The sequence below is a fragment of the Corylus avellana genome, chromosome 4 (assembly GCF_965113065.1).
Source record: "Corylus avellana chromosome 4, dhCorAvel1.hap1.2, whole genome shotgun sequence".
Classification (NCBI taxonomy): Eukaryota; Viridiplantae; Streptophyta; class Magnoliopsida; order Fagales; family Betulaceae; genus Corylus; species Corylus avellana.
The window spans coordinates 14,499,871-14,644,049 of record NC_142493.1 but is presented as its reverse complement, the minus strand read 5'-3'; the positions used below and the strand labels follow the sequence as shown (position 1 = coordinate 14,644,049).

At 36.4% G+C, this 144,179-nt stretch overlaps 5 protein-coding genes, 1 long non-coding RNA gene, 2 other non-coding genes and 5 pseudogenes across 9 annotated transcripts; 5 read left to right on the top strand and 8 right to left on the bottom strand.

Moving 5' to 3' along the window:
* The first annotated feature begins 12,015 nt into the window (after window positions 1–12,015).
* LOC132178501 (uncharacterized) lies at window positions 12,016–14,115 on the top strand. Its single transcript, XR_015911933.1, has 2 exons — window positions 12,016–13,470; window positions 13,796–14,115. It is a non-coding gene; the product is annotated as an uncharacterized LOC132178501 (transcript).
* A 33,791-nt stretch (window positions 14,116–47,906) lies between these two features.
* Window positions 47,907–51,261, bottom strand: LOC132179849 (uncharacterized). Its single transcript, XM_088516092.1, has 4 exons — window positions 50,913–51,261; window positions 49,288–49,406; window positions 49,048–49,203; window positions 47,907–48,095 (listed from the first exon to the last, which is right to left on the bottom strand). The coding sequence occupies exons 2-4, from the start codon at window positions 49,370–49,372 to the stop codon at window positions 47,968–47,970; spliced, it is 369 nt and encodes a 122-aa protein (XP_088372218.1). The 5' UTR covers window positions 49,373–49,406; window positions 50,913–51,261; the 3' UTR covers window positions 47,907–47,967.
* A 2,009-nt stretch (window positions 51,262–53,270) lies between these two features.
* On the top strand, window positions 53,271–56,274 carry LOC132176979 (protein FAR1-RELATED SEQUENCE 5-like; annotated as a pseudogene).
* Window positions 56,275–56,778: 504 nt separating this feature from the next.
* On the bottom strand, window positions 56,779–58,671 carry LOC132179734 (uncharacterized). Its single transcript, XR_009439960.2, has 3 exons — window positions 58,276–58,671; window positions 58,047–58,109; window positions 56,779–57,251 (listed from the first exon to the last, which is right to left on the bottom strand). It is a non-coding gene; the product is annotated as an uncharacterized LOC132179734 (long non-coding RNA).
* A 3,980-nt stretch (window positions 58,672–62,651) lies between these two features.
* On the top strand, window positions 62,652–66,968 carry LOC132178116 (wall-associated receptor kinase-like 3; annotated as a pseudogene).
* A 7,291-nt stretch (window positions 66,969–74,259) lies between these two features.
* On the top strand, window positions 74,260–80,220 carry LOC132178827 (serine decarboxylase). 2 transcript variants are annotated; one of them, XM_088516150.1, is made up of 6 exons: window positions 74,260–74,428; window positions 74,609–74,914; window positions 77,916–78,147; window positions 78,250–78,443; window positions 78,519–78,655; window positions 79,530–80,220. In XM_088516150.1, the coding sequence occupies exons 2-6, from the start codon at window positions 74,614–74,616 to the stop codon at window positions 80,094–80,096; spliced, it is 1,431 nt and encodes a 476-aa protein (XP_088372276.1). In that variant the 5' UTR covers window positions 74,260–74,428; window positions 74,609–74,613; the 3' UTR covers window positions 80,097–80,220. The 2 variants fall into 2 exon arrangements, with proteins under 2 accessions (XP_088372276.1, XP_059447369.2); XM_059591386.2 differs by having other exon boundaries at window positions 74,261–74,428; window positions 74,612–74,914.
* Window positions 80,221–85,166: 4,946 nt separating this feature from the next.
* On the bottom strand, window positions 85,167–86,116 carry LOC132178115 (uncharacterized). Its single transcript, XM_059590571.2, has 2 exons — window positions 85,908–86,116; window positions 85,167–85,806 (listed from the first exon to the last, which is right to left on the bottom strand). Exons 1-2 carry the CDS (start codon window positions 86,114–86,116, stop codon window positions 85,167–85,169), a joined length of 849 nt encoding a protein of 282 aa, XP_059446554.2.
* Window positions 86,117–93,576: 7,460 nt separating this feature from the next.
* On the bottom strand, window positions 93,577–94,321 carry LOC132179453 (vacuolar iron transporter homolog 1 pseudogene; annotated as a pseudogene).
* A 12,990-nt stretch (window positions 94,322–107,311) lies between these two features.
* Window positions 107,312–114,647, bottom strand: LOC148586362 (cytochrome b-c1 complex subunit 6-1, mitochondrial). Its single transcript, XM_088515861.1, has 5 exons — window positions 114,610–114,647; window positions 113,587–113,649; window positions 110,374–110,458; window positions 107,615–107,704; window positions 107,312–107,526 (listed from the first exon to the last, which is right to left on the bottom strand). Coding segments are annotated over exons 2-5 (210 nt in total). The 5' UTR covers window positions 113,589–113,649; window positions 114,610–114,647; the 3' UTR covers window positions 107,312–107,493.
* Window positions 113,019–113,322, bottom strand: LOC148586363 (signal recognition particle RNA). The gene has a single exon (XR_015912033.1).
* Window positions 114,648–125,873: 11,226 nt separating the features above from the next.
* Window positions 125,874–129,711, top strand: LOC132176880 (actin-7). The gene is made up of 5 exons (XM_059589034.2): window positions 125,874–126,037; window positions 127,187–127,254; window positions 127,653–128,046; window positions 128,559–129,172; window positions 129,350–129,711. The coding sequence occupies exons 2-5, from the start codon at window positions 127,198–127,200 to the stop codon at window positions 129,413–129,415; spliced, it is 1,131 nt and encodes a 376-aa protein (XP_059445017.1). The 5' UTR covers window positions 125,874–126,037; window positions 127,187–127,197; the 3' UTR covers window positions 129,416–129,711.
* Window positions 129,712–134,511: 4,800 nt separating this feature from the next.
* Window positions 134,512–144,179, bottom strand: part of LOC132178114 (pentatricopeptide repeat-containing protein At3g12770-like) — a 13,935-nt pseudogene continuing 4,267 nt past the window's right edge.
* On the bottom strand, window positions 140,097–141,786 carry LOC148586361 (uncharacterized; annotated as a pseudogene).

Genomic DNA, 144,179 nt, shown 5'->3' with positions numbered 1-144,179 from the left:
TGAGAATGAACACTCATCTAAACATCAACTTGATCCAATGACTCAATATTAGGACAATGAGAGAATAGAGGATAACAATAAGGAAGAAGAGCTTCAAAGTCAGTTAATGGCTGAAAGGCACTACATGATGGATGAAGATGAGTCCAGAAATTCTTATCATGAGCATGTCCAAGCCACCACCAACTTTGAAACAGAGGAAAGTGCTACAAGAAATTATCTTCCTAAAGATGAGGCATTTCAATTTTGTCCAACTGCTCACATTGATGACTTAAAAAGGAGAGTAAACCAACTCAAGATAGTTAGTGTAACACTCCGATCCCATATTGGGAAGATGAGAAGAAGCCCACATAGAGTGGATGGTTTATAGAGATAGTCATGGGTGCTAAGTCCCACATTGCCTAGTTACTAGGTGAAACTAGGCTTTATAATGAATTCTAGGGAAACTCTAAATTGACTAGTCCTTTTGGAGTAATAGCGCAGATGTGGCTAGCGCTTTTCCCTGGGTCGTTACAAGATTGTGACGTCCCACATCGCCTGGGTATGGAGATGAGGATATGCTTAAATGTATACTACACCCTTAATGACAACAACGCGTTTTAAAGCCGTGATGTTCATGATCCCATCAGAACTCTGCAGTTAAGCGTGCTTCTGCTGGAGTAGTACCAGGATGGGTGACCACCCTGGGAAGTCTAGTTCGAGGGGAGCCAAAAGCGGACAATATTGTGTGTCATTGGGGCGGGATGTTACATATGGTATCAGAGCCATTGCCCAGCCTAAGATGGGGGGAGTGTGCACAAGCCCATGAAAGTCGCTAGCGGGTGCTCGCTGGGGCGGACGCCAAGAATGGGCGAATCCCATGAGGGTCGCCAGCGAGGACGCTGGGTCCTAAGAGGGGGTGATTGTGACGTCCCACATCGCCTGGATATGGAGATGAGGATATGCTTAAATGTATACTACACCCTTAATGACAACAACGCGTTTTAAAGCCGTGATGGTCATGATCCCATTAGAACTCCACAGTTAAGCGTGCTTCTGCTGGAGTAGTACTAGGATGGGTGACCACTTGGGAAGTCTGGTTTGGGGGAGCCAAAAGCGGACAATATTGTGTGTCATTGGGGTGGGATGTTACAGTTAGGTCTGTCTATATCAGAGTTATGAATGCTTACGGACCATCTCTATTTTGTGAATATTGTTATAATCCTACTCACCACCAAACCAAATGTCCATTCATTTTACACTATATGGTTGATGAGAATGAAATTGTGAATAACAAAGAGGAGCAAGTTGAGCACCCTGAGCAAGAGGAGCACATAGAGCAAGTTGAGCATGCCCAAGTCACCACCACACTTGAGAGTGAGGAAATTGCTGATAACATTGAGGAGGAAGAAAAAGAAGAAGTTGAGCATCCTGAGCAAGTTGAGAGCACCATGAGAACAGTAAGCTCCCAACGGATCCTAATCTGCCCAGTGACATGGAAGTGAGTATTGAAGCTCATGCCTGCATCACTGTCACTCTTGAGACACATCAAGAGCCCAAAGCTTCATCGCCTGGATGTCTCAAAGAGCCATCTTATGTCAAGATACTCAAGGATTTGTCCACACAAGCACACAAATCTAGGAACCACATTCCTAAGAAGATCCTTCGAAGCAGGCATATCTTGCTTTTGTTATTTAATCTGTTAAGGATTCTTACAAATTTTGTGGAACTTGTTTTAAGTTTAAACTGAAAGCTTCATGATTGTATGCTAATTACACTTTTCACTTTTCAGAACATATGAGGTCTCAATTGTCCATTTATGAGTGAGTTGATTCTGGATTTCCTTTTGATTGAAATGATGGTGTTTGTCTTTTTAAGCTTGCTCATGAATAAGAACCAAAGTTTGTGTGAAAATTTTTTCTTGCTAACAACATAGTGCTACAATGTTTATGAGTATCATTCATGTTAAGCTCTCACAAGACTTCACGCGTCCACTAGGGATGCCTAGGGGTTTAAAAGGCTTGTTGCATATGCTAAATGCAATCCTCTCTCCCACGAAGAAGGATTTATGTTTCTTGCTTTCATTTTATTTTTCGTTTTGTTTTACTAATTGAGTAGCAAAATGTAAGTTTGGGGGTGTTTGATAAGTGCCAAATATTGCATATTTGGACCCCTTAATTCACATTAGTTAATCCTTTAGTTGTGTCGTTATTTAATGTTTTTTGTTAGTTTTGTGTTTTTAGTGTTTTGTAGGTTGTTGAAGAAAAACTATAGTTTTAAAGAGAAAAATGCAAAGTTTGGAAGAAATCACACTTTAAGAAGACCTAGATGATGTGATTAAGTTTAACCCAATCAATGAGATGATTAAATTGAAATTTCTCTAATCAGAGTCAAAATCGGATTGGATTCAAATTCAGATTCTGAACATGTCTTAGTATTTTGACCATACCTTTCTACTCAAACATCGGATTGAGATGATTTCAGCGGCATTGCAAAGCTAACTCAAAGTACTACAATGCGTTGTGAAGTAGTATTTTCCCAATTCAGACGGTTACTATGCCAAAATCTCCCCAAAATAAAAGGACACAAATCTGGACGAATCCTATTCCGATTAAAAACTTCTATTTGGACTGGGAGGTAGACCTCCGAATTATCTAGGTTTACTAAGGCTTCTAGGACTTCTTTAAGCCTATAAATAGACCTCTTTGCATTCAAGAAAAAAGACAATTCCAGAGACTAGTTTTGGGATACACTTTTGGAGACATAATGTAATCCACAGCTTTTCTTTTAGTTTAGTTTTTCTTTAGGTTTAGGTTTAGGTTTTAGTTTCATAGTCATGTGGAGCTAAATTCTCAACTAAGGTTGGGGATGAAGCCTGACCGATGAAGAACAACATCGCTTTATTGTAAGTTTTATTATTCCAATTTTATTGGTTTTATATTTCAATTGTTTTACTTGTTTTCAATTGTGTTGAATGAATCTTGGATATCTTGTTGTGATTCAAGAATACACTTGATGATTTAGGATAATTTCACATGATTGATTGCTTGGTTTTATATGCCTAAAAATTGGATATCCCTTGTGATTTGTTCTTCGGATACATCTGGTGTTTCAATTAAATTTGGATTCCTCTTGTGATTTATGCAATGAATGGATACATAGGATGGTTTTGATTAATTCTTTGAAGCATAGTAAAACATATATAAGATTTAAATTGTGAGAACTTCGGATTAATATTGATGAACATAGAGTATGTTGTTATGATTCGGTGCACTCCGCATCCTTAGTACCTTTATCTATTGATTTACTTGGTTTATTTATTTTGATGGATAACCATTGGCTTGCAATATATAAAATAAATAAATAAGAGATGAAAATATAAAAGAAATATCATGTTGAGTTTTCCGCTGAGTAACCGGACCTCTTGCCTCATTAAGCATTGAGTGTTCGCGTCAAAAGGTGTGAAGTTCAGTGTTGATTTATGATATGGCTAATCTGACTTCGTAGGCTTTTTAACTTAAGTTAATAAGCCCTTAGGAATGATTTACATCTAGTGCCCTAAAGCCACTTGGCTTGGGAGTCATTGGCCTAACACCTGTTACATGGGTCAATTAGAAAGCTTAAGGGAGTTAGACATTGCAGAGCCTGTAAAAAAAAAAAAATGCATATCTTGCCTTGGTTCTTCCAATTGTTAGGGATTCTTACAAATTTTATGGAACTTGTCTTAAGTTTAAGCTGAAAGCTTCATAATTGTATGTTAATTACACTTTTCACTTTTCAGAACATATGAGGTCTTAATTGTCCATTTATGAGTGAGTTGATTCAGGATTTCCTTTTGATTGAAATGACAGTGTTTGTCATTTTAAGCTTGCTCATGAATAAGAATCATGGTTTGTGTGAAACTTCTATCTTGCTAAGAACATAACGCTATAATGTTTGTGGATATCATTCCTGTTAAGCCCTCACGAGACTTCACTCGTCCACAAGGGATGCCTATGTGTTTAAAAGGCTTGTTGCATATGCTAAATGCAACCGTCTCTCTCACAAAAGAGGATTTATGTTTCTTGCATTTATTTTATTTTTCATTTTGTTTTGCTAAGGGACTAGCAAAATGTAAGTGTGGGGGTGTTTGATGAGTGCCAAATATTACATACTTGGACTCCTTTATTTATAGTAGTTAATCATTTAGCTGTGTCGTTATTTAATGTTTTGTGCTAGTTTTGTGTTTTTAGTATTTTGTAGGTCGTTGAAGAAAAACTACAGCTTTAAAAGGAAAAATGCAAAGTTTGGAAGAAAGCATACTTTAAGAAGACCTAGATGATATGGTTAAGTTTAACCAAATCCAAGAAAAAGGTTAAATCGGATTAAAGTTGAGATTGGATAAAATTTTGGATTGGATTCATATTCAGATTTTGCACATGTCTCAGTATTTTGACCATAACTTTCTGCTCAAGTATCTTATTGAGGTGATTCAAGCGGCATTGGAAAGCTAACGCAAAATAATACAGTTCATTGTGAAATAGGATTTTCATAATTCAGACGCTTACTATGCCAAAATCGCCCCGCAATAGAAGGACACAAATTTGGACGAATCCTATTCTAATTTCAGACTTCTATTTGGACTGGGAGACAGACCTTCGAATTATCTAAGTTTACTCGGGTTCTAGGACTTCCCTAAGCCTATAAATAGACTTCTTTGCATTCAAAAAAATATACACAATTCTTGATAGAAAAATTCTACAGTCTTTCTCTTTAGTTTAGTTTAGGTTTAGATTTTAGTTTTATTTATGTGGAGTTAAATTCTCAATTAAGATTAGGGATGAAGCCTCATCAATGAAGAATAACGTTACTTTTATGTAAGTTTTTATTATTCCGATTTTATTTAGCTCAATTTCAATTGTTTTACTTCTTTTTAATATGTGGAATAATTCTTTGATATCTTGTTGTGATTCAATGATACACTTGATGATTTAAGATAACTTTACATAATTGATTGCATAGTTTTATTTGCTTAAAAATTTGATATCCCTTGTGATTTGTTCTTCGGATACATCTGGTGTTTCAATTAAATTTGGATTCCTTTTGTGATTTGTGCAATGAATGGATACATGAGATGATTTTGATGAATTTTTTGAAGCATAGTAAAACATACATAAGATTTAATTTGTGAAAACTTCGGATTAATATTAATGAACATGAAGTATGTTGTTATGATTCGATGAGTGTGAATTCCCAAACCTTAGTACCTTTATCTTTTGTTTTACTTTATTTAGTTTATGTTGTCTTTTAGTTTTAAAAACTCAAAATCAAAAACCTTTTGGAACTAGGTTAGGATAAAATTAGTTTAGATATAAGTTGTTCTTTCAAAAATACAATTCTCTGTGGGCTCGACCTCGCACTTGCAATCCATTAAATTAAAAACGATTCGTTCATTTGTGAGTTAAATAAATTTGCACAACACTCTTATTATTTTAAGAGCATTCTACTCCTTCTGCTGATACACCATTCTGCTGGGGAATAATCGATGCTATCAACTAGGATACAATCCCTGTTACCAACTAATGGTCTTCGTATCTCAGGTGAAGTATATCTTGAACAATCATCATCCTCATGATGAATTATTGATATCTTCATAATACAAGGATACTATTGTGACCACATTCATCAGTATCCACTAACTGTTAGCAACTCTTTGGCTCTATGTCCTTTTGCAGAAAAGGTCTCTTGGTCATTTTAACCTCAAACTTTATACATAGATTGGATAATTTTATGGACTTGGAAGCCCATCATTAACCAGTCTTTGAGTACTATTTATTATGTCCAAGACGTAGACGCCAAAAGTATGCTTCATTAGTTGAAGGGATATTTCATAGGTTCTCAAATTAGAATTGTTAACATACTATAAATCAAGAGTCATTGTTAACCAAGAATCTATAAGACAGTTTAATGAACTCTTGTATTATAAAGTTAAACAACTCTAATGGAGTGGATAAGAATCCTTGTCCAACTCCTAGTGCCTAGGTACATCTTTTCTTTTAAGTAGAAAGATTACCTTCACTATTGCATGCTAGAAACTTGGTGCAGTTTCTTTTTCACTGCTCTGTATCACCACAGTGGGAGCACTTTCCACTTAGTTCAACCTTTGATTCTTTCCAATTTTACTCACTTGGCATTTAACCTTGCCAACATGCTTTGGTAGGATTTTTCTTCTTCTTTTAGCCTTTCGGCTTAGAAGTATTGACTATGACTATGGACTTTAGGACGCTTTCCTCTGTGATCAATTCATTCATCAATTGCTAATGTGTGTTCATCAACACATTTTAGCCCTAATTGATTGAAAGAATTCTGTAGGGAGTGTAGAATACAATCTACATAAGATGTCCATAAATCTATGCACCCAATACCTCTAGTGTAATGTTCTCTCACTGAAGTTCCATCAACCATCTTTGTTTTTCAACAAAGTTCTCATCATCCATCAACTTCAATTTCCTTGCAACTAAATGCAACATGAAGTTTTACCAAACACTTCTTTCAGACATCCCAAGGATTCTGAAATAGTGAGATCTCCCGCATCTCTTGCAGGGGTACATTTGACATAGTAGTCAACATGTAACATTGAGTCATCTCTGTTTGACTTTTAGCCAATGAGAATATCGTTGCTAGTCATTTTGAGAGACCTCCAAAATTGGAATATCTTGATACGGCTAAGACAACACTCATGTGTTTCTTTCAGCCTTGAGCATATTATCCAAATTACGTTTTTGAACTATGTAACTTGGTTCAGTCAAATCAACAACAATAGGCAAAATGAAGACATTCTAGTTCTTATAAAATATTTAAATATGAGCATATATATTTAAGCAATAAATAGAATATGTAAGCCCAATTAAAACTTATAATATTTAAAAAACTTTGGCTGCCTAATCCTAAAATTAAGAAACACCCTCTGTAGGGAGCAGGGCCCATGGCCAAGGCAAGGCGTCCTTAATTACTTGGACTTAGACAAGACTGACAGCTCATCATTAATGCCATTACCCCATTAATGAACAATCGTGTTTTGCAGTTTCTAATTTTAAGATAACATAGCTCCTTTAAGAGATTAATATCTTAAGACTAGTCGAGTGTATCACAGTCAATTAGATTTGACTGTCCGATTTATTACTCCACATTGGTGTGGTCATTACCAATACAAAGACACATCTCCTCTATCCTGTAGAAATCATAATCCATGAGGTAAAGACCAACACCCTCCGTAGGGAGTAGGGCCCATGGCCAAGGCAAGGTGCCAACTTACTTCATCATTTATAGATCTATGACGAAAACTGCTAGATTCATTTTTGAATCTCCCACTTGATATTTTAAAAACTTATGGGTTTTTCCAACAGTTGCAATTCCTTTACAACTTTAAGCCTTGTTACTTTTGTTTCAAAAGAAACAACTTTTCCTAATTAAATTAGAAACCTTAACCATATCCATATTTTCTGATGTTTAACAAACCAAATTTCAACTTCTGAAAAGTCATTGATAATTTGTTCACTAAGAGCTTGGTATTCTTTCATACCAGCTCCATCATGAAAATTCACCATGGATCATAGTCACCAAGGCAAATTCAATCCATGAATTAAATTCATGATTGGTATGTCAAATTGCCTTTATTATGTGCCAAACACATAATTAACTTTTATGTGGTATTTTGGTTTTTCAACCATAGTACCACCATTTGCATGATTTTTCAATCATCACAATAAACCACAAACAATCAAATGATTTTAACTAAATAAAAATAATTTATTGCTTACTAAAGAATTCATCAGAAAACTTTGTATAATTTCATACCCTTTAGGCATAAACTTGAAACTCATTTTTAAGAATAGCTAAAATTTATGAAATTGATCTTGTAAAAATTTTATTTTGTGTTCCCAATACGTTGTATTATATATACAACATATTTCATAATCAAAATTTCACAAATCTTTGATTATCACACAAAACATATTTTTAACAAAACAAAACTGCTTGGAGGATTTTTCTGAATTTTCAAATATGTCGACGAATGTTCAATGGGGCATAACGCTTTCGATATAACTCAAAACGTGAATCTGTTTGGACCATTGTGTCATCAAAAATTTTTACATGTAAAAACAAGTGCCCAATTATTTTTAGGACTTGTCTATAGCTGTAGATCTAAAATCGTAATTCTCACAAGCCTAGCTGTAGAAATCCAGATTTTCAAACCCATCGACAAATTTTGAAACGGCCATATCTCTTTCAATAAAAATCGAAACGCGATTCCGCCAAGACGAAAAACGCCGACCAAGAATTTTACTTGCAGGAAAAAGTCTTAAACAATTTTTATGACTTTCCCGTAAATAGCAGTTTAAAGTTATAATCCCTACAAGCCTTGCAGAAAGACTACAACTTTGTCCTGAACACCAAATTCAATTAAAAATTGTAAACGAATTCCAAACGACTCAAAATTTTTCAGTTTAGATCCTAACATGTTATAGAAAATGTTCCAGGTCATAAATGATTTTTTTTAGTCTTTGGAAGTTCCCAGAAAAATTCCAAATTTAGCAAATAAACAATTGAAAAACAGTTTGCTATATACTACGTTCTTCACCATGCTTTCAATAAAGCACGCTCTAATAACAATTGTTGGGAATAGGATTGCAAATCAAAGTATTTGCGCAGCGGAAGGAATCGAATTCTCATACCAAGATCTTTTATGAAGAACATGTGAATAACTGTTACTATTTAAAATTAAATTTCAAGAATGAAGAACACTTACTTGAATATCAACGGTCACTACTGGCTTTGGGGAAAAATCTTTTTGCTTCTCCAAAAACATGTTCTTTATTGTTCAAGAACAAGAAGAACAATTTATTCTTTGTTGAAGAACATGAAGAACAATTTCTTCTTTGTTGAAGAACATGAAGAACAATTTCTTCTTTCTTCAAGAACACGACGAACAAGTTCTTCTTTCTTCAAGAAGAGGAAGAACAAGTTCTTCATTTCTTCAAGAACACGAAGAACTTAGGGACCTCTAGATCTTCTCACAAATGACTGATAATAACCAAGAGAGTATGAGCTCTTACTTGGCTCTTCAAATCTTAAACTTTTGTTATTCGTAAGTTAACCCAATGAATTAATATAGCTTTCAAAGAGTTTCTGAAAACTATGATCAAGAACTCTTGGTTGAATGATTTGAGAGCCCCAGACTCCTCTCTATTTATAGGCAAGGCATGGACGTAGAAAATCAGATTTAAGTAATGTGGGACAAGTAGCATAGAAGACTCCTAGTTGAACTAGAAGTAGCATTCGACGGATAGGGTTTAAACCCTAGCCTCCATGACATGGCTGTGTGGTCCACGGAGCACTTTTTGTGGGCCACACGGTTATATGCTTGTTGTATTGGGCTTGGGTTTCACCCCAAGCCTTTTTCCTTGTCACTAATACATAGGCTTAGTGAATAAACTCTAGCCTTATGTTTTTCCACTTATGCTCATTGGGCCTCTAGGTTTTATCTCAAGCCCAATTACATCTAATCTCTTTAGTCCATGTTTTAATTAAATAAAACACTTAGCCCAATAAATAAGAAAGCATTATGGTTAAATTACATAGCTTAGTGAGGGACCTAAAGTTAAAAATATCATTGGCTTAAATATGTTTGTAATCGTGTCACCCCGACATTTATTATGCAACAATATTTTAATCACAATTAATTCCACTAAATGATTGTGATTGAACTCCAATTTATATTTTTGATTAAAAACAATTCATCCCTTTGACTTTTGACTTATGATTACTCCATGAAATATTCCATAGCAGAATTTAAGGCTAAGGATACTGTCACTTAATTCTCTATCTTTTTATCCTTGAGTCACTGATTTTTATGTTATTCTCATACATGTGAAAAACACACACGCACACACACACACACATATTGGTATGCCAACTAAAATAACTTCGGCCGAAGACTTTGAGAATAATATCCATAAAATCTATCTCAATGGGAAATTTCTTGTCTCTTTGTTTACTAACAAAAGATTTGGATTCCCTCTTTAAGACGTCAAGTTGGTGTTCCTACAATATTAGATGTGATTACCCAACGCACTGAGTCTCTATTGACCGACGATAGGTTTCACTCTATGCTACATCAAAGTAATCATCACTTCACATCCGAGTTCACAAACTTCTCAGGATTTAGAATCAAAGTCTAAATAGTTTATAAGGAGTTTATTGCATTTTCTCAATATACAATATCTTTATGAAAAGACAACTCATTGGTCCGTTCAGTGCCTTAGGTTCTCAGCATACTACGCATCAATCCCGAAGTCACCCCTTCGCTTGATTAAGGTAGATCACCAAGATTTAATATGTAACAGTCTTACTCAAAATGGAATGCTCAGTTCCATTTACTGACTGCAAACTTTATACTTTAAGGATAAAAGGATTATGGACTATGACCTTTTGTGATAATCATGTTACTCACACCCATATCCAGCATATTCAATGTAATCCTATGACATTTTCACATGCATAACAAATATGACAATCGTGGCAATATGCATGTAAAAGACATTTTATATGCTATAAAATATAACATCTATATTCATTATAAACATTTGAATGTCAACACAGATATCTACTCATGGGATTCAAGGCACAATCCCAACACATCTATGCCTTTTATACCCATTTCCTTTTTCCATCTATCTTTCCTCTTTTTCTTTTCTAGCTCACTGAGTCTTTAAAGTGATTAATTACTCTGTGAGCTAAGTAAAAGCCAACAAATTAGTCTATGCTATTAGAAAAACCGACACAATTTGTTCGTGTTCTAAATGGGGTAACTGAAGTACTCTATGGCCTTAAGGGTGGTTCAATCACCCCCTTTAAACATATCCAGGAGTATTGGGGGTGGTTCAGTCATCTCAAATAATTAAAAAAAAAAATGTAAAATATAAAATAAAAATTGAATTATGAGTCGGTAACTGAACCACCCCTAATAGTCATGAGGTTGCTGATAGGCCTAATTTGTACTAATGTGGCACATTAATAGATTCTTTCAACTTTTCTAACTACAAAAATTAATCAATCACATTTTAAAACTCATTAACTATTTGCCAAAACCACAAATTACATGAAAAAAAATAAGGGTTAAATACTAAATACCCTCCTGGGGTTTCATTTCTTTATTTTTTTCTCCCTAGGGTTTGATTTTTATCACAGGAGGTCCCTATGATTTTGATAATAGACCAAATTAGTCATTCTGTCAGTTGACCGTTAGTTGACTTAACAGAAATCCACGTGGACCAATTAAATGTTGACACGTGGCACCTACTTAATTTTTTTAAAAAAATTAAAAAAATGTTTTTTTTTTTTTAAAAAAAAAAAAAATTGTGGGTGGCTCCTTGGCCATTTGGGGGTGGCTCGACCACCCCCTTTGGCCATGGGGGTGGCCAGGCCATCCCCATCTGCCCTTGGCTCCAAGGGGGAGGCCGATCCACTCCCGTGGTGCCCCAAGGGGGTTTTTGGGGGTGGTTTTGGTCACCCTCTAAGCTCTATGGGGGTGGTCCTTCAAGGGGGTGGCTGAGCCACCCCACCCCCTTGGGCACCAAGGGGGTGTGGCCAGGCCACCCCAATGGCTCCAAGGGGGTGACCGAGCCACTCTCATTTTTTTTAAAAAAAAAAAAAAATACATTTTTTTTTTAATTTAAAAAAGAATAAAAAAAATTTGAGTAGGTGCCACATATCAACATTTGATTGGTCAGTGAATTTCTGTTAAGTCAACTAACGGTCAACTGACAGAGAATTAATTTGATTTATTATCAAAACTACAGGGACCTCCTATGATAAAAATCAATCTCTAAAGAGAAAAAAATAAAGTAACAAAACTCCAAAGTTATTTAGTATTTAAGCCAAAAAAAAATAAAAAAGAAGAAGCATTTTATGCCTAATATTTTCAAAATAAAATTATAAACTTGAATCCGCTCTCTGTTCAGACTGTTCCCCACTCGCACTACATGTCACGTGAGCCATATTGACTCCCTATGTCACAGAGGCGTGTAATTAACAAATCAAAACCCTAATTCCCAAAATCTCAACCCAGATCGCATCATCGGGTTTCCGAGCACAATGAAGATCAAGAAACAACGACAAGAACCGCACGAGAAGATCAAGAAACCGCCTTCTTCTTCTTCTTCTTCTTCTTCTTCTTCTGCTCCGCCTCCCCGCAAGCGGCTCCTCTCCCACTCCCCCAAGCCAAACAACGCCCCAGCCCCAGCCCGAAGCCGAAGCCGAAGTCCGACGTCCTCCGATAACCCTGACCCGGCCCTAAAGAAAACCAGGGTCCTCCCCAATCTATCAGAATGCCACGGTTGTGGATTCAGAACCGACGCCGCTAACGGTAAGCAAAGACTCCAAACTCTATACAGCGAATGGCGCGTCGTTCTTCTATGCAAGAAATGTATAGTCCGCGTAGAGTCGTCCAAAATTTGCTCCTACTGTTTCCAAGAATCCTTCGCCGCCGAGTGTTTCGGTTGTGGCGAGTGCAAACGCCGTGTCCATAGAGATTGTTTTATGAAGTATAGAAGCGTTGCGCCGTGGTCATATTCCTGCTCGGGCGAGGAGTTTGCGGTGTGCGTGGATTGTTGGGTGCCCAGGCCGATAGCGGTGTCCAGAGGGAGGAGGAGGAAGATTAGGAGGAAAGACAAGAGTGGTGAGGCTTTGGATGGTGCGAAGTCGTTGAAAGATGTGGCGGAGGACGCAAATTGCGTGGCGGAGAAGAAGATTGAGGCGGCGGCTAGGGCTAGAGAGGAGGCGCTGAGGAAAGCCGTAGTGGCGAGGAGGGCGGTGGAGTTGGCGACCAATGCTCTTGACTTTGTTGCAAGGAGAAATGAGAGTGGCGAGAAGGAGGGGGTTGTTAATGATGCAGAAATGGCTCTTAGGTTGCACCGAGCGATGAATAGCTCGCCCAGGACTTCGAGAAATTTGTTGGTTAGAGGGTCGGGCTTGCGGAATCCTATTGGTGAAGTTTGTACTTATAACAAAAGCGTTTCTGAACACTTGTATCAGGACGGTGATTCGTCGACGGATGTGGATTGTCCGAAGCCAGATGGAAGGATTGATGTGAGAACTGGTGAGAAGGATTGTGATGCTGAGGATGAGAATGTGGGCGTGCCGATGAAGGAGGGAGAATGTGGGTCTTGGCATAAACAACACAGATCCACTATGCCTGAGGATGAAAGATACAAAGGAAAGCCTAATAGATATTTATTGAAGTATTGTAGGAGAAACCGTCGGCCCAAAGCAACTCTTGATAGGAAACCCAGTTTCTCCTATGACGGGTCAATCAGGATTCCACCGCTGGACTGCGTATAAGTTGTTCCAATGAATCGAGGACAATCTCCAATTTTTCATTTCAGTGCTGTGCTGTTCCTCTACAAGCTTCTGGTCGTGGAAGTAGTTCATTTCACGACAGCCTGAAGGCAATAGGTAGGACAAAACCTTGTTCTTCCGCTCTAATGATAATGTTTGCTTTTGACTTTCAGTATGCTTCCATTGTCATAGGCGACATGTTTATCTGTCTTGTTAATAAAATTACAAGAGATTGATTGAAAATCGTTTACCCGAGTCATTAACTTCTTTCTCATATCTTTCTGAGACAATTACTTTTGGATGAATTTTTTATATAGTTTGTGATGTTCCATATTCAGGTCTAAGCTCCAGTCTGCCCCCTTTATTTGATTTTGAGCATTTAGAGTGATTGGCTATTTAATTCTTAAATTCATTATTGGGTAATTATTTTGGCTAATTTCAGTGTCCTCCGAGGTCCTATCTGTATCATCAATCTGCAATTTACAAGCTGGGATCACTCTTCAAGATGTTTGTAGGATTTCGTCATGGATGCTTGCATAAGAGATATACTCAATTCAACACAACTAAGCCGTAATCCTAGCTGGCATAAGAGATATATCGTGTCTACTGTCTATATATGGTTGCGGTAGTTTTCTTCTCTTATTTCACTGTTAGTATTTTTGGTCTTCCAATTTAGTGGTGTGAAGAGTTCAATTCGTCTTAGAATATAAGAAATCCTATTTTTATCATATATATATATATACTTCATCACTGAACACCTGATTTCAGGCTCTGATGTCCATTCATGCTCTTGTTGAGTACCCTGGCATGCGTAACCTCTTTTCTAGTGGAAGAAAGTTTCTGGGATAATCATTGTAGTTACTTGATAATAACTGAGATATTAGGATCATAAATTTGAGTATCAGTTTCGGTCATGCTATAGGCCCAAACTTTCGTGAGATGCAAAAAGAGCACTCAAAATATAGGTGTTATACATTAGACATTCATAAATGTGAATCATAATGGACCCACATGGTATTGATATATTTTTGTTTTCCCTCATAAACTTATGTAAAATTTTGCCATACGTTCTACTGCTTGATTTCTCATGTTTTTGTTTATATATCTGAATCCTTTTTGAGCTATTGGATTCTGTTCTCGGTCAACCTCTGAAATTTTGATTGCAGAAGAATTTTTTGTACCAAAATGTCATGTAATTAATGATGGACAGCTAGGAAAGTCCTTCAGATATAGTGCTGTCTTGCAAGGGAAATGGTTAGATTTGTTTAGATGTAAAGTGGAGAAATGCTGGAAAAGTAAGTAGCACGTTGTACTGTTGTACCTGGTTTGAGAGATTAGAGGGAAGATAAGAAGAATTGAAAAATCTTGGGTGAATTGTGCTTTTTCCAATGGGGTGAATTGCAATGTCTCCCCTAAACTTCAAATCGAGCAACCCCCTATTATTTAGCATAATTGCAAATAACCTATTGTTTCCATAACCGTCAACCAGGAGAAAAAAGGAGGAATTGGTGCTTTGAGCGGGTTAAGGTTTAGATCCAGGTTGCAATTGGAGTTGAAATAGTTTGCCTTGGAGATCAGTGAGTTTCTTAAATCCGGTTTGATGAGACTGGGGTTTGGGTTTTGATGGGGGAAAAAGGGAAAAAGAAAGACTTGATTTTGTGTTGGAAATAAGGAAAAGAGAGCGATTAGCTGTTGTTAAGGGCTGTCTGAGCAGTGTCATGAATACTAACCCAGCCATGGTGGTGGCTGGGGTGCCATATTTATGAAGAAGAGAATGGATCTGAATGTTTTTCCCAAGTCTTTTTCTACTGAATGAACAACATTTCATCTGGAGATATTCTTTTTGGGCTTGGCCTGTATAATGAGCTGTTGAAGCAAGAACCTCCAATTGTTTTGTGCTACAAAGGTAGCAACATTCATTGCCCTTGCCTGCTCATTTCTATATTCCCCATGACTATTTCACCATTCAAGAAGTCTTCTCGTCATTCTGGCAGTGATTTTGTTGATGATGGAAGTCAAAGTAGCTCTAAGTACTTGCATTTCTACAACACACCAAGAATACAGCTCATTGAGCCTATCTCGATGTGATCCAAGAACTTGATGCTTAATTGTTAGGTTGGGAAAGAACCTGATATTCAGAGGTTTGCTAATTTTTTTTTTCAATAACAAACCTCTGATTATTAGCTGCTCTGAAAAGCAGACAGTGTGGCTTCCAAAATTCATCAGGAAAAAGAGAGGGATTCATAATCAGGTTCCAGGCAATGGCCTAAGCATGAGCTTCTGTTACAAGATGGACCTTTCCAAGCGGGGGGTTTTTCTGAGAAAGGGAGTAAGTATAGGCAGTTCAAGGGTGAAAATATTTGTGAATTGGTTGGGGGGTGGGATTTCCGAAACATACCCTATTGCAAGAAGAGATTTTGATGGGTCATCATCAAAGGGAAAATACAGATTTCAAATCTTCATCTGATTTTTTATTCATTACAAAAAAGAAAAAGAAAAATTCAGGGTAAAGGGCAGAAACTTGCTTGAAGAGTTTTTGCTCTCTTATTTGGTCAGGTTCTGGCGAAATGGCACATAAAAAGCTTCTCATGCCCATGGCGACACTCTATCTTCAGTTAAGCCCTTCTTTTTTAAAGTGTCTCAGCTCTTGGGTAGCAAGCTGGAATTGACGTCTTCATTCTTTTTGAAAGGAAGTTTGACAAGGGAGTATGGGTTTTGCCATGCATAGTGGAGTAAGAGTCTTGAGGAGGAATTCAGAATGAGACTCAGCGCTAGAAGTTTGGATTATTTGGGGTTTTATGGAATCTTAAAGCTTCTACAAGGTAAAGATTTGGGTATGGCTGGGCTCCCAACCTTTCCTCTTTTTTATTTTTTTCTTTTCAATTTTGATAAGAAGAGCATAATTGTATTTTCATTAGGTTTTTTTTTTTAAAAAAAAAAAAAAAAAAAAAAAAATTTACTTTTTTTAATTTTTTTTATTTATTTGACGAAAAAACTGGATAGTGCTTTCGGATTTAAAATGATCGTGAACTGGGGGTCTCTAATTTTGGGTTTTAATGTCAAAAATGTGAAAAAGGTCAAGGGGTTCTATCAAAATGTCCCCAAAAATTTATAGAAAACTAATTTATACTTAAAAGGAAAATAAACCCAAGATAGATGCTCAATCTTGTAGAAAATCTCAGGTTATAAAAGAGTGCCTTTAATTTGCAGAAGTTGCAAAAACTAAAGATCTGCCATTGATCACAAAACCAAGCATGGCTTGCCAAAAAAAAAAAAAACCCAAATTTAAAGTTGTTTTAAATTTAGGCTTTTGTTTGACCTTTAGAATCATATGATTCTTTCTGCAATTAGCGGTTGCATGTCCACCACCATTGGAAATGATCTTGAAATAGACGAAATTGTGAAGTAGTTAAATCAATCTTTCATGGCTGCATGACCACCCCCGCCCACGGTGAGGGGTAGAACTAGAATATTCCAACTCTTTTGTTGTGTTGGGACTTGTGACTTGTAGAGCGTCATTAGTGTTGGCTTGAGTTGTCTCTCTACGGAGAATTCGAAATAAAAGTCAATGAAGCACATGGCAGCGAAATCTCCTTTGTCCAAGGTTTCGTTTTTTACGGTTGGGATTCTTTTGTTTAGATTTTTATAAATAATGGCTTTGTCTATGAATGTTGGTTTTTGAAACACTCAAAAGGGTCAATATTTCTTTCAGCTTATAACTGGCAGTAGTGGTTCTTTTCCTTTGTTGACTGGCAACCTCTTGGCAAGAGGACCCCTTGGTGGATTGGTCATTAGGGGGTTTGACTTTAATTAGGACGACACCCTCTAATAAAGACTTGTCCCGTCAGCTTTTCAAATACTGATGAATAAGCCTCCACAAACACAATCAACGCAGCCACGTTTGAGAGAAACCTGTATCCTCCTCCTTGATCCCATTCAAGGGAAACTTTAATCCCGTCTAGATTAACAAAATAACATAATCCTCGTTTTCACACACACATTCTCCTCTTCGTTTCTACTCTCTCCTTTTATTTTTCCTCCTAAGGAACCATTTACCTGTTGGGATCATGCATATAAAAGTTCATGTTACTTGCATGAAACTTCAACCTATTTAGGCATGTTAGGCTATATAATTCTAATTAAAATTCTTTTTGCATGTTTGATGATGAAGAACACATTGGTTTCTTGTTCTTGAGGAATTAGATTTCAAATCTTCTCTTTAATGATTGAATATTCGAGTGTAGACTCACAAACTATTTACAATTTCTTGAGAAATAGTTAGCGTAAGTAAACTTGAGATATTTTTTCTTTTTTTCTCTCTCTCTTGTATATTTCTCACAAGTCCTATGCACTTACAAGTATGCATTATTCGTCTCTAGGATCCTCTATTTATAGATTTAGGTTTACTTGGTGGATTGGGCCTTTGAAAAGGCCCACTAAGGAGAGTCCAACAAGCATGGAAAAGGCCCAAGACCACGCGAACCAGCCCTAGTTAAACATAGGCCCACAGAGTGAAGAATAAGCATCGTATCACTCTCAGCTGAACAATCCCACAAAGTAAGGGACGAGTATTGTTTTTGTTTAACCAAGTCTTCAGATAGACCATCTTTGAAAAGCAGTTACACAAGATCTTCTAGGAAATACGGTAGAACATCCCACCTTGGAAGGAAGAATCAAGGCAGTTCCTAAAATCAAGGACATAATCCACCCATGGCACGATGAGCTGCTCTCACCTAACCCTAGCGTCATCTATAGAAACCTAGGGACTAGTCTTGTGAGTTTTAAATGATACTTGCAAGTGCACGAGTCGTGTGCAATATACTTTATGCAAGTGCACAGTCGAGTACACAGGGAATTGTGTCGTGAAATTTAATCTCTATCTAAACCAATCCTATTTTAACATAGTTCCGAATTTTGTTTGATTTTGTCGTGCAAAAAGATAAACTAAATAAAACTGATTAAAAACAAATGATAAAAAGCACTAAAGTTTTCAGAATCCACTTCACCAAATAAAAACAACACATTTTCATGTTTTGTTCATACATCCGAAGAATGATAGAAACCTATGAATGTTCTATGTTTTATAAAAATGATCTATTGAAACATGTGACGAATCCATCCATTATACCAATAACAAGAATACCCAACTTAAACCAAATCATCTAATGTATCCATTTAATCTGCGAATCACAATGGATATCCGATTTAAATTGAATGATTCGATGTATCCGTTGGATGAAACACACCGAATATCCAATGTTTGCAAAATTAATAAACAACAATCAATCACAAGAGTTTACTCACATAATTGAATTGAAATAGAATGTCAAACTTTATTAAATAATGGAATTGTATGAACATTACATGAAAGTATGAACGTAAATCAATGGCGAGGCTTCATCTTCAACCTTAATTGAAGGCTTTAACCTCTCATGATTACAGAAAACATAATAAAATGAATTGAAATCATGAAAACTAAAAACTTACAAAGGGAAATCGAATTTAGAGTTCAAAAAGGACAAAAACTTGAAGTTCTAGACTGAACGGCGTCCCCTCCCTCCCTTTTACAAAAGAAAAGAATGCTATAAATACTAAAAACCTAGGGCTTCGGAGCTGCCAAGTCAGCTTGAGTGTGCTCGATCACAAACTAGGTGCACTCGAGCGTACTCAAGAATTCTTCAGGGCTTTTGCGATGCAACACATGGGCACGGCTTGCTTGGGTGTATGCGGGACTGCGCTTGAGCGTTTCCCTGCTGGGCTCGAGCGCAGACGCACTCGAGCGTGGTTCTATGCGCTCGATCGCAACTTCCAAAATCTCACTTGTTTCGACTTCTTTGCAATTTTCACCTTCAAACTGTAGTTTTCTCTTAACAATCTACAAAATACTAAGACACCAAAACTAACAAAAAATCAGAAAATAACAAAGCTAAAGGTTTAGCAAATGCAAATTAAAGGGTCCAAATATGCAATATTTGGCACTCATCAAATACCCCCAAACTTATGTTTACCTAGTCCCTTAGCAAAACAAAATGAAAAACAAAATCAAAGCTTGAAACATAAGTCCAATGTCGTGGGAGAGACGATTGCATTTACCATATGCAACAAGCTTTTTAAACCCCTAGGCATCCCTAGAGAACGAGTGAAGTCTCTCGTGAGGGTTTAACAGTAATGATAGCCACAAACATTTTTTTTTTAAAACACTATGTAATTGACAAATATGAACTTCCACACAAACACATGATTCTTACATCAAGAGCAGGTTTAACAAAGTGAACACCACAATCACATCATCAGGACATCCAAAAATCATTTAACTCATAGATGGAAAATTGAGACAACACATGCTCCAATAAGTGCAACGTGAGACTAACATACAATCATGAGGCTTCAATTTTTCTCCAAGTTTTGTATAACTCAAAATTCATAGGAATTCACTCAAATGAAAACAACCAAGGCTTAATTCAAGATGTGCAATTTTGTTTTGTAGGTTATGCAATGCTCGGCTCCCTTAAGCATTATAATTGACTTATGTAATGAGTGTTGGGCCAGTCCTAAATCAGATGGTTTAAAGGCACTAGATGGAAAAACATCCATAAGAACTTAATTACTCAAGTTAAAAAGGCTACGAAGCCAAACTAGCCATACAATTAACCAAATTGAATTTCTCATCTTTTTACGCAAACATTCAATACTTAGTGAGGCAAGAGGTCCGGTTAATCAATGAGAAACTCAAACTGATTTTTTATTTTTTATTTTTTTATCTATTTTCAAGCCAATGTTTCATCCACAATTCATCCTACAAATCTCAAGATACACCCTAATCAATTCAAATCTCATACCTCACAAACTCTATGCAAACGTGCTTGTAATGATCAACTTAGACATGTGAAGTCTTTCTAACCAAAAATGAGTCAAAGGACTCAGATTCCTAATGATGATGATGTATTCAAGATGTTAAACAAACCAATGAAATGCAAACCTAAGTTATAGTGTAACTCATGCTTAATCTACAACACAGAACAATAATTATTTATTATTTTTAAACACACAAACAACAACATAAAAATAACAAGAAATGGACAAAAATGTCTTTCCCACCCCCAAACTAAGATGACACATTGTCCCCAATGTAGCTAGAAATACAATACCGAATGGGTGGCACATGTTGGGCGTCACGTAAGAGAACGTCCCCCCCAAACTTGAATGTAAGACACTCGTCCTGAAAAACACAACAAAAACAAAAACAAAACAAACTAACAAAATCAAATGATAGGGAATAAAAAGAACGAGGGTTGCCTCCCACAAGCATTAAGTTTACAGTCTTCAGCCAGACTCTCCATAGTAGATGACAATCACTCCGGATAACTAGGATCCTCCAATAGCGTCGTCTCAATTTCCAAACTCTTCAATTCCAAGAATGGTTTCAGCCTTTGTCCATTTACCTTGAAAGTGTTGCCATTCTTTGGATCCTCAATCTCAATGGCCCCATGAGGAAAAATTGATCAAATAATAAATAGGCATGTCCATCAAGATTTGAGTTTGCCTGGGAAGAGATGCAAACGTGAATTGTAGAGGACTTACCAGGTTCAAAAGATTGTCTCAAAATGCTCTGGTCGTGAGCCTTCTTCATTTGTGCCTTGTACAACCTTGCACAATCATATGCATCATTTCTCAGCTCTTCTAATTCATCGAGTTAGAGCTTCCTTTGTGAGCCAGTCTTTGTAAGATTGAAATTCAGCTGCTTAATGGCCCAGTATGCTCTATGCTCCAACGCCACTAAAAGGTGACATGCTTTGCCGTACACAAGACGATATGGAGACATGCCAATCGGGGTCTTGAACGCAGTACGGTAAGCCCATAGTGCATCATTCAATTGTAGAGATCAATCTTTCCTTGTATGATTCACAGTCTTTTCCAAAATCTGTTTGATCACTCGATTTAAAATCTCCACTTGTCTACTTGTCTATGGGTGATAAGGGGTGGCAACCTTATGTATGATGAAATACTTCATCAACTGCTCAAAAATTTAGTTGCAAAAATGCTTGCCTCAATCACTTATGATTGCTCGAGGAGTACCAAAACGAGCAAAGATATTGTCCTTAAAAAATTGGACCATAACTCTATGGTCATTGGTCTTGCATGCAATAGCCTCCACCCATTTGGACACGTAGTCCACACCAACGAGGAGATAGAGGTAGCCAAAGGAGTTTGGGAAAGGTCCCATAAAATCAATGCCCCATACATCAAAAATCTCAACAATCAGAATGGGGTTGAGGGGCTTCATGTTCTGTCTCAAAATGCTCTCTAGCTTTTGGCAACGCTCACAAGCGGTGCAATACGTGTGAGAGTCTTGGAAAAGGGTAGGTGTTATGTGCTAAAATATTCATATCTTAGCCCCTTAATTTACATTTATTAATTTCTTAGTTTTGTTATTTTGTCATATTTTATTTCATTTTTGCCGTTTCTATGTTTTATAGGTTTTAGGAAGAAAATGAAGCATTTCTGGAAAGTTCGAGTATAAAGGATAAAATTGGGAAAAAGCTAGAAGTCTTGGATAAAGAGGAAGCATCCAAGTGCAATGCGCTAGGCTCGAGCGCCCAAGAGTAGAGATCGATTGCAGGTATGCAATCGAGCGCACTACTCTTGTGATAGAGTGCACCCGAGAGCCCAGTTTCAGAAAGAGCCTTTTTCCACATCATCTAGGGATTCCAAGTCCTAATTCGACTAGGACTTAGACCTCTGATTTTACTAGGGTCTCTAGGGGACTCTAGGGTTTTCCTAAGCCTATAAATAAACCTTTAAGCCCCTTAGAAAAAGGGGAGAATTGGAGAGACAATTTCATAGGTGAATTTGGAGGCTATTTCTAGGAGTTGTTTTTCAGTTCTCTCTTTTCCCTTTATTTTAATCATGTGTATCTAAATACTTTAGTAGGGCTAGATTGAATCCCTAATCATGTTGCTTTAATATTTCAATATTGGTGCCTTTGTTACAATCATATTGTGATGCTTAACTTGATTATTTTCTGCTTTATTGAATTCCTTGTATGAATGTGCCTGATCAACATATGCATGTGGTATGGATTTATTATTTAAGTCAATTTGGATGACCGAGTCTTGGGCTTAATAGAGTAACAAAAGAATCTCAACACGAGTTCTTGGATTAATCAACATGGGGAACCGGGAGTAGACACCCATGCCCTAGGCTTCATGTGTTTGTCGATTTTCATAGATTTATGCTTTCTTAAAGAATAACTTAGTAGACATTCATTGTAAATCCTTTAAGAAAGAATAGAATTAGAGTAGACACCCATGCCTAATTGGTTGCTTAGGAGATCAATAGCTTAAGTAGTATACACATATGCCCTTAGGTTGACAAACATTAAGTAATCCTGATATGATTGGAACTTTGGCATATTGTTATATTATTTGAGTATGATTAGTGGTGAATATCAAAGCCCTACCTTTTTATTTATCTTTATTTCTTTTTCATTATATCAATTGTGTGACAAATTTGGTATTTTAATTCGGAAAATCAATTCTAAGAAAAATCAACAATCCTCGTGGGAATGATCTCATATTTGTTGCACTATACTATCGTTTGATCTTGTACACTTGCGAGTTAAAACGTACATTTATTCGCCTATTAATTTAGGTAGATATTTGCACAACAAGTTTTCGGCGTGGTTGCCAGGGATTGTTTAATTTTGTTTATAATTTTTTTTTCCCTAGTTTATTTTATGGGAAAATGTATGATAAATTCTTGAGTCAGCCCTTCGAAATTTTAATATCCTTAAGTTTTTTTTTTTTCGAAAATTTACTCCCTGGGTTAATGAAAAGTACATTAAAATTCCTGCCGTCCATTTTTTTTAACATCCGTTAAATATACCAAAACGCGCCGTTTTTTGTGTGGGCCACGTCAGAATTTTTTGTTCCTACGTCTCCACTTGTGACATGTAGGACCAAAACACACCGTTTTGGATAGGTCCAAAACGGTGTGTTTTGTTAATACTTGGGGAGTTATTTCCTCACCCCAAATCGTGCGACACACGACTGAAACCACCAAGCCCGTCGAGCAGCCCTTCAACATTCCCGACGCACCAAGCTTCCCCCCCGACACAGTCACCGGCGAACCCACCGGCCTTGAGACCGGCGCAAGAGTTATTCCCAATCGTGCGACAAACGACTCAAAGCAAGCCCAGATTCCTGTCCATCGAGCAACCCCATATTCCCGAGGCACCAAGGTTCCCCCCGACACACTCACTGGCGAACCCATCGGCGCACCCACCAGCCCAACAGAACCGACCGTGAAACTCATTCCGGCATCACTCAGTCCGGCATCAGATCTCCGGCTAGGGTTCAGTGAATTTCAATTTTTTATTCAAAAAATTTCGGATTCCGGCCAGAGATATGTCCTGGAATTTTTTGTGGGTTTTGTTGGTTGAAAGAAATGAAATAATTTTCTTGTACTTTGATGAAGTTTTTTTTTAGTAGTGGAACCTTATTGTCGAAACCCCCGTCCCCAAGCATTTTTGCCGAACCCGTGTTTATATACCTTATTGGGCTAATGTGTTGGATATATATACTTCATTGCTATGTTATATATACTTTAGTGCTATGGATTGGGAGTGGTTGTTGGCATGGAATATTTTTGTTGTGGTCCTGGAACTTTTGCTTGTGGTCTCATATTGGTTGTTGTCCATTAGCTATTGTGAACTTTGACATTGACAGTGGATTTGTCATAATAGGTAGATGTGTTGGAAAAAAAAAAAATTTGGTGTTTTGTCGTGGCTTAGTGGCTTTGTCCATAATTTTGGTTGTGGTCCCATATTGTTTGTGTGTTATGTCCTTTGACAATTGGTTGGGTTAATATTTTATATTAAAAGAGGCCTAAGAGTTAATCTCTATTTACTAGAAATATATATTTTCGTCCAATCGGGTTGATGTTAATATGTTCTCCATTTTTGTTTATCTTGGGGCCCATGATGATTCAAGCATAACAAATAAATTACAAAGAAAGAAAGAAAGATAATGTGAGTCGTTTGAATTGTACACCTTTTAATAAATGGTTATACAAGAGGAGTTACACTATGTGATACTTAGAAAGAAAGAAAGATAATGGGAGTCATTTCAATTGTACACCTTTTTATAAATGGTTATACAAGAGGAGTTAGAGTATGTGATACTTTTTGGTGTGTTTGGGTAAGAGGTTTCAAATGAGGAAGGAATTGATTGATGTAATATAGAGGTAAAGAAGTTTTTAATTTTTTTTGAGAGAAAAGTGAAGAAAATTGGTTGGTAATGTGAAGAAAGGGGTTTGATCTTTTTTTTTTATAAGAGCGAGGAAATGGTTACCAAATATATGCTTTAGTATTTTTTTTATTTTATTTTTTTATTTTTTAAAATGATACTTTTTGGGTTTGATGGTGACCATGTGTAAATTGTGTATTCAATAGTGGTGAACTATTTTATTCCACAAAAAAAGAAAATGAATGTAAAATATGTACATAATAGTGATGAACTATTTTATTCGACAAAATATGGAAATGAACAAGTTTTTTTTTTTTTTTTTTTTAATGTAAGTAATTTAAGGGTCGTTTTTTTTCATAATGACAAACACGATTATGGCCTGCTTCAAGCTTTGTTTGTATGGTTGCTTGAAATTGAGTGCAATGAAACCTCTTTTACTTTGTACTTCCATTTGCTTATAAAATGTTCCTACTCCATTGTATTAATGGTTATACAAGAGGAGTTAGACTATGTGATAATTTTTGGTGTGTTTGGGAAAGCGTTATGCATTTTTGCATGCAATGAAACTCCATATGTTCACAGATATGTTTCGGAAAGAGTTAGACAATGTAGACATTTTGTTCTTGTTTTATTCTTACACTATTTCATATATTCACAGATATGGTTGTCAATATAAACATCCACCATGGTGGGATAGTTCACCATACCCCGTTTAAGTACGTTGGTGGTGACGTCCATGAAATAAAGGGGTTTGATGTTGACTTTTTGAGTATGTGGGAAATGAAGGAGCTGGTTCGTGATTTAGGATACTTGAATGACTTTAGATGTTGGTATAACATCGGTGATGATCACGACCAAGTGATAGCTTTGAATACCAATGTAGACATTGTTCATTTCTGTAACATTGTTGAAATTTACACGTGTGAAGAAATTCATTTATATGTAGAACATATGGTTGACGATGCTGTAATGGTAGATGAGACTTTATTCCTTCAAGCTCGTGAAGCACATGGTGGAGATGGGGGTGGTGGGTTGGATGAAACACCTAGGGATGAAATACTTAGGGCTGCCCATGAATACGGAGATGGAGGAGGATTAGGAGATGATAGAGAATGTGAACATTCTGAAGCAATAAATCGTAAAAGCCCACAGGTTAACACTAGGGCTGCTCCTACAGTGACACAATCAAAGAGAAGGACCTCCACCAATTGTTCTTCTCGAAGCGAGCAACCGACCACCAGTCGAGGAGGTACACATTATTCTATTCTTTTCATTTAATTGATGTTTATTTTATTCTTTTAAATTGAGATTATGTTAATCAACTGCTGTATTTATACTTTTAATTAAAATAGAACGGAGTGGAAGGAAAGCAACTGCTGTTCGGACTGCAGCCAAGCAAAGGACATCCACCGCACGTGCGTCCTCCACTGAGGAAGCACGCAAGCATCCGACCACCAGTAAAAGAGGTTACATTCTAATCTTTTAAATTGACAATTCTTAGTGAATTATAGTGGTTGCTGATGTTGTTCCCTTTTTTTTCAGTAAGAAGAATAAGAAGAAGAACACGGGGTGATCAACCTGTTGAGCAAGATGAAGTGGAAAATGATAATGTTGATATCGAAGGCAGCGATCAGCCTGGTACGGATGCCGTACCTGAATGCACACAAAAAAGAAGAAGGGGTAGGCCAAGGAAGTCCAAAGTAGTTCAGCCTATTGATGAAGTCATCAGGGAGCTATTGACTGACTTCGAAGCAACCGATGGCGAGGACTCAGACCTATTCTATGACTCAGATGCTGTCAAAAAAGAAAAGGAAGGAACGGCCAATTGGTGGGACAATGTTGATTGTAACGTCGAATTGGGAGGAGACAATGGTGGGGACAGTGAATCATCATCAAGTGATCGTCTTGTAAGTTTACAAGGTAGTGATTCTGAGGATGTTGGCAAAAGAAAGAAGCGGTATAGACAATTCAATGATAAACATGACTTGAAAAAAGAAATAAAGTTTGCCATTGGGGATCAGTTCACGAATACACATTCCTTCAGGAGGGCACTAAAGACTTATGCTGTGCAGAATGGGTTCGATTACCACTATAAACACAATGACATGGGTAGGGTTAGTGCAGTTTGTAGAGAAGAGCATTGCCAGTGGAGGATTCATGCGTCAATCGATGCTACGAGGACATGTATACAGATTAAAACATTCTACCCGATCCATATTTGTGGTAATCAGTTCGAAAACTCAAGATGCGATGTTGAGTACCTTGTTCGTACGTATAAGAAGAATTTCAAGGATGACCCCACGTGGACCTTGTACGCATTGCAACAGAGGGTTAAGAGAGAACTCAACATAGATGTTCCCATTGATCGTTCCTATAGAGCAAAGAAGGAGGCATTGCATCAAATTTTTGGCAGCCATTCGAAGCAATATCGCCTCACGAGGAGATACGCGTTAGCAATACTTAGCACAAACCCTGGTAGTAGTGCTTATGTTCATAGGGATGGAGCATTATTCCAAAGGATGTACATTTGCCTTGATGCATATAAAAAGGGGTTTAAGTATGATTGTCGGCCCTTGATTTGTTTAGATGCTTGTCATCTTAAGGGGGAATATGGGGGGCAATTACTTTGTGCTATAGGCGTAGATGGGAACGACTACATGTTCCCCATTGCATTTGCTATGGCCGAGGCTGAGACAAGAGAGTTGTGGCAGTGGTTTATTCAGATTTTGATGGTCGACTTATGCGGGGCAGACGGCGGAATTGGTTGGACTATTATGTCTGACAGGCAGAAGGTAGTAAATTTTGTAATAATCTTATTGTGTCTTTTCATTTGTTTACGTTGTTACATATAATTCAATACATAAAATTTTTGTGTGTAGGGGCTTGGAACAGCAGTTGACATTGTGTTGCCACATGCTGAGCATTGCTTTTGTGTTCGACATCTACATGCAAACTTCAAAGTGAATGGCTACATGAGGAAAGCGTTTAAGGATGAGTTGTGGGGGGCAGCACGGGCAGTAAATATTTACGTCTTTGAGGACCACATGAAGAAGATATTGTCAATGGACATAGGTGCACACGATTACCTTAGTAGTGTACCTAAGTCGTCATGGTCCAAGCACGCTTTGGACTGCCGAACCAAGAGTGACATGTTGTTGAATAACTTGGCCGAGTGCTTTAATGCTTGGATTAAAGACGCCAGGAGTAAGCCCATTCTAACCATGATTGAAGATATTCGTCGGCAGATAATGGCACGGTTCCAACAAAAAAGAAATGGAATCTGGTCGACTCAATACATGATATGCCCAAAAATTCAGAAAAAGTTGGAGAGGTCAAAGAGTGATGCCAGAAATTGTATCAGTAGGTGGCAGAATGAGCTAGAATTTGAAGTCAACCACATGTATGATGCACGGCGTATAGTCAGGTTAGATCGTCACGAATGCACATGTGGGCGATGGCAGTTGAATGGGATCCCTTGCTCCCATGCTTGTACTGCAATTTACATGAATAAGCAAAAAACCAAAGGCATATGTTAATGGATATTAAAAGATGGACACCTACATGCAATGTTATGCAGCTCGAGTGTATGGCATGGAAGGTCCAAAGACATGTCCAAGTGATGATCCATGCGATGCCATTCTGCCACCTATCATTCGAAGGGCTCCTGGTCGACCAAAGATTGCTAGGAAAAGAGCTACAAATGAGCCGATTAACCCCTACAAGCTAACCCGTTATGGATATTTGGTGAAATGTGGAAATTGTGGGGGTTTAGGCCATCATTACAAAGGGTGTTTGGTACCTTTGAATCCAGATAGGAAAAGGTGGAAGCCAAAGAAATATAAGCCAAAAAATGATGCGACTCAAGCACAGGTAAAACCAATACGTTTTTCAATATAACCATGACCAAATTATAACTTAGTGTTTGGGTATGAATACTATAATGCTTAGTATGGGGATTTAGTTTTAACTTAATGTTTGGTTAATGCTTTCCAGGGATCCTAAGGTCAACCCCACGTAGAAGCAGCTGTTAATGGATCATCGCAAGCAAGTGTTCATACACGTAATGCGAGTTAGTCACAGGTAAAGCAGATACCTTTTATTTCCTATGTTGTAATTTATATTATTTTATTTGTTTTGTTGGTATGTAACTCATTATCGTTCCCCTTAATGTTTGCTTAATGCATTCCAGGGATCACAAGGTCAACCCCATGTAGAAGCAACCGTGCAAGGATCATCACAAGCAAATGTTCATCCACGTAGGGTGACTCGGTCACAGGTAAGACCGATCCCTTTTTTCCCTGTTTTTTAATTTATATTATTTTATTTGAATTGTTGGTATGTATCTCATTGTCACTTCCCTTAATGATTTGGTTGACTGGTTGGTATATAATTCATTGTTGTTCCCCTGAATGACTGGCTTGTGATTGGTTTGAATGGTTGTCAAGGTCTGCATATATAATGTGGTATATAATGGTTGTCAATGTCTACATATATTTCTCTTTTATATTAACTACGTAATATTTCATGGATTACAGGCGGAAGCAAAATCGTGATCATCACAGCATGTTAGTACACGTAGGACTACACGTGTACAAACAAGCCGAGGATGTAGGGCTACGCAATGATGTGAGTGATGTCACTAACTTACGTAGAGATCATTGTTTTTGTCCATATGCCGCATTGTATGCAGATTGAATGAGTCAATTTCCTTTTATGTAGATTGATGAGGTAAAGCAGACGCATGATTTTTTGGTTTTAAAGCAGCTGTAAGAGATGCAGCAACTCAATACATGAATATGCGTTTCCCGCATGACCACATACTTGTTATGCTTTTTTTGAACTGTTGGTATATGATTTAAAAACATTCAACATAAAGTGGTCTTTTGTGTATCTATATGTATGTATTAATGCTACATGTTTTGCTTATTGGGTTTGTTTGGTCACCTGGCACGATCAATTTTGTATGTAAATGTTGGCAATTTGGTTGATTTGCTGTAATTATGTCATAATATGCAGGCCATAGATATAGAAAGATAGAAATATTCATAGTTGGCAGCCATTGTATTTTTGTTTGCTTGTGAATAGAGTGGTATTTTTGTAGTCAAATGTGTGAGCAGGGGTTGGTTTAGGGATAACATTAGTGACCACCAAATAGGAGAAAATAAATTTTTGTTGATAAATAAATATATATTTGTTGACAAAGGTCCTACCCATGCGAATCTTTGTCATCAATCACTTCAGCTAAACTTGCAATAACAATGTACGTGTATGGTGGATTACCCCAAATATGTAAGGTTACTACTATTCTAACACGCTTGCATTAAAAAAAAAAAAAAAAAAATCTGTTCATTTCCATATTTTGTCGAATTAAATAGTTCATCACTATTATGTACATATTTTACATTCATTTTCCTTTTTTGTGGAATAAAATAGTTCACCACTATTCAATACACAATTTACACATGGTCACAATCAAACCCAAAAAGTATCATTTTAAAAAAATAAAATAAAAAAATAAAAAAAATACTAAAGCATATATTTGGTAACCATTTCCTCTCCCTTATAAAAAAAAGATCAAACCCCTTTCTTCACATTACCAACCAACTTTCTTCACTTTTCTCTAAAAAAAAATTAAAAACTTCTTTACCTCTATATTACATCAATCAATTCCTTCCTCATTTCAAACCTCTTACCTAAACACACCAAAAAGTATCAAATAATTAATTTGTCCTTTCATTAAGTTTTGCGGAGGAGAGGGTAAAACATATGCATACCCATCTACATACTAATATAGCGTGCTCACATTAAAATCATTTCAAACATTAACATACTTGTTAATTATACAAATTTAACAAGTCATACAATTTCTTGTTATACCTGCCCAATTCACTAATTCAGGCCAGGTGATACAAAATACTCCATCAATATTTACACAACCTTCCCATGACTCAATGCCCCATCAACCTTAGAGTAATAAGCAATACACAAATAACCAACAAAAAAACCAACAAATATGCTTGGATCCTCAGTCTGACTCTAAGTGATGACACTTCACCCTTCAGAGAATTAACTTGTTTATACAACCCAGGTAGGACCTCCTTTCCCCGAGCACAGGTTTCGTCGTCATACCATTGGAAAAAACGACATTGTCCAACTTTCTGTCATTACACAAAAAATTTTACAATTTCAAACAATTACGAACAAGTACAAAATAACAACCATTTATCAATACCAACTTAGCCAAATTGAAATACCTTTTTACGGTCATACATAGCACACCCATAGAATCTCCTCCCAGGATTTTTAATAGTTGTGGATGTTAAAACTGGGGTTGTAAGGCCACACCTACATTGCACAGGTTCCATAGCATCTTTGACCGACGATATTACAGATGAAGATGACATTGATTGTTCATTCTACAATGAAACCCTAAATCATCAACACTAAACCACCAAAACTGCTAGGGCTTTCACAAAATAAAATTTACAAACCTTTTTCAGCTTCCTAGTGCACAATTCATCTTCATTGTCTCCTTCCCTCAAAATTGTCTTCCCCCTATTCATCTTATTATCTGCACCTAACAATAAAAGTATGACATGGGAGAGAATAATCAACCTCATAAAAGAACAATATGATCAAGCTCTTCTAAATATAAGGAGAAATTTTAGAAGTACCAAACAATACCTGTGCATCACATTTTTTCTTGCAATGTTCAGTTTCTTATCCACAAATTGGCAATGAAGTATGCATAGAGTATCAACCACCCATCGGGTGAATGAAAAATACAGCTCATGCATACAAAATTATCTCTACACAGGAAGGATATCAATGCCAACTTGACGGCATACATGATGCAATCTAAACCAATAAATGCAAACACAAAAAAATAAATAAATAAATAAAGAAATTCCAACACATCTGCCTATTATTGACAAAGCCACTGTCAATGTAAAAGTTCACAATTAATAATGCACAACAACCAATATGGGACCACAAGCAAAAGTTCCAAGGCCACAAGAAAAATATTTCATGCCGACAACCACTCCCAATTCATAGCACTAAAATGTATATAACATAGCAATGAAGTATATATATCCAACACATCAGCCCAACAAGGTATATAAACACGGGTTCCGCAAAAATGCTTGGGGATGTGGGTTTCGATAATAGGGTTCCAATACTAAAAAAAACCTTCATCAAACTGCAAGAAAATTATTTCATTTGTTTCAACCAACAAAACCCAGAAAGGAGCAGCCGGAATCCAAAATTTTTGAATACTAAAAAAAAATTTAGCTAGTGTTCCAATACTAAAAAAAAACTTCATCAAACTACAAGAAAATTATTTCATTTGTTTCAATCAACAAAACCCACAACGGAGCAGCCGGAAATACCTCTAACGGAATTCAAATTTTTTGTTTCAAAAATTTTGAAATTCACAGAACCCTAGCCGGAGATCTGACGCCGGACTGAGCTGGAATCAGTTTCACGGTCTGTTCTGTTGTGCCGTTGGGCTCCCTGGTGAGTGCGTCGGGGTTCGTGTTGCGGGGGAGGAACCTTGGTGTGTCGGGAATATGGGGTTGTTCGACGGGAATCTGGGCTTGCTTTGACTCGTGTATCGCATGATTGGGGTTGAGTAAACCACTGTTGCGCCGGTGGGTTCACCGGCGGGTTCGCAGTGGTAATGCCTCAGGGGGAAGAACCTTGGAGTGGGTCTTGGATTGTTCGTCAGGGAAGCGTGTTCTTCATCTGCTGGAAGGGATGAAACACGATTTGGGGTGAGGAACTAAAACCCCAAGCATTACCAAAACACACCGTTTTGGACCTATCCAAAACGATGTGTTTTGGTCCTACATGTCAAAAGTGGACACGTAGGACCAAAATAATCTGACGTGGCCAACACCAAAAACGGTGTGTTTTGGTATATTTAACGGATGTTAAAAAAAATGGACAGCAAGTATTTTAATGTACTTTTCATTAACCCAGGGAGTAAATTTTCGAAAAAAAAAATTTAAGGATATTAAAATTTCGAAGGGCTAACTCAAGGATTTATCATACATTTTCCCTTATTTTATTGTGTTTTAATTTTTAATTTTTCTGTTTTCTGATTTTCCACAGTTCTGTGTTGTCTACGGAGGTGTGCTCGAGCTCCCTTTCCAGGGCGATCGAGCGCACTAGTGCAATCGATCGCACATCCGGACAGCAGCACTGGAACTGTTTAATTACGGATCTGATTTTTTCTTTTCATGCAGGGTCATTCAAGTCTACATCTTCGTAAGTCTTTATTGTTAATTTTGTTTTTATTTTATTTTTCATACATGTGGGGAAACATTCTAACACTCCATGGACCATGTTCATATTGCCATAACCCATATCACCATGTTAGAGATTGTCCTTCAACATGACAATTTTCTAACTATTCTTATGGGCATATGAACACATCATTCTCTAGACCGAGGAACGATGGCTATTCTTATTCCTATAATCCGACTTGGAACCAACAGTCTAATCTCTCATGGCAAGCTCAAGCTCCTGGAAATCATGCTCTACAATTTCATGAATTGCACCATCAATCATATCCGCAGTTCTATGGTCAATGATATTCCTGTCTTAGCCCCAGTCTACTGCAATCCATTGTCAAGATAGAAGCTCACGAAGAGGAGCCATCTCCCATCGATTCGTCTCAACAATACCAAGAAGAACCACATCTTCCAAAGAGTTATGACTTTTCAGCTCTTCACAAAAGCCAGGATGAGGACAGTAATCGACGCTTGCAAACACTTGAAAGGATGGAGGCCCACCTTGTTGTGCCAAATACTCCTAAATTAATAGATAATATTTAGTACGTTTTAACTCGCAAGTGCACAAGATCAAAACAATAGTATAGTGCAGCAAGTACGAGATCGATCCCACGGAGAGTGTTGATTTTATTTAGAATTAATTAAAATATCAAAGTTGTCATGAAATTGATATTGATATGTTGAAAAGAAATAAAGATAAATAAAAGGTAGGGCTTTGATATCCACTACTAATCATACTCAAATAATATAATAATACGCTAACGCTCTAATCATATTATGAATACCTAATGTTTGCCAACCTAAGGGCATGAGTCTATACTCTAACTCTTTTATTTCTTAAAGGATTTAGCATAGGTGTATACTAAGTTGATCTTTAAGAATGCATAAATCTATGAAAATCGACAAACATACGGAACCTAGGGCATGGGTGTATACTCCAAGTTTTCCATGTTAATTAACCCAAGAATCCGATGTGGAATTCTTTTGTTACTCTTATTAAACCCATGATTTGGTCATTCAAATTGATTTAATTAACTAATCCATACCACATGCATATAATGGTCAGTCATACACATATAAAGAATTCAATAAAACAGGAATTAATCAAGTTAAGCAACACAACATGATTATCACAAATGTGCCAATATTGAAATATTAAATAAACATAATTAGGGCTTCAATCTAGCCTCAATTAAAATATAAACTACATAACAAAATAAAAGGTGGAAGAGAAGAAAAACCCAAACTCCTCTTGATCTAGCCTTCAGTTCATTTCCAGAGCTTGTGCCCCTTTCTCCACACCTTTTGCTTAGAAGCTAAGAGGTCTATTTATAGGCCTAAAGAAATCCTAGAACCCTTAGTAAACCTAGAAAATTTGTAGGGTTTAGTCCACAATTACAAGTGGGACTTAGAATACCCTAATATAGAAGGAAAAGGAATTCTGGCCCCAGCTGACGGTTCTCCAGCGCATGGGTGCGATCAATCGCAGCCCGTGTGCGCTCGATCGCATGTCTGCGATCGAGTCTCCTTGTGTGCGCACTAGTGCAACACTGCACTCGCTCGTTTGGACCTCTCTGGAATTGCGCTCAATCGCAAGTCCCCTGTGATCGATCGCACCACCAGAATGCTTTTGCTTGCTTCAAATCTTCTAGCTTTTTTCCAATTTTGTCCTTTAAGCCCAATACTTCTAGGAATGCTTTCTTTTCTTCCAAATACCTATAAAACAAAGAAAATACAAAAAGGAAATAAAATAGCTCAAACTAACAAAACTAAAGATTTAACAAATGTAAGTTAAGGGCTAAAATAGGAATATTTTGGCACTTAACACACCTCAAACAAATTGCCCATATTCTGAAAGAAGAAGAAGAAGAAGAGTATCAAATTCAGTCAGTGACCAATCCTAATGGACACTACATGGAGAATGAGTGCACTTACTATCATGAGCAAGCTATCACCACGTTGAGGAGTGAAGAAGTGATTGAAAATCAAGTGGAAGAAAGGAAGGAGGAGCAAATTGAGGTTCCACAAGAACCACATCTGGAAAAAGATTATAGCACTGAGACTTCTTCAACATCAGCTCCTATTCCCGAATTACCAAGAGGCCAGGAGAGTAGTCTATTAGGGCTATTAAATGAACAAATTGAGGACATCAAGATAGATAAACTCCCTGAGTATTCTCCTCATAATATTCCAATTCATGAGTCCCTTCCGAATGAGACACTGTTTGAGAAGACTCAGAGTAGTCAACCTTGATCTACAAACAATTGGAATTACCTTTCTATGGGTAAAATTCATTCTCTTTGGTCCAAGAGAAGAAAAGACTGGTGCTTCAAGTTTAAACTCAAGGGTTAGAAAGCACTAAGTGCATCAAGGATGAGGATTCCGTTGGCTTGGCAAATCCTATATATTTTGACTAAATGAGTCAGCTTCATAGGTTCAAGCTCAGGCCCTATGCACTCGAGTCCTTCATCAGGCCAGGGTCCATGATCTCCATCCAGGTTTATCTTTTCTGTTGTTGTTCCATGTTCATTCTTTGGTTATATTTTTACAGCAATGTGTTGCACTTGACTTGTATTTGGTTGGAGTATCATCTAGTTGTTTTAGTTTTATTTTGTTAATTCTAAATTTGTTTGCGGTTTTCCTTTAATTAGTTAATTTTTGTTTTAATTTAATATGTTGCTTCCTCGTTAATTCTGTTTCTGTTCTACACAGGCCTGCGATCGAGCTCACCCCGGGTAGGCTCGAGCACAGCTGTTCAATCACTTACACTCACAATTATGTTCTACATGACTACGCTTGATCGCGCCTTGTCTGCGCTTGAGCGCAGTTCCGCCTGTGTGCCCCTGCGCGAGCAAAGCACATACCCTCTGCACGAGTGCAATTAAGTACACCTCATAGTGTGATCGAGCACACTCGACCAAAGGCGCACGTGACCTATTTTTAGGTCACTTTCTTCTTTCCCCAACATCAGTTCTCTTTGCGCCATGACACACTAATGCCCCTTCTTTGCATCACCAACTTCTCTGCACTGCACACACAGCACCGCCCAGCCCCATCACCAGTCTATCTGCACTGCCATTGCACCACCGAACGCCACCCCACCATCTCTTGCATACCACTGCACCCCCAACCCTGTTTTCCCCCATTTTTTGCCTCCAAATTTTTCTCCCCTAACCCATTTCTCCATTTCCCAAGTTTTTTTTTTTTTTTTTTTTTTTTTTTGTTTTTTGTATTTAGACAACCGTGGGTGTTTCTCCACACACGGATTGTCTCTATGTTGGTTTTCTCTTGTTTTGCAGGGGGTTGGAGCCATTTTTAACATGGTTACACCACTTGGTTTTGGGAATGTACACCGCCTGCTTGACGAAAAGCCTGAACCAATTTGCATAATGCCTAGAGGGCGATCTTCATCCTCTCAGCCCTATGGAACTCAAACCACCTCTTCTCAAGCCTCTATGGCGAAGGCTGCTTCACCCTAGTCCACTTTTGAGGAATGGAAGCTCATGTTGGAGACTTCCTTTGCAATCGAAGATGACTTCAAAAACTTTGAAGCTACTCAATGAGCAGTCGAAAAATTCAAACACTATGGGTTGAAGAGATTGTTCAAGCTAGTTACCTCAACTGCCTACAAGAGCCTGATCACACAATTCTATGAGTACCTCACGTACGACTGCAATGAGCCAAGAGTCCTCTCTTCATCTGTTAAGGGCGTCGACATTGGGATAACTACTGCAGACATTGACGCATCTCTTTAATGCCATGATGAGTGTCCCCAATCGGAAGATTAGTTTGAAGCTTGTCCCTCCACATTCATTGTTTCAGATATTATTGAAGACATGTGTGAGGAACACTACGGCGATAAGCACCGAAACAGTGGCAGCAAGGCCAAGCTTCCATCACAACTTTGGTTAGTGGACTTCATCCTGCATCGTAATGTGTGTCCTTTCGGGCACAAGATTCAAAGACGAGGCCACTTTCTCATTGCACTCTATGCCTTTCACAATGGCTATTGGTACTCCATTCTAGACATCATTTGGAGCCAGATGCACAAGTTTTGGGAGGGAGTGCATGTAGGAGGAGCTGAAAATACCAACACATGGGGATTACCCTTCCCATTTTTACTCACTCATATACTCCGAAAAAAGGGTATTAAGGGCACGTTAGCAGACGGACCTATCAAGAGGCACCCGCAATTTGGCAGAATCCAGTGAAACCAAAGCTACTCACACATACCAAGGGTACCTTGGGCACCAGCAGCTGAGGGAGAGAGAGTGGAAGAGGCGGAGCATATGGACGTAGATGAACCTGAAGCTGAGCAAGTGGAGGAGCAGGAGACCATTACCATGGGCATTTCACAATATCAATTTATCTGTGATGAGTTCGCATTCCTCTGGTATAAGCTGGCTGATCAAAGAAGGGAGGCCCGGGAGGATAAGTTCCTAGTAGAACAAAGATTAGCAAAACAAGAAGAATTGGTGCAGTCCTTACTAGCACGATTGCCACCTGCTTCAGGGGCATCATCTTCTGCCCATGGGAGGCACCCCATATCATATCCTTTTTTATTTCTTTATTTGTCTTTCATTTTTTTTTTTTTTATATATTTTTGTTTGCCATTGTTATTTTAGTGTTTTGTTTTTTAAGGACAAGTGTGCTTCCGTTCAGGTTTGGGGATGTGCTACGAGTCATGCCTGTTCCAGCCAATTTTTCCATATCCAAGGTAATATATTTCCATGTTATACACACATTAGAGACAACGTGTAATTTAAGTTTGAGGGTATGAGAGACATTTACACACACTTTGTCCCATTTATTAAAAAAAAAAAATTGTGATTTGATTTCATTGGTGAGCTTAAAATTTTGAAAACATGATCTGATGATAGAGCTTTTAAGTTTAGTTACTTACTTTAGGCATTTGAGAATTCTCATATTTGATTTGATCTGACACAAGCACATAATTTGTGGGGTATGACATGAGAATATGTTGTGTATGTTTACATGTCATGAGTAAGCTGGGAGACTTGTTAGATGGATACTTTGGCATAATTCAAAAAAAAAAAAAAAAAAAAGAGAAAAAAAAATGATGATCATTGATAAGTTTTTCACTAAGTAACTAGACCTCTTGCCTCATTAAGCAATGAATGTTCATGTCAAAAGGTGAAAATTTTGATTTGATGGGTAGTTCGGTTTCGTAGCCTTTTTCACTCAAGCTAGTACGTCCTTACGGGTGTCTTTACACCTAATGCCCTAAAACCACCTGGTTTGGAAGTCATTGACTTAACACTCGTTGCATGGGTCAATTCGAAAGCTTAAGGGAACCAAACATTGCACAGCTTGACCAAAAAAAAAAAAAAGTTATGCCATAGTTATTCATTCTGATGGGAATTTCATTGAACTTTGAGATATTGAGACATTGCACATTGGAAATAATTGGAAGCTTCATTTTTATGTGCTAGTTCACTTTACACTGTTTTGAACTTGTGATGCCTTAGCCTGCCTATTGTAAGTGATTAAACTCTAAAATTTCAATTCATTGTGAAGTTGGAGTTTATTTTTTTAAGCTTGCTAATGAATGAAAATCATAATTTTGAGTGATACTTCAATTTTTGGATAACATGAACTTTGCATAATATTTGTGGATAACATTCTTGGAAAACCCTCACGAGACTTCACTCGTCCTCTAGGGAATGCCTAGAGGTTTAAAAGGCTTGTTGCATACGCTAAATATAATTGTCCATCCCACGAAAGAAGGATTTATCTTTTTGTTTTTTGTTTTTTATTTTTCATTTTGTTTTTAGTTTCATATTGCTAAGGGACTAGCAATAGTTTCATATTTTAACTCCGTAATTTACATTTGTTAACTTCTTAGTTTTGTTATTTTGTGCTATTTTATTTCTTTTTTGTGTTTTCTGTGTTTTATAGGTTTTTGGAAGAAAATGAAGCATTTCTAGAAAGTTCGAGCATAAAGGATAAAATAGGAAAAAAGCTAGAAGTCTTGGATTAAGAGGAAGCATCCAGGTGTAGTGAAGTCTTGGATCAAGAGGAAGCAGCCAGGTGCAATGTGCTTGAGCACACTACACCTTGGCTCGAGCGCCCAAGAGCAAAGATTACCAGCAATCAAACGCACTATACTTGTGATCAAGCGCACCCGAGCGCCCAGTTTCAGAAAGAGCCTTTTCCACATCATCTAGGGTTTTCCAAGTCCTAATTGGACTAGGAATTAGACCTTTGATTTTACTAGGGTTTCTACGGACCTCTAGGGTTTTCCTAACCCTATAAATAGACCTTTAAGCCTCTTAGAAAATGGGAGAATTAGAGAGACAATTTCAGAGAGGAGAATTTGGAGGCTACTTCCAGGAGTTGTTTTGGGTTCTTTCTTTTCCCTTTATTTTAATTATGTGTAACTAAATACTTTAGTAGGGCTAGATTGAAGCCCTAATCATGTCGCTTTAATATTTCAATATTGCAGCCTTTGCTACAATCATATTGTGATGCTTAACTTGATTATTTCCTACTTTATTGAATTCCTCATATAAATGTGTCTGATCAACATATGCATGTGGTATGAATTTGTTATTTAAGTCAATTTAGATGACTGAGTCCTGGGCTTAATAGAGTAACAAAAGAATCTCATCATGGGTTATTGGATTAATCAACATGGGGAACCGGGAATGTCACCCATGCCCTAGGCTTCATGTGTTTGTCGATTTTCATAGAATTATGCTTTCTTAAAGAACAACTTAGTAGATACCCATGCTAAATAATTTAAGAAAGAACAGAATTAAAGTAGACATCTATGTCTAATTCGTTGCTGAGGAGGTTAATAGCTTAAGGAGTATACACCCATGCCCTTAGGATGACAAACATTAAGTAATCTTGGTATGATTGGAACTTTAGCATATTGTTATATTATTTGAGTATGATTAGTGGTAGTGGTGGATATCAAAGCCCTACCTTTTCATTTATCTTTATTTCTTTTTCATTACATCAATTTCGTGACAAATTTGGTATTTTAATTCGGAAAATCAATTCTAAGCAAAATCAACAATCCTCGTGGGAATGATCTCGTATTTGCCGCACTATACTATCGTTTGATCTTGTGCACTTGCAAGTTAAAACGTACATTTATTCACCTATTAGTTTAGGTAGATATTTGAACAACAGTAGGCCAATAAAATCCGCACTACAAAATCTTTGCAGCAGTCTTCCGTGCACCGAAATGGCCTCCATAGGAATGATCATGACAAAAGGAGATGACATTGGATTGGTCATCTTTAGGTATACACCTCCTAATGATCTGATCGGAACAATATTTGAAAACATAAGGATCGTCCCAGAAAGAGTACTTCACCATGGCCATAAACTTGGACTTATCTTGCTGCCCCCATTGCAAAGGCATTTGGCCGGTGACAAGATAGTTTACTATATCAGCAAACCATTTGCCGCACTATACTATCGTTTGATCTTGTGCACTTGCAAGTTAAAACGTACATTTATTCACCTATTAGTTCAGGTAGATATTTGCACAACAGTAGGCCAATCAAATCCACACTGCAAAATCTTTGCAGCAGTCTTCCATGCACCAAAATGGCCTCCACAGGAATGATCATGACAAAAGGAGATGACATTGGATTGGTCATCTTCAAGTATACACCTCCTAATGATCTGATCGGAACAATACTTCAAAACATAAGGATCGTCCTAGAAAAAGTACTTCACCATGGCCATAAACTTGGACTTATCTTGCTGCCCCCATTGCAAAGGCATTTGGCCGGTGACAAGATAGTTTACTATATAAGCAAACCATCGTTCATGATTGTGAGCAATGTGCATCAATTGCTCATCAGGAAAGGTCTCAGAAATGGGAATGGCATCCTCAGTCCTCAGTGAAATCCACTACCAATCTAGATAAATGATCCGCTACCACATTTTCGGAACCCTTCTTATCCTGAATCTCTATGTCGAAAGTTGAGTGCCAAATATTGCATATTTGGACCTATTAATTTGCATTTGCTAAGCCTTTAGCCATATTATTTTATGATGTTTTTGTTAGTTTTGATGTTTTGAGTGTTTTGCAGGTTCCTAAAGGAAAACTATGGTATTATTGTGAAAGATCCAAGGAATAAAAAAGTGCATTTTTGGGAAGTTCGGATCGAGCGCACAGCACTACGCTTGAGCGCATCTATGCTCGAGCACAGCACTGAATGCCCTAGGGTTTCGGCAATAGAGCTGACCTGGCAGCACCGAAACCCTATGATTTCTAGTATTTATCTTATTATTTTCTCTTGTAAAAATACAATGGGAGGTGCCGTTCAAAGCATAACTTCGACTTTTTGTCTTTCTTGAGTGTTGAGTATGTTTCTTCTTGTAATTTACTCATGTTAAGTGCTAAAATATTTACATTTCTAGGCCTTAACTTACATGTTTTAATCCTTTAGTTTTAGTTAATTCATGCCATTTTAGTTTCTTTATGTGTTTCCCATGCTTTTGTAGGCTTTTGGAAGAAAATGAAGTAAATATGGAAGATTTTGGCTCAAAAAGAGAATTTTGGAAAAGTTTGAATTTCTGGTAGTGTGATCGATCGCACACGGGTTGCGATCGATCACACACAGGTTGCGATCGATCGCACCTGTGCGCTGGAGAATTCTAGAAGCTGCGGACTGACTCCCTTTCCTTCCATATTAGGGTTTTCCAAGTCCCACTTGTAATAGGACTAAAACCCTACGAATTTCTTAGGTTTACTAGTGTAACAAGGACTTCTAAAGCCCTATAAATAGACCTCTAAACCTTGAGAATAATTAAGCTGGAAAAGACACAACTGTGGGGAGAAGAATTGGAGGCTTCCTTTCAGTTCTTTCTTTCCCTTTTCTCTTTTAGTTTTATTTTTATTATGTGTAACTAATTTATTTAGTAGGGCTAGATTAAAGCCTTAGTTATGTTTAGTTGATATTCAATATTGGCGTCCTTGTGATGATCATGTTGTGATATTTAACTTGATTAATGCCTGCATTCATCAATTCCTCATATGTTTGTGCTTGATCAACATATGCATGTGGAATGGACTAGTTAGTTAAATCAACTTGGATGATCGAGTCTCGAGTTTAACATAAATAACAAAAGTAATCCACACCGGGTTCTTGGGTTATTCAACATGGGGAATCGGGAGTATACACCCTTACCCTAGGCCTCATGTATTTGTCGATTTTCACAGAATATATGCTTTCCTTAAGGTATACACCCATGCCCTTAGGTTGACAAATATTATATATATATATATATATCATGATCAAAACATTGGAATATTGACATATTATCGAAATGTAATTAGTGGTGGATATCAAAGCTCTACCTTTTTTTCATTATCAACTCAAACCCAATATTTTGTTTTATTTTACTTTGGGAATTTATTTTAGACAAAATTTAGCAATCCTCGTGGGAATGATTACGTATTTGCACACTATACTATATTATAGGCTACATCACTTTATTTGGTACCATACGCATTATTAGACCCCAATTTTACTCTCCTATCTCAGTTACCCATCCTCAGGGTTCCGTATATAGACAACTAATTATTGTAGTAAATTTTTCGAAATGAAGGGAGAAGAAAAATATGAATGCTAGCTACCGAGGATTCAAAGATCAAGATCTTGCAGGATGTTATGCCTATGCCTATCCAATAGATCCAAAGAACAAAAATGACTTAACGTGTATTTCGAAATGGGAACTTTACTTGATTTTGATAAGGTACGCTCATGCATTTGAGCGTCTTGTTGCGGGATCTATCAGACATTTTTAATGATACTGCTTGATGCATAATAGAAGATGAACGACACGACATGCATGTAAACAGATTTCTGAATTAGAAAATAAAGTTCATTCAGGTTTTTAAATTCTAATTTTGACCCCAAATTGTTATTAACTTGGTATTCATCTCTTCTCTTCGTAAAAGATTTATTACCAAATACCAATTAATTAACTTTTGTGGCTTTCTAAAATACTCGAGCAACCATTGATTCATTTTACCCCTGTAATGATAGAACAATTATAGGAATGTCTAAACAACCTTGAACACCTGCCACATTACCTGCAGCTAGCTATGACAACTCTTTTACGCTACTTTCATCCACGCCCTTCATTTTCCCTTCATCAAGCTTTACGCCCCCTGTCAACACTCTTCCCTTCTCCTTTCAGTTGTATCCCTAAATTTTCTGTGACTCCTTCCTTCCATCTTCTGAAACTCCCCATATCTCTCACCCTATTCTTCCTTTCACGGTTTTACCATACTCAACCCGACTAATTTTAGACACCTTTTCCTCATCCTCCTCCCATCCCCCGATTTCATGTGCCACATAGAATCGGCACATGGGAGGAGAATGATAAAGTGATTTATAGAATTATTCTATTAAGTCATTGATTTTTTTTTTTTTTATCGGGATAATGAACCCACTGTAGTCTATATATATATATATATATATTCTGTTGGACAATATTGTAATTGTTACAATGATATATTGTGAAATATCAAATAAATAGTGAAACATTGTAAATATTTTATAAACTTATATATGAATATTTCGTTTACTAATTAAAATAGTATTTTAAAAATATTAATTATTTGTGACCTTAAATGCAATGACAATTACAACCACAAAGAATTGTCGCTAAGAGCATTATCTATAAACTCTTTATTAATTAATTAAAATTTGGCTAAAAACTCAATTTTTCTAGTTTAACTAATAGCTATGCAAAAGACAAAAATAGTAAATAATAAACTCTCTAAATTGTACTCGATTTTATTTAAATAAAAATTTATTCTATCTTCAATATTCATTTTTTATTCAAAAAAGCGCGCCTCCCTCACTCACCCATAAAAAATTTATTCTATCTTCAATATTCATTTTTTATTCGTAAAAGCGCCCCCCTACCCACCCACAAACCCATAAAAAATGTATTCTATCTTCAATATTCATTTTTTATTTTCAAAAGCGCACCCCCCCAACCCACAAACCCATAAAAGTGAGAGAGACAAAGTATGAGGTCGATGAGCACTCGACCGCTCCCCTTTCCTCTTTCTTTTTAGCAATAACGTGCAGCTCACGATGAAGGTGGTTTTTACTTTCCTTTTACTTTGGAAAATGTTAAAGCTACAAACCCAACGTAAGGCCAACTTCTCTCCTACTTCTCTCCTACGTGTCATTTTTTTAAAAAAAAATTAAAAGTTTGAATTTTAAACCATACACATCGTCTTTTCCCCTTTCAGAATCCAAAAATCCTCTCAGTCTCTCGCTCTCCCTCCCGTGCTCATCCTCTTTCTCCTCCGGCGAGTTCTTCGGCCACCAGCGAAGCTGTCCGTATGTCGCTCCTGTCTCTCTCACTCCGGCGCAAGGTTCCGTCTCTGTCTCTCTCACTCCGGCGACGTCTACAGCCACCGGCGAAGCTCCTATCTCTCTCACTCTGGCGAAGCCAAAGGCTCTCTCTCTCCTCCACCGGCGGTAAGTAATCCCTCTCTCCTCCACGTGCAAAATCTTGGGCTTTTTGAACACTTTTGCCTGCTAGAATAGTGTATTAGATTTCTGTGTGTTCAGATTTTTGCACACTATTGGCTGCTGTTTTTTGAACATTATTGGGTAAGGGTTTTTATTTCTTTTTTCGTTGGTTGAGGCTGTGTTTGTTCATGCCCTAGAAAAATAGTTTTTGGTTTGAATTTCATGGTGAAATTTCGAAGCATTGAAGAATAGAGCTTTGAAGAATTTCGAACATAATAGGGCTTTAGTGTATTTAGAGTTTAGATTTAGGGTTTAGATTTTTGTGTATTTAGGGTTTAGATTTCTGTGTATTTAGGGTTTAGATTTCTGTTCTTTGAAGAATTTCTGTTCTTGTACTGCCATCTTCTTGTAAATGAAACTGTTTATTTCATATTACTTGCTTGGATTTTTCATATGAATGGTAATGGGATTGATTATTTTGCATGCAATTGGTGTCCAAATGGCCATTTAGTATCTGCGCCGGCTTTGTTTCTGTAAGCATTCTTTGTGTAGAAGTCGGAGGCACAGTCTTGCTATTAGACTCGAATTAGGGCTGTGAATGAGGAAGGTGTGGCAATGGAAGAGAGGGAAAGGCGAGTGATCAAGGAATTGAATGGGAATGGAGCTGCTGGTGGTTCGAGTTCGAGGTATGGCGTGTACTCGAATGGCGGTGTGGGTGTGTCTGAGAGTGAGAATGGGAGCTTCGTGAAGTATGTGAACGGGAATGGTGTGGCGGCGGCAAAGGTGGTGGCGGAAGTTGAAGATCCTGTGGCGAAGGAGGTGGGGAGGAAGAGAAGGGTAGAGGAGATTGGGAAAGAAGACGCCCGGTTCAAGCGAGCTGAGGGAGAATCCGTTGAGGTGAAATGGGTGTTGATTTGAGTTTTCAATTATATGGAATTTGAAAGAAAATTTTTGCTTGGCTGTTTTGTTATTGTTTTGGATTTGGGGTTTAGTGAATTTGAATTCAGTTAAGAAAAGTACAGATTTGGAATTGGGGTCTGGGATTCAATTATGAAGGACCCAACTCTGTCCGAAGCAAGGCAGCTTGAGTGTGTCCCAAATTTATTGTTGTTGGTGGTGGTAGTGTTGTTGTTTAGGTGGGTTACACATCTTATGTGAGATTTTGAGAGAAATATGAGTGTTTTTTCATGATAAGTTACGCATGCACCCATGGGTCTTGAACCATCGCTTCATCCTCAATCCCATTCTTTGCGGGGAGGAAGTGTCATTTGAGCCAGAGCTCAATGGAGAAATATCAGTGTTAGTGAAATTGAGGTGTAGGAATCTTAGGAAGAGATATATGAAAAAATTGAAGAAAAATGGAAGTGTATTTAAACCATGATTTCATTCTATGTCATGTAAATTGAAGTAGGGTTTGATAGATAGTCGAATGCCAGCTCAAATATCTGTCTCTTCTATCACAACTAGGACAAAAGGTTTCTGTTGCACCTAGTGGTCGTTGGGGTAGATTCAAAACCTATTCAACAATACAAAGGACCTTCGAAATATGAGGATTTGTTCTAATATTTATCTTTAAGGCTTGGTTGAACAATCAAAAATTCTCTTATCGAGGTCAGGCACCTCCTCTGGATTGAAAATTTGCAAACAGTTGAAAGCATGTAGTTTAGGCTCTGTTCATAACTAAAATTCTGATGCTGTTGTGCCAGTAATAACTTTGAAAATCTGGCCCTTATCCATCTAGGAGTCCAAGTAAAGAAATAAAAAACTTTGCAATATTTAATGCTGGATGGAAAATATTTTGCAAGTGTTGTGGACGAGAAAGATATTCAGAATTCTTGGTACAATATTAGCAGCTTCTAACTCCAAAACTTGGAAATGCTTTATAGAAATAACTCCTATTAGATCCCAGTAAGAAGCAGGAAACCCAGCTCCAAAACTCAGTATCAAGCTGGTGGGTTGAGAGATGATTAACTATTTTAACAAATGTGATTATGAATGAACCCTATAGTGATCTGAATCAAATTTTTTTATAAGTAAATCATTTTCATTAAAAGCTCAGAGGGATGCAAGTATACCAAAGAAACCCCTAATCATAAGAAAAAGATGGACACAAATGAAAAAAAAAAATTGCAAACCTAGAAAACAGCAAGCTCTGATGTGGGGGGATCTGAATCAGATTCTAAAGGAACAAAGAGAAAATTTCATTTGGCACGGCCAAGCGGAGCAGGAATAGAACAGCTCTGACAAATTCCACAAAGAACAATATTGTCTTCTCCCTGCTCCTCAAAGTGAAAGAATTCCTTCTTGTTCTTTATTAAATTATCTTGTTGGGCTGTTTTTTAGCATGTGACTTTTTCATTGGATTCTATTAGCGGTGGGATCAATCATGATTGCTCATTTCTACCTTTTCATATCCTCTTTGACATATGTCTTTTAGGAGCAATTGACAAGGGCTACTTATCAAAAAAAAAAAAAAAAAAACTTGTTTGCAGCTGACAAGGGCTACATTTTTTCTTTAGTGGATTTGCATTTGGGACAAACTTCCCCTTTTCTGCCTTTCGTAAGATTGGTTGGACGAGTCCAAGTTTTGACTAGTGTGTGATCATGCTTCATGACAGAAAGTTGTAAAGCGTGTTGATAATTACTAATTGCTCAAATGTGTTCCCATGTGTAGAACTTTGCCTTGGAGTAATATGTTGAGAGTTCTGTTTGTTTGAATTGAGGTAATGGCTGGATTGTAGCAATTAAGCTTGCGTTTGCAGGTTTGGCAACAACAATAAATTTATGAACCTCGGAAATTAACACTATATTATCAGCTTGATCTTGCTCTTTGATTACCTTTCTCAAAAACTTCTCTCAACTTCAGTTGTTTGTGTTGTAGGTAGGAACCCCTAGAATTTGAAATGCAATTGTTTGCAGGTGTCCCTATGCACTGGAAAATAAAGGGTTAGCATTTTTTTGCCAGTTATTTTTTTTTTTTAATCATTGCTTTATTATGTTCAAATTCCAGGTTAATGAAAGTGAGTCTGAAGACTATTTGGACAAATGAGTGCTGTAATGGAGTCTGAAGACTAATACACTAATGGTGCAACGGCCTTTGATTGGATACCCATTGATAACGAGAACCACTTTTGTGGTGCATGTAATGGTGGAAATGTGTACTATAAACGGCTGCCATGAAGATTTGTATTAGTTTTTTTTAATTTGTAATGCAAATGTTGGAGTTGTGTTGGAAATGTGTATTCCAAACGTTTAATTTCTAATGCAAATGTTTAATTTTGAAATGTGTACTATAAATCCATGTGATACGAACCCTATGGGTACATTAGATAGAGTTAGCTCCGGTAGAGCATAAATCTGATATCAAAGTCCAATTTTGCTTTGTGGGTTGTAAAACTTCAATAAACAGTAATTTTATTTTTTATTTTTGGATCTGATTCAAGTAGTTAATCATATATTTAAATTAATGGTTTTCAAGCACAACATAATCAGATCACTAATCACAATGTTATGATCGTGGGACTTACAAGAGATCCTTGACAACCAAATTGCACAATCAAGGACAAATCATCTAATCAATATTCTTCAAGCAAAGAGAACAAAAGAAATCAATACATAAGTACAGTTACAAGCTCCCCCCAAACTGTAACAAATATGATATGCTCCAGATTGATAAGCATTAGGTATCATGGGTGCACGTTGAATACTTCTGCCTTTGATTAGAAATTAGTGAAAAGAGACAAAATGACATTAGTATAGGCTAGCAAGGTAACGTTACTAGAAGAGGAACTGAAATATGGTTAATCTAGGTGTATTTATTCAAAATTTGAGCCAGAGGTGCACGTTATTTTTATAATGTGCTGCAATATCAATAACATTAGGAGGTGGTTGGACATCTATGCAGAAATTGATTCAGCATATTGCTTTGAAAACCAAGGGAGCAAATGGCATATCATACCTATTAGTCAAGTATGTGGTGTCAAATGTAATGACATCCCCATAATATTCATACAATGCCCTACTTCGTGCATCAGCCCAAAACACATTTCGCAACCTACTATCATCATCCATGTCTATCATATAATAGAATCTATCATTCAATTCTCGCATTCTTACGAAATAATCACAAAGGGCCTGACCACCTCCTTTGCCAAGCCGAAGCTCTCTTGCCTTGTTAATAAAATTCCGACAATCTCTCTCATCAAAGGGAACATTCTCAAACCCCCCCCCCCCCCCCCCCCCATTTCAACAACCAATGAGTTAAAATTCTTATTCAAACGTATTCCAGCCCTATCATTAAGATCAAGTCTTTTTTTCCCAGCATAATTCATATTCTTATAACACCTATGAAACCTTATTTTTTTGGGCTTACAGGATGGTTATGCTCAAGAACCACTTTACTCAAATACCACGTTCCCTCATCCCATAAATTCGCACAAATCCTAGCATTACACTTCGTTCTATTAGTTGCTAATTTGGTCTTTATACCCGTACTTCTGTTGTTTCTTACTTGGCCATCACGCATGCATGTCAGGACCATGTAATATGGATTACCATCTACATTCTTCTTAATTACTCTTTTTAATACAACAAAACCAACTTCCATCGCATACGCCTTATAATATGAAATAACTTCTTCATGTGAATTAAAAGTCATTAACACACCTGGTTCTTCAACTTTTTCATTCCCACCGATCATCTCTGTTTCTTCAAATTTTTCATCTCCATCCAACTCTTCATTCGAACTTTCATCCCCATCCAACTCTTCATCTGAACAAGTGATCCTTAAGACATTTGGTTCTTCAACTTCTTCATCCACATCTATCAAAAAGGGATACAAAGTTAAAAGCCATCTTGGTGTGTCAAAGCAAAATTATAACCCAAACAAAAGATGAAAAGTCAAACCTATTTTAGGGCAATCTTGCTCCAAAAAATCTTCATCATTTGGAATACGTGTACACAAAGATTCAACTTCACCCTCCTTGTCCATTTAGGCAGCTATAATGAGTAACTCTTCCACTTACCTAATGTATAATTCAAAATATTATTGTATAAGCAGTGTGAACTATAAAAAGCATACAAATAGTAAGAACTTAAATAGGCTTGAAACGAAAAAAGAAAATGAACTTCATTCCAAGACTTCTCTTGAGAGAGGCGACGATAAAGTGGCAGTTGACAGAATTTGATGAGCAAGTAGAAAACCTTGGTAGTTGACAGAATTGCTATAGGTACTTTTAGGGACATTAGATCAATCTCTAATAACTCATTAATTTATGTTGCTTATCTGTTAAAGAATTGTACTTTCACGGTGACAGGTGCGATTATAACAATCAAAATCAGCGAAGTATGTTCTTTGGTATTTCTTGGCTTTCCATTCACTCACTGTCACAGACACTGCAATCAAAAAAGACCCTATAAAGGCCCATTTCTGGCACTCAAAAGGTTGAACTATCTGCAAGTACTGAATGTTGGTGTGTAACTGGCGGTTATAATATATATTAACATTTAGCAGTTACATGTTGATAAGGTATACCTCATAGCTCTTCTTGTAAAGGAGCCATTTCCAAAACCAACAGTAATATGTCAATTTGTTGTTATAGGAAGCACTTCCTGGTGTGTTGCTCTTATAGGTTCAGCTTTCGATATAGCCACTGCATGTAGAGTTTAACCATATGATGTATGGTTGTCTATCGTCGAAGTGAGCTTATTTCTTCCTTCCCAGAAACTTATATACATAAGATGTTTCATGCATTTTGCTTTGCAGGAAAGATGGTTTTTGTTTCTTTCCTATATATATATATATATATATATATATATATATATATATGGGTTTTTGGTCATGCTAGGATTTGAACCGCTCTTCATGTGCTAGGATTTCAAAAAAGACCATACTCTTAACTTAGATTAGCTTCTTGCCTATTGTTCAGAGCTAGCTCCAAATCCTCTTAGGCCTTACTGCTCAACTTAGGGCTGTATTTGTTTGTTAGTTTGTTACATATCGCACATATATCTATCTCAAGCCATATTTTTTCTTCTTTGGCTTTGGGTGGTCCTTGTAGTTCTGACAATTTGAATCATTGATTCCTTAATTGTGCAATCATATACCTTTGCTTTTTTATTCCCCCACCCCCATCCAGAAAAAAAAAAAAAACCTCGTGGGCTTCACAAAGACAGTAGTTTATACAGAAATTATTGAGCTTTTTGATATATCAAGGTGGATATATAGCCTACTTAAATTTCCCTAAAATTAGGCTAGTGCTAAGAGTTCAATTCGCAATATTTGATAAAATGATAATTCTAGCTTACATTCTTATATCACTTGCAGAGAGCGTAGTAGTAGTACCAAAAACAACTTTTTGTTTGGTAATATATATTCGGCCATAATGCAGGAAAACAACCACCTATCATTCTATCTACTGCAAATCTAAACCCTAAATACACATAAATCTAATACACTATTCTAGCACCCACTACACATAAATCAAAAAGCCCTAGATTTTGAATGTGGATGAGAGAAAGGGATTACTTACCACCGGTGGAGGAGAGAGAGAGCCTTCGGCTTCGCCGGAGTGAGAGAGAGACAGGAGCTTCGCCGGTGGCTGTAGACATCGCCGGAGTGAGAGAGACAGTGGACAGAACCTTGCGACGGACAGACAGCTTCGCCGGTGTCGAAGAACTCGCTGGAGGAGATAGAGGGTGAGCGCAGGAGGGAGAGCGATGGAGTGAAAGAGGATTTCCGGTGGCCGAAGAACTCGCCAGAGGAGAGAGAGGGTGAGCATGGGAGGGAGAGCGAGGGACTGAGAGGGGATTTCCGGTGACCAATGAACTCGCCGGAGGAGAGAGGGTGAGCGCAGGAGGGAGAGCGAGGGACTGAGAGAGAACTTTTTGATTTCTGAAAATTTGTTTTTTACAGACTTTGATTTGGTTTTAAAAAAAAATATAAAAATAAAAATAAAAAAAAATAAAAAAAAAGGCCACGTAAGAGAGAAGTTGGTTTTAAGTTGGGTTTGTGTTGTGCCTTTATCAAACCTCTTTTACTTTTTGACGATGACCATAAAGTGGCAGTATCGAGGATTTTTGGTTTTTACCTTTTTCGATAGGATGTTTGCGAAATTGCGAAGAAGCGGAGGTGGGGTGTTTTGGTGACAGGAAATGCTAGAATGCAATATATTCCCCAGTTTTGGCCCATAAATGCCTACGTTGTATCTTTAATTTATTATTATTATTTTTTTTTTAGTTTTCTAATGGCCAAAATATACCAAAATTTTAGTTTGAATTATTTCTCTCTCCCCGATGCCCTTCTCTCCCATTTTCCCTCACTGTCTCTCTTTTTCCCTCTGAAACTTCTCTCAATGCTCTCTCTCTCTCCCTCTCTCTCTCAGACGGTGACAGTGACGCCGAAACTCACTGGCGTCGGTTGACTGGGTTCGAAAACGACGGTGTTTTGGGTCCGGCGGAGGTTTTGCTCAGAAGACCCCGAAGGTTTGGGTTCGGTAACGATGGAGGTTTGAGTCCGACGGGGGTTTTGCCTAGAAGACGCTGGCGGTTTGGCTCCGGCTCTCTCTCAGACCACTCTATTAGATTTTAAGGTTTGGCTCTAGAAACGGCAGTTTGATTTGGGTCCCGTACACGAGCGAAGCCGAATCAAAACCTAGCTTTGTCCTCATCCATAGTCAATCTGAGGTAATAATGTGGTAGAGCTCTTTTTTTTTTTTTTTTTTTTTTTTTTTTTTTAAGGAGATTATCCGTTTTATTGGAGTTGCTTGGAGGTTGTTTTTTCATCTCAAATTCTCGATTGAATTCGGCTGATTGATAATGATGTGTTAATGTGTGATTTGTTTGTTGTGGCAGAGCAAGTATGTGCCTGCACGTTCAAAAACTTGGCTTGAACAATAGGATTCTTTTTTTTTTAAGGAGATTATCTGTTTTATTGGAGTTGCTTGGAGGTTGTTTTTTCATCTCAAATTCTCGATTGAATTCAGCTGATTGATAATGATGTGTTAATGTGTAATTTGTTTGTTGTGGCAGAGCAAGTATGTGCCTGCACGTTCAAAAACTTGGCTTGAACAATAGGATTCTTTTTTTTCTTTTTTTCTTTTTTTGTTCCCCCTCAAAGTTAGATCAATAGGATTCTTTTTGCCATGAGCATATATTACTCAAAATAAAATTATGTTCCCATGATTAGAACATAACTTCAAACTTTCACCTTTATTTTTTTATTTTTTATTTTTTACTTTTGTAAATACCTTTATGTTTTGTATTATTGGCCTTCAGACTTGTTTCTGTTGGTCCAATAACAATTAAGTTTGTGTAGGAAGATTCTTATTTGAATCATATATTGGTGGAGTTGACATCGTAAAAAATTAGAATGTGGAAGACAAGTGGACGAAATTAGAACGTGGAAGACAAGTGAAGGTGGGGGGAACTGGGAAGTCCTACTGGGTTTGGCACAACAACTTCACGGGGAGAGTGCGTCAATATTGCCAAATTTGATATTTTGTAATTTTGATTTTTAGGAATGTAATTATTTTTACGTCTGGAAAATAACTATAATTATATCATGCTAACCCTTTGGTTTGCTCTTAAGGGTAGCGTTTAAAAACTTGGCTTTGATCTATATGTTGTTTGTTGATAGGATTGGGGCTTTTAGCAGTCTTGTTTCATGTTCAATGGCACAATTCTTGTTTCATGTTTAATGGCACAATGCAGTTTATTAAAAGCTGCAATTAACTTAATCGCATGTTTTACCAATTGAAAAGTACAAAATACTAGAGTATACTGTGTATTTTAGTCCTCTCCGACCTAATTTTTTAATTTTTAATTTATTTTTATTTTTATTATTATTATACATTTGTATAATTGATTGGGATCGCCATCTCTTCTCTTAAATGGACATTTCAAAGTCACACTTGGACAATGAGGGCACAGTTGAATCTTTGTATACATGTATTCCAAATGATGACGCGGATAAAGAAGACATGTTGGTGCTTTATTCGGAGGAAGAGTTTGATGATAACGAAAACAATGTTGTACTACCCGAGATGATTGATGGGGATGACAAAGTTGATGAACCACAAAATTCAATGACATTTAGTTCACATGAAGAAGTTATCTCATATTATAAGAAGTATGCTAAACAAGTTGGTTTTGGTGTGTTAAGAAGAATGATTAAAAAGACATCAGATGGTCATCCAAATTACATGATCCTTACATGCATTCGTGATGGCCTAGGAACACGCAGCACAAGAAATGCTTCCAAAGCAACACCAACAACTAATAGAACTGGGTGTAAGGCCAGGATTTGTGCAAGGTTATGGGATGATGAAATGTGGTATTTGAGTAAAGTGGTACTTGAGCATAACCATCATGTAAGCCCAAGAAAAGCAAGATTTTTAAAGTGTTTTAAGAATATTAATGATGCTGCAAAAAGAAGGCTTGATCTTAATGATAGATCTGGAATATGTTTAAATAAGAATTTTAACTCATTAGTTGTTGAAATGGGGGGGTTTGAGAATGTTCCCTTTGGGGAGAAAGATTGTCGAAATTTTATTGCCAAGGCAAGAGAGCTTCGGCTTAGCAAAGGAGGTGGTCAAGCACTTTGTGATTATTTCAGAAGAATGCAAGACATGAATGATGGCTTCTATTATGTGATGGACATGGACGATGATGCTAGGGTGCGAAATGTATTTTGGGCTGATGCACGAAGTAGGGCAGCGAATGAATTCTTTGGGGATGTCATTACATTTGACACGACATACTTAACTAATAGGTATGACATGCCATTTGCTCCTTTCGTAGGAGTGAATCATCATGGTCAGTCAATACTTTTTGGGGCAGGACTACTATCAAACGAGGATACAGATACATTTGTTTGGTTGTTTGAGTCGTGGTTGAAGTGCATGAATTACCGAGCTCCAGGTGCAATTTTAACAGATCAGGCTAGGGCAATGAAAAAATGCAATTGCGATAGTTTTTCCAAGAACTCGACATAGATATTGTCTATGGCACATTATGAGAAAATTCCTTGAAAAGTTTGGTGCACATGATCATTGCAATGACATTAAGAGCGCCTTAAATACTTGTGTGTATGATTCTTTCACTGTTGATGAATTTGAGGAGAATTGGAAAATTTTAATTGAGAGCTATCAGCTTCATAATAACTCATGGTTGACTGGATTATATAGTGAACGGACTTTTTGGGTGCCAGCATATATGAAAGATACATTTTGGGCGGGAATGACTACAACGCAGCGGAGTGAAAGCATGAATGCATTTTTTGATGATTACGTGCATTCACAAACCACACTAAAGGAATTTTTTGACCAATTTGATAATGCTTTGAGGAAAATGGTTGAGAATGAGGCGCGTTCTGATTTTGATTGTTTTAATCGCACAATTCCATGTGCAACCAATCTGTCTTTAGAGAAGCAATTTCAAGATGTTTACACAAACGCAAAGTTCAAAGAAGTTCACGAACAGTTTGCAACAGGTGTGCATTGTAACAACTCTCTTGTTAGAAGTGAAGGTGCAATTTCTACCTATCAAGTGGTTGAAACTTGTCAACCTCATGAAAACCACATGATCGACAAAACATTTAATGTTTTCTTCATTGAAGACGAATTTGAAGTGAAGTGCACTTGTGCAATGTTTGAATTTAGAGGCATCCTATGCAAGCATTTTATTTCAGTTCTAGTGACAAAGAAAGTTACAATGTTGCCACCAAGATATATTCTTGACAGATGGAGGAAGGATATAAAGCGTAACTATACTTTGATTAAGAGTAGTTGTGATACGTTTGTGAGTAACTCTAGCGCCCAAAGATATGACAGAATGTTGAAGAAATTTGAAGAATTAGCATCACATACATTAGAAAATGTGGAATATTCCATGGAAGTGATGAAAAATCTTGACATTTTAAATGAGAAATTTCGTGCCTTAAAGTCTGGAAAGGTGCTTTCTCCTGTTAAGGTTAAACGTTTAGGGAGACCACGGTCACTAAGAAGGGTACTAGCTATAGAAAAAGTGTCCAAAAAATCACAAGGTAAGATAGTGCTTCTTGTAAAGAAAGCAGCCAACAAAGCCCAATTAGAGAAGAAGCCATCAAGCAGCAACAATGTCATAAAGAAGGTCCAAAAAAAGAAGGTTCATAATTTTTTTCTTTCTACTTGAAAAATCAATCATTACTTAAGTGTAGACTTTACACAAATATTTATTAACTGTAGAATTCCAAAACAACGCAAGATGATGCCAACACTTGCCAAACTTCATTGCCTTCTACAATTGATGATCAGCATGGCCAGTTAATTAACACTCAGGTGATTGGCTGAAATATGGCAATTTCGCATGTGTTTAATTATGATTTTGTATTTATTTAAATTTGTTCATGTATGCGTTAGGTGAATCCAACGAATGAGTTATCAAAATTAGTCAGCCAACACAAATATGACGAAGCTTTCGCTGCAGCCTTACGAATAAGTGATGTGCCCATTGTATATTCGTTATGCTCTCAGGTTTGCAGCCTTATCATTATGTTATGTTACTTGTTGAAGTATACTTGCTGCAACCATTTCTTATTGATGTTTTTTTTTTTAGGTTGATTTACGGTGTGTCTTATCTATAGATCCTCTTCCGTTGAGCCAAATAGTATTGCTTTACCTTTTGCGGCATTTAACATATGGTATCAATAACAACATACCCTAAAAAATTGGTTGGATAATAGATGTTGCTAATGCCATAATCCCAACAGACCCAATGATTGCAATGCATGTACAGCCAATCCTCAATGAAGTCTATGGCTTTCTCAATCATCAACAATACTTGCCTACAATCACTAGTGATGAGCTCTCAAGTATCCGTCGTCTGATGCATGTAATTTATTCCAAGATCATGTAATATGCCAACAACTGATTTGTTGTGTATAATCAAAGTCATTCCTTTGATGTTGGCTTTATATTTTGTGTTTTCATGTAACCGTGAATGTTTAGATCATTTTGATGATGCCCATTAATTTAGAAGCTTAACTTAAAGATCTTTTTGTGGTGCTTTGAATCAAAAAAAAAAAAAAATGATTGAATTTTTGACCCAGGGTGTTTCTCTTTTTGTTTCATTCATGGGTTTTGTTTTATTTTTGAAATAAACGGAAGCATTTGTAATTTTGGCTTATGTAGAAGGCAGGTTCTCTAAATGGTTTGCAAAGCTAAACAAATTATGGTCCTCCCAGATGTGAGATGTTTGCTGTTATGATTTCTTATGGCTTCATTTTTTATTTTCCTTAAATTTTGTACATTTATCACTTGAATTTGCTCCATTCCTCCACATTCCATTTTTTTACAAAAGCAAATACAAGCACCTTTCCCATCAAAATGATCATTACAATTATGAGAACACTCAGAAAGATTATCCAAAAGAGACCAAAAGAATTGAAACAAAATAGTCATATGAGCAAAATGATTACATTGTGCAGAACATTACAATTGGGCAAATCAAAACTAAAAAAAAAAAATCTACACATCTGTTTGGAAGGAGCTCTCCTACAGTTTAGATAATACACAAAAGTGGCTTTTATCACTCATCCTTCACAATCATGAATGAGTGGGATAAATGAATTTTCTTTCTTCTTTGTTTCCCTAATTTCTTCCATTATTCGACTTGGTGCTTTCCCGGTAACCTGCTGAGCAATCCAACCTAAACCATCATACAAGCCTTCTCCTGTGAGGGCACGTCAAGCTTGAATGTGCCAATCATGATTCTTGATGCTATGGAGAGAGGCATTCTGTAATTTTGGTTGGGGTCATGGCATCATTGAGGTCTTGTTTGTTTGCAAAAAAACTAGTATAGTAGAATGTTGAAGATCCTCATGTCCCAGCAACCTGAAGAGAAAGAGAAATGGTTAACAAACCACCCACCAAGCATCTATATATAACAAAATTTCAAGAGATTTGTTTTCATCAAAAAAGCCAAAGTGGACATCACTCAAATACGTGGGAGTGCACAAGAATCTTCAATAACTATTGATGTAAGTTCTAATAAGGGTTTGTGCACATCTAGTCTAATTAACGCTTCCTTTACCATTTTTAATTGTCGTTCCGGATCACAAATTTCTCAAACTCATCCAAAAACCTCAAAAAACATTCCCAACAAAAGTTTCTAAAGAACAAAACAGATAATAACAAAAATTCACCAACATATTACTCCAAAAAATTACCAACCAGCCATAACAAACACAGAAATGCTTCCTTCATTGTTATAAGTGCCAAACCTGAAAGAAACCCAGCTAAGGAAATCAATTACAAATATATACAAGCAAAGTGAAATTGAATCAATGATCGGACTGGGCAATCAGCATTGTATCTTTTTTGGGGTGGGGATCAAGACAATCCATTATATTATGCTACGAAAGTGCCCCAAAGTCGTATTATCATCGTCTAATCAAGCACTTTCACCAATACTGCACAACAGATACACACAAAGCCTTTGTGTGTCAACAAAAGGCAGAACAAGGCATCCCTAAGGAGTTCATAGAGCTGTGATAGGAAATACTTCAACAATCTAAACTTACGCTAGATTAAGGTCTTAAGAGAATACAATATTATATGATTCCTACATTTAATTCCAAACAAACCCACTCGTAATGGTATAAAGCTGTTTTTGGAAATAAAACTGACCAGCACTTCCTGTGAATCCAGAAATAAATTCAGTCACTTGTCCCGTGCAGACACATACTTGCTCTGCCACAATAAACAAATCACACATTAACACATCATTATCAATCAGCCGAATTCAATCGAGAATTTGAGATGAAAAAACAACCTCCAAGCAACTCCAATAAAACAGATAATCTCCTTAAAAAAAAAAAAAAAAAAAAAAAAAAAAAGAGCTCTACCACATTATTACCTCAGATTGACTCTGGATGAGGACAAAGCTAGGTTTTGATTCGGCTTCGCTCGTGTACGGGACCCAAATCAAACTGCCGTTTCCAGAGCTAAACCTCCAAATCTAATAGAGTGGTCTGAGAGAGAGCCAGAGCCAAACTGCAAGCGTCTTCTAGGCAAAACCCCTGTCGGACTCAAACCTCCGTCGTTACCGAACCCAAACCTTCGGCGTCTTCTGAGCAAAACCTCCGCCAGACCCAAAACACCGTCGTTTTCGAACCCAGTCAACCGACGCCAGTGAGTTTCGACGTCACCGTCACCGTCTGAGAGAGAGAGAGCACTGAGAGGGAGAGAGAGAGAGAGAGCGTTGAGAGAAGTTTCAGAGGGAAAAAGAGAGATGGCGAGGGAAAATGGGAGAGAAGGGCATCGGGGAGAGAGAAATAATTCAAACTAAAATTTTGGTATATTTTGGCCATCAGAAAACTTTAAAAAAATAAAATAAATTAAAGATGCCACGTAGGCATTTATGGGCCAAAACTGGGGAATATATTGCATTCTAGCATTCCCCTTTAGTGACTAAATTAAAGTCAATGCACGCGTGACATGGTTGACCGACATCGATTTACCCTATGAAGACGTCGGGTCCACCAGCCTCAATAACTTTTCCACTTAAATATTCTCAACTGACCTCCCTCCTCGCAGACTGTTCGCCCTACTTTCTTGGCAGTTGAGCTTCACATGCTCACAGATAAATTTATTGTGATTTTTTTTTTAATAATAATAAAATATAATTGATGTAATATAAAAATAAAATAAGATATTGATTTTTAAGAAGAAAAAAGAAAAGTTCTGAAAAGATGTTGATTTGATTTTTGAAAAAATTGAAAATAAGGAAAGCGGAAAAGGGAGAAGGAAATGAGTTGCTATGCAAGTTCATTAACTTTTAGGATATTTCATCCTTTTTAGCAAATTCAGAGAGAATAATTTTTCTACTCGTTTCTAGAGGATCCGGTCCAGATAGAAAAAAAAAATGTGGAGGATCCGAAGAAGCAGTTCACTATAGTTCTTCTTTTGGGATTTCTAAACATATGATAAAATCAAAGAGTTTTATTTCAAAATAAAAAATAAAAATCTACCTAATATTGGGGTTAAAAATAATGAAAAAAGTGAAAAGGAACGCCGGAGGGTGCAAAATTAAAAGAGTGAAAACATCATTATGGGCATGGGGCTTTGCAATTAATTAAAGAAAAAGGAAGAATCCGTATAGCATCGAGTTAATATATAAAGTAAAGAATCCCCCATCTTGAATCCTTGATGAGGCCTACTTTGCATTTATATAAATTTAATAATGAATAAAAAAAAAAAAAAAAAATTCCTATCTTGATAGGACGAGGGAATCGTCTAAAGTTTTACCAAATGATTTTTTTTTTTTTTTTTTTGGTTCGGTTCAGTCACATTTGACTTAAATACATATTTAGCTAAACAACACATTTTTTTATTTTATCTACAACTTTTTCAAAATATATACATCTGACTCAACATTTTAACTATTCACTTTCTATTTTATTATTTTTTTCTTTATCTACTTTTCTTATTCCTGAAAAAGAAAGAGAATCATATTTATTCCCTAAAACGAAAGAGAATCATATTTATTATTTAATTTTTTAACATATAAATTATAGATTGTTAAGCTACAATGCTCAATAAAATTGCTTAGAATTTATGCAAGCAGCTCAACAAATCTTTAGTTAGTATGTTAAGCCTAATGTGGAGCATTTTTTTGCTACGACTAATGTTGCTTTTAGCTATTTTGTTAAGTCAATGCAGAAGCGCTCAGAGTGAACAGTGCTAAACAAAGTTGCTTACCATTGTTCACTCACAAACTAATAAAAAATCAATAAAACTCCTCTTCCATTTTTTATTTCTTTTTTCACATATACTCTATTTCAATGAAAGTTTGAGGAGAAATTGTCTTATTTGTATTGAAACAGTCTATATATATATATATATATATATATATTGAAAAATAAGAATGTTAGGAAAAGACAAATTTTAAAAAATATAACCATTAGGATAATATAAATAGTAAAAAATATGACTGTCAACAAAACAAAAATTTTCAAAAAAAAAGACCGTTAAGGAAAAGAAAAATATTCAAAAATATGAATGTTAGAGAAAGTAAAGAAATATTTGGAAAATAATATTTAAATAAAATAATGAAAGTGTATAATTAAAATGCTAAGGCTGATGGGTACTTTGAAAAAAGTGAATAGTTAAAATAAAGAAATATGATTTTTTTTTATAGCTATTTTTGGCTAGTAAATTTGGTGCAGTCTCACCAAAACAAGTTTTTAGTTATATCTGGTGAGACAATTTGGTAAAAGTGGCTAAAAACTCCAATTCAATTTTCAGTCTCGCCATTGTAATGAGAAAAAAATTGTGAGTGAATAGTACTCACCACTAATAGTGAGTACTGTTCACTCACTTATTAAATAAAAAAGTAATTTCTCGCTTTCCCTTTATGTTTTTCGTCTCTCTCATCTTTTAATAATTAAAGAAAAATAAACAAATATTTAAAAAATAAAATTTAAATTGAATAGTAAAAGTTAATTGTTACAATAGTGAAGCTTTTTGGGATACTCTAAAAAAGTGAGTAGTTAAAATAAAAAAAAATAAAAAATAAAAAAAAAATTTACTTTTGATTATTTTGGTAAGTAAAATTTGGTGAAACTGCTAATAATGTTCTAATTGCTATTGGAGATATAAAGCATTCTCATCAAGTCAGCTAAAATAGCTAAAAGTTTATTTTGACTAGTCAAAATGTTCAAATTGGTCCAAAATGCTCTGTATTAGGCTCACCAAATTGTTGAAATATTTTGTGAGTGTGAACAATGCTATCGGTCAACTCACTAAATGTAAAAGTAAAGAATTAAAAAAAAAAACAAAAAACAAAAAACGAAGCCTTCTCTTTCCTCTCAATCTTTTTGTTTTCTCTATTTCATTATTTCTCTATGACGGTTAAGAAAAAGAAAAATATATATATAAAATATGACCATTTAAAAAAGACAAATTTTCAACGGTACGATTATTATAGAAAGAATAAAGATATAATTAAAAATAATATTTAAATAGAATAGTAAAAGTGAATAAGAAAATATTGAGCTAGATGTCGGTGATTTAGGATTCGTTTGAGTTTGCGATTTCAAAAAGTGTGACTTAAAAATAACGATTTTAAAATATAATATTTAGGGAAATTATATCTAAAATCCTTAGATAAACGCGCTTTTTTAAAAAACTCCCTGGGTATTTTTTTTTTGAAATTTAGTCCCTGTGTCACTCGAAACTACTAGAAAACTCCCTACCGTCAATTTTTGTTAACTTCCGTTAGTCTACTCAAAACTCACCGTTTTATCTGATTAAAATATTATTTTTTTATTAATTTAATTTAAAAAATTCAATCTTAAAAAAAAAAAAAAAAAAAAAAAATTGAAGGGTGGCCAGGGGTGGCGGTGCCACCCCTGGCCACCCCCCCAACCCCTATGGGGTGGCCGCAAGCCACCCCCAAGTGGTTTGGGGTGGCCCGCAGGCCACCCCAAACCACCCATGGGGTGGCCCGCAGGCCACCCCTCCACCCATGGGGTGGCCGTGAGCCACCCCAAGCCACCCCATGGGTGGTTTGGGGGTGGCCGCAAGCCACCCCAGGGGTGGGCGACCCACCCCTGGGGTGGCTTGCGGCCACCCCATAGGGGTTGGGGGGGTGGCCAGGGGTGGCACCACCCTTCAAATTTTTTTTTTTTTAAGATTAAATTTTTTAAATTAAATTAATAAAAAAATAATATTTTAATCAGATAAAACGGTGAGTTTTGAGTAGACTAACGGAAGTTAACAAAAATTGACGGTAGGGAGTTTTTTAGTAGTTTCGAGTGACACAGGGACTAAATTTCCAAAAAAAAAATACCCAAGGAGTTTTTAAAAAAAGTGCGTTTACCTAAGGATTTTAGATATAATTTTCCTAATATTTAAAAACACAATTAAAAAAATAAATAAATAAAGTGATTTTTTAATTAAATATATAGGGTAAATTTGCAGAGTAATTGGAGGCGCCAAAAAAGTCACAGTTGTGCACCATCCAGAATCCACATGGGATTTAGGGGAGATCAATACTGGCTGTAGGTTCATGCACAGAAGACGAAGACAATTTTTTTCAAGAGATATTTTTTTAATGTTTTGGTTAAACCATGATTTTCATCCTTTGAGGTGAGAGTGAGACAAAAATGAAATGAGTTTTGTTACGTCTTCTGGGCTACTTTTAAAAGGACGGTAATGGCGTTATAAAAGGCGGGGGCTTGGGCTTATATATAGCTGCTTCACAATCCCATCATCATCATAGAGAGAGAGATGGTGGTGCAAGTGCAAATGTTATTCCAGATCATTTTGTTATTGTGTTCCATTTATGCAATATTTGTACAAGCAGCGGATTTAGCAATTAATAGTTCATGTCAAGATCGCTGTGGAAATGTTAGCATTCCATACCCTTTTGGAATAGGAGCTGCTTGCTACCTTCATCACTGGTTTGAAGTAGTTTGCAATTATAGTGTGTCTTCGGGTCCTCCCAAACCTTTCTTGATAAGCCTCGGCCTCGAGGTGCTCAACATTTCATTAGACACTCCTTACTCACAAATCAGTACACTTATCGTCAAGTATCCGACACTTTCTGTTTGTAATAATGTTTCAAAGAGCACAGAAAATATGAAGTTAGAAAACAGCCCTTTCATCTTCTCCCAGTCCGAAAACATATTCGTCGCCATGGGTTGCGACAACTTTGCCAGAATGACGTCCTCAGATGGTTCAGTTATTGGGTGCATGTCAATTTGTGATACGAGTAAAGTGATCATAAATAGTACTAGTAGTTGCCATGGCTATAAGTACTGCTGCCAAACCACAATTGCCTCAAATCTCGATACCTTCAATATAACTATAGAACCAATAAATACCATGGATCCTATCATGCATCGATGGATGCAAGTCTGCATTCTTGGTACAAGCAAAGTGGTTCAAGACCGCATACCCATTCTCAAATGTGTCATTCTTAAATGTGTCGTACGCTCCTGTGGTGTTGGATTGGTGGATTCCAATAACATCATTAACCATCCCCCTTCCAATGGCCAATTATACGCGGAACCGCGACCCCAAGTACTATTGTTATAATAGTTCTATTTCAGCGAGTAACCCAAATAGCTCAAGTGTTACATGTTATTGCATAGGCGGCTTTGAAGGAAATCCCTATCTTCTTGAAGGATGTAAAGGTAATTAAATTTTTTGTAGCACTTTATTTATCTCTTTAATTCTTATTTTCCTTTTCGTTTATGTGTTAATTAATTATATAGTTCTATGAATTAAATTCGTAACACGTGTATGACAATTGTATCATAGGCAAGATTTGTTAGAATATATTAGCTAGGATATAAGATTCACAACGTGCTCAAATCAATACCATGCATCGATCACAGCAACGTCAGTACTACATACAGGTGCCTTATGCCATGAAAAATTTACAGGTGTGCCCATGAATATGATCCTGAAAATAAAAATAACAAAACACACAATTTTGATAAAATTTGATGATCTAATAAAATTTCATTTTGGCCGGTAGATCATTTGTAAAATTAATATATTTCCAAAATACTAGGACTTAAAAAGAAAAACTAAACAAGCCCCCGGCCTAAATTATTTCAGAATTGTTTAAAATTAGCCCTAACCGAGACTAAAAAAATAAAAAAATAAAAAAAAAACAAACAAACTAAAATCGGCGCAAAAAGCACATAGGTCATAAAAATTATCATAATATTAATTGAAATGATTGAGTTTATTTATTTTAAGCTTTTATGATAATTGATTTGAATTTTGGTGCATATATATATATATCACAGACTAACTGTGTTTCTCTTGTTGCATGTCCGATATTAACGAATGCGAGGACCCAAAGAACCGTTGTTTCAATAATGGATACTGTGTAAATACTCATGGGTCTTACATATGTTACAGTAAGAAACCTCGAGTTATGCTCGTGACAGGTATGTTTGCTCAGATGAAACTATTAAAAATGAAGGCTTCTCATTTTATTTTTCTGTTGAAAAAGTGAGCCAAAAAACCACCCACACCCACACAATATAAATATAAATCTCATATTTTGACTGATTTTCTTTCACTTTCCTTCTTTCAATTGATCCCTCTTGCTTTGGATGTACATTCTTTTAGGAGAATTACTAATATGCTTTGGCAAATCTTCAAAAAAAAAAAAAACAAAACAAAACAAAAATTAAAAATTAAAAAAAAAATTAAAAATTAAAAATTGAAAGGGGTCAAAATGGACTCGCCATGATTACATTTCTAAAACTTACGGCACTCTGTTATACTCCTTGTCTCCCTCAAAGTGCTCATATCCCAATCTTTGAAGTATTTCAAAGCATGTGTAGTGGCAAATCTCTTTTTTTTTTTCTTTCCTTATATATATATATATATATATATATATATATATATATATATATATATATATAATTTTCGAATACTTTCTATGCAATTGATTTTCAATAAATATATACCTCAAATTCACTTATTACTATCTAGAGGTATGCTTCAAGTATAATTGATTTTTGAGATATATTGGAACCTTTTATGATCATGATTTCTTGAAATTTTTAACAATTGTATGAGTGTGCAATTGTTAAAATAGTGATATATCATAAATTCAATAGTGGTTTTAAAGCCACATCAATTTTGAAATGATAGAAGAGATATCTAACATTACTCTTTGGCAAATCAATCACTTTGAGACAAACTAAAAAACAAAATTGTAAGAATGAGATTCTTTAGCAATCCACTCAAGGAGGGTGGCCAACCATCCCCAAAAGGATTTTTTTGATGTTGAGCAAATCATTTCAAAAACTCATGAGGGTCAACCACCCCCATAAGCCTTAAGAGTGTGGTTGGCTATATCCTTAACTCTTGACGGAATTGGTTTGGTCATCTTTTGAGGCTTAATGGGGATGGTTGAACACCTCATTGGGATGGCCGACCACCCCAAAAATTTTAAGGGGTAGTGCATCCAACCTCTTCGGTTGTTGGCTAAAGAAATCATTTCCTCTAAGTTTTTTTTTTGTTTTTTTTTTCTTTATTTTTTTAATGTTCAAAATAGATGACTTTACAAAATCATGACCGATAATTTAAAATAATAGTTACAATTTTTAAAATTGTAGGTATGGGAGTCTAATGCAAACATTTAAACCTTCATACTTTTACTGTCAAATCATTTTCCTCCTCAATAGCCCATTTTTTACCATCTCCTTTGGGAATACTTCAACTTCAATAATCAAAATATTTTAACATATTTTTGTTACACAATAGTTTGTCATGCTATTTCTAGCATTAAGAGAATATGTCTCTCTATTTTAAGTCAACGTTCTTAATCAAATCTATTGCTATAACCCTTTACTGCAATGATTAATCTTTCATGTTACATTGCGTTAAGCAGGTCTTACTTGTGGAGGCCTTGGGTTATTGGTTATGCTTGTTGGTGGATTGTGGTCCTACAAAGTGATAAAGAAAAGGAGGATGATTAAACAGAAGAACATGTTCTTCAAACGAAATGGTGGTCTATTGTTAAAACAACAATTATCTTCACATGAAGCCAATGTTGAGAACACCAAATTATTTAATTCAAAAGATTTGGAGAAAGCCACTGACCGTTTTAACGTGAATAGAATACTTGGCCAGGGAGGACAAGGCACTATTTACAAAGGCATGTTAGCAGACGGAAGAATCGTGGCGGTGAAAAAGTCCAGAGTAATTGATGAAGAAAAACTCCAAGAATTTATTAATGAAGTTGTCATTCTTTCACAAATTAACCACATGAATGTGGTTAAGCTGATTGCCTGTTGTTTGGAGACCGAAGTTCCTCTTCTAGTTTATGAATACATTCCTAATGGAACGCTTTTCCAATATGTTAACAGCCAAATTGAGGAGTTTCCACTAACATGGGATATGCGCTTGCGAATTGCAACTGAAGTAGCAGGAGCTCTCTTCTACTTACATTCAGCAACTTCCTCGCCCCATTTATCATCGGGACATTAAGTCCACAAATATACTCTTAGATGAAAAATACGGATCTAAAGTAGCTGACTTTGGGACTTCAAGATCCATTACTATCGATCAAACTCACTTAACCACCTTAGTGCATGGCACTTTTGGATACTTGGACCCTAAGTATTTTCAATCAAGTCAATTTACAGAAAAGAGTGATGTTTATAGTTTCGGTGTTGTCCTTGCTAAGCTGTTAACAGGTGAAAAGGCAACCTCTTCAACAAAGACGCAAGAACCCAAAAGTTTAGCCGCATACTTCATTCAGTCCGTGGAGGAGAACAATTTGTTTGATATTCTTGATAGTCGAGTTTTGAAGGAAGGTAAGAAAGAAGAGATCATTGCGGTTGCGAACCTTGCGAAAAGGTGCTTGAACTGAAATGGAAAGAAACGACCTACAATGAAAGAAGTCACAATGGAGTTCGAGACAATTCAAATGCTGCAAAAAGCTCCTAACTTTGAGCAAAACTGTGAAGAGCTTGAATATGTTTGAACTATGAGATGTTGTTCCCACATCAACAAAGTCCAACTCTTCTGCATGTGGACTCCCAACCATTATTATCTTCCCAATCAGTATGAACTAGTATTTTGTTTAATGTTATGTTGTAAGTTACATCGCTTTTTTTAGTACGATACGCATTATAAGACCCTAATTTCACTATCTTACTTGAGTTATCACATCTTCAAGGATCCACAAACAAACAATTATTGTACGTAAATTTTTCAAAATTGCGAAGAAAAATGTTAATGATACCGAGGACTTAAAAACCAAGATCTTGCGAGATGGTAGGCCTATCTAAAAGATCCAATGCCTTCAGGAATAGGGAGAGGTTGTAAAGGCCCTGTAGGTCTTTGATGTTCTACCTTAACTTGTTGACACATCAGGCATCGTTCCACGTATTGCGCGATATCCTTCTTCATTCCATTTCACCAATAACTTTTGTGTAAGTCTCGATACATCTTCGTGCTTCCCGGATAGACTGTATATAAGGATTGATGAGCTTCTGACAAGATGACCTTTTTCAGTTCTGCATTATTGGGAACGCACACTCGGTCACGAAATTTTAACACTCCATCCTTGGAGATTTGGAAATTTGGTTCTAGCCCCTTCTCCACTTCTTCACGAAATATAGTTGACTCACTATCTAAAAGTTGTGCTGTCTTGATTCGTTCCAATAAGGTTGACTCCAGGGTTAGGCTGCCCATGCAAGATTGAATTATCTCTATCTCTGCTTTGTCCAGGTCAAGGAGTAACTTCCTATGCATCGTCAACATGGCCGATAATGTTCCCTCCATGGTTCTTCTGCTGAGAGCGTCGGCGACTACATTCCCCTTTTTAGGGTGGTAGTTGATCTTACAGTCGTAGTCGCTTAGTAGTTCCAACCAGTGCATTTGTCGCATATTGAGCTCCTTTTGGGTGAAGAAATACTTTAGGCTCTTATGATTGGTGAAGATTTTGCAATGCTCTCTGTACAAGTAATGTCGTCATATCTTTAAAGCGAAGACTACCACGGCCAGCTCGAGATCATGAGTTGGCTAATTGCGTTCGTAGGTCTTCAATTGTCTTGAGGCATAAGCGATAACCTTCCCTTGTTGCATCAACATGCAACCTAAGCCTTTAAGAGAGGCATCGCTATAAATCACAAATCCGCCAGTCCCTGATGGAAGAGTGAGAACTGGTGCGGTGACTAGCCATCGCTTCAGTTCTTGGAAACTTCGCTCGTAATCCTCCGTTCACTGGAATTTTTCATTCTTCCTTGTTAATCTGGTTAACGAATATTACAAGATTTGCTGGCATGACATGACCTTTAATCGACACAAGACAACGTCTAACTACCAAGGTACATACTGGGGTAGCCACTAATAGGCTTACATCTAATGATTTTAGCTTTAGGTTACTTGTTTTAGCAAAGGAGTATGACACAAATGAGTGCGTTGCTCCAGGATCAAAAAGAACGGAAGTTATACCATTAGAATTAGGGAGGGTACCTGCCACCACTTCATTGGACGTTGATGCATCACCAGGCATTAGAGCATGAACTCAAGCAGTTGCATGGTTCTTCTGTTCCTCAAGGCGTTTCTGACCACTTAGGTTGTTGGCAGGGGCTTTGCAATCTCTTAGGATATGTCCAGGTTTCCTGCATCTGTAACATACCGGCTACCCAAACAGACAGTTCCCAGCATGAAGCTTTCCACATTTCTGACATGGTGCACGGTGACCACCATTTCCTTGTTGACAAGGTTGTTGTGGTGTAAAATTTCTTTGTGAGGTTTGGTGAAATCTCTTCTTACTGTGTTGCTCTCCTGAGTGGTTCCATTGTGGGACATTTCTCTTCCTCTGGTGGGAATACCCTGAATTTGCATTCTAGGTCTGCTCAATTATCGCAGCTTTGTTGACGAGGTCTGATAAGTTTCCAATCTGGAATCCTACCACAAGGTTCATAATGCGTGGTTGCAGTCCTCTTTCAAACTTCCTTGCTTCTAGCTTTCCCGTCGACACGAGATAAGGGGCAAATCGTGATAGTTCGATGAATTATGCAACATTTTGCTTTCCCGTCATTGACCCTTGAACTAGGTCCGTAAATTCCTGGGCCCTGGCTTGTCGAACTGTTTGAGGAAAGAATCGTTCATAAAATTCTTTCTTGAATTCTTCCTAGGGAATGGGATCCTCTTCCTTTATTCCTAGCCAGCTTCGTACTTGTCCCTCCTTGGTTTCCCACCACCTATTTGCTTGATCACTTAGGAGGTAAGTAGCATACCTAACCATCTTATTATCGACACAGTCCATCACCTTTAGCAGTTTTTCTGTTTGCAGATACCAGTTTTCTACAGCTTCTGCACCCGCATTTCCTTCAAAGGTAGGGAGTTGCTGCTGACGAAACCTTTCGAACGTGCAACCTTGTTGTCCTTCGCTAGTAGATCCTTTCCCACGTCAGGCCTCATCTAGCAGGTTCGCGAGAGTAGTTTCCAACATTGTTATAGGTCTTAACTCATGGTTGATGATAGCGTTTTCTCCACTTCTGGAGTCGTTGAACTCGATGTTGCTATCTTGGATATTCTGAGTCGGAGACGTCATTTCTTCACAATCGATAATATAACAACCATTAAACAATTTAGACAAGAATCTTGTATTATCTAGTAGTGACTACAACAACTGACTCTACTTGGCCGGAATGTGGCTTCCCAGTAACCCAAATTTTTTTTTTTTTTGAAAAGTCTGCCAGAACCTTATAACCTTTGCTCTGATACCAAAATTGTAACATCCCCAGCCCGTTAAGGCAGAGTTTGCCACTTTTCTTCTTTTACAACAAACGTTTTTACAAAGATCGATAAGGAATATCAGATTACTTGATTTTAAAGAATACGATAAATGTATGAAACATTCTTCAAGAGATTTTATTACAAACAAAATTAGAAAATATTAAACTTTAGTTGCGGAATATCATATTATTACAATAACTGATATGAAAAGACTTTGAAAGTTAATAATTGTTCCTGCCCCCATTCTGGCCTCTTCTTCCAGCGTCCTTTCTACCTGAAAACAAAAAATAAAACTGAATGAGCCCAAGAGCAAGTAAAATCCACAACCATAAATAGTTTTACTCCTTATTCTCAGTTTTGAAAATCATTTTCACAAATATATATACATCCAGCCATAATAATACATGTATGTACGGTTGCATCTCCCGTAGCATATACATATTATTACATCTAGTAATAAATCATCGTCATAAATCATCTTTATAAACCATCATCATAAGGCATCATTATAAATCATCATTGTAAATCATCATAGTATATCATCATTGAAATTATATTATCATTTTCTCATATTATGCCCCATGTATATTGTTACCCCTGTGTACGAGGGTTACGGGTCCTTATGACCATGGCACTGAATTGTGGTCTCAGCCATGCCCGACCGTCAATTAACTCTTTCTTGGTGCACTTAACGGTCATGTTGGTGGAATACCACCTTCTTGCATATCCTCCTTTAGTGGTTTCGCCTCCATCCGAGTATCGGTACCGAACTCCTCTCATCCTTACTTATCTTGGGGCCAAAAATACTCTCCTCCATACATATGCCCTCATTTCATAAACATTTAACTGATTTCTTATACTTCTCTTGTACTTCTTTTGATGCATCTTAGGGCAACATGTAGGAGGGTTTATCATCATTCTTCTTTCTTATAATCATTATCATTTCTCAACTTTCTTTTCTCAAAATGGAAATTTTTTTCAGATATAAACTTGTTGTACTTTAGAAAACGTTTAAAGAAATAGAAACTTTATAAATAATTATTTTAGAAATCCTTCATACATGCAACATATCTCCATGACAGATAAATAAAATAATCATTTACAGTTTAATACAAGAATGTATAAATAGCATGACATGAATTAATTTTAGAAGGGGTAGTGAATTTACTTACTTCTAGACTGAAGCTAAAAGTGGTCGGAAGGAATCTAGTTGCTCCAATCTGACTAACACTACTAGTATATCTTTTGAAACTAATTTCTCAAGTCTGCTATGTCTCGTGTTCTTCTTTCTTGCAGCGCTTTGTCTCGCCATTTCTCTCTCTGCTTTGAGTAAACACTCTTAGAAAGAAGAAAGACCGAGTAGAAAGCGGAAGAAGGAAGAATATGTGAAAGAGAAGGGAGGGGAGTGGTGAAATTTGTGAAGGGGAAGAGCTTTATATATAGGAAAAACCAAATACTATTCTACCTTCAATTTACAATACTACCCTCATTTTACTATTCCACCTACCCATACTATTATACCTACCTTTGACTATTCTACATTCCATTTACAATTCTACCCTCCTTATACCAATTCTATTATTTCTACCATTGACTATTCTACCTTCCATTTACAATTATACCATCATTTTACTATTCCACCTACCAACACTATTATACCTATCATTGACTATTCTACATTCCATTTACAATTCTACCCTCCTTATACCAATATTATTATACCTACCATTGACTATTCTACCTTCCCTTACTATTCTACCTACCAATACAATTCTTCTTACCATTTACTATCCTATTATTTCACCAATTATCATTCTCTAATTATCACTCTCTGAAACACCATAAATTTTCCAAAAATCATTGGCTAAAATTGATATTAAAATAACATCATCATCAAAATAATCTATTTAAATAACTTTAAAAATTCTGGGGCGCTACAAGACTGATCCCTAAAAACTCATTTATTATAGTGTTTATTTTGATCGAATCATTCTTGAAAAAGATTGGGGGGAACATCCCTCGCACCTCAGAAAACTAGATGATTTTCCAATTCCTTTTTGTTATTATGATTATGTCAATGCCTGGTTCAAGTTTATGCTCTTCCAAAATTCCAAATTTAATCGCTCCTAGTTCTTAAGCTTTGATAAAGAATTTGGAGGCATTCTCCCCCTCTGATTTTCTAACTGGTGGAAAAAAATTCGGTCTTATCTCTGACATTCTCCCATTGAAAATTGTTGAGGCTTTTAAATCATTCAAAAATCTTTACAATACTGATGAACATGGGGCCAAGTTTCCCCACACTCTCCATTTTGCTAAAAAATTCAAAGTTCCCTGGATCATCAAGTGGCAATATGTTATTCTTGATGACAAACTTGAACGCCATTGGTATATTAAATGGTGGAATAATTACCCACGAACTGATAATTTAATTGACAATGTCAAAGCACTAGCCCAATTACCAAAAATCCAAGCTCCTTCAATTCCTAAACAATTGACCATTGGCAATCCTGCCCAATTAATAACCCCCAGCACTTTCCTCTCTCCTCCAAAAGAGGTCGTTGCCCCCACTACTTCTTCCAATTCTTCCAAGAAAAAATCATTTTCGAAGAAAAAAGAGAACAAAGAGATTCTAAAAGCATTACTCAATTCTCTCGATGACAGCTCTAGTTTTGAAGAAGATAAAAAATCTTATGCATCTTCCAAAGCTACATTTAACCCTATGCGAGAATGGTATGGGAATTCTTGTTTTCCCGGTGACAGTCCCGATAATTATTATCCAGGAATTGAAGATTTATAGTTCATTTGCCCTCTGTGGCACCATTGACAGATCATTTGCCTCTGTGGTATCATTGACTGATCATTTGCCCTCCGTGGCACCATTAACAGTTCATTTGCCCTCTGTGGCACCATTTACCATTCATTTACCCTCGTGGCACCATTTATCGTTCATTGACGTTTGCCAGGTCATCATGGCACAGTTACATTACAATTCCTGCCAACATCATAGTGCTTGCTACAGTCACACTACAATGTCTGCCGACACTACAGTATTTACTTTTACTATTAAATTTTCTGATGTAATTTTATTTACTCGCTGGATTCCGTCTATAAAAGGACAAGTCCCCTTCATTGTAAGGCAGAAGCTTTCAGCCTAAATACCTAAAATTCCTCTACATCCATCATGTTGCTTTCTACTTGTAATTATTTCTGCTTTTGTGTAACCTCACTACTTCTAGTTTACGTTTGAATTTGTAAGTACTCTTGTTAATCAAATCCTTTGATATCTTTCTATTATCTATTTGTTTTATTTTTCTCTTACCCTTTTATACGCTCCAATTTTGCGCTTACTCTGGAAAATCTTGCATCATGTTTATTTTAATTGCATATACTTCCTACATGGATGGTTCTACTACTTTATTTTCATTTAGTTTCAATTAGTTATTTTCTTTCTTTACCTCCTTGGTATCAGAGCCATATAATATGCCTTAGTTATTTCATCCGATGTGGAGTACAACAAATTTTGAGTATTAAACCATGCATGTTGAGATTATTTTTAAAGCCTCGTGACTATGTATTAAGTTTACTTTACACTAGTTGAATCTTGTGATATCTCATAATGCCATGTGTAGTAGCTTGATTCTTAAATTCCTGGAATTGTGAAGATGGAGTTTGTTTTGTTAAGCTTGCTAATAAATGAAAACCATGATACTTCATTATTGGGGATAACATGGTAGTAACAATGTTTGTGGGTATCATTCATATTAAACCCTCACGAGACTTCACTCGTCTTTTAGGGATGCCTAGGAGTTTAAAAGGCTTGTTGAATATGCTAAATGCAATCATACATCCCATGAAAAAAAGATTTATCTTGTTGTTTTCAGTTTTGTATTGCTAAGGGACTAGTAATATGTAATTTTTAGAATAACAAAATAATGAAATTTCTATTGGCCATGACTTGAATCAATAAATTAATCTAAAGAGGTCTGGAGATACGTGTTGGAGTTTTCATTATGGTGCAATTGTTAATCTTATTCTTATGTTTTCTTCTGTAATCGAAGCGATTGAAGATATTGTGGAAGATTGTTTATATTCTGAACAAAGAGCAGAAGCAAATATACTAATTCAATCAATCCAGATTTTTGAATTTGCCTTCAATTTACATTTGATGAAAAGTGTTTTGGGAATTACAATTGAGTTATCTTATTATAAAGAAAAGTGTTTTGGGAATTACAAATCGTTATAATAAATTGGTAGTTACATTATGTGTTTTAAATAATAATTTAATTTCGCTGAATTATTTATTGCAATAATTATATTTTTTTAATATTTTTATTTAATTGTCTATTATATCAATCCCGGAGCCAGCATTAGGGATGGGTTATGCTTATGCAGAAGAAGAAGAAACAAGAGAGGGGAACGTCGGCTCGTGAGCTAACCAAAGAATAGAGAAACAAATTTAAGCAAAAGCGAGAGAGAAAGAGAAGGTTACCTTGAGTGAATGAGAGAGAGACAGAGAGAGAAAGAGAGTGGCAGCTAAAAATATAAAAGAAAAAAGAAAAAAGAAAAAAACGGTAATTAGTTATGTAGTCAAGTAAATGGTCCAATGGGATGGGAGGGCTTACGCAAAGCAGACGAAGGGCCTGCGCACGCAACGCTGATCGCACCCTCTCATAAAAATCACGAGAAGCGTGCGTATTGTGGCGTCTCCCAGCTCCCAACCCTCACCCACGTCAACATTCTGCGATTCCACCGCCGCTTCTCTGACCCTCTCTTCCGAGGTATTCATTTCAGATCTGCAACTACCGCTCCATTTTCATTACTCATTTCCGTCTTTCATGCCATTCTTCTGTGGTTTACTTGGCTAATTCGGCTTGCTTTTTGCTCAAAACTTCCTTTTCAATCTATATGATAGTTATTAGCTTTCCATTTCCTTGATTTTTTTTTCTTGGGTATGTTAGTAGCAATGGTTGGAAGCACTGACCTTTATGCTGGCGACCTGAACACTGAGAAGGTCGAGCCGTTGCCGGAGGACTTCGATCCGACGACGGTGATCAAGGAGCCTGTGCCTCCGGTAGTGGAAGCTGAGACTGAAGAAAAGGACAAGAAGAGGGAGATTGTGCTTGGGAGGAATGTGCACACCATGTGCCTGGCCATCATGGAGCCTGAATCCGATGATGAGGTCACTGGGGAGAGGGAGGCTTCTATGGCTAGCGTCTTGGCTCGTTATAGGAAGTCCCTCATTGAGAGGACCAAGCACCATTTGGGTACGTCATAAACTTTCCCGTTTTGATTTCACTGGTTTTTACGAAGTATTTTTCATCTTCTTCTGGGTTTTCTTGTTTGATGGTACGCTTTTTGCAAATGGGGTTTGTACTAATGTGGCGGAGTTTACATGAATTATTTATTATTGCTTTTATTTTTTTAAAAAACTTAGGAAATGGATTTGATTGACTTAACTTACATTTGGGTGTTGGGGGAATTCCAATATCACAATTAAGCGTTAGTATAATAGTATACGAATGATAAATATCGCATTAGAATGGGAATTGGAGATCGTGTGAATTTGTATGTACTTGGTAATTAATACACAAATGTATGTATGTATGTGTGATAGCATGTGTGCGCCGAATTAATCTTAACTCAGAGTGATTTAGATACTCTATTATAGTTGTCTTTGTTTACTATTTGTACCTTTGATTTGGAAACGAGGTTAATTGGAAGCTTTCTTCTTCTTTTTTTCTTTTTTATGATAACCGGAGTATCCAGGGTTTCGTCCCAAGGATAAAGCTTGAGTTTTTGCCCACGAGTATGGCCCCAATGAATTGTTTGCACTCAAGGAGAGTCAAACATTAGACTTGATGCTTCATGAGGCACCAAGACTAAGTGACTTACCACTCAAGCCAACTCCTAGGGGTTACTTTGAAGCTTTTTAAATGGGCCTATACTACATATACAAATACAGTTCATGCGTACCCATGAAAAGGCAAAATTCTAAAACTATTATTATTTTATTATATTCAGATTGTTAAATTACCAATTGTCCCAAAATTTTAAGTTAATAAAAATAGTAGAATCTAATCATTTAATTTAATATTTTAACAATTCTTATCATATGTGGTTTCAAACTCCCCTTAAACAAGTAAAGCGCAACACATAGAATATTTTGATTGAAATAGGGGTAAACTGTAGAGTTCAAATTGAATATAAGACCTTGGCTTTGATATCATGTTAAACCATCAATTATCCCAAAAGCTTACATTATTAAGAACAGGTGAAAGTAATCATTTAATTTAATATTCTAGCACATATAAAATAAAGCATGTGCCTATGCATCACCGATCAGTGTATACTTGATGCACATGGGAAATGTATGGATAGCAACCTGAATGTCAAAGTTGGTTACTGTACTATCAGTTAACCACTAGTTTGATAAATTTTTAATTGGGATATATTTAGTTATAATTTAGTGTTCATAAATTCCTGCGGCATAAAATATCATTTTGGGAGCATGAGGTTGGAATTTATTTGTTGGAGCTTTTAGTATTGAACTCGAAGAATAAAACTCAGGAGAGTTGGCAACGTGCATATAATATCTTCTTGTTCTTGTACACCGTCCTAACAAGTCAGAGTTGCTCCATTACTATGATTTCATGCTAGCATGAGCTTCTCCTAAGACATATATGAGTAAGTAACCTGGATGACAAGAAATGTATGGGCTAGTTCTGAGACATATATGCTATCTTTTCTTTCATAAATTCAGGCTATCAGTTTTATAGTTTATTTGGATTAGGACATTTTTGGTTTTTTTTTTTTTTTGGTAAGAATAGTAATGTTCATTTAAGTTAAAAATTATTCCTGGGATGATAAACAACTAATGGATCAATGCACATTATATGGTTGGTTCCAATTAACTATCTACAATAAAATCTGAAATCTCTAATCGTATAGCTACTTAGTGCCATTTTTTCTTGAATTGTCTCTTACATGACTAAAAGATTTTGGTTTTTGGCACTTGTTGCCTTCTGTCTTTTTGCCAATGAGCTCTAGCTTAAACAGCATATCCCTCACCTTATAAGTGGAGAGTGGGAGTGTGGGTCCACAACCCATCAGGTGCTATGGAACTCGGCAATAAAAGGAAAATTATTGCCATTTGTCTCGTCCAAGCTAAACTATGCAATATTGACTAAATTCTGCATGTTTGTAAATTGTTGTGATAGTAGAATGATCTTGCTTTTAATTTTATTGGTGTTTGTGTGTGTTAATTTATTGTTTAGATCACAGACGTGGATGTGCATTTTATTTGTTTCATAACAAATTGTTTGCCTATATCCTTGATGGAATTTACTTCATTGACTATATCTCTCCTTTCAACTGTTAGGACAATCAATATATTTTTTTGTAGCTGGCAAGATTAAATCCAATACAAAATTGAATTTTTGAGCTGTTGCATCATATGAAGCTTTGAGCCTTTAACTGTCCTTACCGTGTATCATATATGCATGTCTAAAGTTTTGGGTTCTTTTAAAATGGTTATGCTTGAGAAAGTTGTTTCTTTTCACCCGCAAGTTTGTTTTATCTCCAATATAACTTGACATTCAATTTTCAGTTAAAGTTTGCGGCTTTTTCTTTGGTGGGGGCAGGGGGAAGTGTGGTGGGGGGAGGGTGGGAGGAGAGCTGAACAATTCTGATGTCTCGAAAGTTCTTTTGCTATAATATATATAGCTTTAAATGAATGATGCACCTTTTATTGTTTCCTCATGTTCATGCACTGAATGTTTTCATGCATAAAGGGCTTCTGGAAGTTTTTGTTTCTAAAGTTTCATGATAGCATCTATGAAGACTCTTAATGTTGATCATTTTATCTTATCTTTTTTCTTTTTGTACTTTCCAACTCCTCAGAACTCTATGTATTTGTATTGCATGAGCAGATGGATTATTCTGCGATGACCTTGTTTTTGATTGAAAAAATATACAAAAGTATGACACTGGTCTTAATATGTTCACCAAGTTCTATATGGGTAAAGTACTTTCCTTATCTTCAATATATTTACATTAAAGCATATTGCCATTCTCTCTTGCTCTCTCTCAAACACACACATCACCACAATTGTAGTGAGGAAATGGTTCGTGCAATCAATATGTATATAGTTTTTGTCCTGTTTCAGGAATTGCATTCACAATTTAGTTCGCATTAGAGACAAGAAATCCCTTTCATTACATGCACAAGAAATTCTGACAATCTTCACATATGAACATTGCTAATAGGTTACCCCTATAACTTGGACTTCGATTATGGTGCTCTGGCACAGCTGCAACACTTTTCCATTAACAACCTTGGGGATCCATTTATAGAGAGCAACTATGGTGTCCATTCCAGACAATTTGAAGTGGGTGTTTTGGATTGGTTTGCCCGTCTATGGGAACTGGAAAAGAATGAGTACTGGGGCTACATTACAAATTGTGGCACAGAAGGCAATCTTCATGGTATCTTAGTCGGGTTAGTGATGATGAACTTCAGCTTTCTGAGCTTTTATTTTGATATTGTAAGACTAAGTTGAGTCCTTTTAAAAGAATCTAAACATATTACTTCCTGTTGCAGGAGAGAAGTGTTTCCAGATGGGATTTTGTATACCTCACGTGAGACACATTATTCGGTCTTTAAAGCAGCACGAATGTACAGGATGGAGTGTGTAAAGGTGGACACTCTAGTCTCGGGTGAGATTGACTGTGAAGATTTCAAATTGAAACTTCTTTGTAACAAGGACAAACCTGCCATCATAAATGTTAATATTGGTAATGCTCTCTCTCTCTCTCTCTCTCTCTCTCTCTCTCTCATTGTTTTATGGCTCACTCATTATAACTTTGCAGGAACAACTGTTAAAGGAGCTGTTGATGATCTTGATCTGGTTATACAGAAACTTGAAGAAACAGGATTCACCCCTGACAGGTTCTACATCCACTGTGATGGGGCTCTGTTTGGTCTCATGATGCCTTTCGTCAAACGTGTGAGTGTTCCATGCTTTTCTAACAACTGCAGGCTTCCAGGTTAGATGTGAAATGAACATTCTCAACAGGGTGCATATATAAATGATGCGCATGTTGGAGTCGTGTATGATTCAGTAGTTAGATTCTCAAGTGGAAAGTACAAAGATAAAATTCCCCGCCTTGCTGTCTTGATATATGACTTTCATCTGCTCTCTGTAGAGTCTTGTTTGAGTTGGAAAAAAATTTGTTTGACTAGATGTTAGGAACTAGGAACTCCAAGGTACGACCCACCCGTTGAATGGAGGCTCATTTACATTCTACCTTGTTAAACACATGTTATGCTGTAAATATGCTATTTCGGTTTGTTTTCTATTTAAAGCTGATAAAATTTGGAAAAAAACAATGACCCTTAGTGAAGTCTTTTTCATTTGAATAATACTATTCTTCACACCACAATCACACTAACTGATTTGGCATGGGTAGTAGTAGCCTTTGAATCAACAATTGTTAAGGGCTACTAACCCATAAAATGTCAGCATAGTGTGATTGTGGTCTGAAGTATGGCATTATTCTTTCCATTTCCCTTCGCAACAGTCGATAGTTTGCCGAAACATGAATATTTTTTTCAATTGAAGAGCAAGGATATGATCAAGAAGCCTTGAAAAATATGCTTGTTTTCTCTATTCTTGTCTTAGGCTTGGCACAATTCAAGACAATATGTGCATTTGCATGTTCTTCTTGCTGGTCACGTAGCGTATACAGGCAGAAGATGCTATCTCCCAATCTTTTTTTTAAAAAATAAATAAATAAATACTCATTCCCAGTCTTTATTTTCAACAATGACATTTTGCAATTTCTACATGTTCTGCTGTGCTAATTTATATCGGTGAACAGGCACCAAAAGTTTCTTTCAAGAAGCCTATTGGAAGCGTGAGTGTTTCGGGTCACAAGTTTGTAGGATGCCCAATGCCATGTGGTGTGCAAATAACAAGATTGGAGCACATTAATGCTCTCTCAAGGAATGTAGAGTACCTTGCTTCTAGGGATGCAACGATCATGGGTAGCCGAAATGGCCATGCTCCCATCTTCCTCTGGTACACCTTAAACCGGAAAGGATACAGAGGATTCCGGAAAGAGGTTCAGAAATGCCTTAGAAATGCACACTACTTGAAAGATCGATTAATAGGTGCAGGGATCGGTGCAATGCTGAACGAGCTGAGTAGCACGGTTGTCTTTGAGCGGCCGCAGGATGAGGAATTTGTTCGAAGGTGGCAGCTTGCTTGCCAGGGCAACATTGCTCATGTTGTGGTGATGCCCAACGTCACTATAGAGAAGCTTGATGTTTTCTTGAATGAGCTGATTCAGAAACGTGCTACATGGTTTCAAGATGGAAAGCTTCAACCTCATTGCATTGCAGCAGATGTAGGCAAAGATAATTGTCTTTGTGCATTGCACAAATGACAGTTCTACCAAAACACAAATATGCAATTCCTTGTTTGTTTATTGTATCAGATACGTTTTTTATAATTCAACGTTTACCTATTATGCATCAATTACATCAGATTAGCTTTGAACTGTTTCTTAATTAATTACATTTGATTCCATTCCTGAACCATTGTCTTAGGCTATGGATATATTCAAATGATGATGTATTATTACTAAATGAGTTAATCTCTCTATATGTTTTAGTTTGCTCATGAACAATCATTATGAGCAATTTCAAATGACACTCTACTTGTAAATAAAAGACGCAGTAGTCTGAGTGATGCTCTTCATATAATTAAGAGCATTCCCAGCAGCTACTCAACCATTTTCTTTATATTTAAGGATCTAAACTACTTTTTGCTTCCCTATATACAAAAACTCCCCAATAGCTTCCCTTTACCATTCCTTACATCATTAAAATATTATTTTTATTTTCATTAAAATAATATTTTCTTTTATTCTATAAAAAATTTTCTTTTTCTTTTCATCTCTCTCATCTCCGTCTTCTTTCTCTCCCTGTCTTCTTCACTCTCTGTTTCCTTCTTTTCTTTCCCCCCATCCGCACCTCTCCCTTTCTCTATCTCACTCTCTGCCTCACTTTCCCCCAGCAGTTTCTTGCTCACGAAGACAGACAGGGAGAGAACAAGAGAAAGAGAGAGAGAGAGAGAGAGAGAGAGTGATGCAGAGAGAGCTGGGAGAGGGACGGAGAGAGATGGTGAGAGAGAGAATGCTCAGCAGACGGCCACGGCGAAGCTGTGAGTGGCTGGACAGTGGCTTTTGGGCTCAGAATCATTCCTTAGGTAAAATTCTCCTTCCTTTAGTTATGGGTATTTGATTGTGATGAGGTTGATTCTCTGGGTATTTCATTTGGGTAATCAATTGTGTTCTTGAGGATTTTTTATTGTCTTGAGTGGCTGGTTGGGTGTTGAGTTTCGATTCTAATTGAGGTGTTCTTAGAATCTGTTTTGAGATGGTTTGGCCAAATGGATCTTGAGTTTCTTGAGTTTTGGTTGAGTTGTTGAGTTCTGGAAATATTTAAGTTCTTTGGGGAGGATTGATTTTGTGGATTTTATTTGTTGTTTAATTTTGGGTGTAAATCCTTTGAGTGGCCGTGAGAGTGAAGATGGAGTATTGAAGATGGAGATTTGCTTTGTGTCGAGATGAAATGCAGAAGAGGGCGGAGAAGAAGAACGGAGAAAAATACTGGGCGTGAAAAGATGTGAGGAGAGAGAGTTTTTTTTATAATTATAATAAGGCAAAGGATCGCTACAGTGGAACCCAATACATTGGGTTCTACTATAGCATCTAATGGTTTAAGGAACCATATAGGGAACCTGCTGTGGGACGTTTTTTGTGATTTTTTGGACATATTCCCTAAACATAGGGAACAGACCCCCTTATAGGGAATCTGCTGGGAATGCTCTAAAGGTAAAATTATCTTAACTCTTTCAAACTACTACCTCAATCACAATTTTCCTCCAAACTATCAATTACGACAATTTATTCTTCAAACTATTAAAATATTGACAATATGCCTTTTAATACTAGTAAAATGAAGTAATTATCCCTATAAAATTTTTAATAAGACACAAATATCCTTAAAAAAATTTTTAAAAAAAATTAAACATATTTAAAATTAAACAATATATATTAAAATATTAAAAAGGTTTGGGGGTGGCCTGACCACCCCCATTTAGGCCAAGGGGTGGCTGAGCCACCCCCAAATGGCTGGAATGGGTTGGCGAGCCACCCCATGGCCTAATGGGGGTGGCCGGCCACCCCCCTGGCTCCTTTGAGGGTGGTTGAAACCACCCCAATTTGGTTTGGCTTGGGGATGCCACTCTCAACGTCCTCTCGTCCCCCACCCAACGGTCCCAACCCCCGATCTTCCAAAATCTTAGTCTGACCAAGAGAGCACAGCCCTCTGTGCCAACCAATTGAACCCACCCTTAACGCACCCAGTAAGGAAATAAAACTTGTATATGCAGTCGGAGCTCAAGGTAGACTAAGAATGAAAAAACAACACTTTAAACATCACCAATCGATGTAAGGAAATCTAGTAAAGTTTGGAATGATATCAATAAATACAAAATTAGGCAAAGATTAAATACCAGAGGCCATATACTGGTGCATGAGTTGGAGAAGGGAAAGATAACATCAAATTGGAAAGAAGATGGATTGGAATATGCGATGATTTGTTCCAAATCCAAACCCTTTCATTTCCTAAAAGGAAGGATGTTGATGGAAAGCAGAAAGCAGGAAAAGAAAAGAAGAAGAATGAGGAGAAGAAGCTTCGTTTGTTATGTTTGGTTCAGAAAGAGAAAGAACAAGAAAATCAAAGAAATTTATTTGGGTAAAGGTTTGTCCGTGGGTCACATAAGGAAAAGATGCAGGAGCAAAAAAAAAAAAAAAAGCTGAGTTGCGATGGAAGATGCTCGCGTTTTGCGTTGTTATATTTCAGAAAAATGGGGTACTGCTGGATGAAACCGAAACGGTGGCCTGGAGTGGGTGAACTCGGCAGAGCTTTCTGCGATGGCGGGTTTGCGATCCGGGGCTGGGTGGGGGGACGACGAGAGGACGTTGAGAGTGGCACGGCTGGGATGATATTGAGGGCGTCCCTGTTTGGCGGCGGTGGGGTGGTTCAGCCTCGGCCACCCCCATTTGGGCCAAGGGGGTGCCGAGCAACCCCTGGTGGATTGCCGGACCATCCCCAGTTACCTAGGGGTGGTCCGGCCACCATCTAGGGGGTGGCACCCCTGTTTTTGTTTTATTTTTAAGTTTAAAATTTTTAGTTTTTTTATTATTTATTAGTTTTAGTTTTATTTTAATAAAGGTAATTTTACCATTTTACTAGCATTAGTGTTATATTATCATTATTTTGGTAGTTTGGAGAGTAAATTACCACAATTAATAGTTTTGATGGAAAATTGTCATTAAAGTGGTAGTTTGAAGGAGCTAAAATCACTTTACCCTATAATATGTTTCTCATACAATTATTATTATTATTATTATTATTATTATTTTTTAACAAGTAATATGCATCTCATACTGTCATACATATTGTTTTTGCGGTGGAAAATAAACAAGGATCTACTTCTACTTTTGCATCAATCACATTTTCAAAATTCTTCAATAAACTAGAAGAATAATGTTAAAACTTAGCAGAGTCCATTAAGTTTTGTGACGAAATTTGACATCGAGTAATTTGTTATTTATGCATATATCACAAGGAGCTTTCAAAATATTTTGATAGTATAGGGAGTTTATTGCAAATTAGGTAAACTATATGGACTGATTTTATATTTTTTTCTTATTTTTATCTAATGAGCGACAAACTTTTTCTTTAGGGCATCTCCAGCAACATTATGTATTTTTTCTGCATTAGGTATCTATTGAAAAAGTACAATTCTTTACTTTATCTATTATTTTTTCACTACACACTCCAACAGATTTTCTATTTCATTCTCTACTTGTTTTAAAATATTATTTCTCATTCTTTTTTTTATTATATTATTGACAACACTTAATCAAAGGGAAAAACAAAGACATATATAGAAATCATTCATAAAAACAAAAATAAACACATATGAGGAACATTCATCTTACATGTAGGTTCTAATTCTTAAAATTAATAACATAAATAAATTTTTTCATCCAACTGCAATTGATTTGTTTTCATCCTTGTGTTTCTATGCAATAAATTTTTTTGCATTAAATTTTTTTCATCCAACTGCAATTGATTTATTTTCATCCGTGTGTTTCCATGAAATAAATTTTTTTTGCATTCAATTTTTTCATCCAACTGTGTGAAGAAATTTTGTGAGCTAGAGAGATAAATTTTGTGTGAAGAAATTTTGTGTTTGAGAAAGAGACATAGCAGATATGAAGAGATGTTCAGAAGAAAATAAAGATGTTGGGTGAAAAGAGGTGAAAAAAAAGAAACAATAAACAAAAGAAAAATAAACAATATTTTTTTTATTTAATGTGCTACAATGAATAGCTCCAAATTGCTATTCACTGTAGCAATGTAGTTATTCTAACGATTGGCAAGCTACTCTGCTAGAGGTAAAAAAATAAAAAAGTAGCAATAATAGCTAAATATAGTTAATATTGATATTTTAGCTAAGCTGCTGGAAATGCTCTAATCCGTACACTTCAAAATTTTGGATTTTCCAATCTATGCACTTAAGACATGATTCAAAATAAATCATTTTTCATTAATCAATCATTTTTCTTGTTAAATGTTCACCAACATGATACGATGTTGTACTTTAGTATATATGTCATGAAAGTAACCAATATAAAAGAGATACTTAAAAAAAAAAAAAACAAAAACAAAACAAAAACAGTATAAAAGAGATGAGAATAGGATCCATTAATGGTTGTATCAAAATAATAATAAAAAATGGATTTTTGTAATTATTTAGGGTTAAATACTTTTTAACTACTTGTAGCAAATGAACTTTACAAAAGATCACTTCCGTTTCAAAATGTAATGTAGGTGGTACATGCCTTAAGTGCAAAATCAAAAATGATCATTCCATCCATAAAATTAACAAAAATACAAGTCAAACAAATTATAAATTACTGTGTCGCCATATGCCTCATTAGAAATTAAAAAAAAAAAAAAAGAGTTTTTTTTAAAAAAAAATGACCTTTATTTTTTTTTAAAAAAAAAAAAATAGTGGAGTTGCTCGAGCACTTCTTTGGCCAAAATGAAAGTAAAAAAAATAGTAGAGTGGCTCGAGCACTTCTTTTTTTCTTTTTTTTTTTTGGAGAAAATGCTAATAATTTCATTGATAAAATCAGTTACACAGAAACATAAAACTCTTGTAACACAATATCACAGATACTCTCTGGAATATAATTAATCCAAGTTCTATCTATGACGTTCCTAGTAGCCAGTTTAGCAAGGGAATGAGCAGCTCCATTCGCATCCCTACGAACATGAACTGCTTGCCAACTAGACACCTCCTGGAGGACCAGCCTCATATCGTCAATGATGTGGCCAAACCGAGCTCCTGTTGGAGTTCCCTCTTGCAAGGCCTAAATCACAATCTGAGCATCCCCTTCAACCATCAGGTTTTGGAAACCCAACTCCTTACAAAGAGACCGTCCATGGATTAAAGACATGGCTTCCGCTACAGTAGGTTCAAAGTAACCCAATCTCTTGGTGCTCCGAGCTGCCATCACCTGACCGCTATGATCTCTTATAATCACACCCATCCCCATATAACCCTTGTGTTTGTCACATGTAGCATCACAGTTCAACTTAACCCACCCCTTCGCTGGTGTCTGCCATATCTCCTTAGTCACGGCAGAAGTTTCCTCACGTCCCTGGTGCAGAAACTGCAACTCCTCTACAGCTCTCTTGGAACCTAAAACCAACATATTCAGATGAGCGAATTTTCCTTCATGTATCCATGTGTTACGTCTGAACCAAATTTTCTGTGTTGTAACGACAAAGAGCTGCAAGTCCATCCCTGCACAGGTTTGGAAGAAGTGTTCTGAAACTTGTAGAAAATCATGGGCATCAAAACTACTTTTCTGGAAAAATTTTGTACTAGCCCCCCACACGTCTTTTGTAGCAATGCATTCCCATAATACATGGTACACCAATTCCTTCTCCATACCACAAATAGGACATGAGGGATCTTGAGTGACCTTACGCCGCACCAGATTCTCCCTAGTGGGGAAAATAATACGGCAAGCTCACCACATGAAATTCTGCCAAGAGTTTGGAATTTGCAATTTCCAAAGCTCCTTCCAAATTTCGTTGTCTTCCACCTCATTGAGCATTTTGCATGGTGAGCAGCTACACGGTCTTTTGCCATATAATAGGCGCTGCTAACCGAGAAAGTCCCCCTTGCATTGCCTCTCCACACTTGCTTGTCAGGTAGGTTCATAGCACTTATTGGGGATAGCTTGAATGACCCTTGCCTCCTTCGGATTGAATACCTCCTCAATAAGATTCTTCTTCCACCACCGTGTATCATGGTCTATAAGACCCTTCACCAGTGCTCCCCTTTTCAAAAATTTTGGTGGAGATTGAACACTGTAGGTGGAAGGAGTTGGGAGCTACTTGTCCCACCATATGTGAACATTTTCTCCATTCCCAAACCGCCATACCAGACCTTCTTTGACCAAATCTCAGGTACCAATTATGCTCCTCCAAGCAAAAGAGGGTTTATGGCCCACTTGTGCTTCCAAAATTGAGCACCTCGGGTAATATTTTGTCTTCATAATTTATGCTATCAAGCTATCCCCTACACTCCACAGTCTCCAACATTGTTTAGCAATGAGAGCTTGGTTAAAACAATAAAGGTCCCTGAAACCCAATCCGCCATGGGTCTTCGCTTCTCCCATTTTCTTCCAGCTCATCCAATGAATTCTGGTACCCTTAGATTGGTGACCCCACCAAAAATGTTGCATAAGAGAGTTGATTTCGGCACAAAGGGCTTTCGGCAGAAGGAAAACACTCATGCTATACGTGGGTATAGCTTGAATGACCGCCTTCAATAAAATCTCCTTGCCCGCCTGTGAAAGACTGCAATTTCCAATCTTATAGTCTCTTCCATACTCGATCCTTGATTCCTTTAAAAGCTTTTGTCCTTGATTTTCCCACCAAGGCCGGGAGGCCTAAATAAGTGTCATACCTTTGCGAGGATGGGATACCTGCAATTTCCACGATCTATCTTTGCACCTCCATAGAGGTATTTCGACTAAAGAAAATAGCAGTTTTCTCCCGATTGAGTCTCTGGCCCAAGGCAAGCTCATAGGAACGTAGGAGAGTAGTTAACCTCGTCCAGTGACACAAGTCCGCCTTGCAAAATAAGAGGCTATGATCAGCGAAAAATAGATGGTTGATTCTTGACCCCCTCTTTGAAGTAGGAACTCCTGAAAGTACCCCATCCCGGTCCGCCCTTAACAACATAGCGCTGAGAGCCTCCCACTACCAACAAGTTCCCAGTTGTCTTGGTAAAAGCCTGCAATCATGCCATCCGGACGTAGCGCCTTCAAGGCTGGCATTTGCTTTAACACTGCAAAGATTTCCATTTCCGTGAACTCAGCCAGCAGCCCCTGGTTCATTTCAACAGTCACCTTGCCTTCCAAGTCTTGCAAGCACGAATTCATATCCCTTGAGCCTTTTGATGTGAACAAGTTTGTGTAATAGTTGACAAACGTATTTTCCACCTCTTCTGGATTTTTCCAGATTCTACCTTCCATGTCAGTGATCTCGTTGATGAAACTATTCCGTCTTTTTGGTTTTACACATTCATGGAAGAATTTTGTGTTCCTATCTCCATCTTTCAGCCAAGACCCTCTAGCCTGTTGCTTCCAGTAGAGGTCTTCTTGCTCAAGGAGATTGTGTAGTTCACTTTGGAGTTGCTTCATTGTTGTTCTGTCCGTGAGCCCCTCCTCCCCCTGCATGTCCTCCAAAATTTTACTTTTTTTCTACAATTTCCTTCTCTTTATTTCCCTTCCTCCCCTTATTCCATCGAGTCAGATGTGCTTTGCAGTTATTGATCTTTCGAGACAAAATTCCCCATTTGTCCTCATGGTAAGGCTTCTCTCTCCATACTTGTTTGATGATCTCCTTACATTCCTTCTCCAGGCCCCACTTTACTTCGTAGTAAAAACTCCTCTTAAAACCCCTTCTATAGCACGTTTTATCTAGCTGTAAGCAAACTGGATTGTGGTTGGAGCTAAGAGCCATTTCGATTCTTACATGAGCTGATGGAAATAAATCACCCCAATCTGACGTGGCCATGACTCTATCCAATTTCTCCTGTATAAAATCAAGTCTCTCCCTACCATTATTCCAAGTATATTTTGGCCCACTTGCTCCTAGTTCAAAGAGCTCACATTCAACCAAAGTATTCTTGAAATCCTCCATTAAGCTCGGGGATTATCAACTACCTCCACTCTTTTCCGTATCATCCAAGATCTCATTAAAATCTCCTAAACACAACCATTGTCCCGGTTTCTAATTGTGCTATATGTCTCAACAAACTCCAAGCCTCATGCCGCTTACTTGCTTTCGAGTGGCCATAAAACCCCGTGAATTTCCAAAACCCCTCGCTTCCCTTCAATTTCATTATAGCGTTGATATGACGACGTCTATAATTTTAAATTTCAAGACCCGCTTCGTTATTCCATGGTAGTGCAAGACCTTCGATTTTTCCCACGCTATCCACCACAAACAGGTTACTAAAACCAAATTTGGGTTTTATTTTTTCCAAGTTCCTGTGACTCATTCAGGTTTCCATTAAGAAAACCACATTGGGCTTCTTCACCTTCACCATCCGGCGTAGGTCTGTAACTGTTCGGGGGTTCCTAAGCTCCCGACAGTTTCAACTTATAATGATCATTGTGGTTAGTGGGTCTGCCTAGCAGCCCCCGCCGTTCCCAATCCATTCTTGTTCTCTGGTTGTAAACCATCGACACCCGTAAAGACTTTTTTACCACGTTTGCCATGAATCCCCAGTCCCTCCTCATCTTAATTACTCATGCGCTTCACTGACCCGACCCCTTGGTAAATGTCCTGGGATTGCAAAACTTGGTGGGCATTTCTTGCACGTCGTTTCTAGGAGGTAACAAATAGGCTGCTTCTGCCAGTCTTTTTTTGTCCCTCACAGACTGTTGGAGAGTGGCCTGACTCCCCCAGGTCCACAGGCCCCTTTCCGGGCCTATTTGCTTGAGAAGAGCCCACTTCTCCCCCATCTACATTTCCACTTCCCTTCTGTGACACCTCTTGTAGTCCATAGGCTGGCACGTGGTCCCCATGTGGAGAGCTAGTGTTGAAAAGTATTGGAGAATCCTCCATTGAAGGAAAGCTTTTCCCAACAGTCATTCCATCATTAGTCTCCCTAAAGATTTTGGCCGGGGATGGCAAAGCCTCATTATTTCCTGTGATTTCCTCCTCAGAATTGCCATCCGTTGAGTCACGACGAACCTCCTTTGGGAAAGCGTTAATTCCCTTATTTAAGTTTCTGTGATTCCCGCCCGTAGAACCCGAGTTTCCATCTTCTCCCTCTGTAACGTTTTCCTTTCTCATCCGGCCCCTAGCTTCCCACCGCCTTGCCCCGCCGTACACCTCCGCCACAGAGGGTTGTCCTCTCGGTTTGCTCGAACTCGCTCCTTTGCTTGAAACCCCCTTCGTAAGATCTGTTTGCATGATCATTTGGCCACCCTTGCTGGTTTCCATCCCCATTGAATCGTCTTGCTGGAGACGGAACTCGCAACCAAGGACCATATTGCGGTTCTCCTCTTTGAATACGTGATGGTCCTCGTTTCAGACAGCCGTCTTTCCCGTGGCTGATAATTCCACCATGAAAGCAATAGCGGGGAAGACGCTCATATTGGAAGTCCACCCAAACAGATTTACCTTGTAGCTTTAAAAACCTTCCTCTAGATAAAGGCTTTGTGATATCCAACGTGACCCTTACCTGCAGAAATTCTCCCCATCTGACTCCATCAATGTCAGTATCCACCTCCTCTACCGATCCCATCGTTGAACCAATCAAAGTCCCTACATCCTTATTCATGCAAGCCAGCGGCAAATGGAGTATTCGGAGCCAAAAAGCTATTTTCTCGAAAGTAATCTGTGTTGGTGGGGTTAGGCCATCAAAATCCTCCTGAGACAGAAGAGTTCCCTCAAAAACTCAAGGCCTCCCCTCTAATACTCTGACCTTATCCCCCTCATGTTCAAATTCTAGCAAGAAAATATTTTCTCCCAGAACTTTGAAAGAAAGGATTCCTATTGGTCTCCACTTCCGAATAAGTTTTGCTCTGATAGTCTCCTTACTGACCAATCGGTCTGCAATGAGTTTCCCATTAAGACAAAGTTTGCCTCTCTGCACATTCCCTTCCATCTGCTAGGATGGTATTTCCAACTCCATCTGCTCCACTTCCAGTAGGGAAAAAGTTCCCATCATTTTCATGACTTCATCCGCCATTGTTTCGCAGTCTTACCAATCACTAGGAAAAAACAAGGAAAATCCCCCACCGTCGATAGACGTGAGATAAGAATCCTTCTCCTCTAGAGGAAGCATCTAAAGAGAACCCGGCTCAAGCACTTCTTTGGCCAAAATGAAAGTAGTTGAAACCACTCCAGCCATTTGAGGGTAGCTCGGTCAACCCCGTTTGGTTAGGGCCTGATTTGGTGGTTCAGCCGTCTCCAATTTGGCTAAACCCTAAATATTTTTTTCGCCTTTGACCACTCTAATGGCCATGAGGGAAGTTAAGGGGTGGCCATATTAGAGTGGTCGAAGGCAAAAAAAAAAGTAAAAATAATAATAATAATAAATTAAATCTGTTTATTGATAGCACACCTATGACATAATCCATATTGAGACTATATATATATATATATATATATATATATATATATATATATATATAGTGCCGATCTAGGAATTGGAGTTACTAGGGGCGCAAAAAAAAAAAAAAAATTATAATGATAGTTTTTTTTTCTCTTTATGTATTATATTTTTATTATAATATGGTAAATATAATCAAAAATAAATAAATTATATCATAATTTATGTATCACAAATCAAATCAAACTCATCAAATTACCAAAAAAAAAAAAAAAATCAAAGTAACTATTAAAAATCTTCATCTAACGACGTCACATACACATAATAATTTAAACTACTTGTGAAATAAACTAAGTACAATTAAATGATTAGTAGTGTCTAAGAAAAATAAGTATCTTTTAGTAGGACATTAGCATACGGCTATTTCTTTTAGAAAAGCCTCAAATCTTAAAGCATAAATCACATTAAAAACGAGAGCCTACATAAAAACATACTAGAATCTAAATTTAGCCACACAAAAAAAAAAAAAGAAAAAAAAAAAGCCATATTTATCTATAAACTATGACCAAAAACGCTATAAAATTCACCCACTATCTCTTTTTTAATAATATCTACCCTCTCTCCCTTATTAAAATATAACTTTATTCTCTCTCTCCTTAATAAAAAAAAATAGCATCCTTTCTCCACACTTCTACATTGATGACCTTATTGAAGGACAAAAAGAAAGCTAGGGGCGCCTTTGTAATTTTTTTACTAGGGGCGCCCTTAAAATTTTGACTAAAAAATACTTAATGAATTTTTTCAATTTTTTTTTTACCAGGGGCGCCCACCTCGAGGTTGCTTCCATGTAAATCCGCCACTGACTATATATATATATATGTTAAAAAATGATAGGAACCAAGAGACCATATATATCTCATGTGGAGGCCACACGTCTTCCTTTGTTTGAATGTTTTATTATTATTTATTTAAACGAAAGGTGAGTATCTACCTGGTGGATTTGTATCAAAAGAAACCAAGAATTTAGTGGTTCAGGATTCTTTATTTTAATTAAAAATGCTTTTTTCACTTTGGAATAAATAATATTACACATCGGCTGCGAACTTGGTCGATATTGAAGAACCTCGGTTTTGGTGTCAAAGTTAGACCCTTACAGGTTGAGATTCACATCAATTATTTACTCAAATTGTTAGTAATTTAGACAAATATTGTGAGGGATTTATATAAGATCCACCTGTCCAAATAGATAGTCAAATAATTCAAAATTTATTTGGACAATTAAGTACATCTCATGTGACCCACATGTCCGGATAGGCGGCCAAATAGTTTAAAATTTATTTTGATAGCTAAATACATCACACATGAATTCTCTCACGTCAAAAGTGCTAGAAATTAAATAATTATTGGGAGCCATATATACAATTGTAAATCGTTTAAAGTGAGAAAAGAATTTCACCAAAAAAAAAAAAGAAAGCGCGAGAGAAATCAAATGGGTATTTTGGCATTGGGAGAAAATTTCAAGTTTGTTTGAGTTGGTGGTAGGTCCCTCGGATCCTTGCCTCCGAAAGCACTCCAATAAAAAGTAAAAGGTAAAGGAAGGTGCAACCCCCACCCAGTTTTCTTTCCTAAATTCCTTTTTCTTTGTTCTTCTTCTTCTTTCGGTTGTCTCAATTCAGGGAAGCATTTTCTTATTTTCTGTTTCATGGATCCTCGGAAATCACTAAATTCTTGATAATTGATATCTAGTGAAACCAAAAGGTACATATGTTGCCAAATTGTCGGAGAATATTAAGATTAACTTTTGATCTTGATATTTTTAGAGAATAAAGTGAATAGTATTTAGGGTGGTGGTGTTGTTTGCCAAACAACCCCATAATAATTTAAGATATCTAAGTGTTAAAGTATTGATTAAATAAGTAAATTTATCTGCAGTTTTTATTCTCTTAAATTATTGAGATGGTAATTTTACACTAAGTAATGAATCTGATGGCTCGTGAAAATCAAATATGCTCCATTACTTTATATTTGTACAAACATATATACTTACTAGCATATACTTTTAGAGTAATCCTATATGCGAGACTCTTATCCTCCTCTTATTTCCCTAAAAGTGATGTGACCTCTAAATTTACTATTGAATTTGGGGATGGATTACTGTTAGATTTTGATCCAATAATTAATTTAAAGGCATACTTTTATTATTGACAAATTATGAATTTTAATTTGCACTCTTAGTCCGATTTTGCTTATATCATCAATTAAATGATTAAAATTATTTTTTCGATCAACTTAAATTTTTAAGATAAGTAGTAATTTAACAATTATATTCAAAATTAATCATCTATTGAGTAATTTTCTAGCTATTAATTAAATGCTTTATGGACTATGGAATTAGTCACTTACTGATCGACTCGGGCCGGGGTATCTCTTTTAGATTTTATTTTTTAGTTTTTGGTGGATTTTCGGATTAGTTGAAACTAGAGATAGAGTCGGACAAATGTTTAAGGCTAAGATATTTAAAGTTATGTGCATTTTATAATAATATATACAGCTAATTATGATGTATCAGTATAACATGTCATTTAATTTGTATTATAAATTAAACGTGGAGGCTTGTAAATATGTTCGATTAACCTTAATTTATATTAATGTAAGTATTATTAAATTTAGTTAATGTACTAATATTATGCTCTAAATGATTGTGTGTTATTATGCTTATAAGACTTATAATAAATCTTTGTAAAATGTGTTCATATAATAAGTTGGAATAAATGGAATGCCATACTTACATGTTTGGATATATGTATTTATATATATAAGTCTGAATCTTGAGTTGTATCTAGCTATATAGGTCGTTTGGTACGCAGGAATTTAATAAACCCAACAATGAATTCACGTTCAATGGTAAATTTGCAAAAAGAATAGCAAATATATATGAAACAAAAAAAAAAAGGTTTGTTAATTTGTTTGTGTTTTTGTACGTTTTCTATTTTTAAGATAAATAAATTAACAAACTAGATAAAAATACAAAAACAGTTTTCATGATTAAGATCTACGTACAGTACTACTTTTTGTTTTACTTTTTCAAACCTAAAACAATTTATTTATTTAAAAAAAAAAAAAAAAACCCGAAGTAAATTGCAGAAAGATTAATTTATCAGTTGGTATACATATGTCTCTTTGCTAGTACAAGATCTGAAATACAATATTGTGAAGAAGAAATAAGGAAAATGAAAATAAAATTAGAGTCCAGTAGAACCAACGAGCTTGGTTAAACCAAAAGTAAGAGCCATGGCGATCCAACCACCAACGAGAACCCTCAAAGACGCCTTCAGCGCAGGTGCCTTACCAAGCATGCCACCTAACCATCCAAACCCTAACAACGCAAAGCTTACAACCCCTATCACCACCCCCACCCGAACACCGTAATCTTTCACAAACGCCGCCCCCAGCAGCGGCACCAATGCCCCTACAGCAAACGCAAGCGCCGACGCTCCGGCCGCCTGCCACGGATTCGGCAGTTTCTCCTTCTCGGCTTCAAGCTCCTTGGTTCCCATGTTTTCAGTCCTGCCCTCTCGCTTCATTTGAGCCATTTCTATGTCGTACTGCGAGTAAACGGAGACGAGTTCTCCGATGGCCATGCTACAAGCTCCGGCGACCAAGCCGGCGATCCCCGTGACGATCATGGTCTTAACGTCCTTTTTAACGGCTCCAACTCCCATCATGAGGGATGCCGTGGAAAGCAGGCCGTCGTTGGCGCCCAATACGGCGGCTCTAAGCCACTGTGCTCTTTTGGCGTAATCGAAAACCTTAATTTCCGGTTGTTCTTCGACGTCGCAAGCTTTGGCAGCCATGGAAGAAATGAAATAAAAGGAAAGTAGTGGGTTAATTGGGAGTGTGGAGGGCACACGCCCCAGGGGGTTCTATTTATGTATCCAGGATTCCTTTGCATGCTGTCCACTTGCCAGACACCTCGACACTGCTGTCGTGTCTTTCGAACCTAATGCGTTCGCACCTACTCAAACTCCTTTCTTTTCTTTTCTTTTTTTTTTCCCTTTTTATTATTATTATTTTGTTTCTTTTCAAAGTTGAATTTTTGTTCATTTTTATTAATTTTTTTCTACGAGCCTCACCTGCAGGTAATTGCTTTTATATATATATATATATATATTCTCACACAGATTGATTTTATATTCTCACACAGACTCAAAAATCAATGGTGCCAATCAGTGGCAGATCTAAAAATTAGAGTTACTAGGGGTGCAAAAAAATAATAAAATATAATGATAGTATTTTTTTTTTCTTTGTATGTATTATATTTTTATTATAATATGGTAAATATAATAAAAAAATAAATTATATCATAATATATGTATCACGAATCAAATCAAACTCATCAAATTACCCAACAAAAAAAAACAAAAATCAAAGTAACTATTAAAAATCTTCATCTAACGACATCATAAACACATAATAATTTAAACTACTTGCAAAATAAACTAAGTACAATTAAATGACTAGTAGTGTTTAAAAAAAATGAGTACATTTTAGTGGGCTATTAGCATATGGCTTTTCTTTTAGAAAAGCCTCAAATCTCAACGTATAAATCACATTAAAAACGAGAGTCTACATAGAAAGACTAGAGTCTAAATTTAGCCCAAAAAAAAAAAAAAACCACATTTATCTACAAACTATGACCAAAAACACTATAAAATTCACCCACTATGTCTTTTTTAATAATAAACTATTATCTACCCTCTCTCCCCTATTAAAATATAACTTTCTCCTTCTCCTTAATAAAAAAAATAGCCTCCTTTCTTCACACTATTGCGTTGATGACCGTTTGAAAGACAAAAAGAAATCCATGGGTGGCCTTGTAATTTTTTTTTATCAGGGGCGCTTTTAAAATTTTGACTGAAAAATACTTAATGAATTTTTTTAACTTTTTTTTCTTACCAGGGGCGCCCGCCCCCAGGTAAATCCACCACTGGCGACAATGAATATATATATATAGAGAGAGAGAGAGAGGTAAATGTTAACTGAGCACAATTTTACGTCACATTTTTTATGTGCCATTTGGAAGGATCATCCCAAGAAGAAAGAAGATGAATAAAAATAATAATTAAGGTGAATTTCATTTTCTTTATCTAAAATGATTAAATCATCTATTTATGATGCATTCTCAATTTTAAATATGAGTAATTAATCCCATGAACAATTAAATCAGTTACAAGTTTTATTCTTTTTTTTATTATTTAAATTTCTCTAATTTTCGCTATCTTTCGCTTCAAAATTCATGGACATTTTACGTAAGTGTAAATATATTACAATTAATCATATTATAGTACTTCTGAAAAAATACAAAGAACTTTAATTATTATTTTTTTTCCCACACGTACAGTAAAACATGTAGAAGTGTTACAAATTTATTTTTACAAAAAAATAAATAAACAAAAGAAATAAGGCCCCAAGGCAAATAATGATAGCATAATTAAGTTTCCTTTTATAAATAAAAAATAAAGCCCCTATTATGACAAAAATTTTGTCAATGCTCTTTAATCAAGGCTCCAGAATAGTAAAAAAAATAATATTATGATAAAAAAGTTAGTCAGTACTCTTTAATTAAGGCCTCGATTATGGTAAAACTTAAATTCAAAGAATTGAATTTCAAGATATTATAAGACTTTAAAGGGAAAGAAGGAAAAAAAATGGAAAGTCATATTAATTGCACTCCTAAGTCCTAAAACAGTTACTAAACTCATAATTTCACATGAACTTAAAACCAACATATTGGATAAGTTCGTTTATTAAAAGAATTTTTAGAATAATGCAAATTTCTTTTTTCGTAAATTATATCCTACATAAAAAGAATTATAAATAGCTCACCACAAAATATGACAAGTAAAAATTCAATGTCTCATAGCATATATGGAATATCATTTGGAAAAGAATGATTTAAGGTTAATTAAATATTTAAATATAAAAATGACCCTACCTAAGTTTATCGTCGTAGGCCTCAAAATCTATTAAACCAACCATGTCAATGAACTTTCCATGTTAAGATTATATTCTTTCTTTCGTTAATTGTTTTCTTTGCGGTGTAAATATTCTTGTAGGCATATTTTAGTGTTTCTTGCACCAAATCCAGGTCGAGAGAAGTTGGACTAGAAAATACATATTTAACTATGGATTTACTCATTCAATATACGGAGACGAGTGAAAAATAAAATAGAAAATAAAAATAGTTTTCTATAAAAAAAAAAAATTAAAAAAGAAAAACTTGTATAAATGTATATAACGTACGGTGGGTGGTGTGGTGTTAAAATGCCATGGGGTTGAGTGTGAACACGCATCAGATTCAATAGATATAAAGAAGAAGTTTACTTTTCCAGCTGTCCCACATCGGCACCAAATGTCTACTCAATCACACTTGTCTTATTATTAAATCTGGAAAGGCGTGTGCCCTCCACACTCCCTCCCTTCCTCCCTCCATATCTTAATAAATTAATGTGTTTTTTCCTTCCACGGCACCCAATTAAATTAATGGAAGCTGACGACCAACAACACTTGAACAAGAAACAAACAAATAACTGGTGGAGGTGTCCGAAAGGATGTTAAGACCGCACGTGATTCTCACGGGGCTTGGGTTGCTGGACGCAATGGGAGAGTTGGTCGGTTGAATTCTATCAATTGTTGGGTAAAATTTTCAAAGAAAAATGTTAGGCATTCTAAATTTGTTTCTTAAAAGTTGATTTTTAAATGATGTGTCATCATTTCATGACCGATTACCCTATAGAGAACCAACTTTTAAGATTTGGTGGCCATTAGGGTCACTGCAATCAGGACTAGTGCCACTATGAGACCACCAATTTTGTCTTAGTCGCATCACCGCCATATGGAAATTTTAACAAATTATTATTATTATTATTATTATTATTTCAAAATTCAAACTTTTAAGTACTTTTTTTTTTTGTGAAATTAATTAATTCAGTCTCGTACTCTCATTCATTGATAAACAAGCTTAAAACTCAAGTAATACAGAGCAAAAGGTCTGAAGCAACCATAACCAAAGCTACGAGGTTACAAGCGTCAAAAATGACGTATTACATTCCAGATTCAAATAAAATTCGCTAACCTATGACTAATTTTCAAATTAAATAGCAAATCTACGCCAAACAGACTCAAACCAATGCATAGGTAGCTCTTATTCCTCGGTATTGAGGGTAGAGAACCCCAAGCCAAAGCTCATCCTTTTCAACCCGAAAGCCAGGATAACATTCACATCCACAACCCAAAGGTTTGGACCAAAGCAACAAACTCGAAGGACATCAAGCGGGCAGATCGAGAGAGAGAGAGGACAGAGCATTATTACAAGCAAAAACAAAAATGATTTTAGGAAAACAAAACAAGACAGAAAGAACAAAAAAATGAAAGCTAGACAAAATTACTGGGAAATAAACAACATAAAAAGCACACTAAGAGGATGACAGCAACAGAAAAGAAGAGCCGATCGCGTGCTTGCCGGAAACCAAAAACGGAAAGGGCGTTGGAAGCTCATCGTGGTGGGGGCGCAAGAAATGGCCCAGCAGAGGACAGTGGGCGGCGGAGCACGTAGAGGAGATCGGCAGCCCACTCAAATGGAGGGGGAAGTTTGAGTGAAACCCTTAGAGCATCACTCACAAAGTGTACCTAAACAAGCAGAAAAAACAACAAAAGCAAATACATAAAGAAACAAAAGCAACTGGGGACCAAAGGAGGGGAAAGAGGCGGAGAGGAAGGCAAATGAAAAAAATTACTCAAAGAGCTAGGGGCATCAGGTAAATAGGTTAACTCGGTAAGCGAAAGAAGGCGATGAGAGAAGAAGGGGGAGGCATAAGAGGAAGAGGGGAGGAGGGCTGAAGGGAGAGAACAAAGGGCCGTTATGCTCACTACTAAACTTGTTGAAGAGATGAAATATAACCAAGGTATATCTTTTTGATCAAAGGTAAAATCAATCATCAGAAGAAAAATTAGGCCAAAAATTATGATACATTCTGGGAAAATAAAACTTCCATCGAAAAGAAGCAAATAAAAGGCTTTCATAAAAATTCTCGTAGAATCGAGAATGAAGTTTTCATTCTGTACATGCCAGATCATGAATTAGTAACTGCATCCAATCTACAAAAAAAAAAATCCCAATTGTTTCGAACTTTCTATTTTTGGAATGGAATATTTACGGAATCCCCATGAATAGGATCAAACCTTATTCTATGGTATTTACATGGGATTCCTCTTTCTTATTATTAAGCAGGTCCCCGAGGGGGATTAGTTGATACATGATTTATGTTTCGTCTTTCATTTGTTTCGATAAATATATCAGTCAATTCCGATTCTTTCTTTTTCTATTGATTCTTTTCCGATCGAGATGTATGGATCCATGGGTGTATGTGTCTATATAGATCCTATTCTATTCATGGATTAACGAAAATGTGCAAAAGCTCTATTTGCCTCTGTCATTCTATGAGTCTCTTCCTTTTTACGTATGGCATCACCACTCCCTTTGGCAGCATCCACTAATTTGGAACTTAACTTGAAAGTCATATTTCGACCCGGGCGTTTTCAGGATGCCCCTAATAACCAACAAAAGGCAAGTGTTTTTCCTTGTGCGGATCCTATTTCAATGGGAACTTGATGAGTCGATCCGCCTACACGTCTTGCTTTTACTGCTATGTCGGGAGTTACTCCACGTATTGCTTGACGTAAAACAGATAGCGGATTCGTTTCTGTCTTTTGTTGAATCTTTTTTATAGCTCGATAGATAATTTGATAAGCCAATGATTTTTTCCGTGTTTCAGAATACGGCTAACCAACATGTTAACTAATCGATTACGATAAATTTGATCGGATTTTGCAGTTTTTTCTTCTGCAGTACCTCGATATGACATGAGCGTGAAAGGGGTCAAAGAATCAGTTTTATTTTTATAAGGGATAAAATGAAAATCATTTATTTTGGCTTTTTGACCCCATATTGTAGGGTGAATCTCGAAAGATATGAAAGATCTCCCTCCAAGCCGTACATATGACTTTCATCAAATACGGATTTTCCCATAATCCTATATGTATCTATGAGATCCAGTGTGGAATTCTGTTTACTCACTTTAAATTGAGTATCTGTTTCCTTCCTTTTATTGCTAGGATTGGAAATCCTGTATTTTACATATCTATACGATTGAGTCCTTGGGTTTCCAAAATAGTGTAAAAAGAAGTGCTTCAAATCATTGCTATTTGACTCAAACTTATTCTAAAAAAGTTGAGGCATTTCGAATTGTTTGTTGACATGGACAAAGTCAAGGCAAACCTCTAAAATTATTTCAATATTGGACCTTGGACATATAATAGTTCCGAATCGAATCTCTTTAGAAAGAAGATCTTTTGTCTCATGGTAGCCAACTCATGTTCCCTTACAAAACTTTCGTTATTGGGTTAGCCATACACTTCACATGTTTCTAGCGATTCACATGGCATCATTAAATGATACAAGTCTTAGATAAGAATCTACAACACACTAGAACGCCCTTGTTGACGATCCTTTACTCCGACAGCATCTAGGGTTCCTCGAACAATGTGATATCTCACACCGGGTAAATCCTTAACCCTTCCCCCTCTTACTAAGACTATAGAATGTTCTTGTAAATTATGGCCAATACCAGGTATATAAGCAGTGATTTCAAATCTAGAGGTTAAGCGTACTCTAGCAACTTTACGTAAGACAGAGTTTGATTTTTTGGGGGTGATTGTAGAAAAGTTGACAGATAAGTCACCCTAAATGCCACTCTACAGAACCATACATGAGATTTTCACCTCATACGGCTCCTCATTCAATTCTTTCAAATCATTGGATCCTTTTCCTCGTTCGAGAATCTCCACTCTTCTTCCACTCCACCCCGAAGAGTAATTGGGACCAATTCAGTTACTCTTTAGCTGAATTAAACCAATTCAGTTTAGTAATGAGCATAACGGCCATATTGTTCTAATGGAAAGGTTCTCCCCCTCCGACGGCTGCTAGAGATGAAACCCTAGTGGAGAGGAGAAGATATAATTGAATGATTTTGAGGCTTGAGCACCATAGGAACTATTCCTGGGATGTGAAAAAGTAATATATGTAGTTTATATTTACTAAATCTAAATAGATAATTCCATTCATATGGTCCTCCAAATAAAAACTCATAACTAATTCCTCCATGATTCCTAGAAGAGAAGACTTGGATTTATGGGTCAAAGAGATTGGGAAGCCCATTCTCTTTTTCTAGTATTAGGCGGGCCCTCCAGATTTTGTTAGTAAAATAAGTTAAGTGTACGTAATATAAGTAACGCGAGTGCCGTTCCACTCTCTACTCTCTGTGCCCGCGCGTGTGAAAAAGGGAGAGTCATGCATAGACATAATGATCTGAACAGTAAATTTGAAAGAGAAGAACTTTAAAAAATAAAAAAATAAAAATTGAAAGATCCTTGCTTAGAAAAAAGAAAAGAAAGATAAGATCTTTACTTATAAAAAAAGAAAAAGAAAGAGAAGATCTTTGAGATATTATAGTTTTTATTTTAAAAAATTATAAATTTGATGTATTAGTTTATAATTGGAAAAATAATTAAAAGTATATAATAGCGTATGATTGACAAGTCCGCCACTAATTAATTATATTAAGAAGTTAAATTTCTTTCATAATTATTTTTATCAATTATGGACTAGCTGTTACGTTAATTTGTTAAAAAATGTGTCGTAAAAGCTATAATAAGATAATAAAGAAAAGAGTAGTACTAGGAACCACAAAGTTATTTTATAAATTGATGTGATACTCCTTAATTTGTTAAACTAGCTCATAAACCCGTGTAATGCACAAAATTATTTATTATAATTTAATTTTAAAACTTAAAACACATTTCCATTGTATTTTTTATTAGGGTTAAATACCTTAAACCCCCTTAGGGTTTAGCAATTTTATTTTTTTCTCCTTGAGGTTTCACTTTTATCACAGGACTCCCTTGGGGTTTTGATAAAGACCAATTTAGTCCATCCGTTAGTTGACCGTTAAGACTGACACGTGGACCAATCAGATGTTGACACGTGGCACATATTTAATTTTTTTAAAAAAAAATTAACAAAAAAAATGTATTTTAAAAAAAAAAAAAAAAAAAAAAAGAAAAGGAAAAAACTGGGGGTGGCCGAGCCACCCCCTTGGCCATTTGGGGGTGGCTCGGCCACTCCCTGGGCACCAGGGGGTGCCTCGGCCACCCCCAAATGGCCAAGAGCCACCCCCAGTTTTTTCCTTTTCTTTTTCTTTTTTTTTTTAAAAAAAAAAATACATTTTTTTTTGTTAATTTTTTTTAAAAATTAAATAGGTGCCACGTGTCAACATCTGATTGGTCCACGTGTCAGTCTTAACGGTCAACTAACGGATGGACTAAATTGGTCTTTATCAAAACCCCAGGGGGGTCCTGTAATAAAAGTGAAACCCCAGGGGGAAAAAAATAAAGTTGCTAAACCCTAGGGGGATTTAAAGTATTTAACCCTTTTTATTATAAGTCAAAAAAGTTGTGTAAAAAAATCTATCATGCCTATTTCAATAATAATAATAATAAATATTAAAAGTTATACAACAATATATTACTGAACATAGTGACACAATTACACATAAGATTGCATGAATATATAAATCACATAAAAATATACTATCATAAGAACCATATATAATTTTAGTTTTAATCCAAATAAATTAAAACATATTAAAACATTCTCATATGTGTATTTTTTTTTTTTTTTTTTTTGACATGTCCACACAAGAGGAGGGAGAGGGATTCGAACTAATGACCTTCACTTCATTAGGCGTAGTCCCAGCTGATTGATCTACCTCTTGGAGATTCATATGTGTAATTTAAAATGGAAAGAAAGTGCACAGAAAAAAGAAAACAGCAAGAAGAAAACCTGGAATGAGTTAAAATATAAGACCCTTAATTAATCTTAATTTAAGCACATTAAAAAATACATAGTAAATCACACACAAAAAAAAAAAAAAAACACACACACACACATAAAACTTTGACGTCAATTAAAACATAAGACCCTTAAAATATAAGAACCATAAAACATATTAAAATATTTATTCCCACATGAGTAGTTTTATCTCTTTCATAAAAGAAAGAAATAAAAAATCATGGAAGGAATATTGGAACACAAAAAAAAAAATAATGAACAATAAATTCAATTAAATTTACAAAAGAAAAATAAGAATTTTAAATGAAAAATAATATATAAATTAGAACATAAAATAAGGAAAAATTGAAAAATAAAACAATATGAAATAAATATCTCTTTTTCTATATTTTTCCTAGATCCGATGAAATTAAGTGGTATTAGCAAAAAAGTATTGTCAAATAAAGTTTTTTTTTTTTTTTTTCATTTCGACTATCCTTCACATATATAACATAAAATGAACTACTTTTAGGACAAACTGGATAAACATCAACATAATCTAAAAATTCGTACCTTATACCTTATGCATCTTTTTCACTATCATTTCCTTCAATTCAACGCCACGTGTCGCAATTCTAAGCACTCTCTAAAACATGGAATCTTTTGTTTTCTTAACTAAGTCATCAATTAAATGCATCATAAATAAAACCCCTATGTTTTAATTGTAGGATATAAATAGAAAGCAAGAGAAGACATAAAGACAAAGAGTAATGATAGGCATCACGCCCGTGTTTTTTAATATATTTTAATATATATATTAAAGCCCGTGTTCTCTCTATCATCACTCAAAGACAAATAGAAACAAAAAAACAAAATTTGGGAACTTTTGACATCAATTAAATACATCATAAATAAAACCCATAGGTTTTAATTGTAGGATATAAACAGAAAGCAAAAGAAGACATAAAGACAAATAGAGACAAAAAGACAAAATTTGGGAACCTTTGTTTTATTCATTAAGATAATTAAATATATTACAAATAAAACCCTTACGTTTTAATATAAAATTTAAAAAAAGTGAAATAATCAATTTGAATAAAAATAATATATAAATTTGAAAAAAAATATAACGAAAACAGAAAGTAAGAGAAGATAAAAGAAAAATAGAGAGAGAAAGAGAAAATTTGAGAACCTTCTATTTTCTTCTTTAAGACAATTAAATATATTACAAATAAAATTTCTAGGTTTTAAATGCTCAAAACTTGTTCATTCTTTAAAACACCTCGTGTCACAATTTTAAACACTCTCTAAAACATGAGTTCAGGACACGTAATTTTGAGCATTCTCTACGTCAAAACTCGGTTTATATATATATATATATATATATATATATATGATAATTAAGCAAAAATTATTTTATCAATTATGAATTACCACGCCATATTGTTAATAATTTAGTAATAAAAATGGTCAGTTGTGAGAGTTGGAAGAGCCAAAGAGGGAGGAGAAAACGTATCGAATTCTTGCCTGGCCAGCCCATTCTTAACACGGGACAGATATTTTAATAATTTAATTTTAAGAAATAATTAGGGGAAAAAAAAAAAAAAAGCAAAAGAGGAAGAATTAGGCCGCTGCACACAGATCAGGATCCCAGCAATAGCTGAGAAATTGTCCACCAAGTTTTTTGTCAATCTAAGCCGTCTAATTTCATCTTACAGTCTAAAACTCACCATGTGTCTCACTTAATATAAAATAATAAAATATTATTTAATTTTAAAAAAATAAATATAAAATAAAATAATTAAAAAATATGGGGTGGCTGGCTACCCCATAAAGAGTGACCGGCCACCCCAGCTCAGCCATGATTTTTTTTTTAATTCTTTTTTTAAAAAAATTAAATAATATTTTATTATTTTATATTAAGTAGAACACATTACGAGTTTTAGATGGTTAAATGAAATTATACGATTCATATTAATAAAAAATCTGGTGGCCAATATCCCGGCTGTTATTGGGATATGTCTACTAATTAAATTATTAATAAATAAATTGGGATCTTCTTTATGGAATCCAATGCGTTTAGACTTCCTTATGGAATCTAATGCGTTCACACTAGGGATAAAGGATTTGGATTTCCAACTATTTCTTTTTTTTTTTTGAAAGGGATTTCCAACTATTCTATAATCTATTAAAGATTTTTGTCAGTTGTCACCCACTCAACCTGGCATATACAGTGAAAGCGAAAAGGCTAAAACAACAATTATGTCTTCAGACGCAACACACATTAAAAATAAAGGTTGAAATTTTTGTTGCTTGTAAAATTAGAACAACAATAGAAAAACCTATGTTGAAAAATCCTTCTAAAATTTGGTGAACATATCAATTTATTCCAAAAATTGTTCTACGGACCGCTGATAGATCTGCTCCAACCCTACATCTAGCGTGGTTTGAGCAAATGGTTATTTGGCTCATCGAACACTTAATTTTAATTGACCATCACTCGTCCAAGTAAAGTGTTTATCTCTCTCTTTTACTTTAAAAATAAAAATAAAAAATCGTTATCAAGTTTCTTCAAAGTATAGGGGCTCGTACGAATGATGGTACTTGAACAAATTCATGATTTTGGTACCAAGTTGCATCTTAACTACTGTTAGGAAGGATCACCCCTCCACTTTAAGAGTTTTGGTGGATAACTCATTTTCCTTAAATGGTACGAAAATAATCTTCCCACCATGCCACCAAAATTGATTAATATTGTCTCTTTCCTTGTGTCATCAATGATGACATTTGTATCATCATTGATAGGGGTGGGCACGGGTCGGGGAGGGGCGGGTATCCGGATTTTTCTCACCCGCCCCGCACAGTGCGGGTTTTGGAAATCCCAACCCGCCACCCGAGTACAATGAAGAATATCCGCGCGGGTTCGGGTGTTGTGGGGCGGGGTAGATCGGGTCGGGTTGTGCGGGTTGGGTTCTCTCTTCCTCAGATCGATCCTCTCCTTGCTTTCCTCTTCAGGTTTCTTCTCCTCCTAAACAAACACAAGTTACACAACCCCTACATCAAAACCCTTGAATCAAACCTAAACCAAAGAACTTGAAATTAAATCTGGATGAGGGAGAAAAAAACTTGAAATCTGGACCAAGAACTTGAGATCTCTTGAGAGAGAGAAAAAAACCTGGATCGTGGTCTAGAGGTGGGAGCGGCGCAGTAGCTGGTGGCCTGAGGATGTCGAGCGGCGGCGTAGACGAAGAGAGAAGCAGACGAGAGATGGAGAGAGAGTCGCTGATGAGAAAGAGAGAACAGACCAGAGAGAGAGCAAGAGAGACCATAGAGAGTAGGAAGGAGATGGAGAAACGGCGTAGGAGAAAAGAGAGGAGAAAGGAGAAACGGCGCAGACGTGAGAGAAGAGAGAGGAGAAACGGCGTAGGAGAAAAATGATGTAGGGTTAGGGTTTTTTTCTTTTATACTTAAGTGGGCCTGGGTGGGGCAGGGCAAGGCGGGTACCCGCAAGGAAAAAATTTCAAAACCCGCAACCCGCCCCGCCCCGCGCGGGTTGGGAAAAATCCACCCGTACCCGCAAAAAAACACTTAAAATCCGCGCGGGGCGGGGCGGGTTGGACAGGTTTTTGCCCACCCCTAATCATTGATCTATTCCTATTAGCGACCACTTTAGTCATCGTTAATAACTTCTTGCAAAAACCCGCGCACAAGAAAAGATATTACGAAAATATTAGCGACAATTTTTATATGTTGTTGTGAATAATAAATATTTTTGGAATATTAGTGTAGCACCCCAGCCTAACACCTCTTTTAGGGAGGTAGAGGGATTGGGGAGACCGCAAATATTTTTTTGCTTACTATATCATCACCACAATGTGTGTGCATGTGAGTTCCTTTAAGTAAAAGCCTTTTTTTTTTTTTTTTGAAAGGAATCGAGAGATTTTATAAATAGCACAATAACTTTAAGCGCAATGCTCTACAAAGATAGTATCTGAAATACAATTAAAGACTTCCTCGATAAGGCCCTGTCTGTTCCATGCTAAGGGATAACATTTTATTCACTAGACAATGAGCTGTACCATTGAGATGGCGTCGAACATACTCCCTTATTGTATGTCATATGCCAGTGGATCATGCATGGGGCAGCAACAGAAGAGAAATGCCATTTACTGCTAATCCTTTGCCAGTGTTCCCCAGAATGACCAATGGGCCAGCATTGTTCCTTCAGGGGGCTTAAAGTCATGGACTCATGGGCCTTGCTTTTCTAGTCCAGTGGGCGTCATATTGTTGGACAGTCTAATTTGCCTTACGCGATTGGGTATACTAATTTTTTGTACATGAATTATGTACATTTATGTGTCAATTGTAACACCTTGTATGCCCCCAAGTGATTGTGAAATTGAATAGATCTTATATGAGGGAGGAGAAAGGATTTTGTTCATGGACTATTGAAGAATACTTAAACGACAGAAAATCGTGAAGAATCAAAATAATATCTAACCAAACTGGTTTCTTGTTTTTTGGAACAAAAAGAAAAATGTTACACATCATCTCTTACCCCTCCAGTTCTAGAAAACACCTGAGCCGGGTAGTCCTAAACGATTATTTGTTGGGTTACATTTCAACACCCAAAACCATTACCTCTCATGTAGGGAACAAGATCCCCTAGATTTGCCATCCATTGAGACGTGGAAAACAGCCATCTGTTTTCTTCCCCATCGTCACGAAATTACCTATAATCTTATATTGGAACTAGAAGAGAAATAAACATTGCTCAGAACACAAAACAAAACTAGGACAGAAACAATACTAGAGCATTATTAAATTATTCATGAACTTAAAAACGATATGATTGCAATCATTAGCTTATTTCAAATTATTCTTATTGCTACCCTGAAAATACACGACATTGAACAAACTGATTGGCCAAATTTAACGCCCATGATTCTTTTTTATTAATCAAAATAACTCTCAAGGTCTCTATAGTTCAAAAAATGCACATTACTGCGGAAGAAAAGCATACAGGCATCCATAGTTCACAGAACAAGATTACATGTTCAGACAACGATTTGAAAGTAGAAATGCAGGGAACTCATCTTCCTCATTACTTCAGTTTTGTGAAGAGCTTCGGAGCCACCTGCGTTGCATAATAGATATTTTAGCAGAAGATGAAACGTGAATGAAAATGAAATCTGTCTCCTACTAATCGAAGAATAAAGGCTTACACATTTGTCAACACAAGACCAGTAATCAAAATATTGTCCAGTGCAGTGCTTGTGCCCAGTTTCATCTCCTTGGATTCTCTTAATACATGCCTGTAGTAACAAAATTCAGAGATTACAACCATCACTCACCTCTCTCCAAATTATGTTAACTACTTCTCCGGAATAACGATTTTGCAAGAATATTATTATTCAGTTGAATCCACACGTTGATGAACAAGGGAGCAGATCGTAAATAAAAAATATGAAGGAAGCAGGAACATCCCCCCAAGTTCTCTTTTGCAGGCTACACATAATTTTCATATGAAAATAGGAGGCAGTAAGGACCAGCTTGCTCATCACTATGAAAATATTCGAAAGAGAGAAAAAATTGTCTGCTTTCTTTCTTTTCCTGTTCTTCACCTATACTATATCATTTCAACCAACATTATCCAGTTTCCACTTAACATCTGAGCACACTTTTGCATCTCCAATCTTGTAGACCTTGTAAACTTGTTAGATTTTAGAGACCCTTAATGTGGTGGTCTCTCTTGTATAACATTTCATGTCTGCGGGCTTTCCCCATTTTTCTTTGCAATCAATTATTACTTATCAAAAAATTAAAAAACAAAAACATTGAGCACACACTAACAGAAGTGCTCATATCCAAGCTTTAATGAAAACCATATCAGATTTTTTTTTTTTTTTTTACCAAGTGTCAAACTTGGATCAAATTAACACATACTTTAAGACAGACAGATACATCCTCTCATTAGATATACTCCCCCAATCACAAATTGTTCTCCAGTATTCAATTTTCAAATGTCCCAAATTATTGTTGCACTTTGAGGAAGTCAATGAGAACAATTTTAATAACTTCCATGCCATCACTTTTGCTTTTTTGAAAAGTCTATGCCTTTTGGCCTTAGCTTTATATATGATTTTAAACTAGGGAAGGTGATTTGATAACTTGGAATTGTTTATTTGGAAAAATACCAAATTCCTACTCTGAGTTTCTTGCAATCAACTCTATTTGTTTTACCGATTTCAAATAGATCCTTCCATCAAATTTTCAATCAATTTTCCAATACAATCCATATAAACTTTCAATTGTACCCTTAAAGAAAAAACTGCCAAAAAAAGGAGGGGTGAATGGAACAGTCAGGTGGGGGACTCACCTCCCATTTGTGGGGGTAGGTGGGTGGATCTCCCCACCCTCCATTTATGGGAGTGGGAACACCCACCCAGGCACCCTCCCCCTATTCCCCCTTGGGCGGGTAGTTGGTGGATGCCACCTGTCACACCTTTCTTTTTGTATTTTTACTTTTGTTTATTTTTTTTAGTAATTTTGTTTCTTTAGCGAAAATTGAAAATTCAGATGAGTTCTATTAGGAAAAAAACAAAAGAGATCAGAATCATCTACTTGAAATTTTGATAAAACACCCGAAGTTGATTGCAAAAATTAGAAACTCGGTGAGTTACTTGATACTAACCTAAAACTCTGGATAGTAATTTCATATTTTTCCCTTTTAATTTCAAAGACAAACAACTAAACGATGTCCCATAGGATTTCTTCTGTTGGACAATCAGGTGCGTATATGCCTGCTTTTCATAGTCCTCTGAATCAACTCAGCCAATCAAGAACTTCCATACACCATACGGAATGGATCACAATCACCTAAAACTTTGGGGCATTTGAATTTTTAATAAAACTGATTTACTTATCAAAAAAAAAAAAAAATCACCAGAACCAAAGGCATTATTTTTCCCAAGAATCCTACCTTATGTGCCTGCTTTTAATAGAAATCTTAAGAAAGAGCGAAAATTAAAAGCCAACCAGATATCTAAACACTCTTACCGGCTCGTAAGAAATAGGCCCTACACATGTAATAAGTAACTCTTTTGCCATATTGTTATTTTCTAATCAGACACACTAGACCAAGATTACATCATCCAAAAAGAGTTAGGTACAAACATTCATCCGACAAGTCTTGCTTCTTGAACTCATGATTTCACCCTCTATTCCCCACAAGGAATAAGTGTACAAATAGCTTACCCCAACAAAAAGAAATAACAGGAGAAAAAGGAATAGCATTCAAGGGCCATGGAAGAGGCACAACAAGTTTGAGAAATATGAGAATACCATGAGGACTCAAAAGATTAATTGAACAGAATTCTAGAAAGCCTTCTTTATCATAAAAAGTTATTTTAGGAAACTTTAACATGTTCCCCTAATATGTTACTAACCTTTTGTTACCACTCTTCTTCACTTAAGGGCTTCCCCAAACCATCTCAATCCAGTATCCTAGCACCTAGACCAAATCTCTTTGTCAAAGAAGATGAGAAAGGAGGACAAGAAAATGAAAGGAAAAAGCAGACACCTTGTTTACAAAAACTCCAGAAAATATATCCTCTCCACTGAACAAGCTGGACAAAGGTCACAGGCTTCTAAGTGAGTAAAACCCCATTCTTCACTATGAAAAGGCTTATATTTGGTATATTCTTAATAAGCTCCTAATGGCTTTCTCTTTATTCAAGTCTTCACTAATATTAAAAACATGGCACAAACTATTTTCCACATAATGTTTCTGGGGAACCCACATATAAACTTAACCATCTATGATAAGGCTAAAATACAGGATCAAATTTATTGATCAAAATTCTACCCTAACAATATTTGTATACAATGATGTCCTCGAAACTTCTATAACAATATACTAAGATGAAAGTTTTTTCTAAATGCCGCAGATGTAACCTCCAGTATAAAAAATTCTACAACATACCTGGTATTCAAGTAATGGTTTCACACACTTTGGCTTGCAAGACTCTTCAAGATATTTCTTTGGATCAACAAGTTCCTCATCCGCCCTAAGAATACAGAAAATACATTAAAGACACAAATAAAGAAGGATTGGCCAAATATCGCTGAATTAGAGAGGCATAAAACCGAAAGAATAGGGCATTCATTAAAAATGATTGCATGATCCCCACAATTGTAGATTGAGCTGCCAATGGTGAATTTGAAGAGATGGATCACAAGTAGTTTTGAATGTCCATAATTGAATATTTTGTACTTTCTACTCCAACACCAGAAGTCCTTTTTTCTTTTTCTGACTACAGAAGTTAGCCGTCAGATATTTGTGCTGTAGCCATTACTTTCTTTATTTTTTTGACAAGTAATGTTGCATATCAAAAGCGCATAGGGGTGCAACCCTAGTACACATGAAGTATACAATAGAACATTAAAATAAATAAATAAAAATCTGTAGCCATTACTCATCCAGCCACCACAAAGAACACATTTTTTTTAAAAAAAAAAAATTAGCCCTCTTTTGTTAATTTTATTATATATGAAAGAATGCACTAACATATTGATTCACATCTTGAAATAACTTCATGAAGGGGGAACTTTGCACGGTGTCCCATGGATCTAGGGAAAAGCTCCGGATAGCCCGGCTATAAAATAATAGTAATATGTCGTGTTATTTGACCAATTTACTCCTATTCAATAATCTTTTAATAGGATAGTAGTAGTTAAATATATCACACTTTTTCTCCGATCATCTTTACTACCAAACAAAGAAAAAACACATATTTTGCATCCTTCCTACCAAACACCAAAGCATGAAAAATTAGTATCTTTTCCACCCTACCAAACAGATTCCAAAGATTGCAGCTCCAGCAAGATAAAATAACAAGAAACTCTCTAAAAAGAAATAAGAGCCTAAATAATAAATGCAAGCAATGCCACAACATATAATAAAGGGGTAATTATCAAGACAAATAACACCCAAATCCTACAAAGTAATAGGGAAAGAGTACTACATATAATACAAACAAAATTAAAAATTGTGTAAATAGCCAAACATTTGTATGGTCTATTACTTTATAATTCAGTGACGTAAATTTATCTAAAGTGACTATGAAGATAATTACTTTTCTTTTTTTTCTTTCTTTTTTTTTTTTAGAGAAGATAATTACTTGGTTTGCTCCAGGAAAGTAATTAGACACTATCATCAGTCCTTGCACACCCTTGGGTTTAGAAGAACATTGAAACATCACAGTTGATATGGAGAACATTAGTCGAAAGAAGAAAAACTAGACGAGTTTTGATGGCTCAAGGACCCACCATTTGGGGAAAAAAAACTACTTCTAGTCAATCAACGATTTACACCTTAGGCAATTCAATGTATCTAATAACCAATTACAGTTTCTTTACTCTATAAGGGAGTGGATAGATGGGAAAGACTATACTCCATGTCACGTGCGAGAAGGCACCAGTTAAGTAAAATTAACCTAGAAATGATGCAAGGACAAGGCAATCACCATCAGTGTGTGCTGTAAGTGTCCAAAGATATCTCATATATCACAATTAGTTAAATAGAAACTTATAGGCATGGGCAAGGCAATTACCATGGGGACCATAAACAACTATATTGCGAACATGGAAAGATATTTCATAACGCATCATATTAACATAATCTGCCAATTTTTTAAGTCATTTCAAATTAATGAGCGCTCCAGAGCAAACTAGAAAGCGTATGTGAACACCTTAATTATATAAGGAAAAATGCTAAGTGTTCTACTAGTGTTCTCTTAGGGTCCTCCCAATTGTGATATGGCTTTTAAAATTACCAATAGATTAAAAGTCAATAATGATAATCTCAAATTCAACGATAATTTTAAAAGTCATATCACAGTTGGGAGGACACCAAAGAACACTAGAAAAACACCTAGCATTTCCCATTATATTATATGTAAAATATCAACTCTTTACAAGGCAAGGCAATCACATTCATAAGATGGTGCAACGATAATCCGGAGGAAGAAGAATAACAAGATTAGTGAGGAGAATGTGAAAGATGAAGACAGTGGTAAGTCTACAAAGGAACACAATGTGGAGAGTTAACTTTAGACAACCTTAAGAAGGAGAACATCATTGTGGCGTATTGGTATTGTATGCGTAAGAGGAGTGGGGAGTCCATAGATCATCTTCTTCTTCACTGTGAAGTGGCAAGAGAATTATGGATTTCAATCTTCCATCTTTACAGTGTAGAGTGGGTAATGCCTAAAAGAGTGATAGAGTTATTGGCCAACTAAAGAGGTCAGTTGGGAAGCCCTAACCTTTTATAAGCTTGGAGGATGGCACCTCTATGTTTAATGTAGTGCATTTAGAGAGAGAGAATACAAGGAGCTTTGAAGAATGCAAGACTTCAGTGGTAGAGCCAAAGTCTGTTATGTTCAAAGTTCTTTATGTACATATTCCTCATTTCTTTAGTTTGACTGAATTTTTGGGCTTTTGTTCTTTTCTCCCCATCAGGATGTCTTTTTTGTATACTTCTTGTGTACTCAAGTTGCACCCCTTTATTCTTTCAATGAGATTGATTACTTTTTTTTTTTTGATAAGTTTTTTTCTTTTTTCTTTTTAAAAAGTGATGGTACATCTTGGGTCAACCCAACGGGTTGTTTAGGATCCGGAAGGCACTGACCCGTTATCCTTCCACTGCCAGGAGCGGGAAGTAGTCGCTGCTCTGTGAAACTAGCCTGACGCAGAGCCCTCCTCTTTAGGAGCCACGTCACCTAGGCATTTGCCCAAGTAACATGGATCAACTCTTAGCTTGGAACGGGCAGGCCAGAGAGAAGCATCCGGAACCCGACCCGTTGGGCTGGGCTAGAGTTCCATCACATTAATGCCCCTACTCAGGTTACAGGCTCACGTTACTAAGCCCGGCAAAAATTCTTCATTAATGCGTCAAGTAATCAATGAGATTGATTACTTATTTAAAAAAAAAAAAAAAAAAAAAATTAAAGATGCAAGTAAGGAATTTGAAACAAGGTTGATTTTAAACCTTAGGAGAAGATAATTATAACCCTTTGCAACCAAAAAAGGGGGAGGTGGGTGGGTGGCGGGGGGGGGGGGGGGGGGGGGTGTTGCGTGTGCGTTAAGATTGGGGCTTATATTTACACAAATACAAAGATGCAAAGGTGGTACTTACATAGCAATATAACGATCAGTCAAACAACTTAGAGCACAAAGGAGCCTTTTGGGTCACCTCACTGCATTACAAATGGCAAAGCTAACAATCAGCATCGATGGAATCATCATGTCAACAAAACTGTTCAATAGAGCTCATTCCAGTACAGGAAAAACAAAAAACAAATGTCACCAGGCAAACTAAATGCTATCAAATAGAAATTGATGGTCAAGGGGCACCATTAAAAGTCACTAACATTAGATCAATCACCAATCGGTTCTACTTTGATTAAAAAATTAATAGTAAATTAAGAATGTGTTTAGCCTCACAATTTTGCAGGCCAAACACGTTTTCAATATCATACAATTTTAAAAGGTCAAACTGAAAATTTAAAATCTGAACCACGATTTTTCCAAACCTTACCGTGCATTCGTTAACTGCATTTTGAAATTGCTATTTTTTCTCAAACCGCACATTTTGAAACTGTTAAACCGATCAGACACTAAACTTATGCATAGTAAAATTAACCAAAGATAATTTGTCAGCACTAGCCTGAAGGCTGAGGCCACAAAATGTATATGGTCTTAGAAATGAAAATAACTATTTGAGAAAATAAACCATTTGTTTCACAAACTTTTCACGATAAAAATTTGTTTACCACGTTTTTTCCAGCTTTTATATATAACGAAAAAAAATCCCTAAAACAGCGGAAAACAAAGACTTTTCAAAAATTTTAAAAATCAAAAATCAAACTATAGAATCCGTAAATATTCTCACTCCCAATAGCAATCCGATAGATCATTTCTTAAATGTGATCTTTTCTCTTTTTTGGCCAAAACCACTTTGCGAAATCCGTCAAACTAAGAAAAACATAAAACAAACGGAACCTACGAAACCTAAAACCTAGATTTACAGATCGAATAAGAAGAATGGATTCCCAAGTTCCAGAATATTATCGTAGAAAAAAAGAACAGATCTGTTTAATAGAAACAAACAAGTATGCTGTTAAAGAAGACATCAAACACACAGAAATGTGCGCTTACCTTCGGAAGTCCAAAAAGCTCAGAGGTGTGGAAGACTGAGGAGAGGGCAAGAGGGAAACGACGAGTATACAACCCTGCCTACTTGGGCTGCTTCTTATGTTTGTGAATTGTTTTGGGCTGACTTTAGGCCTCATTTTGCGAACCCAAGCCTCCAACTCCAAGAGGAACTCGTCAGGTCTGAGCCCAAGTCATCCAACCCTGTCGACCTATCGATTACGGGCACGTTTGTAATAACCATAACCATATATCGACTAGAAAGAATAGAATGAAACAAGATCGTTCCAGTTCAAATGAAGTGGAAAATATTTAGTTAGTTATAATAGAGGAGTATTTTTGTCAGTTCAAATAAATTGAAAAATATTCAGTTAGTTATAATGGAAGAGTACTTTTGTCGTTTCACTTTTTAAAAGAACAAAAATACGTCTCCACTAAAACTAAGTGGATATTCTCTAGTTCAAATGAAATAGAGAGAATCTTAATTCAAATAGAATAGTTAGGGGTAATTACTACCACGCTCTGCCAATATCCCCTCATGAACTACAACTCGATATCCGACCACATCAAATTACCATTTATTTACCAAAAACTTCATTCCGTCAGTCAAGCTAGTTAAAAAACTTGAAATAACTCAAATACCCTAACTTTATAAACAAAAATTACATATAATACCCTTAAAATTCAACAAATTAAAAAATATATTATTAAAGTATTAATACTAGTTTCAATAAAAATCAAAAATCAAAAAATTAAAACAAAAATAGAAATATATAAAAAAAAATAATAATAATAAAAAAACACATACAAATTAATTTAAAAAAAAAAAAAAAAAAAACTAAAAACAGTTAAAAAAGGCTTAAACTATATATATGCAAAATTAATACATGTGGTTGACTTAAATTACAAATCCATATGTGTGATATAAAAATAAATAAATAATTCAAAGATTATCAGGATAGGCCAAAATAACAATTTAGTCCATTTAATCAAATTTCATCAAAATGCTTGACGAATTCCATTAGTGTATCACTTTATCAGCAATAGAATGATGATACGTGTCATTCTTAATTAAAAATAAATAAATATATTAAAAATATAAATATATAAACTAAAAAAACTTATAAATTAATTAATTTTTTTTAAAAAAAGAAAAAATAGAGGGGTGGTTGCAGGGGGAGGGGGTGGCCCGCTGGCCACCCTAGAGGTGGCTAGGGGCGACTCGCTGCCACCCTTGGCCACCCTTGTAATGACTCAAATAATTAATTAAGCTTAGGACAACTTGATTAAATGTTATTGGACTTTGGGTCACTAAGGACACCTAGATGGGCATTTTTGGCATTTTTGGCATTTTTGAAATTTTAGAGCTACAGTGGACAAACGCTCGTGTGGGGACCAGGTCGAGCGCTTGTTGACTTTTTGTTAGCTGCTAGTTTTTACACGTGTGTGCTACCTGCAACTCTGAACCCTCTGCTCTATAGTACATGAACGCTCGCCCGTGGACCACCCAAGCGCTCGCATCTTTTTAGAGATTTTTCTACTACGCCTGCAAAGCATTTTTGGCCCGTTGCGAACAGTACACGAGTGCTCGCCCATGGACCACACGAGCGCTTGCCCCTTTTCAGAGAATTTCTCATTTCTCATCTTTTTAGAGAATTTCTCTTATATTAAGTAATGACATTTGTTCTTGAAGAATTTGTGGATTATATGAGTATTATAGGAATGAATTTTTATTTGAGATCATTACATCCTAAGGTTTAGGATAGATTATAGCTTGATAATTTAGTTGCTAACTTTAAGAGATATGATGGTTTAATGATAAATATTATACATTTGAAGGAAAGTTAGCTTTGAGGAATAGCTGATTTGGTGTTAGCAAACGAAGAAGGGTGTGAGAATTTTCAAATGAGATTAGATATAATTTTAATAAGGATTGGGCCCAAGGTGTTGTTAATAATACTCATCTCTTATTATATAGGACTGGACCTGTAACGACCCCGATGGACAAATCAATTAACTAGTAATTGACCCCATGGTTCATCTTTCAGCCCTATTCCTCGCGGAACAAGACTTAGGAATTTCAACATTTCTCGTCTAAATGAGAAAATCTCAGTGGAAGACTTTCAAAAATTATAGGAAATAGAGAGCAGTAAATTTAACATTCACACAACATGCACAAGAGTAAATATAAATCCTCATAATATAAAGAAAACCATCAACGGTACCGGTCATCAGACCGACATCAAAATAGGATTACAAACCATAACATAAAGTCATAACATTGTTCCAACAAAATATTAACAGATCAAATCCTAGATCTAAGCTTAAACAGGGCTAACGAGATTAAAATCTCGATCATATCATCACGGGCAGTTCCTCCATCCTTCCACATAGACTTCAACCAAATCGGGTATAAGTCCTCAAAAATGACCCGAATCAAGTCCTATGCTATTACCCAAGTCAACTTCGATGGCATCATCTTCTAGGATAGCTAAACCGCGCAGATATTCGTAATGATAGGGGAAAACATAAACAAAAAGGGAGGTAAGTCTAAGACTTAGTGAATGTTAACGCAAATAATACCCATGCCAGTTTAATAATGAAATCTATTTTCATAAAACAAGAAATAGTTCCATATGACGGTTTTTATCACGAATGTGGTATAGATATATGATACATGCATATGATATAGAGTGATAGTCATAGTTCAACAATATGGTCTACCCGAGATATTACCCATTCCCAGCAGGGTTGGTGCTGTCCGAGGGACCTGTAATACAATGCCGGTGTCCCAGCCATTGTACGCTACCGTACATAACACTAGCGGCATGACCAAATCCGACCTCGAGTGGCCCACACTGCTAATGATGTTCATCCTATAGTAATCTAACCATTTTGGAATGGCTGCACCATATCAAAAAACTGTTTGATCCAAAGCCCACATAACACTCATACATTTGACCATAAAGCTAACATGTATAGTAAGCCCATGACCATTATATCGCACGTACCGGTAAACCATGTCATACGATGCAAATTATCTTGTCTGTATTTTACATGCACGCTTTTACAAGTCTCACTTTCTTAACATATTCAACACAATGTTTTTCTCAAAATGCTAGAGTTCATGTACAACAAGTACAAATCATGAGAGTTGTATATATGCATATTTTTTGTAAACAAAATAGTCGTGCAGTGCATGGAAAATAACAATGAGCATTATGTAAGTTAAAACTCACCTGGGTCGTATAACGTCTCCGAGTATTCCTAATGATCCAGGTTCTCCAAATCTGTGAAAACCCTTCTGTTAGTCCTATTTCTATCAAAACAACTCTACAAACAAGAAAATAAGAGCTATCGGACGGCTGGTTAAAATAAAGCCCAATGTCACACTCCGGGTCATACGTCCGGCATCGGGACCATACGTCCTCTGTAATATCTCGGACTGTACGTTCGCTTCAAGGTTTTCAGGGAGAACCTCATTTTGTCCACTCGTCCTCCTATTCTCCAGAACCAAATTCTAAGGCTATCAAAGGGCTTCCCAAGGTCTCCTAACTCAAAACAACGTCTTCAAGCAAACGAAATCATGTTAAGTCAAGACAACACTATTCTAACAAGATTTAAAGCATAACTAAAGCTAAAGCTAAACTAACAACTCAAACAACAACTAAGACAACGTTTAAGCAGCATAACGATGTAAAAACAAGCTAAGCTTAAGAGTGTTACCTCCTTGAAGCGAAACTTCAAGAACTTCCCTTCCGTTAGCACAAAACGCTCACAATTTCACAAAACACTTACAAAAGGGTTTCTGCCAGCCTGGGACGAGAGAGAGGTGTGAAAAACTAAAGGGGGGGTAGTGGATATTTATAGTTGAGGGGCTTTACCAATTCTTAAGAAAAGCAGCGGACATTCGCCAACCCTAGCGTATGTCCAGTACTATTTCCACAATGGTCCAAAGGTTGCCTCGTACGTTCAGGTATTATCCAAAGGGTATTCCAAAAAGTAGCGTACATCCATGTACTATTTGCAGAGCGTACGTACAGTTGTCCCCCTATGTACGTCCGCTAACCCTAGCGTACGTCCTGTCTAAAAGTTCAAATTACCCTTCTAGTGTCTTTAGTGACCCAAAGCTCAATTTAACCCCATAACTAAGTTATATAAGCTTAGTTAATTATTTGGGTCACTACAGGACCCCTTCATGCATAATGCACATCATTTTCTTTCTTTTCATTTATTTATTCCTCTATTTCCACACTCCCCTCTCTTTTTCCATGAAGCCCCCACCCACTGTCTTTTCTTCCTTTCTTATTTTTCTACCAACACACCAACCCCTCTCTTCCCCCACTTTCCCCAACGCCACTTATTACCACCCATTACTCCTTTCATTTTTCTTCCTTCCTTCTATTACCACGCGGCTTGGACTTTTCTTTTCATTTTCTTGACTTCACCTACTTTCATTGCTTAATTACCTAACAGAGAGCAAGAAACGAGAAGATAAAGAGAGGGAGCCTTACGGATGTAAGAAAGAGAAGACAGGAGGAGAGAGATGTTGCAATAGAGTGAGAGATGGACAGAGAAGCATGAGAAAGAGAAAGAGGGGGAGATGCTGAGGGGGAGAAACAGAGATTGAGAAGATGGCCAAGAGAGAGATTTGCAAAATAATAAAAATGAGTTCTTCAAAGAATGGAACAACAAGATATTTTTTTCAAGATAATTAATTAGCAGTTTAAATACTGCTCATAGCTTCAGTCTAGAGGTAAGTGAATTCACTACCCGTTCTAAAATTACTTCATGTCATGCTATTTATATATTCTTATATTAAATTGTAAATAATTATTTATTTACCATCATGAAGATATGTTGCATGCATGAAAAATTTCTAAATTAATTATTTAGAAAGCTTCTATTTCTTTCAAATGCTTTCTAAATACAGTAAGTTTATATTTGGAAAAGTTTTCATTTTAAGAAAAGAAACTTGAGAAATGATGATGATGATTATAAACAAAAAATAAGAATAATGATAAATCCTCCTACATGTTGCCCTAAGATGCATCAAGAGAAGTGCAAGAGATGAGATAAATGTTTATTAAAATGAGGGCACATGTATGAATGAGAGTATTTTTGGCTCCAAGATAAGTAAGAATGAGAGGAGTTCGGTACTCATACTCGGATGAAGGCAAAACCATTAAAGGAGGCTATGCAAGAAGGTGGTATTCCATCAACATGACCGTTGAATGCACCAATATGAGTTAATTGATGGTCGGGCATGGTTGAGGTCACAGTTCAGTGCCATGATCACGAGGACCTGCAACCCTCGTACACATGAGTAACAGTGTACATGGGCCCTATTATGAGATAATGACTAAAGATAAATGCATTGATGATTTATAACAATGTTTTATGATGCTGTTTTATAATGATGAATTATGACGATGATCTATTGCTAGATGTAATAGTATGCATATAATACGGGAGATTCAATCGTACATATTTATATTGTTATGGCTGGTTGTATATTTATTTGTGAAAACATTTGTCAAAATTAAGGACAAGGAGTAAAACTATTTATAGTTGTGGATTTTGCTTACTGGGCTCCCTTTGGGCTCATTCAGTTTTATTTTTTTTTCTCAAGTAAGGAGCAAGTTGGAATACAAGGCTCGAATGGGGGCGGAAATATATTATCTAATAATTTGTAATAAGCACTTTGATAGACCTTATAGATCTTTGTAAAAAAATTTGTCGTAAAAGAAGAAAAGTGGCAAACTCAGCCTTAACGAGCTGGGGATGTTACACGTTGTTTTGGGTTAGGAAGTGTTAGAAATCCCTTTTGTAGCCTTAGGACCAGTTGAGGAGGCTCGGGAGAGCATCGGACCAAATGAGGTTCTACCTGAACCTCTTTGGCCGAGCGCTCGCGCGCTTGCCCCTAGGGGTGTTCCAAGGAACGTCATCTTGGCCCGACATCCTATCGCCCTTATTTTATGTTCTATGTTTATTTTGGCTCAGGTTTAGAACTAATGATAGGTTTTTTCTCACTATTCGAGGTTATAGAGTCTTAAGGGGATTTTATGCAGGAGCTTTACAACCTGGGTGAGTACAAACTCACATGGATGCTTGTTGTTACTTTTCCCGCATTGCATGTCTATTTTATATATATCAAACATGCTTATTTACAACTCTCATGAAATACATTTCGAAACTACTGTGAACTTTCTTTTGTGAAAACATATGTTGATTAACAAGATAATGACATTGCGACTTGTAAAAGCATGCATGTAAAAGACGGATAAGATTAATTGCTTCGTATAATATGGTACACCGGTATGTGCGGTATAACGGCCATGGACTTACTTTACATGCTAACTTTATGGTGAAGTATGTGTTTGTGTGGGTCTTGGATCCAGTGGTTTTTGTGACTAGCGCAACCATTGCCAAATGATTGGTCATTATAGAAAGTACATCACTAGTAGCGTGGGCCACCTGAGGTCGGACTCAGTCGGGCTGCTAGTGGTCGACGGTAGCGTACAATGGTTGGAGCACTGATATTGTATTACAGATCCCTCGGGACAGCACCAACCCTACCGGGAATAGGTAATATCTCGAGTTGACCATATTGTTGAACTATGACATATTACAGCATATATTATATCTATATTGCATACATGATAAACTGTCACCTCATAATGCTGCATGTGCTTTATAAACAACTAAGTTCACCATTTAATGATGGGTACATCATGTGTGTTTATACTCACTAAGTTGTCGGACTTACCCTTGTATTATTTTCCCTTTTTCTCCATATGTACAACTATGTTGTTATAGATAGTTTAGCAGAAGATAGATACCGCAAAGCATTCGGTTATCTTGGAGGATTCAATCTGAGAAATGCTTGAGGACTTATTGTGAGCTTAGGCGGGTGTTTATGGCAACTAGTACTTTTAAGGTGATGTTGTAGACTTAAGAGCTTTGATGCATGCTTATAGATTAAGGTATAGAATGAATCACTTGTACGATGATATGTATAGTGTGAATTTCGGCTACTTTGATGACTCTTGATAGATGCTCTGGTTGTAATGATTAATGTTTATAAAATCTTAATGTTTCCGCTATTTTGTATCCTCCCTTTTGAGGAGTATAGATATCTCTGAGTCTTGTTCCTCACAGAATAAGGCTGGGAGATGAATCATGGAGTTAATTGCCAATTAATTAATTTTTGGGGCGTTACAACCTCTCCCCCAAGGCCTATTTTTTTATTTTTTTTTAAATTAATTTTTAAGTTTTTTTTTTTCTTTAAGTTTTATATATTTATATTTTTTGTTCTAATTTTTTATTTTGGGGTATTTTTATATTTTAATGAGATTTAACATCTAAAAAAGAATATTTTATCCGATTTAATGAGGTTGATTGACAGAATAGGGTTTTTGGTAAGTAAATGGCATATTGACGGAGTGTGGTAGTTTATGGGGAAAAAAGATAATTACTCCAAATAGTTATTATCATACGACTGTCATATAACTATGATTTTGTAATAGTGAAGATTAACTTTTGGATCAGTAAGAACTTGTAAAAATAAAAATTAATGGCTAATATTCACTGTCACATTATTATATTTGTATGACAGTCATATGAGAATCTATTAAATATCATTTCTCTTATTAAAAAAAGTTCATATATCATTTTCAAACTACCACTTAATTGATAATATCTTCTTTAAAATTTCAATCGAAACAATGTTTCCCAAATTACCAAAAATAGCCAATGCTCCCCCAATGGTGAAAATATGCTTAACAAAATAATTTTAAAAATAAAAATAAAAAATAGAAAACCAGGGTGCAGAAATTTTAAAAAAAAAATTTCAACTCCTTACAAAAATTGTGGATTAAAGTTCGAGGGTTTAACTCGTTTAATTAAATGAGTTGAGTTAGAAATGACCTATGTAGTCTTATACCATGTTTCGACATGACTTAAACCCGACACGTGACAACAAGACTAACAATTTTTAATACAATCAATGAACTCAACACTAAATTAGCGGATTAGGGTTTAGAGGTATGATCTGTTTAATTAAATAGTTCAATTTAGGGTTGACATATGTAATCTTATACTTATGCTTTGACACAACCCAAACCAGACATATGAACACGACTTGTCACCCATAAATATACTAGAGGTCTTTGTATAAACATTTTATATATAATGGAAAGTCATTCATAATCCTTTCTCAAAAAAAAAAAGAAAAAAAGAAAAAAGAAAGTCATTCATAATCCAATACTATTATTAATGTCTCTTTACAACTCAAAAGAATGCCACATAAGGCATTTAATACTAAAACTGCTTTGACAAAAGCCAGCCCTTCAAAAGTTGAATTATTACATCAATGCCAACTTTATAATTCTACAATCATTAAAATTTGAATTGTACTTATGTCTGTCTTTACTTAAAAATCTATGTATCATGCAATTGAGTTTATGTACCATAAGTAATGTATTATGTATATGAATAATAATATGGTCTCTTAGGTTTATATTTTACACCAAATACTATTTTCTTTTTAGGGAAAATTCATTCAAATGTCATTAATAGAATAGTTAATAGCATAAAAAACTCTTACATCACAGAGCATAGCTGAAGTTAAAAGATTACATGTCATAGAGGTCAAAATATACAAATCTTACATTGAAATCCTCCTATCTATTACGTCAACATCTGCTAACCTAGTGGTGGAGCTAGGATTTAGGTTATGGGGTCAATTTTTTCTTTTTTTAATGAATGAAACAAAAAAATTTAAATTTTACAAAAATTACTTAAAATATTAAAAAATATAAGTAATACAACAAATAAAAAATTAAATAAAATTAAATTATTTTTTACAACAAATTCATAACAATTAAATATAAAAAGAGCAATTCAAATATAAAAATAATTAATTTAAAAGACAATATAAATATAAAAATTTGATTGAATACTTGAATTTTTTTTAAGAAAAAGTATAAATAAATTGATTTGAAGTTTGCACCGTTGAAACTTCAAAGCTTCATTTGAAGTTGAATGCTTAGAAGAAATATTGCAAGAAGAAATCACAAATTCTTCTAATTCTCTCCTTTGTCAACTAGCACTAGATGAATTAAAGGAATAGAAGGAAAAAAAAAAATAGCACTCGATGATTGATGTTAACTCAAAGCAGCTAAAGCCATTAAATCATATGACAATATGATTTTTTTTATTGAGCAATTGACAATATTATTTAATGGCTTAGAAAAGAAAATGGCAATATGGATAGGAAAAAAAAATAAAAATAAAAAGAAGAAAAAAAATCACTTGACAATATGATTTACTGGCACACGGCTCTAAGCCTCCAAGTAATACTATTGTCAACTCTACACAGTGTATGACTCTATGAGTATAAGTCTGTACCACAACTCACTTTCACAAATCACAAGACATTTAAAAAATAAAAATAAAAATCTATGAAATCATGTGGTGCTAATTTTGCTTGTCAGTTGTCAGTTTCACTTTCAAAAATCAAAGATAAACTTGGGCACATAATTCAAAAAATAAATAAAGTCTATACAATTTTAAAGGGGTGTCTCACTAACTTGTTAGTTAACGGTACGTTTTGAAAAGAACAAAAAAATAAAAAATAAAAAATAAAAGCTTTTGTTGTTCATCTTCAACCTTAGTATCAGCTTCTTCAACTTATGTAAGCTTTTGACCTAATTGCAGAAACACCTTAAAACACATTGACAGAAAAAAATAATAATAATAAAAAAAAAAGCGAAAATCACAGTAGAGGGTGGCAAACTTGCCCTTGATAAGTTGGTGAGGGTGGGTTAGGGCATAAGTAAAAATTATACCAAAGGTGAGGAATTTTTGGGAGGGGGGGGGGGGGGGGGGAGGGGACCCCATCCCTCCGCCCCCTGCGCTAATCCGTGCCCAATCTTCAGCTTATAGAATAGATTTGCTCCCGGTAGACTCTGTCCAGGGCATAGGTAACCCATTCCTAAGCAAGAGCAAAAGCCCCACACCAAAATGAAACCTTCTCGACCTAAAAGCCAAAAAATTATTCACGTCCTCAGCCTAAAGGCCACGACAACAAAACATATAAGAAAATACAGGGAAAAAAGACAAAAAGACAAAACCCCACAAAAATAGCAGAGCCTTCAGAGCAAGGAGCGAGGAAGGCTGCCGGAGTGCGAGGAAACCGCGCAGGTGCGTGAGAGCTACGCTCTGGCGCTTGAATGCCAAAAAGCGACGTTGAAAAGGTGCGGTGGAGATCAGCAGCATGATGGAGATGGCTAGGCAAAGTCACGACGGGAGCTGTGCTTTGTGGCAACAAGAAAGACAAAAAAGAAAAGGGCTAAGCAAAAAAAAAGGGACAAAAGAGAAATCGCACAAACAGAGAGGAAGGGGAGGAGGGAGGAAGCAAGGCCCATCCCTCTTCCCCCAGGCAGAGGTCCTATCTACACCAAATACTATTTGACCATTATCTAAGAAATTTTTTTTTTTTTTTTTATTAAAATATTAAGATAGGTATCAAATGCAAATTACGTATACTTATGTTCAAGGATGTAATTATGGATTTTTCATTTGAAGAGCCACAATATGAATAAAGGGTTAAAACCTAGCTAAACAATAAAAAATTCAAGATTTTATTTGACTGGATGATCAAATTTCAGGATTTATTATGTAATTAAAGACCGTATTATTTGACTAATAATAAATCACATTGAAATTATGATTAAAGTAAAGGTTTTTTTCTTCTCTTTTCTTTTCTTTTGGGCGAGTAAAAGGAGGAAGTGGGCCTTTTCAAAGTCCTGATCCAGCAAATGTCCAAGTAGTGGTCGGCACTCAGCATGCCCAAACCGCCCATCCACCCATAATAGGGTAATAGCCGCCCCGCTGACGTGGAAAATACACCAAACACAACAGACACGTACCTGCGTGGAATGACCAAATTCAGAGTTGGACAGCTGAGGATGACTTTGTCGGATTCTTATTCCCGCTTCAGACTAGATTCTTTTTTCTTTTTTGAGGTATGTTAGGGTGCAGTCCAATATAAGGTTCACATTTAACTCATATTTAGGGAAGAAAAAAGAATTAAAATTAAAATTTTAAATTTCAATTATTCATTTCACATGATAAATTTTTTGCTAGTTACTAAAATTGGGCCAAATATAAACATTATATTCTACGAAACATTTGTCTTTCTTTTTCTTGCTCACGGATAGAGACACGTCACTCCCACACTTCTCCGTTTGGGTCTGTCTTTCAGATTCCATGCTTTAAATTTCTCTACCCCGGTTAACTTTCCCCCACCAACCAAACAGACCGGAAGTACTACTGCGTTTGGGTTTATAAACCTCACTCACCTGCCATTCACTAATCTTCCATTTTCAGATTCTCTACCAAACTCCATCCCTCTTAATTTTGTAATCCAGGTACAGTATAGATCTATGTCGTTTATCATTTTCTATGTTGTTCGATCTATGACACTCTCTTAGCTTTGCTTTTCTTTGTTCTACTTTTCTGACTGATCTACACACCCTTGTTGCCATTACATATTTCAGATAATTTTTTATTTTTCTTCATGTTTTGAGTTTTACTTGGTTTTTCTGGGTGTATGCATGTGTTTATGGGCATATTATCTGTGTGTGTTCGTATAATTGAAATATGTTATGTAGTGATTCTATACTAGGTCAATGGTTTTTTTCTGTCTTTAAATTCCGCTTCTTTATATATTGAATTCCTGATTGTAGAACTGTCGTTGCGACAAGGATTGATATTATATATGTTTTTATTTATATTCATATCAGTCACTGATCGCAGTTTCTCTCTTAAAGAACTCGTAGCGTTTGTGAGTTGGTGCAGAAAATGCATCAACTGGTGTATCTTATGAAATTATTCTTTTAAATAATGTTAAACGAGCCACGTTTTTAGAGTTTGTTTTCAAATCTTGTTTAAGAAATTATTATTGCTGAGAATGAATGTGCTTTTGAAAATTTTGGCTGTTCCGGTCCCCAAATTTGAAAATTCATTTCTTTGAAGGAAACATGTTTTGCGACCTTAATCCAAACCGGCCCTAGATTTAGTTGTTAATGTTATCGGCTTCTCTCTGTCTTGTTTCTCTTGTATCTCACTTTATTCTAAAAATTCAGTTATGTTCAAGGACAAGGATACTTTTACTAGCTGTTCTGTTAGAGATTGATTGAGAGTAGTTTGCTTTTTGAGATTTGTTCTGGTATTTTTATTTACTAGTCTATTACTTGGGCTAGATTTGGATCCAAGAAAATATAAGGCAATTGTAAAGTAAATGCTCACTATTAATTTACTTCTTAGAAAAATGCTCTAAAGATGCTTTTCATTCTCATCCATTTTGAACATATCCATTCCTTTCTTTCTTTAAGAGACCCAAATGGGAGGTACAAGCTTGTTAATGCTTCCATATGAACTTCATATCATGGTTCTGCCCGAAAAGAACAAAAAGAAAAAGTTTTGAAAGCAAAAAGCAAGGATCATTTCATTTGGGCGGCTATTAGACGGTCCTTTTGTGGTAGTTTCTTTTACTTCAGACCATTTTCCATGTGCAGGGTTATAAAAGATGGCTGATGAGGATATTCAACCTCTTGTGTGTGACAATGGAACTGGAATGGTCAAGGTTAGTGAATTGTTATCATGTAATTTAATGAGTTTATTTTTCCCTTTCAACAAGTCATCAAAATGAAGGTTTTTACCTAATGTCCTTGCGCCAGTTTGGCAATGGGTCCATCTTCTGCTCTTCCTATCTTAAAAAGGAAATGTCAAATAAAAATGCACAGCAAAGGGTTTAATGCTGTTAATCACGATTTTTATTTTTTATTTTTACCTAGAAAAAAGGAGGATTGAGGTCAGATGTCCTAATTTTTCTTTTATTTCTCACTTTAATCCAGTCATAGTTCTGTGCGAACTCCTTCTTCACATGGATCTATTATGGCTGAATTGTGCTTAGTAATTATTTTGGAAACTTTTGCTTTAACAAGTCAAATATCTCTGTCTACTGCATCCTGATATCCGCAGGCTGGGTTTGCTGGTGATGATGCTCCAAGGGCAGTGTTCCCAAGTATTGTTGGGCGACCTCGCCATACTGGTGTCATGGTTGGGATGGGTCAGAAAGATGCCTATGTAGGTGATGAGGCCCAGTCGAAAAGAGGTATCCTCACCTTGAAGTATCCTATAGAGCATGGCATAGTCAGCAATTGGGATGACATGGAGAAGATTTGGCATCACACTTTCTACAATGAGCTTCGTGTTTCCCCTGAAGAGCATCCAGTACTTCTTACTGAGGCACCACTGAACCCCAAGGCCAACAGGGAGAAGATGACCCAGATCATGTTTGAGACTTTCAATGTGCCTGCTATGTATGTTGCTATCCAGGCTGTTCTGTCTCTTTATGCCAGTGGACGTACCACAGGTTTGCATCTATAATTATAGATATCTGGTTCTGGTAATATTTTGCAATCATGAACTTTGGAAAGCTCAATTTAACTTAAACATGTAATTCAAACACATGGATTTGACTTCTACAGTTTTTTGTTTTGCTCATTTGGGCCAGTGTGTACCTGGAAGAATTAATGTGGCAGTGTTTTTGGAGTAAATCAGGTTGATAATTTAAAAAAGTTGGGAAACCATAATGAAGTTTGATTGGGAAATCGGGAGTAAGATAAACGTGTTTTGTTAAAATGTGAAATATATTGTCATAATATACGAGAAATTTAATAGACTATGTAGATGATACAGATACATAGAAGTAGGTGAATTATTGCTCCATATGTGGTGAATTTAGGTTTCTTTCTTATGCTTAAGTATAATTTTTTACAGTTTTGGGAGAACCTAGAATCCTTTTGTTAGAGTCTGACTTTTTCCCCACTTTTAAATTTATCTTTTTTTTGCTTGTATGGTCACTGATTTTTTGGGCTTGGATAGGTATTGTCTTGGATTCTGGTGATGGTGTGAGCCACACGGTTCCAATTTATGAAGGCTATGCCCTGCCCCATGCAATTCTTAGGCTGGACCTTGCGGGCCGTGATCTAACTGATGCCTTGATGAAAATCCTCACTGAGAGAGGGTACTCTTTCACCACCACTGCTGAACGGGAAATTGTTCGCGACATAAAGGAGAAACTAGCTTATGTTGCCCTGGATTATGAACAAGAGTTGGAGACTGCGAAGAGCAGCTCTTCAATTGAGAAGAGCTATGAGTTACCTGATGGCCAGGTTATCACAATTGGAGCTGAGAGGTTCCGTTGCCCAGAAGTACTCTTCCAGCCATCTCTCATTGGTATGGAAGCTCCCGGAATCCATGAAACCACTTACAACTCCATTATGAAGTGTGATGTTGATATCAGGAAGGATTTATATGGAAACATTGTGCTTAGTGGTGGGTCAACCATGTTCCCTGGAATTGCTGATCGGATGAGCAAGGAGATTACGGCTCTTGCTCCCAGCAGCATGAAGATCAAGGTGGTTGCACCTCCCGAGAGAAAGTACAGTGTCTGGATTGGAGGATCAATATTGGCATCTCTTAGTACCTTCCAACAGGTAACATCTATGCTATCACCTTTTAGTAACATCTCTTAGAAACATCTCTTAGACTCTTAGCACCTTCCAACAGGCTTTATGATTGCTCCATTTGATTTGCTCATGGGCAGAATGGGATGCGTGAATTTGCGAATCTTATTTGTTCACTTTGTTGATTTTTTTTTTCCTATGTTGCAGATGTGGATATCCAAGGGTGAATATGATGAATCCGGTCCGGCAATTGTCCACCGAAAATGCTTCTAAGTTTGTGAGGAAGAGATGGTGATGAATGAAGAGTCTTGTGTCATATGTGATTTTAGTTGACTTATGAAGCTCTGGTTTTATTAAATAGGGGAGATATTAGTGTATTGGATGCTTGGGATTGTAAGCTTCCAACATGTTGCATGGTGTGTCAGTCTTAGAAAGCCAATATATAATTGGCAATGGTTGGGTAGTGTTGGAACCTAGCTGGTTGCTGTCTTGTTTGCTTTGGTCTGTCATTCTTCATGTTTTGGCCATGAACCAAGGTGGCTTGAGTAAGAGACGGGTAAGTTTTGTCACCATTTTCTCCATGCTGCTGGGTTTTTGTGTCATATCTGTCTATATTATTGCATGTGTAATTCAATTTTCGTTGCAGTTTGCAATGAACTTTGTTGTGCCAATTACCTACCTAAATTAATAAGCGAATAACCGGTACGATTTACTCACAAATGCACAAGATCAAAACGATGGCAAATACGAGATCATTTTCACGAGTATTGATAATTTTGCTTAGAACGTAATTTCCTAATTGATTAACGGAATTAAACCAATTGTCACAGATTAAATTTAATAATAAAATAGAAAGGTAATAAAAGAAAAAATAAGAACTAGGGTTGAGGTTTTGACATCCACGGCTATTCACACATAATTAAGATAATAATATGTCAATGTTAACAATTATATTGATATACAATGTTTGCCAACTTAAGGGCACGATATCTCTTTAAGTTATTGATCTCCCTAAGCAACAAATTATGCATAATATGTACTAAGTTGTTCTTCAAGAAAGCATAAAGTTATAGAAATCGACAAACACATGAAACTTAGGGCATTGTATCTAGTCTTGGTTTCATGTTGATTAATCCAAGAACCCATGAAGAGATTCTTTTGTCACTCTATTATGCCTAGGATTCGGTCATCTAAATTGACACAAATAACAAATCAAAATCACATGTATATGTTAATTAGGCACATTCATATAAAGAATTCGATTAAATAGGAAATAATCAAGTTAAGCACTCAAATATAATTGCAGTAAATGCATCAATATTGAAATCCTAAAAAGACATAACTAGGGCTTCAATCTAGTCTCTAACAAGGGTTTAATTACACATAATGAAAATAAAACTAAAAAGGGAAAAGAAGAAACCAAAAACACTTTTTGCTTGAACTTCCAATTCTTCTCTCCAAGATTGTATATCTTTTCTCAATGCTTAAAAGTCTATTTATAGGATTACGAGAAACCTAGAAACTCTATTAAAACCGTAGGTTAGTCTCCTAGTCCAAAAAGTAGATTGAAAACTCAATCTGGAGTGAAAAAAGAGTCTGGTCGCATGTTGGGCGCTCGAGTGTGCTCGATCCCAGATTGGTGCACTCGAGTGCACATCTGTGCTTGATCCCCCCTCTTCTGCGCTCAAGCCTTCTATTTGTGCGATTGAGAGTGGATGCACTCGATCCTAATGGCTTGTGCGATTAAGCACAGATGCACTCGTTCCCTTGACTTCCAGATTTTCTCCCAAATTGTCTTTTAAGCTTGGAACTATACAGAAATGCTTTTTTTTCTTCAAAAACTTAAAAACTGAAAGAAAACACAAAACATCACATAAGAACAAAACTAAGAGATTAACATATGTAAATTAAGGAGTTATAATATGTAATATTTAGCACTTATCAAACTGCTCTAAAAAAAACAATTGTAGGGGTGGTCATCCTCTCTCTCTCCCGGCCCCCTTTTCCTTTTTTTGGGTAGCATGAGCTGCTACCTTTTTAAGAGACATTTGTTCTATTTTCGTTTTCTTGCAAAATTTTGTTTTGGATGAGATTACTTTACGAAGAGAAATATCCTACAAACTGGATTATAAGAACTCTTACAATCCAGCATCTAAAAAAGTGACGTGTTAAGCACAAAATTTTTAGAGGTTGTGTCGTAGGAATTTAGTTTGTAGGAAATTTCCGGCCCTTTATAACTGCGTCATTGAGTTTATCTGCGTCATTGAGTTTATACCTGAATTGGGGGAGCTGTCAGTCGAAAAATGCGTGTTCTAGGGAGTGCAACTGCCAGACCTAAAGCTTCAGCTTCAGTCTTGGGAATGAAGCGTGGATATGCTTGTCAGGTGCTTTATGTGGATAAATATGTTGCCATTCGATTTTTTTTTTTTTGAAGGGATGTCCTTTTTTTTTAAAAAAAAATTAATTAATTAATTAATTTTTAATGAGTAACAGAACTTACGCAACCCTCGTAACGAAAGTAAGAACAAAAACCAAAAACATAACATACCAAAGCAAAAAATGAGGTACAATTCTACACCTCATGCACCAAAATTGGATCTTTCGAAGTTCCACTTGCTTTATTATCTCTTAGATGTTCAGATTTTTTTTTTTTTTTTGAGTGCTTTAACAAAGCATGAATCATTAAGTTCCACATCAATGCATGCTTTCAATCTCCTTCTATTTTAATATTTGTAACATGTGGAAGATTGTTGTAATGTTACAAACATGCTTTTAATTTTTGAGCCGTTGGTTTACTATTCTTCCTATAATTTTACCGTTAAAATTATATTGATGAGTTTTTAAAGAAAAAATCTTTTTATGACCGTTTAGTTATTATTAAGTTTTATGATTTTTGTTATTCTCTTCAACCGTTTGTCATTTACTCATATTCATTAGCTTTGGAAAAGGTCAGCACTTACTTCTATATATGATATATCTTCTTCAATCCCGATTGTGAAAAACATTTATATATATATATATATATATATATATATATATATATATATATATATATCACTACCTTGGCCTATGAAAACAGCTCTATTTTTTTAAAGTCACTCTTCTGCATATTGGTCTTTCTCCTTCCACTTGCCTTGCTAAGTTGTCAGAGAAACATATGGCATTGTTTATCTTTGGAGACTCTCTCTTTGATACTAGAAACAATGCCTACATCAATAGCCATACGTCAGATTTTTGGCCTTATGAGAAGAGCTAATTCGAACACCCCACTTGTCGTGTTTTAATGGTCATCTAGTCTCCGATTATATTGGGTTGTTCTAGTAGCCTTCGTTATTAGAAGTGCGTCCTTAACGAAGGTTGACGCTATAGTCTAATCCTGGAAGGTTGCGTGTCGAAAAATCCGATCGCACCGAGTTATATACTCCAGGAGGCACAAATTAACCTTTAAGGACAACGCTCTTGCGTGATTCTATAGCATTGTGAGATCTTTCCATACTCTACTTTTCATCTATTGTATTTTATTTATTTTATTGTTAATTTTCACATTGCAATTATTTTATATCAATGAGAATTTGTGCCCCATCCAAAGTTATTTCCAACAAAACACACATAACCTGTAGATGTGAGGTCCACCTGAAAAGTGCCACCACAGTTATTTTAATTAGTTGTGTTAGATTGTTGTAAAATTAAATGGATGGTGCAAAAATTCTTATTGATGCTAAATAATATTAATCCAAACAATTAACAATAAGATAAATATAATACAATAAATAAAAAAATAGAGCAAGGAAAAATCTCACAAAGCTATAGAATCACGCAAGAGCGTTGTCCTTAAAGGTTAATTTCGTGCCTCCCGGAGTGTATAACTCGGTGCGATTGGATCTCTTGACACGCAACCTTTCAGGATTAGACTATAGCGTCTACCTTCGTTAAGGACGCACTTCCAAGTAACGAAGATCAAATGAACAACCCTTTGATCAAAGAAGATGAGGGACAAACCCACAAAAAAAAGAGAGACCAAAATATAGCTCAATGACTAATGAAAATAAAATTTGTTGGAAGAAGAATGATGCTGTACGATCCTTTTCTTTGGAAGCAAAGAAGTGAGTCTTGGAGCTAGTAGGTGGGCTCAATTTATATAGAAAAAATGAGCTCCTTGCTTTTACTAATACCATTAATAACCCGCGGTCAAAAACAATGGAAGAAGAATTTTTCCTCTTAAATCCAACGGTTAAAAAGCAATGAAAGAGGAGTTTTTTTCCTTAAAGCCAACAGTTAAAATGCAATGAAAGAAGAATTTTTTTCCTTAAAGCCCATCAATAAATGACAAACGGTGAAAATCAAAGACTTAATTACCAACGGCTAGAAAAATGTAAGATGAAATATTTTTTCATAAAACTCATATAAGAAGACTTGATGTCAAACGGTCAAGAGAAAAATTATCAATGAGAAATAATGACCAATGTTTGTAACATCACAACAATCCCCCACATGTTACAAACACTAGAGTAAAAGGAGATTGAAAGCATGCATCGATGTGGTACCCGAAAGTTTTAACCACACCTAGGATAAATAAGTAGAAACTTAATGAATTGTGGTAGAGTTAGACTCTTTTAACCAAATCCATAAGTTGAGCAAACTTATCACCCACATAACTTTCTCAAAAAAAAAAATAATGAATAAAAAAAATTGAAATAAAAAAAATTGGGTTGTTTTGCGGGTTGGCGCCTTATACAGGCCATGCGCCCTTGGGTTTCATGAGTGCTCTAGAGACCTGCCCAAGTCTCATAGGAAGTGGCACCACCTCCACACTCACATAGGTAATATCCATCAAGAGTGTGTGCAGGAAACACTCAATCCCAACAAGTAGGGACTATGGAACCATTAAGAGTTTTAAACTCATCCTTAATCACCTTGCATCTTTGTACTGTCTTACACCATAGGGATGGACTTATCAATAATCTTCTTAACAAGATAGTAGAATGACAGTACCATACGATGATCACTTATGACTTCGTTTCCCATTAAACCCCAGTCATGGGATCTCCAATCACAGAGGTTAGGTATCCATCACAGTGTCATCATTTGGGTATCAGTCCTATCCCCCTCGATGTTTCACTCACCAGCCTTCTTGCTAATGGCTTGGTCAAAGGATTTGCCAAATTCCTTTCTGACCTCACAAAATCCATGGATATTACACCGGTCTCAATAAGCTGCCTTACAATATTGTGCCTTAATCGGATATGTCGACTTTTCCCATTATAGATCTTGCTCTTGGCTCGAGCTATGGTAGCCTGACAATCACAATGAATACAAACAGGTGGAACTGGGTTAGCATATAAAGGCAAATCAATCAAAAGGCTCCTTAGCTATTCAGCTTCAGTTCCAGCCTTCTCCAAGGCAACTAACTCTGCCTCCATTGTGGATCTTGCTATGCAAGTTTGTTTGGAGGACTTCCAAGATATAGCTTCTCCTGCTAATGTGAACACATAGCCACTGGTAGGCTTTAGTTCATCTAAATCAGAAATCCAGTTAGCATCACAATATCCTTCTAATATAGCAAGAAAACCGTAATATGACAAACCATAATTAATTGTGCCCTTTAAATATCTCAACAATCTAGAGATTGCATCCCAATGCTCAATACTAGGATTATGAGTATATCTACTCAATCTACCGACAGCATATGCAATATCAGGGCATGTACAGTTTTACTAATACCATTAATAACCAACGGTCAAAAACAATGGAAGAAGAATTTTTCCTCTTAAATCCAATGGTTAAAAAGCAATGAAAGAGGAGTTTTTTTTCCTTAAAGCCAACGGTTAAAATGCAATGAAAGAAGAATTTTTTTCCATGCCAATTTACACATGCCCGAAGATTCTTTGTTATTCTAAGGGTAGTTCCAGGAGGAGTGCTAATGAGCCCAAAGGCAATTGCTATCCTTTCGCTATGATTACAGATAGTCTCCTTTGTCTCTTCATAATTTAAATCATGAAGTACAGAGTCTGTATGCACTACAAAAAAACCATTTTTTAATGACAGGCGTTTTCTGACGTGTTCTAGTGTCCGACACGTCAGAAAATTTTTCTGACGGGTCGTTTCTAACGCGTGTCGATTGTCAGAAACGTAGGTGTCAGGAAAAAAAATTCATGACGTGTGAGTGTTCTGACGTGTTACCCACTCACACGTCAGGAATTTTTTCTGACGTTGCATTTTTGCCACGTCAGAAAAATTCTGACGGTGCAGTCCACGCAACGTCAAAAATTTTTATCACGTTGCGGCTTGGACACCTCAACAAAATTTCTGACGTGGCGTTTTTGCCACGTCAGAAAACGTCTGACGTTGCATAAATGCCACGTCAGAAAACTTCTGACGTAGCATAAATGCCACGTCAGAATTTTTCTGACGTGGTGTTTCCACCACGTCAGAAAATTAGGCCGTTTTTTTTTTTTTCCCTGCTTTCCCTGATTGCTTTCCAGAAATGCTTTCTCTCATTGCATTTCTGGAAAGCAATCAGGGTTGTTTTCTCTGTTATGTTGGAACAGAGAAAACAACCTGGAAACACAACATTTGCAAATTTTCTCTCACTGTTATTTTCTCTCAATGTGTACAGATTTTTCAGATTAATTCCAGATTATTTGAAACATTTGCAAATATTCTGGAATAATCAAAAAATCTGAATATAGTACAATTTGGAACACATTTGAAATAATTAGGAACACACTTGATTATTCCAGAATATTCTATTTGAATTGGCAAACAATTAGATCCAACAAACTGGCAAATAATTAGATCCAACAAACAATATTCTATTGTTCCAACATCGTTTTCCTGTACAAATTGAATTGGCAATTTCCAATTTCTTTCCTGAGTTCAATTTATTCCAGAATTCAATATATACAGTTTATACAATTCAATTTACTCCAGATTTCCCTGCTTGAATTCAATTTAATTTGTACAAAAAAAACCAATTTTCTCATGTCATCTTTCCTAAGGATATACTAGGGACAAAAACAAATGGCATGATAAAATCATTATAACATGTCCAAAAATTCAGTTACATATAATAGAATTCGACATTCAAATCTATCAACTCCTCAGAAATAAATAGAGACATGCATGGAATAACTGATAGGTCATTGAGTCAATTCAATATGTCAAACCAAAATCGAAAACAAAATCAAAATCAAAATCATATCAAATCAAATCAAACCAAACTAATACGTCCTATGTCCATCCATGACCTCCTCATACCGCTATTTCCAAAGGTTTCCCAGATAGCTTGATGTATACTGACAACAACATCCACAAGCTTCTTCACAATCTGCGGTAAGAAATAAATTCAAAGAAAGATGTTACTCTACAAATAGAAAGAACTACTCTAATCTACTCTATCCTATGTAAGACAATACTGAATAAAGTATAAACTTTCCTCCATGGCCTAGCTTAATAAATCAGATTCAAGAATGTATAACTTCTTAAACTTGACATGCTAAATGGCCATATATATTCTTCTTATATTCCTATCCACCTATATAATTTTTGACCACTTATAAAGCAACAGTGAGGAACTCATAATTTAGACAACACATACAAATCATTAAAGTAAACAATAACATTCGATCGGAATCGTAAAATGCAGGCAATACATACGTAAGCGGTTGACAAACCCGAAAACCCTTAGTCTAACCAAAACTAGCGATTTACCATGAACGAAATATTAAACCTCAAACTTGACATAGTTACAAGAGACCCAACCTATATATTAAACCTCAAACTTGACATGGTTACAAGAGACCCAACCTATATATTAAACCTCAAACTTGACATGGTTACAAGAGACCCAACCTATATATTAAACGTCAAACGAAGTATTGACTAAACATCCATTTAATGCAACTTACTATTTATCATATAGATATAATTATATCTATCACAAACATGCAGTCAATACGTCAATCATATACTTCCAATAACTATTGTGAGCAAATATTGTTTTGTTTCACACAACTAAACAATAACAAAATATATAATATGTTTACCAACTACGAACTCACATACAAGGCTCAATCTAGGTCGATGGCTTCCTCATTCGACAACTTTTCCGCAATACCTGGAGATTATAAAACAATCAATCAAGAAGCAATAAGTGTCTTTCTTATTGGGAAGCAATAAGTACACTTATAAATCATCATCAATGCAATATCTATATATATATATATATATATATATATATATATATATATATATATATATATATATATCTTCCGACTGGAAAATAAGTTCATTCTAAAATTAGACACAAACACAATGCTAACGTTTAGTAGTAGAAATAATAACAAACATTATCGAGGTCGCTATCAACACTAACAGCATAAAAAACATTCCTACTGTCCAACCTAATGTATCACCAAACCAATGAAGAACAAAACATTTTGCAACGTCATAAAATTCATACATACATATATATACTCAATAAAACCCAAAGCAAAAAAAAAACAAATTGCATTACCTGGTTCACTCCCCACTAACGATTTCACCACCAAACGGGCTGGAGATTCTTTTTCTGTTACATCTTTAACTCGAGTCGTATCGGATGAGGACCTCAACTGCAACATGTGCTCGAGTTGACGAAAACGTGCCTCGTACAAAGTGGTCATACTAGCCCGGGTCTCAGCCAGCCGCACAGCAACCTGCTGATCAACCTTCACTCGCTGTGCATCTAACAGCACAGCTATCTCTGCCCTGTGCCTCTCTCGTTCAGCTTGCTGCGCCATTGCCTGCTCTCGCTGTGTCTCTAGCAGCGCATCCATCTCCTGCTTGTGCTTCTCCCGCTCAGCTTGTAGTGCAGTTTCTATCATTTCTGGGACACCAGAGCTCCCGGGAGGTTGTGAGCGTAGCGCGACTGGTCTATAGTAGGAGTGGATGCTACCGCGCACAGGTAGTATACCTGCTCCAACCTGGCGAACCCAACCTGCGTACTCCGGCTTATTGCCCATCCCCTGTGCGTACGCATCGTCGGGCGCCCACCGTACGGTGCCCTCGGTGACAGATTGTGTAGCAGCAGAGTCAGTGGGAAGCAACTCCTTCATCCTCTCCTGTAAAGTACACATTAACAAAAGCAATTATAAATATTAAATTAAATTACAAATAAATATACATTAACCAAAACATATCGGTTATTAGTAGCGTACACATCTTTCCTTGACCAAGTCATTTGGATATCCGCCAGTCTTCTTCACGTGTGTGTTGATGTAAGACTGCGCTCGTGTTGGCGGAATCCCGGTATTTACGAACTGCATACACAAATAAAACGTAAAAAATTAAAACATAAACACAATCAACATAAGTCATACATATATTTGATCAAAAAACATACTTCTTCATGTGTAGCCCTGGCATAGCTCTTTGATCCGGTGCAGTGAGGCTCCTTGTTCTTCGACCAGATTCCTTTCATATATGCAGCATATTCCTACACAATTAACATTGTTAATATTTTAGGCTACACATTCATTTTAATAAAACTAAACAAAACTCACTAAAATGTGACTTACTTGATTCTCTGTCGAACACCATTTCTCCAATAATATATCTACGTCCTCTCTATTGTACGTGGATAATTGTCCTCCTTCCCTAGCCTTCACTGTCACCGGAGTATCGTCCGATGTGATGTGAAGACTATGCTTCAAGTCATACCTCCAAGTTGTATGCTTGTTTCGCATATCAAGGAAAGCGTCCCGTTTTATGGCCGCGATATCGCAGTCAGGTGGGATATAGAAGTGCTTCTGCATATATTCACACACACACACACACACATATATATATATATATTCATTAACAATATTGTCCATCTATTTGAGATAAATATATGAATATATAAATCATTATCATAAATACAATAATTAATTGTCTTATAACATACCATCAATGCATCCCAAATATCTTCCTTCTTACGCTCTGATACCTTCTTCCACTCGTCGCTAATCCGGACATAAGTACTGCTCCTAACGAACACTCCGGTCATCCGTCTAAATTTGGAAGCACTTTGTCCCACAGGCTGCCACGCAGGGTTATACTCGCACACGATCCTCTGGCCATTCGGGATCTCCCACAGCTTGTGGCATGACTTGACACTTAATATATGGTAGTGGGTGATGCCATCTTGATCTACACCTAATACATTAAGAATTTGAACAAGTTAGTTATTTAATTAAACTAACCACATATTAAAATTAAATAAAATACATATTCCGATATTTTAACACATGTATTTACTTATCATCCGAACCTCATCCACCGCCAACGGGCGTGTAGCGAAATCATCGGAATGCGTGTCATGCGCGACACCATCCTCATCACCCTCAGTGCTATCCGGGGGCTGTGTCTCATCACTATCATCCACATGTACTCCGCTACTAGGGTATGGGTGCCGCTGGAAATGGCCATGGGAAACGATCCCCATATCGCTCAACGTCGTGAAGTTAAGCGTGAACGGTGTGGATGTGCCCGGCTCTGCCACATCAGAATGCTGAGGATCTACATGAATGTCATCACCACATCCCACGTCCCGCCCTGCATCGGTATGCTCTTCTACATGATGTGGAAGTACCTGTCTATACCCTTCTGGCTCCATATTAGCCCGGGGGATGAATGTAAATCATGGGCGGCGGATGTCAACCGTACGGTCGGTTGCCGCTGTGCTTTTCTCTTTCCCCTATAACTCATGTCTCCCTGCAAAATACGTTGCGAAACGAATTAGTCTTTAAAATAATTAAATAGGTACAAATATATGTAAAGTAATCACACTTTTAAAATTTTAAACATATACTAGTTACTCAATTAATTATATATCGTTTCCACAAACTACATATAAATTTTATGGCTAACCTAAAAAGCAATTATAAATTAATATAAACATTTCATTTAAAAGATAAACATGTTTCCAATTTTATTAAATGACATACGCTTCAATTGGTTCTAAGTCGGGTCGGACGTAATCGACATCATCAGGTGCGTTAACATGATCATGATTGGAACTCAAGAGGAGGGGCTCAATCTCGTGGTAGCTGCTACTAGAATCGTCGGACCCTTGACCCTGACCAACATCGTATACGTTTCTAGGTTTAGTCCTTACAGCGCAAGCCCAATCTGGGTTTCTTTCATCTTCGACGTAAAATACTTGGTCAACTTGTGAAGTTAGCACAAACGACTCATCCGTAATACTCTCTCCAGTGTGGATAAGGTTTTTAAAATTCACAAGCGTTATGCCATACTCGTCAACCTTGTACCCCCTGTCCCTCGTGTTGTCCGCCCAATTACACTTGAACAAAACATACTTTGTCCTATCGTAGTACTCAACCTCAATTATTTGGGTTACCTTCCCGTAATACGTTTCGCCATCAGTACTCGGCACACACACACTGCTATTTTGAGTCCTTTTCCCGATATCAGCTGGCAGAGTGCGAAACAACTTCCCATTAACCACATATCTGTTATAGTTGACTGCCCTTTCCTTTGGCCCCTACAGTGCATTACCAGTTTCTCACCCAGCTTCTGTCTGCGTAGGTCGTCCAATCCATTGACCTGCGTATAATGGAGGGCAATATATGATTTGAAATTGGTGCATGTAGGATTTCTAAGGGATGGATACACCTCATTTAACCAGTTAGAACACATTATTCTTACGTATTCACGATACCAATCGACAAATTGTTCGAAATGTTCGCTTTCCAACTGATTGTCCGCTATTCGCCCTCTAAGCGTTTTCATGTGCATCCTACAATTTGAAATTAAATTCGATATAGTGCTTGTCAAAATTAAGATTGTACAAGGAATGGTATGGCAAGTACTAGAGAGATGACTTACGTCCGTAGCGGTAAGAACTCGTCTGAGTTAAACAATATATATCGATGAATCTGTGCCAGTGTAATACGGTTGAGGATGACTCGTGTTCCCGCCCCCTTACAACCATCAGGGTTTCGTTGGGCCTTATTATGAAACGTTGGTGTGTCGTCCAAATACATTGAGCAAAATGTCACCAACTCAGTTGCTATGTACCCCTCTGCAATACATCCCTCGGAAGCCGCTTTATTGCGCACATTAGATTTGAACCCCCCCAGGCTCCTGTATATAAAAATCAATCAACAATTGCAGTGATTCACTGTCTTTTATTCGTGGGAAAAAAATAATAATAATAACTTAACGATCAAACTTTACCTCTCAGCCGGATACATCCACCTATACTGAACTGGTCCACCCAGTATGCATTCATGGACAAGATGCACGACAACATGAACCATGCTGGTGAAAAAACTTGGGGGAAATACTTGTTCCATCTTGCACAAAGTCACGCAGACTTCACTCTGGAGTCGGTTCAAATTATCTAGTGTCAGCGTAGTTGAACATATGCCCCGGAAGAATGTTCCCATCTCAACTAAAGGTCTGACCACGTTACCTGGCAGTGACCCACGTAAAGCAATAGGTAGAAGTTGTTGCATCAGAATGTGATTGTCATGACTCTTCAAACCCGTCATCGTACTGTCTTTCAGTCGTACGCATCTGGAAATATTCGATGCATAACCATCAGGCACCCTCACATCCCGAAGCACTTTCAAGAAACTGATTTTATCTTCATTGGACATCGTGTGGCAAGCTGGGGGCATATAGTTTTTTCCATTTGTCGTAAATGGATGAAGTAGACGTCTCAATCTCATCTCTTGCAAGTCTTTACGAGCATCATAGTTGTCCTTTGTTTTCCCTTTTATGTTGAATATTGTGCCAAGAATATTGTCCATCACATTTTTTTCTATGTGCATCACATCAAGGTTATGCCGTAGTAAATTATCCTTCCAATACGGCAACCTAAAAAAAATACTCTTCTTCTTCCATAATACATTATTGCTCGCTTCTGGTCTTGTGTTGGGAGTATTCTTCTTCCGCTTCTCTCCCTGCTTCTTACTACTGTCTGGCTTTGACTTGCCGGCATCCTCACCCCCAAATGGCATCCCCTCTAACTGTCTTAGGATTTCATCCCCACTAAGCACATCGGGAGGACATTGTAGTTCCTGGTTGCCATCAAAATTACTTTTGTTCTTCCTCCACAAATGATCCAAGGGCAAGTATTGCCTATGACCCATAAAACACTATTTGTGGCCGTGTTTTAACCATCGGGACCTGGTTGATTGCATACAGCAAGGACATGCCTTTACTCCCCTTGTAGACCATCCTGACAGATCTGCGTATGCCGAGAAATCATTAATTGTCCACATCAATTGTGCTCGTAACATAAAGTACGCTTTAGTGGAAACATCAAATGTGCGTACCCCTACATTCCATAATTCATTCAACTCCTCAATTAAGGGCTGTAGGTAAACGTCTATATCCATTCCAGGTGAGCTTGGGCCTGGGATAATCAGGAATAATATGAAAGATGTTTGTTTCATGCACATCCAAGGAGGCAAGTTGTATGACACAAGCATTACGAGCCAAGTGCTGTGTGATGTAGTAAGGTTCCCAAAAGGATTAAATCCATCAGAGGTTAGTCCAAGCCTTACATTCCTACTGTCCGCTGCAAAATCCGGATACAACTGATCAAATGACTTCCATGCTTCACCGTCGGCTGGATGCCTCAATTTGCCGTCCTTTGTGCGGTTCTCTGCATGCCACTTCATATGGGGCGATGTATACTGCAACATAAACAATCTCTGTAGTCTTGGTATGAGTGGAAACCACCGCAACACTTTTACTGGGCGTTTCTTACTTGACGATATGGGTTGACCGTCCTCGTCTAAATTAATGTCATCATTTCACTTAGATTTGCCACAAACTGTACATGAATCTAATTCTTTGTTGCCCTTTCAAAATAGCATGCAATCATTACGACAAGCCGGAATCTTTTCATAGCAGAGTCTCATGTCACTTAGATATTTTTTTGCCTCATAGGTATTAACCGGCAAACCTTCACTATCCGCAGGCAACAATTGATTGATGAACTCAAGGAGAGATGAGAATATCTTGTTACTAATTCTACCAACACACTTCAAGTCGTACAGATGAACAGTTGCGCTCAACTTACTGTGTTTGGTCTGATCATGTAGCGGTGTTTTTGCCTCTTTAAGTAGCTCGTGATACTTTTGGGCATCTACCTCCTCTACATCCTCGACTACTATTTCTTCATCACCCTGCACAACGACCTGAGGTTCATAGTTGCCTTCTCTGACATCATGCATGCCGAACACATCACGCAACATAACATGCATATTTCCACCCTGATCACCGCTTCCACCTGCTTCATATGTGGCCGGACGATTCAACGGAGACGGTTCAACATGGTCCCAGACAGGCTTCTCACCATGAAACATCCAATCTTTATATGTAGGAAGTATGCCTTTTCCCCCTGTCAAGTGTGCGAGAACTACGCCTGGGGGATAGCGCCGGTTAAGGCGACACACCTTACATAGGCAGTAAATCTTGCCATCAGGTGTTGTGCAGTTCCCAACTGCAAAGTCAACAAACAATCTACAACGGTCTCTATATTCCTTCGTACCCCTAGGCTTTGTCATCCAACTCTTGTCCATTATTGTCTACGGACATTACAGAGAAATATACGCAATTTAAAAGTATTCAATAAACCAATACATATTAACTGGAATTTACATGCAAACTTGATTAGATGCTTTTATTGTTGGTAAATTGTTTTTGTCATGAAAATTTATGAAACTTAAACGAATTAATAGCTATTCCAAATGGGGACCATTTAATTTACATTATTTGATGTTGTTTAGCTATTAGCATTCTTCATACACATTTAGGTTCTATAACTTTTTCCCAAAAGTTCATATATATGCATTTGGTAGATGTTGAGGACCCACGTCAAATAAAATAAATCTAGATTGGTTACGAAGTCAATATTTATATATATAGCATGGCTTGTATTAATAGGGCAAAACCTAAACAATATACAAATGTTACGCCATTCGTTTAATTAGGAGCTTAATTAAGCAATGTTGGAATAATAGGAAAATGCTAATTAAAT

Coding starts and splice junctions, on each gene's coding strand:
- LOC132179849 (XM_088516092.1), bottom strand. CDS start 49,372: ATGGACAAGGAGGGTGAAGTTGAATCTTTGTGTACACGTATTCCAAAT. Junction 49,204..49,287: donor GCAAGATTGCCCTAAAATAG/GTTTGACTTTTC, acceptor CCTTTTTGATAG/ATGTGGATGAAGAAGTTGAA. Junction 48,096..49,047: donor TGAAAAAGTTGAAGAACCAG/GTGTGTTAATGA, acceptor TTCTAATCAAAG/GCAGAAGTATTCAACGTGCA.
- LOC132178827 (XM_088516150.1), top strand. CDS start 74,614: ATGGTTGGAAGCACTGACCTTTATGCTGGCGACCTGAACACTGAGAAG. Junction 78,148..78,249: donor CTTCATGGTATCTTAGTCGG/GTTAGTGATGAT, acceptor TTCCTGTTGCAG/GAGAGAAGTGTTTCCAGATG. Junction 78,656..79,529: donor TGATGCCTTTCGTCAAACGT/GTGAGTGTTCCA, acceptor ATCGGTGAACAG/GCACCAAAAGTTTCTTTCAA.
- LOC132178115 (XM_059590571.2), bottom strand. CDS start 86,116: ATGATACACGGTGGTGGAAGAAGAATCTTATTGAGGAGGTATTCAATC. Junction 85,807..85,907: donor CATGCAAAATGCTCAATGAG/GTGGAAGACAAC, acceptor TTTCCCCACTAG/GGAGAATCTGGTGCGGCGTA.
- LOC148586362 (XM_088515861.1), bottom strand. Junction 107,705..110,373: donor AACCATTACTTGAATACCAG/GTATGTTGTAGA, acceptor TTGTTACTACAG/GCATGTATTAAGAGAATCCA. Junction 107,527..107,614: donor GGTCTTGTGTTGACAAATGT/GTAAGCCTTTAT, acceptor TATGCAACGCAG/GTGGCTCCGAAGCTCTTCAC.
- LOC132176880 (XM_059589034.2), top strand. CDS start 127,198: ATGGCTGATGAGGATATTCAACCTCTTGTGTGTGACAATGGAACTGGA. Junction 128,047..128,558: donor TGCCAGTGGACGTACCACAG/GTTTGCATCTAT, acceptor GGGCTTGGATAG/GTATTGTCTTGGATTCTGGT. Junction 129,173..129,349: donor CTCTTAGTACCTTCCAACAG/GTAACATCTATG, acceptor CCTATGTTGCAG/ATGTGGATATCCAAGGGTGA.